Source organism: Culex pipiens, chromosome 2, assembly GCF_016801865.2.
Source record: "Culex pipiens pallens isolate TS chromosome 2, TS_CPP_V2, whole genome shotgun sequence".
Taxonomy (NCBI): Eukaryota; Metazoa; Arthropoda; class Insecta; order Diptera; family Culicidae; genus Culex; species Culex pipiens.
The window spans coordinates 52,909,333-53,053,511 of record NC_068938.1 but is presented as its reverse complement, the minus strand read 5'-3'; the positions used below and the strand labels follow the sequence as shown (position 1 = coordinate 53,053,511).

At 36.3% G+C, this 144,179-nt stretch overlaps 2 protein-coding genes across 5 annotated transcripts; one reads left to right on the top strand and one right to left on the bottom strand.

Annotated features, from left to right (window-relative positions):
- The first annotated feature begins 26,117 nt into the window (after positions 1 to 26,117).
- On the top strand, positions 26,118 to 78,044 carry LOC120428678 (tyrosine-protein kinase hopscotch). Of its 4 annotated transcripts, none has more exons than XM_039593729.2 (13): positions 26,118 to 26,574; positions 41,040 to 41,157; positions 47,044 to 47,608; positions 63,541 to 63,863; positions 63,933 to 64,194; positions 64,256 to 64,413; positions 64,479 to 64,574; positions 70,977 to 71,090; positions 71,189 to 71,481; positions 71,548 to 72,423; positions 72,484 to 73,064; positions 73,131 to 73,465; positions 76,474 to 78,044. In XM_039593729.2, the coding sequence occupies exons 3-13, from the start codon at positions 47,267 to 47,269 to the stop codon at positions 76,625 to 76,627; spliced, it is 3,534 nt and encodes a 1,177-aa protein (XP_039449663.1). In that variant the 5' UTR covers positions 26,118 to 26,574; positions 41,040 to 41,157; positions 47,044 to 47,266; the 3' UTR covers positions 76,628 to 78,044. The 4 variants fall into 4 exon arrangements, with proteins under 4 accessions (XP_039449663.1, XP_039449662.1, XP_039449665.1 ...); XM_039593728.2 differs by having other exon boundaries at positions 26,118 to 26,654; XM_039593731.2 differs by lacking the exon at positions 41,040 to 41,157 and having other exon boundaries at positions 26,118 to 26,358.
- Positions 78,045 to 81,175: 3,131 nt separating this feature from the next.
- Positions 81,176 to 97,171, bottom strand: LOC120428679 (restin homolog). Its single transcript, XM_039593735.2, has 7 exons — positions 96,746 to 97,171; positions 93,672 to 94,448; positions 89,425 to 89,642; positions 83,430 to 83,925; positions 83,243 to 83,338; positions 83,016 to 83,171; positions 81,176 to 82,953 (listed from the first exon to the last, which is right to left on the bottom strand). Exons 1-7 carry the CDS (start codon positions 96,839 to 96,841, stop codon positions 81,385 to 81,387), a joined length of 3,408 nt encoding a protein of 1,135 aa, XP_039449669.1. The 5' UTR covers positions 96,842 to 97,171; the 3' UTR covers positions 81,176 to 81,384.
- Positions 97,172 to 144,179: the final 47,008 nt, after the last annotated feature.

The window sequence follows — 144,179 nt, the reverse complement described above, 5'->3', positions numbered from 1 at the left end:
TTTTTTGTTTTTTGTTTTTTGTTTTTTGTTTTTCAATTTATTTTGTTATTTAACTAAGCTAATTTGTAGAAAATTTTCCCACTGTGCTTGTGAAAGCCCAACGAAAAATTCGATTTGCGTTGCGCTCCATTTTACTGGTGAGCTAGGCCCCACTGAAAAAAAGTAAAAAAAAAGCAGCCTCCCAAAGATTGGGTAATCGATATCGAAGATTGAGCAGAACAAGTTCTCCAGTGTGAGTTTCACAAACGAAACGATGCAGCCAGCCCCTGACGATGATAAAGGCAAATAAGGAACCGAACCCAGTACCCCAGTCCCTTAGACAATGGCAACGAGAATCCAATCAATTGTCATTTCGAGCTGCCTTTCGAGGGGAAAAAAGGGAAAAGTGGGTTGGAAAGTGGAGCTTTTCGGCCTTGAAGGTCCTGATTGGGTGCCCGAGGAGTGAGCGCAAACACACTTGAGCAAAGACAAACTTTATCCGGGCGGGATTGGCGAGTTGAAGTGATTGCTGTCCGGAAGGATTTTCCCAAACTTGACTTTAAATTAGTTTCATTGTTGCATAAAATAATAACCACAAAAAAATGCGTCACCACTATTACGCATCATCGTTACGAATGCAAATTTCTGCTCCAGAATCACGTTTTTCCATTAGTCTGAACCGATTTTTTGATTGACCACAACAGTTCACAGATTTGTGCTGTTTGTATAATCCATTCAATTACAGTACTTTATTTCGAGCAGGTTCTCGATGTAAGCTGAACACGACCGCAACAAAAAATATTTATTTTCCGAGTACATTTTCCCCCTCCTCCGCACCGTCAAAATTGTTCAAATTTTGGTGCAATGAGTTGACTTTTCAATCGTTAACCACACCACATCAATCTCGTGTGGTGTGTCGAGAAAAATCGATTGAACGAAAAAAAAACTCGAAAAATAAATGTTACATAACCATCTGTAAACTGCAACTGGCGCCATCGTTGCGGGAGAGGGGAGTAACACGCAAAACAAATTGATTAACTTCATCAGTTGCATTTTTGCGATCTACGTTTGCGGAGTTCATTAAAAGAGCTGCTTGTTTTTGGCAGAAAATCGTTAAAATTATTCGTGATCCTTGTAGGGTAATCCAATTTGAAATTGATTTAAAAGCTCTCATCTCAAAAAACGAAACGAAATCTCAATATTGAAAAGCCAAACATTTATGTTTTAATTTAAATTATACGGTTGTCCCAGATTCCCAACGCTCCAAGCCAAAATTCGGGACCCAAAACCAAACGTTGACGATCGCGGTGAACGTAGAGTAGAATGTTGCATTTCCTATCCAACCAAAGACCCCTGAGGCAGATTCGGTAAAACCAACCTTCCAAAAGCCTTCTCCACACTACTTTGCAATGCAAAAAGGGACCCTCTATTCTGGCACGTCTGCCGTGGCTCCAAAGTTTAAGAAGTGGTTTCCTTTCCCCCCACAATATGTGTCTTTTGCCAGCCGAGTTTCGCTCGATTTGTTTAAACTGTAACCGAAAACCGTATTTAACTAGAGCTTCATGGCGGCGACGGGAATCGGGCCAGCCTGATGAATATTCCTGAAGAGCTTCGACGGGGTGGCTTGTTTGCCTAGGCTTCATCGACACTACCGCAGAGTCACCGAAACGAAGGCCGTCCCCGGCATGGGAAAGACCTTCTTCGGTGTGGTCCGTTAGGACTGCATAAATAATCCCTCATTTTGGAGTGGTTCCACTTGGAGGACTCTGCCAAGGGTTGTGATTGTTCTCTTTGGTGAACTGGGTTTGTTGATAGAAAGTAGGAAGAACAGTGTACCTACCTATCTTAAACTAACATGAATCAGCAATCAAAAGCCATTATCAATCACTTATCTACAATCTACAACCTGCAATCCACAATCAACAATCAACAATCAATAATCAACAATCAACAATCAATAATCAACAATCAACTATCAACCATCAACAATGAACAATGAACAATCAACAATCAACAATTAATAATCAACAACCATTGAACAAAGAACAGTCAACCGCGAAAATGTTTACATTGAGTTGCCACCATTTGAAATCCTTAAATAGTGATCGCAAATGCGGAGGACAAAAAAGGTGAATTTAATTTGCCTAAATTATTGTTAAACTTCCCTTTCGTTTATGCAAAACCCTGACGAAACTAAGTTACTGTCCCGTACTGTTATACCTGCAAAAACAATTCTAGTGCCATTCAATTTAAGCTTTTCGGCACTGTAAAGCTACCTTGAAGCAATGAAGGCCAACTCAAAATAATAACTAGTCAGAGTCCTAAAAAAAAGAGGTTTTCCACAAAACACATCAAAGGCAAAAGGGGCTTTACTGGTTTGCACTCGCAACGAAAATTTGCTTCTGTTTTCTTTGGGTTGAAAGAGTAAAGTTTTCCCCAAAAAAAAGCAGCTTAGTGGTCATGTATTTCAGGTATTCTGGTTCAACTCTGGAACAAGTGAGTTACAAAAAATACTGTCAGTTCTTCTTAATAGTTTGAGATCATGCTTCTTTTAACATCATTTCCCACCAACGTCCACTATAACTCCCAGAAGATCCAACCAACACAGTTTGGAAAATCGATGCCCCACCATTTTCAGCGACCCACAATCGCCACACAATATCGAAAAGTGGGCTCACCGCGTTCGAACACCGTCGATAGGCCCCAAATAGGAACCCCATTTGTCACATTTATTGCGACTAATTTAACTCCATTATCGGCCCGAATGGAAGTTTAATTAGAGGGCTCTCCCGTGCCGTTTTTAGGGGCGGGACGCAATGTTTGCCATTTTGACATCGGCACCACCAGCACCACTCTCATTTGCAGCGTTGCCAATAATGGTTGCTTTATGGTGAAAAGGACCTACTCAACTGGCGAGGCGAAATGTTACCGGAAATGCTGTTTGTACGCATGGGAGAATGAACCGTTCGATTGAGAATAATTTTGGACCTAGAACATTGAGAATAGGGGAAATGTTAGAAGAAGTTTAAAAAATATTTAATATATAACATTCTCAATTATTGATTACACAATATGAATTTGAAATTCAATTCCCCCAGATTCAAAATATAAATATAAATCTGAATTTTAAGCACACATTTTTAATTCTGCGTTTCCAAATAAAAATTTATGCATTTTTGAATTACATAAGTGTATTGAACATTTTGAGCAAAAGTGAAATTGAAAAATCTTTTCAAGCCAATTTAGACAGATATTTATTAGGGTGTGCTTGTATGGAATATCTTCAAAACTTGTCCAATTCTGATTGAACATCAATTTTTTGATCGTAAAAAAACACCTTCTAAAATTTGGGTACAATCGGTGCATCGGTGCTTTCCGTAAAGCAGGGGTGCTCAAAGTTTTTGAATGGCGGGCCAAATTTGAAGCTTACATGATCTCATTTAAAAAAAAATAATTACGTTATTACAATTTATAAGACTGCGAATACTTCGATCAAGTGAAATTTATATTAATAATTCTATGATTTTTTTTATTTTCATCATTTATATAAAAGAACGAAAAAATACAGTTTTCCAAAAGTTTTGTTCAAAACAGCTTATAATCAATTGGTTATTTATTGAAATTAATAAAACTTAAAAAATTCCAAAAAATATCCTTGAGCTTTTCATTGCATTTACTCCAAATATTTTTGATAAAAGTTTTTAAAACGGGTCAAGGTCGTAGGGTGGTCGTTTTGTGGCTAAAGATGATCGTAGTTTGTCAAATATAGTAAAAATAAAAAAAAAAGGTTTTAATTGCAAGCACTTATATTTTCATTTAAATTTTAATTATCATTAAAAAAATAAAGGGTAATTCTAAAACAATGTGTTAACTTATTTTTAAAGTGCATTTTTTTTGTTACATCGTTGCAAAACTGGTTTTCAATAATTGTTCCCCAATTTTCACTAAAACTTGAATAAATGATGGGGTGCCTGAATCAGATGTTAATCAATTCAATTCATAACTCAAATGTCATAAGTTCGAATCCCGAGATGAAAAGTTTCTAAGTACAAAAAAAGTTTGAGGCTCAGCCGAAAAAAAAATGGTGCGTAGTTTGGAATACCTATGCTTTTGCTATTTGTACAGTTTTCTACTATAGTAATATTTTAACGATTCATAGCAAATTTCCATTAATGTTTTTTTTAATAACCATTTTTTATCACATTTAAATTTTTATTCAACAATATATTTGTTTTGCATAGGCGGAATCAAAGCATGTATAAACTATTTATTTAAAATGAACAAAAAATATAATTCTTCATATAAAAAGTATATGCTAAATATTCAAGAATTACAAAATCATTTTACTGATGAGTCAAAGGGCCATTTTACAAATTTGTATGGAAAACAAATTTACAAATTTGTATGGGAAAATCAACTTTTTTGTTATTTGATTTTTGTGAATTTCTGCATATAAAAAACTAATCTAATAGCGTTCAAATTGCCAAAAATGTTTAAAAAAAATCCTAAGGAACATAAGGCACTATCTTGCCCTTGGCAAAAGATACACCCAAAGGAAAAATATATCTCAAAATCTGCAACATTGGATTTGCTGCAGAAAATGTCATATTTTATAACATTTTTTGCAGCAAGCCCGTAGATCATTTTTGCCCGCGTGTAAAAATTTCAGCGATCTGCAGTTCTTACCAACACATATAATGCTGGCCCGTCCCCGAGCAACACTCCAAAGAGAAGCATATGTTGGTGCTCTTTCACTCACTTTTCATAAAGCGTCCATGGCGCGGTGGTAGCGTTGGTAAGAAGTTGGTGGTTCAATCCTCGTTCTGCTAAGTGTTTTTTTTGTGAAATACAACCAAAAAACCGTCGGTAATGTCGATAATTGTCGGTAACGGGCAAAAATGTCATACCCCTATATCGCAAAAAATGCATGAGGACAGTTTTCATGCAGATTCTGATATACTTTCATGCCGCCATGCATCACAATCATGCGACTGCCAGTTGGGTGTACGGCATATAAAATCGTCTTGTTTTCAATCACTGGTAACTTTTCCGGATCAACTCGGATCGCTTGGGACTCTTCGATAAAACTGTAAAGCGTTAAAGTTAGCATTAGAATCTCACGAGGCAAAATTTTCACACAATTAACACCACTTATAAATCGAATCGAATAAATCGAAAATTTTGTCTTTCTCCATGCATTTTTTTTATCAAAAACTCAAATGCAAGCTTCAACCCTCCAAAGCAATCCCAACTTTTTACCGATTTGGCTCAAAATTTGGCACAGATACTCAATTTTACCTATGGAATCGAGCCAAGGGGTATAAGGCTTCATCCATAAAGTACGTCACGCTAAAATCAGCCAAAATTTACCCCTCCTCCCCCCCTTTGTCACACTTTTCCTATACTTATAACATGCAATGTCACACTTGCTCAGACCCCCCCTCCCCCCCCTAGAGTGTGACATACTTTATGGATGACGCCTAATGTATTATTTTTCAAATTTCCCATTTTTCTTGTTACCCTATTGTCTTGTCTATACAAAGTTCCAAACAAAAAATTTAAAAAATAAAACACTTCAAAAATCTTTATTTATCTACCGTATTATGAGGTGCCAACCTGATTTCTGATAAATTTTTAAATATTTATTCATTTGTTATGTTTGCTTTTTGATTAAAATGATTTTTTCAATAAACTCAGTGTCCACGTACAATTTTTCTTAAAAAATGAGTGATGTTCATATTAAATTGCTCTACAAATTACAATTTTAATTTCCTGGATGATTTTTTATAGAATGAGCATCTTTTGAAAATTAAACAAATACGTTTTGTAGATTTATAGAAGTATATGGGCCAAAATAAAGGTTGTTTTTTTTAAGATTCTTTGTCAGTAAAAAAAATAAATGTAATGCAAAATTTGCTGGACTTTCCGAAAAAAATACTTTCAAAAGCGGACGATTGAGATTTAAGGGTTAAAACATCGATAAAATAAATGGTCAGAAATGGTCAAAACCATTTTGACCAGAAATGGTCAAGACCATAACCTGGGTTATTTCAGATTCGAAAAGAACATTGAATTTTCTTTAAAGTGACATGTCTCTCAATTTTTGACAGTTTAGTTACGGGAAAAAAAAGTGAATTTTAAACTATTTTTTAATTTTTTTTATTTTTTAATATTTGGACAATTTTGGGCGAGACTCACGCCACCTGGCAGAAACATGTTTTTCTGCATACATTTTTGCGATTTATCCCATATAAACTTCAGTGATAAAAAGTGACCCTTAAACCTTAACCGATTGGGCTAAAAATTGGCACAGATATTTATTTTTGCCTATGGAATCGAGTCAAAGGGTATCGCTGATGTCGATTTTTTTTATTGTCACTCTATAGTACAGTTAAAATAGCTTTTTTTCTTCTTTTACCAAAAAATTGCTTAAAAATTTGTAGATATAAATATTTGAATCAATTTTAATTAAACTTAACATTTTCAAGGAATAACTAGTTTTGAATGTTTTTATAGGAAAAGTGAACATGCCAGATTAAATTTTCAAAAGGTCCTATCTGCATAGGAAACCCATGACTCATAGGACCTTTTGAAAATTTAATCTAGCAGAATCAAAATGCAGTTTATTTTTTAACTGACAAAAAAAAAGATTACCAATTGGATCGGTAATTAGAAATCCTTTACAATGAGTCCATGTGCGGATTTTGGAAAAAAAAACAATTTAAATCGACGGTATCAAATCTGAACATTATACAAATGTATTGTTCTGAAACAACCCAACTCTCCACTGTGTCGCCAAGCAGTACCATCTAACAGAATGTGTTGAGAGTGTAATATCGATTTCATGGAACGGAGATTCATTGCAACTTTGGGCCGCCCACAACAGCATTGCCCATGCTGGCACCGCGTGTGTTCACCTCAAATTATGTGGTTCCAGCAGCAGCAGCATCAGCAGGAGGGCAGGGAAATGAATCTCCCGTGCTCCATAATTCGCCGGACACATTACCGGTCACCGCAGGATTGTACCCGGATGAGTATCGATAATGCGTTTCATAATGAATGTTTCGGCTGTTTTTGGGGTAGCGTTGATTTTGGGGCCGATCGATGGTCAGGCTGCAAATAAGGGGTAATTTACAAGTTGAACATGATGGTGTGATTTGGGTTGAAAATTATGAGTGATTTCGAGCTAAAACAAACAATGTGATGTGGGATATGTTGAAGATCAATTTTGTTTAAACATCAAGATTCAAATTATTTTCAAGTGATGTGAAACAACAGCTGAAAGCACCATTGGCAAAACTTTCTCCTCAATCAATGCAAAACATCGTCAAGTTTCTAGCAACCAGTCGAGTTCAAAACTAATAAAAACTATCAGTTTTCATCTTCGGCATCCAGCAACGTTGGAATAACTTTCCCTCCATGATTTCGTTCCCGGCCAATTCCGAGTTCACACTTCATCACCTTCTCAAACTCGTGGACCATGGCTGAAATACTATTAAACTTTTCCTCACTTTGGAAAAGCCCTTCACCGTCAGGCTGTGCGACTCGTTGCGAGAGCGTTGGCACCAGCCCAAAAGGCAGTTACCCGCCGGATGATTCCAGTCAACCCACCCCCGAGGAGACGGAGAATCTGCGGTGATCCGTGAAATTGTCCCCGAACAGTTTCGTTTTCGATCACACGCGAGTACAAACTTGTTGTTTTGGTCCTCAGCCGTCGAAAAAAAAACCATCCAGACGATGACTGCCTTCCGGTTGGGATTTCTTTGTTGGGCCTATTCTGGGCATGGAAAATGGGAACAATTTTGCACGCCCCCAGCGTTCGCCCTCGCCGCGTAGCGACATCAGTAATGCGATAAGTGTGTAATATTAATGGGAAAACTTTGCCACTTTGTTTGCGCCGGAAGTTTTGACTGGTGAAAAGGAATATGCGGTGACAATACGCATTTTTTTTTGTCTTCGATCGTTTTCGTTTGATACTCGGACATTTTGGTTACTAGCTTATATATGTGAATGAAAAGGGAAGAGAAAAGAACGCAGTTTTTTGAAAAAGAAACGATAAAAATCATCCACATTTTTATAAAATTTTATGGAATCTGACATTGTTACTCATTGAAAATATACTTTAAAAATAAGAGGAATGAATACTACGAATGATTACTTTAAAAAATCAGATATCTTTTATCTGAAATAAACACCATCAATTTCAATCATTTTACTAATGATTTGATTAAGTTTTGCCAGATAATAAAATTTCAACAAATTACTTATGTTCTAAAATAATGAAATTCATGATTTTTTTATCAAGTGTCATGCAAAGTATGGCGGAAGCAAAATATTAAAAATATAGATAAGGTATATACGTAGAAAGATGTATTTAGTCTTCATGATTAAGAATATGTCTCTAATCACAAGATGATGTCTACTCTGAACTGGGTATATACGGCCCTAACCTGGCCCTAAAATGATCTCAGAAAAATAAGCAATGAAAAAAAAATATACGTACATCATCATTTTAAATTATATACATGGGTCATTCCAGGTCAACTGAGTACACTTTTGGACTCGACCTTCACCGATTTGGACCAAACTTGGAGGGAACGTTTATCTATCGATAGTTAACAGAAATCCCAAGTTTGGTGCTGATTGGACCATCCCTCTATTTTTGGCACCGCCCTCTTTTTTGGCGATTTTCTAAAAAACTTTTTTTTCTTTTAATCATAACTTTGCAACTATTTGAGCAAAAGACTTTCTACAGGTTGCATTTTATAGAAAATTGTCCAAGGAATTCGATAAAAATAAAATTTTAACCCTTAAATGCTCACTAATATTATATTTTAACGTTTTAAGTATAAAAATTCAGTTTTGACCAAATGATTATATTTTTATTTTTTTTAATTTACCGTCATCGTGTTCCCCGGACAATTTTACATAATAATCAATATAGACTTCAAACTAAAATGAACTATTGGCGAGATACAGCGAATTTACTGAAAAAAGTTTGATTTTGCACTGCACTCTGTCCTATGTATTCAAATCCGAAATAAGTTTCTCACATATAAAAACCGAATTATGCGAGATTCATTCCTTTTTGTTGAAAAGTACACCATGAACTTCCGAGTGCTGCGCAAAATCAAACTTTTTTCAGTAAAATCGCTGTATCTCGCCAATAGTTTATTTTAGTTTGAAGTCTATATTGATTATTATGTAAAATTGTCCGGGGAACACGATGACGATAAAATAAAAAAAATAAAAATATAATCATTTGGTCAAAACTGAATTTGTATACTTAAAACGTTAAAATATAATATTAGTGGGCATTTAAGGGTTAAAATTTTATTTTTATGCTCATAGAATTCCTTGGACAATTTTCTATAAAATGCAACCTGTAGAAAGTCTTTTGCTCAAATAGTTGCAAAGTTATGATTAAAAGAAAAAAAAGTTTTTTAGAAAATCGCCAAAAAAGAGGGCGGTGCCAAAAAAAGAGGGATGGTCCAATCAGCACCAAACTTGGGATTTCTGTTAACTATCGATAGATAAACGTTCCCTCCAAGTTTGGTCCAAATCGGTGAAGGTCGAGTCCAAAAGAGTACTCAGTTGACCAGGAATGACCCACATATGTTTTTCAAACACCGGCATCTGGGCAAATCAGTACAAATGTATCAAACTAAGTTAAAGTCAAATTGCAAGCATAATATTTTATTTTATTTTTTTATTACGGTTAAAACAGGAATATAACAAAACGATTAGTACATACACCGATTTTCAAATTTATAGCTCTGAAATCTCCTATATCTATTCAGACTATCGAGAAATTAAAAGTGTACTATGGAGTTAAACTTTCTGTCAAGCTTCTGTGAAGGTTCCCATGACAATTGAGAAAGTTTAACTCCATGTTACCGGCTCACATCTCTCTTTTTAATTTCTCGATAGTCTCGATTTCCCCTAGGCAGAAGCGAATTATGGATAATTTGTAAAATATGTTTTATGTAAAATATTAAAATCTGAACTCCAAACTCTAAATCTAAAAATTTTCATAGACTTCTATCAATGTATTTGTTGTTGTCGTTGTCTTATTTTTTTAAATGTCTTTCAAAGAAAGTTTTTACTTAGTTGTATCACATTGCATTAAAAATTGTGATGCTTTTAAAAATAACCAGGAACAAAAACAATCTTTTGAAATATCTAAAAACTGCTAGCCTTGTTTAGATTGAAGTGTAGATTATCGCCAATTATTAGCATGAGCTAATTCTAAGACTTTAAGCTTGACAAACATAACAAATGAAATGAAAACATAGGTTTAAAGACTGTTTCAAAAATTTCCCGGAATCCCGGGAGTTCTCGGGGTTTTAAAAATATTTTTCCCGTTTCTCGAGAAGTTCAAAGCCCAGGAAAATGGAACGCCCTAACAGCGAGAATTTAGAAGTAAGTTTGAAGCTAACATCCACTAAGCTATGGAAACCTCAATATGGTGACTTGAATTTATGTTGTTATAATGAATTTGGCTAAGGCTTAATGTAATATCACCAATTTAAATGCAATAATTTCCTTGAATTTCTTCAAAGTTGTTGACAACATATAAATAAATTTGCATGAAAATTAGAATTCCCGAGTCCTGGTAATTCCGTGGAATCTTGAAAAACGCGAGAATCCACAATCTCTACTCAGAAGGAAAGCCAGAATTCAATAAAGAAGGGTTTATCCAAAGTTTTAAAAGCAAATGTTCAATTTTCTCAAAGCTTTGTCTCCTTCTTCCTCCATAATTCTCCCAAAAAATCAGAGGGCAAATAAATTATCGCTCGAAATTTAAATTTTCATAGACAAAACTTGCAAAATTAACGGTTAACTATTTAGGGTTTTTAAAATCTTTCCGCAAATTTTGAAATTTAAGGCCCGGAAAAAGACGTTAAACTTTTAAAAAAATATTTCCAAAAATAAATTCATATTTTGCAAACTTGTGACAGTAGCATAAGCATGTGACTAACAAAACAGAGGTAGCTAAGTTTCGAAAAGTTGGCATCTCTCTATTCTTTCTAAAACCAACCATGAAAAAGAGCAAACTAGAAATGGAATCAATTTTGTCACCAAATAAGCATTGAATAGTTTGATAGACTGTTGAGTTTGTTATTTTTAAACAACATTTTGAAACATTAACTCTGATCAGAGTCAGTATCAGCGATGGAATAATCATCATCAAATAAAATCTTTAGATGTTCATCAAGAGAAAAAATCCGAGGGGAGCAAGAAGAGAGCCTTCTCTCGCGCACGAAAGATCGGTAAAAAGAATCTAAAAAACACATCATCTTGATTATTCTTTTTCACTACTACACTTGCAATTGTAACGTCACACGTCGAAAAATGACCTGTCACATTTTGTAGATGGGCAATGTGTGTAAACAAACTGAAATAAATATTTTTGAGTGGTGCTGACAAGGAAATTCACAAAAAATCATCAGCAGATTGATTTTCTTTGAGAATTTTGGGAGCGATTTTCTTTTGAGTGATTTGCTTCCTCTCTCTTTCGCGGTTGAAAAAAGTTCGCAAGCGAAATTGATTTTTTCGCGATTATTCCATCCCTGGTCAGTATGTAAATTGAACATTCCACAAATTTTAAAACATTTCTAAAATGAAAAAGAATGAAATTTTGATTGAGCATCAAATTTATCTTAGAAAAAAATATCAGATTGAATCTACAAGTAAGAAGGTTGCTTTCCTAAGTAGTATAATATTGTAATTCAACATAAAACAATGAAAATCCCTGCGGGCCTTCAACTTTTCCGAAGAAAACCCCCTCATTTCTTCAGGTCAACAAAAAAACAAGGGAAGTATACGAATTTCACCCCAACCATCACCGTTGGTATCCTTTTCTCCGAACCTTTTTCCTCAAAACAAGGGAAAAAATGCTCCTCACAGCATCCCAGCATCGAAATCGAATGACCACTTCATTTCCCTTATTTCAGTTACATTTAAAATGTTTTATTTTCAGCCGCCACCACCGCCGCCGGAAAAAGGGATGGTGAAACCTATTTTTTTCTGCTAGGCTCTATTTCAAGGTTTAAAAAGATAAAACGATTCGTTCTGTTACGTTTTGGTTGAAACTTTTTCAAGTCGTGTGATTTAAAGGAGTCGAGAGGAAGCTGATTTGGATTCTTGAATCGATGAAATTTTAAAGTTTATTTCTCATTTGAAACCATCTCGATTTAAAAAAAAAAATGTTCAAAATCAGTTTGAAACGAAACATCAATCCAAACATATTTTGCTGAATCTGTATAAAAATCACACCCTCAACATTCCACTCCTATTTCAGCTCTGTTTTATTAAGGAGACCGAAAAAAATAAATGGTGTGAACTGAGATGTAGCGTTCATCCACCATAAGAACTCCCCCCAAAATCTTACTCCACCTACGCGCGACCACCCCATCTAAATCGGTGGCGATATTTTCATAAGTGATTTGTGGGATGCGGCTGAAACGTGCAAGGAAGCTGGGCTTGGTTTTCTCCCTCCAACCAAAAAAAAAAACATTCTCCAGAATTCAGAAAGTTTGCCCACTTCCTTCCTGTTGATGATGGGAGTGGGGGGGAAGAAATTTTATTGCATTTTGGAAGAATTTTGGAGCAGTTCAAGCGGGGGAAAGTCAACTGAGTTGTTCACTCGGGAGAGAAATAAACAGAGTGGGGAAAATCACGGGACAGTAGAGGGTGAGGAGAAGAGACGTTTTCGTAAATTTATTTCAGATGAGATTAGAAATTGTTTATTTATTCATACAACAAGAGATTCCCCTCTGTTTTTTTTTTGTGTATTCACTTTTTCATTGTGCCCTCATAAAGTTAATATGTTCTGGAAACTTAAGGTGAAACACGATTTAAGTGTTGTGTCCAAAAAAGACAATGTTTGTTGAGAAAACTGCGGTCAAAAACATTTTAAGTATCACATTTGAAAGAAATAAAATGAAATTGCCTTAGTGGATTTATAAAATTTTAAAGATTTCATCTAAACAAGCAACTTTTTTGGTGCAACTTTAGTCATTTAAATTTTGTATCGCACTTTCTTACACATCAGTTGCCCCGACAAAGGATAGAGTTTCACGCAAATCAAAGAGGTGTCGGGGCAACTTTTCCGATTTCGTGTGAGGCGGCGGAGAATTACCACAGAGTAACACAGAGTTACCACTGCCTCTTGATTTTTGGTTCAACTGTGTGGTACATCGCAGGTACATCGCACGCCTGCTACCAGCAAACCTTATGGAGCCAAAAAATTAAATGACTTTTCTTCGGACTGGTAACTCTGGGTTACTCTGTGGAATCACCCTTATATTAATCGTTTAATTTAAAAATGTTGGCTTAAATTGCCATAATAAAGGTATAGTTCGATAAAAAAAACTGCGCTAAATCTTAGCCTTAGAACAAATTCTACAGTTCTTTTTGATTTAATAGAAGAGCAATTCTCCCAGATTTCTTCGGTCATTCGGTTTTTTTTTGTATTTTTTAATCGAGCTGAAACGTTTTTGGTGCCTTCGGTATGTTAAAAAAAGCCATTTTGCATCATTAGTTTGTCCATATAAATTAAATGACTTTGCTTCGGACTGGTAACTCTGGGTTACTCTGTGGGATTACCCTTATATTAATCATTTAATTTAAAAATGTTGGCTTAAATTGCCATAATAAAGGTATAATTCGATAAAAAAAAACTGCGCTAAATCTTAGCCTTAGAACAAATTCTACAGTTCTTTTTGATTTAATAGAAGAGCAATCCTCCCAGATTTCTTCGGTCATTCGGTTTTTTTTGTATTTTTTAATCGAGCTGAAACGTTTTTGGTGCCTTCGGTATGTTAAACAAAAAAACCATTTTGCATCATTAGTTTGTCCATATAATTTTCCATACAAATTTGGCAGCTGTCCATTCAAAAATGATGTATGAAATATAAAAATCTGTATCTTTTGAAGGAATTTTTTGATCCATTTGGTGTCTTCGATAAAGTTGTAGGTATGGATTAGGACTACACTGATAAAAAAATCATACACGGTTAAAAAAAATGGTGATTTTCAATTTCACTTTTTGTCACAAAAAACATGGTTTTCCAAAAAAACACTATTTTTATTTTTTTCATTTTCAAATGCCAACTTTTCAGAAATTTCCAGGTTGTGCAAAAAATCTTTGACCGAGTTATCAGTTTCTGAATCAATAGTGATTTTTTTCAATAAGTACTTTAGTGAAATTTTTTCAAATTATAGCCATTTTTAGGTAACTTTTTTGAAAATATTCGTTATTCATTTTTTAAAACAAGTGCTCATGTTTAGCCACCTTTGAAAAAAATATTTTTGAAGAGCTGAGAAAATTCTCTATATTTTGCTTTTTTGAACTTTGTTGATACGATCCTTAGTTGCTGAGATATTGCCATGCACCCAACATTTTCTAATGTCGATATCTAAGCAACTAATGGTCCGATTTACCATGTTAAAATATAAAACATACGTGAAATTTTTCGATCTGATCTTTTCGCAAACAATATTTTGAAAAATTTTAAATAAAGACTAGCATTTCAAAAGGGCGTTATATTGATTATAAATAGAGAATTTTCTCAGCTCTTCAACAATATTTTTATTTTGAAAGTGGGCTTATTTAAAAAAATAACTGCGACTATTTTCAAAAAAGTTACCTTAAAATGGCTATAACTTCAAAACGGTGCACTTTATCAAAATTTCAATATAGTACTTTTTATATTGAAATTCAATTTTACATCGAAAAATGAAGTTGAAAAATGTTTGCGACCAATATTTCGATTTTTTTTAAATTAGTAATTATTCAAAACATTTGCTCCGGCAGAAGTCTCAGCGGTTAGTCGTGTTTTTTCGCGGTGTGTTTGGCGCGTTTTTCACGGCGATTCCGAGGCGTGTGCGAGCGGACAAGCCCGTTCCGGTGGTCAGAGAGGCCACAATCTGGTCGTCGTGGACACGGCGGCGGTGCAGCAGCGGAAGAGGAACGAGTTCCTGCATCCGAGCAGCAGCAGCAGGAGGAGTGAGCAGCAGCGGCCGCGGAGGCAGCTGAGGCGAGAGACGGTCGTTGGTCGGTGGAATCGGCCCCGGAGAGTCGACTGCGGTCGGCGGACCAGTTTTCGGCCAGGCCAGGTCGGAGACAACCCCGTTGTTTACGTGGCTGGCAGCAGGCAGCACAACAACAACAACAAGCGCGCGAAAACGAGCTTCCCGCGCATCCCGCTGCGGGCGGCAGCCAGTGCGGCCAATTCGGCGGTGAGTGCGAAAGGCGAGTTTTTTGTTAGCGTTTAGTTGTTTTTTTTTTTTTTTTTTTTTTCTCATAGTTTTTTTTTTTTTGGTTAGTTTTTTTTTTCTTTCTCCTTTTTTATTTTTGCGATTAGTTTCATCACTTTCATTTTCGTTTAGTTTATCGCGTTTCTTCGCAAACATGGATCCGACCGAGTCGGACCATGAGGAATTCGACTCCGATTCAACCCTTGAGGGTGACGAGGACGTGGAAATGGAGGACTCTGTTTTGGGAGTTCCTTCAAACACCACCAACAGGGACCTCTTCCTGAAGGATAAGGATCCTGGCGGTAAAGGGGGATCCTCGGACGGGTCTAAGAGGACGAAGCGAAAGCGTTCTAAATCAGATCCGAATCCGGTTCCCCCTCAACCACCGATTCCTCCCTTTAATCCAGACCCGATTCCTCCCAATCCAGATCCAATTCCTCCCAATCCAGATCCAATTCCTCCTAAAACACCGGTGCCGAATCCGGATCCAAATCCCCCCCCGCCCCTGAATCCTCATTCCCAAAAACCGATTCCTCGTCCTCGTCAGTATCAAGAGGGATCGCAAACGGAATGGGTGGTCTTCTTCCGGCCCAAACAGAAGCCGTTAAACTTTGTACAGATCACCAAGGATTTGCAGAAGCACTATCCTGGGGTGGTCGAATGTACCAAGCTGAACAAGAGCAAGCTCCGCGTGATCGTGAACTCCGCGGTGCAAGCTAATCAGATCGTAACTGATCTGCGGTTCAGCATTGAGTACCGTGTTTGGATTCCGGCCCACAAAGTCGAGATCGACGGCGTGGTGACCGATGACAGTCTGTCGCTTGTCGACCTCTCAAGGGCGGTGGGACGCTTCAAGAACCCTAAACTTCCAGCTGTGGAGGTACTCGAGTGCCGGCAACTGGGCAACGTCACCACCGAGGGTGGCCAGAAGAAGTTCGTTCCTTCTGCCTCGTTCCGGGTGACTTTTGCAGGGTCAGCTCTGCCGGACTACATTGAGCTGTACAAGCTTCGGCTTCCAGTTCGATTGTACGTTCCGCGAGTGATGTGCTGCGAAAACTGCCAGCAGTTGGGACACACCAAGACCTACTGCAGCAACAAGAGCAAGTGCTCAAAGTGCGCCGGCCCCCACAAGGACGTGGATTGCCAAAAGCAGGCTGAAAAATGCCTGCTTTGTGGCGGGGAACCGCACAAAACTCGACAGTGCCCAAAGTACAAGGAGCGCGAGGACAAGATGAAGCGATCCTTGAGGGAACGCTCCAAGAAGTCCTTCGCGGAAATCCTTAGTCAGGTGACCCACCCCAATCGCTTCGCTCCTTTGGCGGACGAAGATTCGGGGGACGAAGATTCCGATGTGGAGGTCCTCTTCCAGAGAGACGAGGAAAGTGACTCTTCCGGGCCAAACCCGAAGCGCAACAAGGCTTCCAAGTCCAAAAAAGCCGCTGGCGGCAAGGGTAAGGAAAGTGACTCGTTGAACTTCGAGGAGGATTTTCCTTTCGGTCCGTCGGGTAAGCCCGCTCCGAAGCCGGCACCGAAGCCCGTTCCCAAGCCGCTGAAGCCCGTTCCCAAGCTGCCAAAGATCCCCCTGAAACCGGTTCCTCAACCGAATCCGATCACCGATGCCTTCAAAGGAGTCCTTCCTTTTTCCACAATCGTGGAATGGCTGTGCTCTTTTGTGAGTGAACCGACGCGTTTAATCATAAAGCGGTTTGAGCCTCTCGCTAGACACATCGGGAAACAGCTTGCTAGCACGATGCCCCTCTTGTCGTTCATTTCCTTTGATGGGTAATACACCAAAAACGAAAAACGGCATCTCCTTTCTACAATGGAATTGTAGAAGTTTAACCCCCAAGTTAAACGATTTTCAACAATTCGCATTCGAACGGGACTGTGATGTGTTTGCGCTGAGCGAAACGTTTCTTATCGGAGATGAGACGCCAGCTTTCCGGGGGTACAACATCATCACAGAGAGCAGGGCAGGACCAAATAGAGGTGGAGGCGTACTGATTGGGGTCAGGAAATGCCACACTTTTAGAAAGGTCACGCTCCCGAAGCTAGGAGGAATCGAAGCAGTCGCAGTACAGGCCAGGATCAGAGGACTGGACATTTGCATTGTGTCCGTCTACGTTCCTCCACAGGTGTCGTTAACTCGACAAAAGTTGTGGGGTATGCTTGAGCTGTTGCAGGCACCGCGACTGGTTCTGGGTGACTTTAATCTTCACAGCACCGAGTGGGGAAGTCACAAGACAGACCCTCAAGCATACCTGATTCATGAACTGTGCGACGACTTCCAGATGACCCTCCTAAACAGGGACAAGCAAGTTACGCGCATTGCAACACCACCAACGCCAACCACGTCCGGTACGAAGGCGAGTGCCATCGACTTGTCGCTCTGTTCCAACAGTCTGGCAGTTCTCTGTGACTGGAACGTGCTTCAAGATCCTCGTGGCAGTGATCATTTGCCGATCGCTATTCTGGTTAGCCATGGCCCACAGCAATCGACAACGGTGGAGATGCCTTACGATCTGACGCGAAATATCGACTGGAAACAGTACGCGGAGGCAGTCTCCATTGGAGTTGAGTTGCGAGCAGGGTTGGCACCGCTTGAAGAATATGCGTTTTTGGCTAATTTGATCTATGACAGTGCGTTACAAGCTCAGACGAAACCCGTCCCGGGACCGTACATCCGAACGCGCCCTCCACTTCCCTGGTGGGACAAGGAGTGTACGGATCTCTCGGCGGCCAGGTCAGAAGCTTATGTGGACTTCTGCAAGTGTGGAATCCGAGCGAACTTCCAAAAGTACAGAGCTCTTGATCGCAGGTACAGTAATACTCTGAAGCGAAAGAAGCGAATGTACTGGCGGGAGTTCGTTGAAGGACTACCAGCAGATACGTCCATGAGCACTCTGTGGCGCGTTGCGAGGGCCATGCGTAGAGGTTCCGTTCCGAACGAGAGTGTGGAAAAATCGGACAAGTGGATATTGGATTTCGCCAAGAAGGTGTGCCCGGACTCGGTGCCGACACAACCATCATTCGACGTTGTTGATGGGAGCGATTCTAATCCTCCCTTCTCGATGGTAGAGCTCTCCATAGCACTATTGACGGGCAACAACACTGCTCCTGGTCCGGACAAGATCAAGTTCAGCTTGCTGAAGAATCTTCCGGACATCGCCAAGCAGCGTCTGTTGAATCTGTTCAACACGTTCGTGGAGCAGAACGTAATTCCACACGAATGGCGACAGGTCCGGGTGGTTGCCATTCAAAAGCCCGGTAAGCCGGCGTCCGACCACAACTCGTATCGTCCAATCAGCTTGCTGTCATGTCTACGAAAGTTGCTGGAGAAGATGATCCTCGACCGCCTCGAACCATGGATGGAACGAGAGCACTTGCTGTCAGACACGCAGTATGGCTTCCGGAGAGGCAAGGGAACAAGCGACTGTCTAGCCTTGCTGGCCACAGGAATCGACATAGCCCGTGGTAAAAAACAGCAAATGGCTTCTGTCTTCCTAGACATCAAGGGTGCATTCGATTCAGTCTCCATCGATGTGTTGGGAGTAAAGCTGCGGCGGAGCGGTCTCAATCCGACGATGTGCAACTTCCTCATCAACCTGTTGTCTGAAAAACACATGCACTTTGTGCAAGGTGATCTGGCAATCACCCGGATAAGTTACATGGGTTTGGCACAAGGCTCACGCCTTAGTCCATCCATGTATAACTTCTACGTCAGCGATATCGATGATTGCTTGACCGGAGACTGCACCCTTATACAGTACGCAGATGACGCAGTGGTTTCAATCGCTGCCAAGAAGGAAGCCGATCTGCTAGAACCCTTGCAAGATACCCTGAACAACTTGGCCCATTGGGCAGTTGAAAAGGGTATTGAATTCTCTCCGGAGAAGACGGAACTGGTCGTTTTTACGGGGAAGCATGAACCGCCGCAGCTCAATCTTTCTCTTTCGGGAAAGACTATCGAGCAGTCGGACCACTTCATGTACATGGGTACCATCTTTGATCAAAAGGGAACATGGGGGAAGCACATTAACTACCTGAAGCAAAAGTGCCTGCAAAGAACTAATTTTCTGCGCAGCGTCTCTGGCAACCGGTGGGGTGCTCATCCTTCTGACCTGCTTCGACTGTACAAGACAACGATACTCTCGGTGCTGGAATATGGCAATTTCTGCTTCCAAACAGCTGCGAAATCACGCTTGTTGGTTCTCCAGCGGATACAGTACCGAAGTCTTCGCATTGTCTTGGGATGCATGCACTCAACTCACAACATGACCCTCGAGGTCTTGGCGGGAGTGTTGCCTCTGCGAACTCGTTACTACGAACTGTCTTACAGGTTCCTGATCCGGTGTGATTACAGGAATAAACTGGTAATTGACAATTTTGAAACGTTGCTAAACCTTCACGTTGAGTCTCGGCGCATGCTTCTATATTATGACTTTATGTCATCGTGGGAGCGGAGCCCGAGCACAACGGTACAGCGCACGCCTCCGTTAACCAGCAGCACCCTGATTGGCTTTGACACGTCCATGAAAGCCGATACTCGCGGTATCCCAAACCATCTTCTGCGGGGAGTTGTACCGTCGATCTTCGCATCAAAGTACAACCATGTTCCTCCAAACAACAGATTCTTCACCGATGGCTCCAAGCTTGACGGCTGTACGGGCTTCGGTGTATATCATGAATCTTATCAGCTGTTCTTTAAGCTGAAGGACCCGAGTTCGGTTTACGTCGCAGAGTTAGCCGCGGTTTACTGCGCACTGCGAATCATCGAGACCATGCCACCTGACCACTACTTCATCTTCACCGATAGCTTTAGCTCTGTTGAGGCTATCCGGACTCTGAAGCCGACCAGGGAGTCTACGTTTTTCCTCACGGAAATACGCAAGACTTTAAACAACCTGGCGGCTCAGTCCTTCAGCATCACGGTGGTATGGGTCCGCGCTCATTGCTCGATTCCGGGTAATGAGAAAGCGGACTTGCTCGCCAAGAAGGGTGCTGAGAGTGGAAACATTTTTGAAAGGCCAATTAGCCTACAAGAATGCTACGGTTTTCCGAGGCAGCGTGCGCTTCTGGATTGGCAAACACAATGGGACGGCGACACCAAGGGACGTTGGATGTATTCCATACGTCCTAAGGTGCAAAGAAAAGCCTGGTTCAAGGGGATGGACTTGACGCGTGGATTCATCAGAACGATGTCCCGCCTTATGTCGAACCATTACTCGTGCAAGGCTCATCTTTACCGTATCAACATGAGTGATACGAACCTTTGCGACTGTGGGCAGGGTTATCAGGACATCGACCATCTCGTATGGGCGTGTCCAGATCACCAGGCTCACAGAATTAAGTTGAAAGATACCCTCAGGGCCCGAGGAAGACCACCAGAAATCCCGATGCGAGACGCGCTATCTCAACTAGACCTTGATGTTCTCTATCCTATCTATCAGTTCCTCTCAGATTCCAAAATATCTATTTAGTTTTCTTCCAGTTAGTTTTCTTTCAGTTAGTTTTCCTTCAGTTAGAATAACTCGCCTTCACACAAAGCCGTCGTTTCTGGTTTGCACCGGATGCAAAGCAAGATCGCCCCAGCAGCTGGACACCGAGTTGCGGCTGAGGACAAAACGCAAAGGCCAGCAGAGCAAACCAAGACCCCTACACAATCCCCCTTCCCTTCCCACGCCTTGTTTTTAACATCAATCCCTTCCCTACTTACCCCGAGTAGGCCGCGGGTAATCGGCTCCCCTCCCACTAACATTTACACACAAGATCCTCTGTAATTATTAAGTCAAATGTAATTACAAAAGCCGACTCGGTCCTAACCAGGTCCCAGTACCGAAAAGGACCTAATAAAAATAATTTTATGAAAAAAAAAAAAAAAAAAATTATTCAAAAGTTGATAACTTGGTCAAAGATTTTTTGCACAGCCTGGAAACTTCTGAAAAGTTGGCATTTAATGTCCTCCAAAACATATAAAAAAATAAAAAAAAATAAAAATAGTGTTTTTTTTACAAATCAAGTTTTAGTGACAAAAAGTTAAATTAAAAATCACCAAAACAATTTGACAGTGTATAATTTTTTTCAGTGCAGCCCTTATCCATGCCTACAATTTTGCCGAAGACACCAAATCGATTAAAAAATTACTTCAAAAGATACAGATTTGTGAATTTTCATACATCATTTTTGTATGCACAGCTGCCAAATTTGTATGGAAAATTAATGGACAAACTAATGATGCAAAATGGCTTTTTTGGGCATACCGAAAGCATTTTACAAGTTTCAGCCGTATTAAAAAACACAAAAATAAAAATTCAAAAAAAAAATACCGATGTCGTAGAGAATTGCTCAGAAGTGAAATGATTGAATGAATCAGAGTAATTTTCTCAAAAGTTAGGTTCTTGATTATTTTATTTTTTCTATTTTACCTTTGATCATAAATGGGATTAAATTATTACTCAACGAACAAAATCATTACCTCTTTTTTAGTGATTTAGTGTGTATCATTCGCTCGAACAATAACCGCAGACGCAAACCTTAGCTTAGTGCAAACACAAACCGCACACAAAATTAGTTTGCTCGCGAACAACCAGATGTCGTACCGATGGTATGGTTATAATTTATGCTCAAAGTACACGCACACTTGCTTAGAACGTGTACGAATCCCTAACATGAACGTGTACTCGAATAGGTAGTCCGTGTTGAGGATTATGTTTGTGTTTGAAACATAGTTAACAATATGGAATAAAGTCCAGACTCCAACATCCGAAGCCTCGATTATCCTAAGTTTCAATTATTCGAAGTTCAATTATCCGAAGGTTTGTTCGGATAATCGAATCATGACCAAAAAAATATGTTTTCACTTTTTTTAATTTCTTACATTTAAACACAAATTAGAATTCTGCGACCTCATTTTAGTCAAAATTGAATAGTTGTTTGCCTTTAAAAATACAAAATGCATTTTTTCAATGGTTCATCGCCGCCATTTTAGTCGCCATCTTGGATTTAATAATTCGAAATCATATTAGAGTAGTGTATGGGCCAGACTAACCCGGGCAGACGGTAATAACAAAATGCATGCCATTTTAACACTCAAACGCTCGGGTAGTAATCTGACCCCTATTTTTTTTTCTTAAAAATTTCATAACTTTTGGTACAATTGACCAATTTGGATGCTTCCGGTTGCAAAGATCCAGATTTGTCTGTATTTTCAACTGTCAGATGGGGGAAAAATATGGTCCACTTTTACCGGAGATATTCCGGATTCCGTTGGGGTACCTCGGCCCTGCTATATGGGTTTTTGGTCATTATAACAAAATCTATTTCACAGAACAAAGCCGGAAATGATGCAAAACTTCAAGACATTATTATAATACATCCCACTCAGCGCGTTCCGTTTGAATTCCGTTTAGAATTCCACTTGAGCGAAAAAAGTTCGATTCGAATTCTAAACAGTGTTCGTTTTAGATTCTAAACCGCATTCCGTTTCAAACGCAACAACCGGTTCCGTTTGAGTTTTCGCCGCAAATCGGTTCAAGTGGAGTTGAAACGGAATCGAAGCGGAATTGACGGGTTGGTTTTGACAGCTTCTTCTTCTTCTTGTTTTTACTTGTTGGTTTTCTTTTTTTGTTTCGGTTGAATCCAAAGTTAATTGGAATTCAACCAGAGAGGTTGATTAATGTTTTTTGCACGATTCAATGATTTTTTCATGAATTTTATTTAAATTCCTTGTTAAATAAACGACCCACCCGAACCCAGACCCCCAGTCCTCAATTTTTTTATTAGCCATTTAAAATAAACAAAGCACTGACAGTTTGTATTCCCCGTGGCAATCCAAAACGTCGTGGCCCCGGTCAATCCTTCGGATCTCTTGCTACTGCCATCGTCTTGCAGCTCCATTAGCTTGACCAGATCGAAGCGGCTTGTTGGCAACCTGGGCCGGATTTAGCGAAACAAACTGGATGTTGGAATCTGCCTGCTGGAAACATTGTGGACCGGCGGTGGCACCACCCGGTTGTACGTCTGGTACGGCGCCTGCGTCACAAACACGGCCGACCGCCCTGGGTGGCGTCCTGCGGGGGCAGCAAAACTCCCGGTGAATTTCCCAAAACGTGTAGCTGGGTAGAGGTAGAACGCTGCTTTCCACGACGAAGATGACGAATTTCCTCCCGCAACGCAGGTTGGCGTGTTCTTGGCGTGAGCGTGAGGCGGGGAGGCTACTTCGGTTGCTTCCGACTTGCTGCCACTACTTTTCATCATGCTCATGTCTGCTGCGGACGCGAATGATGCCGGACGATTCCTGCTTGTGGCCACTGCAGTGGTGCGAGGACGATCCTGAGGATCGACGTCGACGTGAACGCCATCTGTCTCAATCTGGACGACAACGGAGAGGGCTTGATGGCGGTGGAATAGCTTGATCCTCCTTCCGTCGGTACTGGTTCCTCGAGGACATTCCACGGCTGCTGCCGCACGTGCACGTTGACATTTGACCCGCGTCCCCACTTCCGGATCCGACTGCGGCAGGTTTGCGCTCCTTTTCCTTCGGTCCCTTGCAAGTGGGACCAGAGCATCCACGGGGTTCAGTTTTTCAAAACTACGGGATTTTCTGCGGCCTGAGCTCTATCCTCCAACCGTCGTAGCAGCTTCCGGCCTGAACAGCCTCTCAGCTTCCGTCTCTGTCGAAAGACAAAAAAAGTGTTATTCAATAACGAAAAAAGTGGAACATTTTTTTCTCCTACCTGTCTAGCTATTCACAAAATTTACAAAAGACTGCCACGCAAATTTCAATCAAAAAGGCCTACCGCGATTGCACGTGGGCGCAAGAACGAAAAAAAAATTAAACAGGATCTAACATGTCACAATCCATTTTCCTTAAGCAAAATCATGACGTTTGGTTAAACAGACAACAACAAAACCGATTCGACGAAACGCGGCGAAATGTCATCGAGGCTCCGCTGTACACCGCCAGGTGTCGCCCTAGTGCAAAAACGGTTAAACGGAATCGAAACGGAGTCCAACCGGAGATTCCGCTTAGAAAATTTCGAAGCAATTTTCGAAGCGGAATTCGAAGCGGAATGAACCCGTCATGCGGAAAACGATTTGATTGGGATCATCCTGCAAAAATAATTGACATGGTTAAGTCATACGGGGCACCGGAGCCGGTTCCAGTTGGGCACCAATCGACATCAGCTCAGTGAACCGTTTCCGGTTGAAACCTGTTCCGGTGGCCAAAGGTCTTGGCCATGTCAATTATTTTTGCAGAATGATGTATTAGAATGATATCTTGAAGTTTTGTATCATTTCCGGCTTTGTCCTGTTATATAGATTTTGTTATAATGACCAAAGACCCACATAGCAGGGCCGAGGTACCCCAACGGAATCCGGAATATCTCCGGTAAAAGTGGACCATATTTTTCCCCCATCTGACAGTTGAAAATATAGACAAATCTGGATCTTTTGCAACCGGAAGCATCCAAATTGGTCAATTGTACCAAAAGTTATGAAATTTTTAAGAAAAAAAAAATAGGGGTCAGATTACTACCCGAGCGTTTGAGTGTTAATAACAAATACTGTTGAAATAACAGAAAGTGTTATGGAATCTTCTTGAAAAATCCATTTTTGCATAAGGGTTTAATAACAGTTCATGTTATCATAACAAAATTTGTTATTGGTCTGATTTTGGTTGAAAGCCAAAACAACATTGGAAGAACATTTTTTGTTATGGAAGAATACCTCCAAATGTTATCGGGATGATCGGATTATTTGTTAAAATAACAAAAAAAAAAAAATAACAAAGATTTGTTAGAAGAATAACTAAAAATGTTACTAGTCTGTTACCACAATAACAATCCAATAACAAAAAAAATCATAACGACGAATTTACGAACCCAACGCAACAAAGAGCACCTCGATCCGACGCTCCGTATTGAACTGGATCGCGTTCGAACAAAACCATCGAATTTTTTTTATGTATTGTAATAAATAACATAAAATGTTAATGGCCCAGTATTTTCAAATATCAAATAATGTTATTCCCAAGTTATTTCCGTCTGCTCGGGAAGACTCAACAATAAAAAATAAGACAGTGAAAAAACATTTTTTACGTGACTCGATAATCCCGGAGTGAAATTTTTCCGAGGCCTTCGGATAATCGGGTGACCGAGCCACGTAGCCTAGTGGTAACGCTTCCGCCTCGTAAGTGGTAGATCGGGGTTCAAATCCCGGCTCGGACCAACACAACTGGTGATCTTTTCCCTTCTGGATTTGATTGCTTAGTAAAGGGAAGGTAGTGTATCGTCACAAACTGGACCTTATCACGACACCTTAGGAAGGCGACCTATAGAGTTATCTACGTGCGCATGTATTGCGTGTTTGTACACGAAGGGTTTTTAGGTTAAAATTTGTACCCGCCAGCAAAAACAAATGGAAAGCTAATGTGCGTGAGATCTGGCTTAGATAGCTCTATGGAATGTTAACATGAACCTTATCATCCGCTTTGTAAATGCCGGCCCCGATACTCTTCACGGGTGTTCATTTTACTCACCCCAAAACACAACGAATGTCATTCACGGATCGCCCCTTAGCTGTCAAACCACCATCACTTGCTGGGTGTGGGTGTGTTTACCATCCTACAATCAAACCAAACCACAAAACTCAAAAAGAGAAAAACATAAATACCAAAACAAAGCCCCGCCTGTATTGGTACGTACGCGCGCGCTTCGATAATGAACTTGACTGTGTATTGGTCCCGTCCATTGACGTTGCTTCGCAACAGGCGAGGGGCGGCCGCGGGGACGGTCTGCCTGCCCGTCAGCCCGTGCAACTGTGTGGGTGTGGGCTCCACTGACAGCTCGACGTCGGTCGGTCGGCAAGGGGCAGGCAAACAGACACGAACGAACGGCGTATGAATGACGACGTTGTCGTCGGGTTTTTGAACGCGATTTGTCGGAAGAAGAGCTGCGTGTGTTATATTTTTTTGTGAGTTGCTCTTTTAAAATGATGTGTGTTATCAGGAGCAGTAGTTTTTCGCGAGTTGGTTGGTGAAAGTGTAGATTTGTGTGTAAAGAGTGCGCAAATTGCGAGGGTGGAAAATTACTACCAAGGGTCGAGTTTTACGGGGTAGGTTTTGCGGGCAGCTACGGAATTTTCAAAATCGGTTCCGTCTAAACCCTGTGTGTGTGATGAAGAAGGAAGAGAGGCCCTCAGAAAAAGATGGCTATCGTCGTCGTTGTCGTCTGCTGAATCGGGAAAAAGGATTGAACGAGCTCCATTGAAGTCGGCCTCGAGGATGGAACGTGGAAAATTGGTTCACAAAATAATTTCGAGAATCCGTCGGTAGGTGCCGCTACCAGGAAAAAGATCCGGATTGTTTATGTTCTTGAACGGGTTCATCGCAAAGATTCTTTGAAAAACAGGTACTAAAAACTAGCTCTTAAGAAAGTGTACCTCATAGAACGGTTTCACCCACCCTCTCCGGATAGAAAATGGTTTGAGGCTATTCGGTTTCCAGGTCAGCCCCGAAAACTGCATCCATCTGATGCAAAAAGTGCAACGATGCAAAAGTCGATTCCCAGGAAAATTACCAGGCACCTGCGCCGACGCAACTTTTCTACAGAAACGGAAATTGAGCAGCGGGCAAACCAGTACATTTAGCTGGGAGGTTGGTCCTGAGTGTCTCTTATTTTTAAAAAGCTGAGTGTTGATCACTAAATTAAAAAAAAAATCATGTTTGTTTATAGCCATATTTAAGAATAAATCAACTGTTACATGTTTAGACAAAATCGACATTTTCGCTTTAAGTGAAAAAGGATGTTTCACTTCATCTTTTGAAACATTAATTTCACTTAAAATGTGTAAAATTTTGGCTTCCAAAGTAAAAAAACGGGCAACTTCCTGGAATCATGAAGTAAGGACGACTAACATTAAAATTTAACTTTATTTAGGTTTCTACTGTATGGGGTAATTTGGACAACCTGAGGGAATCTATCTTATGACCAGTACCTTTTTTTTATCAAAAATGAGTTAATGATGACGTTTTGTTAAACTCAACAAACCCTACAAGATGCTTTAACCCGGTTTTGGAAATCCGCCTCTGTTTCCCGGGTATCGCAATTCACACTAAATTGTGACAGAAACCCGTTTCTCATCAAAATGATGTGTAATTTTTTTTTCACAAATTTATTCTGATACACATTTTTTTAAGCGATGCCATCTTTTGTTTTTAAAAAAATACTTGTGTACAGGATAGTCACTGAAACAGCGAGCAGTAGTTAAAGCTACGAAACATAACCAACGATTCGACACACCTTATTTATTGCAAAAATAATCGAATTTTTCATCTTTAGGATATTTCATAGAATTTGCATGTGATGAAATTACAATTCAGCAATTCAGCACAATTCAAGAAAACGAAGTTGCTAAAATATTTCCAAAGCAAAGCACATCCTAAACATAAGATTCACGAAAAACACAATTAGTAAAATGAGTGAAATTTAATTGTACTTGTCCGGTAACTGGGCTGAGAACGTAGCCCAGTTACCGAATGCTGCTCACTAACTGGGCTAAACAAAAAATTACCAGGGGACCACCGATTTATAATTTTTTTCTGATGAAACAAAAAAAAACAAAAGGTACTCCAATTTGTTTACCTTGTTTACTCCTTATTTGAAAACTAATTGTGACTTGAAATTTGTTAAATGCTTGAGAAAAGTTTTATTTTGTCATTGAACTTGATTTTTACATCCACCAACCCCTCGGTAATTTCGGTTTGTTTTGGTTTTTTGACGTTTGTCTGCTTTTTAACTGGGCTGCATCCCACTTATCGAGCGCCCAGTTAAAATGCAGCCCAGTTAAACAACGCCCAAACAACTACTGTATTTCAAAAAAGTTATGGCAAAATTTCGGACTTTTTGAAAAAAATATCTACACTGTAAAACTACATTTTTCCAAAAACAAGAGTTGCTCAAAAAACTATTTTTGAGTATTTATTTTAAGGTATGGCAATGGAGAAAAAATGTTTTACCGAGGTATGAATAAAAAAAAATATTTTTGTAAAAATCAACAATGCGCCAAAAAAATGTTTTGAAATTTTTTTAATCGTAAAATCGAATTTGCTATTTGTTACTTCCATTTTCGGTTTAAAAACAAAATAACTCTTGGTCAAGTATTATTTTTTCACTAAAAATTTTGGTTTCAAAATAAAGAGACAAATCTGTCCTTTTCAAAACGAAGTAAATATTCAGTGACTTTTTTTTTTCAAAAACACCTTTTTTCAAAAATGCATAGTTTGGTCAAATGATTTTTGCCCTTCAAAATTACCCTCAAAAATTGCATCTTTTGTCCCCTAAACATATTCAAAAGCAGAAAGTGTTTTTGAGTTATTCACACTTCAGTGACAAAAAGTTAATGAAAAAATGTTTCTTTTTGTATTTTTTGCACAAAATCGTTACTAACACTTACAACTTACTGAAGACATAGTTTTTGAGTATTTACATGTCATTTTATTATCGACAGCTGTCAAATTTGTATGGAGAACTGTATTGACGAACCAATGACAAACAAAATTCTTCATTGATCACAGGGAAGGTACCCACAAAGTTTCAGGCAAACAAAAAAGCCATAAAAATGCTGATTTTGAGAAAATTGCTCTATTGCGATATCCGGGAAAGGAAAGCGAATTTCCAAAATCGGGTAAGTGCATCTTTTAGGGTTCGTTGAGTTCAACAAAACGCAATTACTAACTCAACCGACACAACAGACGAAATAATTACAAAAAGAGCGTCGCATTTGATGGTGAAACAAGTGCTGTAAATTATTGTGGGGGATAAATTTCGTTGATAAAACGAGATTACATAGAACCAGGTCAGAAACCATAATATTTTTAATTACTTTAAAATGAATTCTTTGAACGGTGACCCAGGATGAAATTGGAGCCACGGAGAAGTTTTTTTGGGAATAAAATTGGGTTGTGTCTCATACTTTTTTTTTTAAATAAAAGAAAACAAAAAAAAACAAAGGATAAATTATTTACCCTTTTTCTAGCCAATGAAAAAAAAGTTAAATTGAGTTATGACGAGTAAAGCGTTCAGTGCATTCTACGTAACAAAATAAGGATAATTTCATGAACCATTTATGTTGGGTGAATACAAATGGCCTCTATTTCTGTACCTCGTTTCGTTATTGAGCTTTAGCTTAAGGGGTTACATACATGTAGAAAATCTCGAAATTTCATATTTCAGAATATTTATTAAATCCACCATAAACATGATTTCCAATCACTCCTGAAAGTTTCATGTAGATATTTCATGATTTCAGTAGGTAGCAGACGAAAATTGGCCTTTGTCATGCACATGGATTTAACGAGTCAACATTTTGAGCCGATTTGGTCAAAGCAGTTTTGAGATATCGTGGCACCCGGTTTTTGAAACTGCTAACTTCAAATAGCTAAATCTCGGCAATGATACAACCAAATGTCTTGAAATTTATTTGGTTATCAGTTGAAAATGTATGTATAAGTTCCCTGAAAACAAATTTAAAAATAGTTTAGGTGTGGGCTCATACAAACTCTTAACAATTTTGCCGATTCACATGTATGTAACCCCTTAATTGAAGCCTGAATCGATTTCGGTTGCTTCATTTACATTCTCCAGGTACAGCCCCAAGAGTGATGGTCGGTCCTCGGTGAAAATACGCGCAATTCTAGAGTTTTTTTTGATTAGGTCCTATAAACATATGAAAGACAATAGTTTATTGGTCCTTTTCAAAAAAAACTCTGGAATTGAATCAATGCTTTCGATCAACATTGTTTGGCCGATTCGCGCAAATGACCTCTTTTTGTGGAACATACAGCTTATAATAATTTTGGCGTGCAAATTTTTCGTTGGCAGCTCCATTAACGCAGAGCTTCTGAAGCTGACTCTGGCTTTGAAATATTTGTCTACTCCGGCTCCGACTCCGGCTCTGGGTCCAGAAGACATCACAGTGCAAAAAGTGTACCTACTCCTCCCGTGGTAGTTTGGAATGCAACGGGTTCCCTTATTTCTCTTTTTTTTTTAAAACTATTTGCATTATCTGCCGCCAACACGACCTTGGCGGTGGTGCAAACGTGACGGGTGTGGGTGGGATCAGCTCTATTCAGAATTTACTGTGCATAATTACAGCTCATAATGTATTCTAAAGCTGGCAAAAAAGAGAGTGGCTTCATTGTTATATTTTTTCTATTGGTTTTAGTAATTTAGGTGATTTTGGGAAGTAAGAATTGTTAGAATTTTTCTGTTAAGAAAAAGTCTAATTAGGGATCGCCTTTCCATTTTGCCTCCATCTTTGGTTAATGGAAACATTTGCTTTCGGCTGCAGATGTCAACGGGCCTACACTCTGAACAAATGGCACACGGAATTACTCAAGCAAAGCATTCTGCGTGGGAGATATCGTATAGAAATTAACTTTGACGGTACGACTGGTTGGCTTACGCCCCACTGAGAAATTTCTTCTTAAATTCTTAAATTTATCAAACTTTGTAGACATGTTATCCAAAATTTTTTGAGTATATGGAGTCAGCCGCGCTCGGTAATGACATTTGAGAAGGGCGTAAGTTATTTAATTAATGTTGTATTATATCTATAAATATTGCTGTATCTCGATGTCGTTGCATCGTATCAAACAAACTTGTAAAATTTAAAGGTGAAGTCATGATTTTTTTCGTTCAATTTTTTGTGAAAATAGCCTAAAATGGTGTGTGTGTGTGTGTGTGTGTGTGTGTGTGTGTGTGTGTGTGTGTGTGTGTGTGTGCGTATTCCCCTTGGTGCTCAAAATTTTTGCCAAGTTTTCACTTAAATGTATATAAACCAAGTTCGGATCCATCATTCAACCCATCGTTGGTTAGGTAATTGATAGAGCTTTCCAAAGAGTCGAGAACATTGAGGATCTGGCAACCCTGTTCCAAGTTATGACCAGTTGAGTGATATTTATGTGCTTTAATGAGGCTGGATTCCATTTAAATGTGTATAAACTATGTCCGGATCAATCATCCGACCCATCGTTGGTTAGGTAATCGAAAAACTTTTCCAAAAAGTCCAAAATATTGAAGATCTGGCAACCCTGTCTCAAGTAATGACCACTTAAGTGATATTTATTTCTTTTTTAGGCCGAATCTCATTCAAATGTATGTAAACTATGTCCGGATCCATCATTTGGTTGGGTAATCGAAAGACCTTTCCAAAGAGTCGAAAACATTGTAGATCTGGCAATCCTGTGTCATGTTATGACCACTTAAGTGATATTGATGTACTTTTTGAGGCTGGATCTAAAAAATTTAGAGGTATTTTTTATCAAAATCCACCATGTCATCAATTTTTAGTAAAGAGTAATTAGCAAGCTTCCCTGCACCGTGCGGTACACGCGGTTCACTTGCACCTCGGGTTTGCTATGCGCCTGCTTTGTTCGGTTTACACCCGTACCCGACTCACACGAACCGAGGGTATTTTGGTTCATCGTACCAGCGCACCACGACACTCTCGGTTCGCCGCGTCGGTTTTGTGTCTGGCACTCACCCATGGCATGAACCTGGTATATGAGCCAAGGTGCTTCACTCGTTACGAGCCGAGGTACGTGCCGTGGTACGCGTTGGCGGTACAAAACGGGTTCAATACCACGACACGTACCACGGCACGCTGGGTTCATGCCATGGGTGAGTGCCAGACACAAAACCGATGGGGCGAGCCGAGAGTGTCGTGGTGCGCTGGTACGATGTACCAAGTTACCAATACACAAATGGGTTCAGGCACGTACCGAAGCTAGAAAACCAAACCCGCGGTGTGCGTTGGCACTGGCGCATGGGAAGCTTGGTAATTAGTAAAGAGGAAGGCACCAACCACATGGGTGGATTAAGTTAGGATTTGCCTTCCTCACCTTACTGAAGAAAAGGCTATAAAATCACTCGAAAAATGAAATTATAAATTTGACCTCGTAGACCCACCTTCACGTATACATATCGACTCAGAATCATGTTCTGAGCAAATGTCTGTGTGGATGTGTGTAGGTGGGTGGACAAAAAAAATGTCACTCGATTATCTCCGGACTGGCTGAACGGATATTGACCGTTTTAGTCTCATTCGATCCGTCTTGGGGTCCCATAGGTCTCTATTTAAAATCAGCAAGTTTAGTTAAGTAATTAAAAAGTTATGCTAAAAAAACGATTAAGGCGTATCTCCGGAAGATTGTAAAAAGGGTGGTTTTTGCAAGTCATACATTTTCAGAAAGGTATTAAAAAGACCTTTCCAATGAGCCCAACACATTGAAGATCTGACAACCCTATCAAAAGTTATTAGCACTTAAGTGTTATTTATACACTTTTTGGAGGCTGGATCTCAGATATTTCAATGAAAATTTTGTCCGGGTCCATCATGCGACCTGTCGTTAGTTAGATAATCGAAATACCTTCCAAATGAGCCAAGAACACCGAGGATATGACAACCCGATTAAAAGTTATTAGCACTTAGTTGTTATTTATAGGGCGCTTTGACTTTCAATTTTAAATGGGATCTTACCCGTAAAATCGGTGCGTTTTGGTTTTTGCCAGTTTTGAGCCCCTTAACGATTTTTATATTAAAAAAAAAAAAAAAAAAAAAAAACTCGTAGTCCGTGTTCACGGGAACAACTTTGCCGAAAAGTACGAAAACATTCGTCCACGTCCAAGCGTCCAAGCGCCAGGTCCTGTCGCAACCAATCAAGCTCATATTTGGGATTCGTGCTCAGTACACCTAGGGGATCATGCCCTGAAATGCCCGCAAAATTGACCCGTATTGTTACATCCTAATGAGTAACCTCCGTTAATTGCCTAGTATTTTTTTCGGAAAGTTAGCAAATTTTACACCAAATTTTTTATCAGCTTAGGAAAAGTTTACCCTATTTTATTTTTATTTTTTGATTGACAGTTTCAAGTCTGTTTGTTGTAGTTGGTTAGCTCAAACAAACAAATTAATTGCAACATTTGGAAATTCAACTACCGCCTCAAATTATGGTACAATAATTGTCGTAACCAGATTCTTGGTAACAAATTATCGAACCTCACAGTATACCCGTGCACATCGTTACAATGTTGCAACCACATATTGCCACCCGTCTTCGTGAAATGTTTAGGGTGCTCCAAAAAATTACCTTTAAGAAAATTAAAGAGCTATGCTTGCGGTAGGGCAGATTACCACTCAAACGCTCGGGTAGTCATTTGGCTCCTACTTTTTTTTTTTTCTTAAAAATCTCATAATTTTTGGTAGAATTTACCAATTTGGATGCTTCCGGTTGCAAAAGATTCAGATTTGTATTTATTTTTAACTGTCAGATGGGGGACAAATATGGTCCATTTTTACCGGAGATATTCCGGATTACGTTGGGGTACCTCGACTCTCCTATTTGGATTTTTGGTCAATATAACAGACACTTTTCCACAGAACAATGCCGGAAATGATGCAAAACTTCACGGCATCATCCTACATAGATACATGACATGCTCAAGACCTTCGGGCACCAGAACAGGTTCCAACCGGAAACGGTTCACTGAGCTGATGTCGATTGGTGCCCAACTGAAACCGGCTCCGGTGCCCCGTAGGATGTAAGCATGTAATTATTATTTTTGCAGTATGATGTATTAGAATGATGTTTTGAAGTTTTGTATCATTTCCGTTATGTCGAAATGTTTTTGTTATATTGATGAAATACCCATACAGGAGAGCCGAGGTACCCAAACGGAATTCGGAAAATCACCGGTAAAAATGGTCCATATTTGTCTCCCATCTGACAGTTAAAAATAAAGACAAATCTGAATCTTTTGCAACCAGAAGCATTCAAATTGATCAATTCTACCAAAAATTATGAGATTTTTAAGAAAAAAAAATAGGGGTCAAATGACAACCCGTGCGTTTGATTGTTAAGGCTATATTAATTACTTTAAAATGTTTTTTGAGTTGTTTATATCAGATTTTTATGATAAAATTTGAGTACAAAAACTGTGGACTTCAGCGTATTACCAACAAATCTTCAACAGTACATTGAAAGGTCACATTTGTAGCACCCTAACACATCACCACGTTCGCGCAAGTCCTCTCCGCCCGATCATTTGGCTGTCAATCAAAATGTCTATACGACGTCGACGGTGCCCGACAATTAACGGACGAATTATCCTTTCCTGGTTGAAGGGACCGATCAGGGCAGTCTGATACTCGTTCCATCGTTACGAGATAAACCGAGCTGTAATCTTGCCTGCCAGTGACGTTATACGTAATGTTATGTATGTATGTAAATATGTGCCTTAATGCACTTTGGTTGTACGCCCCTCGTCACTCAACAGGGATCATCAATTAAGAGCGAGCACCGACTGTGGAGCAGAATGGAGGCGTCAAATATTCAGCTTTGCATGCAGTCGCATTGTGATGGTACAGTAGTTTTAAACAATTTAGAATTTTAGTAAAAATAAATCAGGTTTGTCTTATCAATTGAAAACATAACAAACAAAAAACATCTGCTGATACCAAAAATTGAACGACGATCGATTGGTTGTAAAGTGCGCGCGAATCATCTGCTCTAACTTCACCAACGCAAACCAACACCACCTTACGGTTGCCAGCATCATGTAAAGTGCTAGCTGCATACTGCATGCAGAATGTGCATACTGTCACATTTGAAATGCACTCCTTTTCTCCACCCTAGAAGGCCGTTGAGACATCCCAAGGAGGGGAAAATAACATGGAAGTAGTTAAACTTGGTCTTACTTGGATCAAACCAATTTTTTTATTAGAAATACATAAACATTAAAAAATGATGAAAGTTGGGAAAGTAAAACATAAGTTTCAAAAAATGTTTTAGACAAGTGCAATTACACATAAAAATAGTAAATATTTAACGGTTTTTCTGACATTCCTAGATGTAATATAACCACAATTTTGTACCTTAACTTATCAAGTCGGGGCTTGCCCCAGTCCTTCCCTTGATATTTACCCCTGCTCGGGTTCTAGTCCAGACGTAATGCTTTTTGTTGTTGTTCTTTTAACTGCTCTTCTTGTTGTTGTCGTTTGCAGAATGTATAAATGTACCGTTGGTTTTCTGTTTCCTTGCACTTCGTTGCAATTATTTATATCTTATCGCCTTCGTTTGCGAGTTTTTTTTTATTTATGCGCGCTCGTTTTGACGGTCGTCGTTCGTGACAAATAATGTGCTTAGTGAGGGGCTTTCCATCTGTTGAACTTTTCACTTCTGGCTAGAAGTTGAAAGTTTTGCAGGCCCCGTGCATTTCCAGCGTATTGGTGCACAGATAAGCGAAACATTATGTTCTTAAAATGCGCGGTGTTTTTTTGGTATTTTTATCAAGTGCTGATGACGTCAATTTGAATGAAATGTAACTAAAAATTTCAAACATTTTAAAACAGACATTCTGTACAGATTTTGTTGACTTGTGTCTGGCGTCACCAGCAGCTACGACGCCAGTATTATTACTAGTGAGGCAGGCGCTGAGCTATCGGAAGCGAATGTCATTAACCTTCCCGCACCTTGCAGTGGATATTGAAAGGAAAAGTTATTGGAAAAGTACTCGACACAACAAACACGCTAATAGAGTACGTTTGCTAGCGATCTGTTTAAGTGTCGTTTGTGAAAGACGGTCATGCAAAAACGTTCAAAATGATGCCGAAAATTTGCGGGGTTGGTTAAAACTTCAAAAAATCAAATCAAATTATTCGCTCTACAGCATTGCCTTGGCGTTCTCGATTGCGAGATTCCTACTCGAAACTAGGTGTCCGAAGGCTTGATTGTTGAGGCAATTGCAAACCTCTTTTTACACCTTAGCTCCCATCCACCCCGGGATTCGAACTGACGACCTTTGGATTGTGAGTCCAACTGCCTACCAGCAACTCCACCGAGGCAGGACCCAGGGAGACGACTCCTACACCTGGACTGAGCTAACGACCTAACCTTTAGGTTAGTCCGGGGCCAACATTTACTTCCCGTCCGACGGAAGGCGTGATCAGACAAATCTCGTCTCGAAAAATGCCACCGGGACCGTCTGGGATCGAACCCAGGCCGACTAGGTGAGAGGCAATCACGCTTACCCCTACACCACGGTCCCGGCTGATTGAAACTTATATTGCTCAAAATAGAAATATTCACTGAAAAAAAAAGAATAGCGGCTATCCATTTGAAGGCATTTGCAAATATTTTTCAAAGTTTATGTCGTTTATGTATTTTGCATCATTAGTTTGTCCATATAATTTTCCATACAAATTTGGCAGCTGTCTATACAAAAATGAAAAATGAAAATTCAAAAATCTGTATCTTTTGATCTATTTGGTGTCTTCGGCAAAGTTGTAGCTATGGATAGGGACTACACTGAAAAAATATGATACACGGTAAAAAAAATTTGGTGATTTTTAATTTCACTTTTTGTCACTAAAACTTGATTTACAATAAAACACTATTTTTATTTTTAATTCATTTTCTGTATGTTTTAGAGGACATCAAATGCCAACTTTTCAGAAATTTCCAGGTTGTGCAAAAAATCTTTGACCGAGTTATGAACTTTTTTATCCTAACTGATTTTTTCAAAAAATCGAAATACCGGTCGCAAAAAAATTTCAACTTCATTTTTCGATGTAACATCAAATTTGCAATCAAAAAGTACTCAAGGGAAATTTTGAGTTAAAGCAATTTTCAGGTAACTTTTTCGAAAACAGTCGCAGTTTTAATTTTTTTTCAAATAAGTGCGCATGAATGCCCAACTTCGAAAAAAATATTTTTGAATTCCTGAGAAAATTCTCTTTATTTTGCTTTTTTGATTTTTGTTGATACGACCCTTAGTTGCTGAGATTTTGCCGCTAAGGTTTAAAAACAGGAAAATTGATGTTTTCCAACCCACCATTTTCTAACGTCGATATCTCAGCAACTAATGGTTCGATTTACAAGAATTAAATATGAAACATTCGTGAAATTTTCCAATCTTTTCGAAAACAATATTTTAGTTTTTTTTAATCAAGACTAACATTTCAAATGGGCCAAACATTCAATATAACGCCCTTTTAAAATGTTACTCTTGGTTTAAAAATTTTGAAATATTTTTTTTAGAAAAGATCGGAAAATTTAATGAATGTTTCATATTTTAACATTGTAAATCAGACCATTAGTTGCTGAGATATCGACATTAGAAAATGATAAGTTGTTTGGATGAGACTTAGAAAACATCAATTTTCCTGTTTTTTAACCTTTGCATGGCAATATCTCAGCAACTAAGGGTCGTATCAACAAAAATCGGAAAAGCAAAATATAGAAAATTTTCTCAGCTTTTCAAATATATTTTTCCAAAGTTGGGCAAACATGTGCACTAATTTAAAAAAAATGAAAAACTGCGACTATTTTCAAAAAGCTACCTAAAAATGGATTTAACTTGAAAACGATGCACATTATTAAAATTTCACTAAAGTACTTTTTGAATTCAAATTTGATTTTACATCGAAAATTGAAGTTGAAAAATTTTTGCGACCAATATTTCGATTTTTTGAAAAAATTAGTATTGATTCAAAAAGTCATAACTCAGTCAAAGATTTTTTGCACAACCTGGAAATTTCTGCAAAGTTTGCCTTTTATTTCCTCTAAAACATATCAAAAATTAAAAAAGTTGTGTTTTTTGCAAATCAAGTTATAGTGACAAAAAGTTAAATAAAAAATCACCAAAAAAAAATCTACCGTGTAAAATTTTTTTTCAGTTTGGTCCGTATCCATACCTACAACTTTGCCGAAGACACCAAATCGATCAAAAAATTCCTTCATAAGACACAGATTTTTGAATTTTTATGCATATTTTTTGTATGGACAGCTGCCAAATTTGTATGGAAAATTATATAGACAAACTAATGATGCAAAATGGCTTCTTTGGGCATACCAAAGGCACCAAAAAAGTTTTCAGTCGGATTAAAAAATAAAAAAAATAAAATTGAAGAAAAAAGACCGATTTCGTAGAGAATTGCTCAGAAGAAAATTTGTCAAAATATTGTCAGGGAAGCAAAATTTAAATCTTCGAACGAAAAATCATGGCAATGATGGAAATCGTAACCTTAAACCGAATAGAAACATGCAGAATCTTGAAACGCTGAAATTTAAAATGACAGATGTTTGTTCGATTCGGAGTGAAACAATCGAGTCTGGACTGTACTAACAATTTTATTGTAAAATAAGTCAGTAGTTTTTCTCATGAGTTCAACTATGACAAACCATAATTCTTGGAAAGGAAAAAGCTTATGATAAAGCAAAAAAAGCAGAAATTTATAAAGGAGAAAACATTATGTTATAATGTTCAATGATTTATGAATAATTAAATTATGTGTTGTTATGACGAAAGTTTATCAAAATAACATCTGAACTAGGGAAAAACTGAAATTTGAAAACTTTTGGAATCGAATTTTTTTTAGAAATCCGGGTAAAAACTGGGAATTCCAAACTAAAAAATTGGTGACCGCCCTGCTTTCAACATATGTCTTTGAACCTTTTGTCCATTTGACCATATGTTGTTTTTTAATTGAATACTAGTCTTTTTTACAGAACCATGCTTAAAATAATGTACCAAGCATTATTTGATACATTTTGTTTAGATTTTTTATTTAGATATCCTTAAAAAATGGAAACACTGAGATACATTTTTTACAGTGTTATTGGAACCTAAAAAATCATATCTCGAATAAGTTTGCAAAAAATCTCAGCGCCTTTTGTAAACAAAGACGATTTTGATCAGTCTTCAATCGATTAACGAAAAATCGACTTTAAAAATGTTATTTTTTTTCTGTTTCGACCGACTTTTTTTAATCTATTTGGACCGACTTTGCATTGAGGACCTTTTGATACATTGTTGTCCATGTTTATCAATTAAACCACCCCTTTTCAACGTGTCCAGCCCTAACGAGCGTCTTCCTCTAGCGCAAACATGAAATCCAAACCGTTCGCTAATTATATGTCGACAATTCCCGTTAATTGCATAAAATATGCATCACGAAATCGTCCAACATTGCTTTACTATATTTTGCAAACGTTCTTTTAGCGCACCTTAAACGGTTTCCTTTACCACACACTCACACACCGTGATGTTTTCCGTGGAACTGATAGAGTCGGAAAGTTGTCCAACTCCTAGTTCCAGGTATTTCAAGGTTTTCCTCCCTGAAAATAAAACAATATTTGCATCAAAAGGGGGTGCCCAATGCCCAATGGGGAGGGGAGAAATGTTAAATGATTAATTGAATTCTAAACATATTATTGCGAACAGTTTAACCTGCATAAACGAACTGTTTGATCAATTTGCAAACAGTCAATTTAACGTCAACGGTTCTATTTGATCAAAGTGAACAAATCGCCTGAATTCATCAGTCCACGTGGAAGTAGCAAGTTGCTTGAAGCTTGTGAATAGAGGCGAAATAAAAAAAAAAAATCAGATTTGTTTACCTTTTTTTCTCACCCCGCTCGCTACTCCCAGTACTGCCTGTCAATCGTCCGGTGGAACTCGAACGTAAACAATAAATAATAAATCTAAACTCGTTTATATAACTCAACCGGGGCACGCACCGCGGATCAAAGGCAATCTACAATCCTCCTCCTCTCCCACCTTGGCTGGCGCACCTGGTATCACTTTCGCTACACCTGACCGGGAGAATTTTTAATCCGTGGAAGTTTTACTCAGGAAATTATAAGAAAAGGAGGAGTTTGGTGATTGTTAATAAGGGAAATAGCTCAATTATTGAAATAAGTCTTGATTTAATTTTTTTTTTCAATTTTTACGTTTCTTTTATGACTTTGCAATTAAAAAAAACAATTTAAAATTATTGTAATTTATTCAAAAAGAATATGTTCCGTACAAGTACCCTTAGGCAACAAACTTAAATGCAGTACAAATACAAACAACAAAGCCAACCTCCCCTACTTTGGTTCGTGTTAAGTGCCCATAGTCGGCTCTCCTTTCGAGGCGGTAAAGGCTTAAGCCCTCAGCCTTTAATTATGGAGCGGGTGTTTGTGATTTGATTGCACTTTTCGCCGCACACGCCAACCGTCATCATCATCATCATCTCAGGACTGACTTTTGCCAGACGGAAAGCCTCCATCTGAGCAGTGTAACCAAGTCTGGAGCAAGTGCATTAACCCTCAACATTTCAAGCAAAAAAAAATATTTTTTTTAAGTTAGATATAAAAAATGTTTTCAAAAATTACGATTGAAAAAAAATAATTCAAAATAGATCAAATATTGAAAGGTAGTTAAGGGTTAATCGACGAGGAGCAAACAGCTGAGCGTGATGACTACAGGTGTAATTAATTTGCACGCTTTTATTGTGTGTGTGTGTTTTTTTTTTAAATTGCTCGATGCGTCTTATCGATCGACGTGGAAGAGTGCGTTTTAAAAGTCGCATGTTTACGGGATTAATTGTTTTCAAGTCGGTTGTTTTAGTCGGAGGGAAAATGTTTTGATATACGCAAACGGGTCGGCGGTTAATGTTTTGCGATGTTTGACTTGTCGGGCGTATTTTTGTTCTATTTCCAAGGAATTCAATCTGGATTCAATCTACTCTATTTACAGTCTACTTTAATTAAGATTTATCAGCAACTAAATTGCGACACCAATACGAAAACACATCGCTTAAAAATATTCCAAGAAAATCAATCAATTAATAATGTCATGAGATAATGTCCACAATGTTAACACGCCACTAGAACGATACTTTATCTTCAAAAAGTTCAAAATTTCATGTTTTCTTATCTAACCTTTTTTTTCTAAACTTTCTACTTCCAGATACCGACGGATTCACAAGACAGTTTTGCGACATCACCTGTAATTGATGTGTCCACTCAAGATCCGACCCCTCGAAGCTGCCGGCGACACACACATTTTCAAGAACCTTTTTAATTGTGTAATGTTTGTGTGGTTTGTTGGGTTCAGAGAGTGGTTATGTGAAAGAACTGATTGTTATTTTTTCCTTATTTAAGAGCAGTCTAATTTATTCTTTTTGTTCGGTAGAAATATTCTAATATTTATAAAATGCAAGATTTTATTCAGGCAAAAAATTAAAAGTTAGGGTACTAGGAATGACAAAAAAATAGTCATCTAAATTATTTGTTGGAATAATTTATATTCTTTTTGAAACATCATTTGAAAGCAACAAGTCAAAGTCAGTAAACGGTAATGGCGTTGTATAACGTACGTCTCTATGTCAATAATACAATAATAAACGTTTTATTATGTAAAATATGATGAGATGGAGACATAAAAAAATTGCATTGAATATTTATGTTTAGTTTAAGTTTTTTAATTTGGTTCAAACATTTTGCCAAAGAAAGCTTTCCACAAAAATGATATGCAAATACACTGCCGCTTGAAGCTAGTCCGTCCCATATGTAATTTCGTCAAATTTGAGGTAATGATGCAGTTTGGTTCGAAATCATGTGAACTATCAGAAAAGCCAATAAAATTTAGAACTTTGTTCTAGAAAACCAGAGAAAATCCACTTTTTCGTTAAATTCTAACACGTAGCCTTATGGGCGGGACAAAATTGACATGCGTTTTTCTCGGCTTGCTGTTTTTACATATGGGACGGACTCGATTAGAGCGGCAGTACAGTCATGATTCGATTATGTGAAACCTCGATTATTCCAAATTGGCTTGTCCGAAGGTTACTTTGATACATCAGATTATCGAATCATGGATAAAAAACTGTTTTCCATTTTAGATAATTTAAACGATTTAAAATTTTCAAATCTTTTTAGGGCATTTTTGGGATTACATTTCAGCTCAAATTTCCAAAATAAGAAAATGGCAATTATCGGGAAGGGACTTTCTGGTCGATTTGTTGTCTTTAGCAAAACTGTAGGTCAAATGAAGACAATTCAGAAAAAAGTACACTCAGAATAATAAAATCTTACTTTTATTCAACTTGGTCCACACAAAATAAAAAAAAAGGAAACAGTTTCTTATTATATGTTTAAGTCAGAGGCGTCGCGTCCACCTGTTCAACCTGTTCATAGGACAGGTGGATCATTTTGATTTCTTTATGAAGAAAGAATTAAAATATGTTCATCAAAATAATTGAACGAACATGCCAACTTTTCTTGGAATCATGAAACAGCCAAGCGCAATCGTATCCATAGAGCTCTTAATGAAAATCTAACGCGCACTGAAAATCCTCCCAAGCAGCCACCAACCTGTTCGGATTTCTCCATGCACGAGTTCCCATACAACGCATCCAAAAATACACAGAAAGCCGCCCCTATTTGTACACGCTGGACGGTATGAATGTGGTAGTTCAGGGTGTGCATGAAAGCTTTTGGACAGTCGACATAAAAGCGCGCGAGCCGAGACACGAGCAGGGAGAGAGCAAAGTTCAAAGAGAGAGAGAGAAAGCTCCATATTTTGCTCTCTCCCTGCTCGTGTCTCGGCTCGCGCGCTTTTATGTCGACTGTCCAAAAGCTTTCATGCACACCCTGAACTACCACATTCATACCGTCCAGCGTGTACAAATAGGGGCGGCTTTCTGTGTATTTTTTGATGCGTTGTATGGGAACTCGTGCATGGAGAAATCCGAACAGGTTGGTGGCTGCTTGGGAAGATTTTCGGTGCGCGTTAGATTTTCATTGAGAGCTCTATGGACACGAATCCGCTTGGCTGTTCCATGATTCCAAGACGATTTGGCGTGTTTGCTCAAATATTTTAGTAAAACTTTTTAAATTGTTTTAAATAGTAGAACGGCATGTTGCTTCCAAAAAGCGTTTTTAACTGAAATAAAGTAATAAATAGCTCTGTTAAAAATGAGCAAGCAAGTTCATCGACAGATTTGCAAAATAATTTGGAAGAAAATAAAACGAAATCTTTAACCTACCAAGCATACAATAATTTACTTCACATGTTATTTGTACAAAAACAAAAATCAAAACAAAGCTTAAATAAGCTGTCGTAAAAATGTCTACTTGGTTTGAATTCTTGAGTTTCGATCGTTTAAATTTTTTTTCGGAAAATTTTATAAAGCGATGTTTTTTATTTTATTTTATGGATTTATATTGAGATATGAGATGCAGTAAAAAGACAAAAAATCTCAGACTTTTTATGCTTAGTTATGGCAATTATTTTTTATTTGTAATTATCAATTCAAAATTTGTTATATGCCATTTTGAAAATCAATGTAAAAATAAAGGTTAAACGTCCAATCGATTGCACGAGTTTTGTGTTAAATGAAAAATTTAATTTTCATCGATATTATTTTTTCCCTTCTAGTTTTTTAGGGAAATTTTGAAGAGAAACATAAAATACAATTTTGTATGGCCTAATTGTTTTGGTCAGGAAACTAGAGCACGTGATTTCAGGATTAGAATGGTCAACATCGGGAATGTTTGCTTAGTGAGATTTAAAAATAATGATAATAAAGAAAACTCCAGGGAAAAACTTGTGGTTGGATTACGCCTCATTTTTGAGTTTTTATTTAGTTTTTTTTTATTTATTTACAAAACAAGCTAATTATAGAAAACTACAATGTAAAAAGCATTTAAATTTTACACTTCTTAAAGGATGATCATTGCTGTAATTTGAAAAAAATACTGTTTCAATAAAAATCATGTGATCAACAATTCTCACAACAATATTGCTAACATCATCTAATTTCTCTTTATTATGTATAAAAGATATTTTTTAAATATAATTGAGCTAAAAAACTTGAAAATTACTGAAAAGATTGTTTGAACAGGTAAACATTTTGGCCACGCGTCGCCTCTGGTTTAAGTTGACCAACAAAACAATTTTTTCACGGAGATATATTTTTTCGAAAAATTGTTAAATATTTAAAAAAATGTTTAAATACAATTTTCAAGTTATAATCGTTTGTTGATTAATAACAGGTCGAAAGAAGTATACTTTACGTATCGTTTAAATTGTGTTATTTGCTAAAAATACTTTTTGCAATTCCGTCGTGAAACTACTTACTTTTCCTGTCATTCTTGAACGACGAAATAGCCTACTTTTCTGTACCAAAAATAACAGAATCGAATAGCAACACTTTTCAAAATAAATGCTGAAAAGTTCTACTTTTCAGCACTGAAATGGGTGCTGAAAAGTTGAACTTTTCAGCACTTATTTCGAAAAGTAACACTTTTCAACATTTTTTTGATTCAAACGATTTATTGACAAAATACATGAAAATTTTACATAAAATTTCACTCAATGGGTGTTTTTCGGAATTGCAAAAAATGTTGTATGGAACTCGTTGCAAAACTTGATTTTTTCAGCACTCTTAAATAAATAAAATAAATGTACGACTCGTGCTGAAAAAATCCTCTTTTTGCAACTTGTTGCATAAACTACTATTTGCTCATCGAGCTTAACAAATTCTTTATAATTATGTTTTTTGTCATCTTTGACAATCAGACAAATATTTGCGTGGATTTCATTGTAAAGACAAAAATTCTAAAAATTAAAATTTTCTAAGTGTTTTTGAACAAATCTTAATTTTTCTTCCTATCGTCAAAATCAAGCCCAATATTTCGGCTTTTCAAAAGCCCAAAAGCAAAAGCTAAACATATTTTTTAAAAGATGTAAATGTTTATAAAGGTTTAATTTTCTAGTTATCCTTGGATGAAAAATTAAGACTAGTTAGAAAAAAAACTTAGTAAATTTCAATATTCTCAATTTTTATCCTTTGCAATACATTTTTTCGGCAAGTGTTTGTCTGATTTTCAAAGATCAAAAGAAATTTGTTTTCGAATTTTTCCCAGAAATGGGCATACAAAGACTATAAATATACATTTTTTCGACCTAAAAGGTTCTCAATTGACTGAATCTCGAATGTTATGCGTTTCATCGAAAACATTTAACAAGCACTTGTTGATGGCAAATTTGATTTTTTAAATGTTTTTTTTTTATTTTTCATTAGAAGAAAGTTTTGTCAAAAATAAATGAACTTTTTAAAAATTTATAACTTTGGGAACAATTTAAGTCCCTATTTCTCTCTGACTTAAAAGTTGCCCTTTTTGGATTTTGGTTCTCTAGCTAGAACGTAGCAAAACATGAGCATTAAAAAAATCGAAGAAAAAACTTTAGAAAATGAAAATACGTTCAAAATAAAAATAGTTCAGAAAACCCTTTAACCGAGCTAATTTTTTTTTAGAAAATTCACATGTCAATTTTGTAAGGGCACCGTAAACCAGAGTGACATTGATAGGTTGAAGATGATAGGTTGAAGATTGAAAAATATGAAGCGAAATGGTATAGAATCATATTGAGCATAGTAGAGTACTGATGAAAGTACCTCAAGGCTCATGATGTAATTTTCAACCCATTTGGAAAAGTTTCAAAAGTTATTTACTAAAATTATGAAATCAATGACAAATAAGATCATTCAAAGATCCGTGTTTTTCTCATTAAACGTGAGTTTAAATAGAAAACCATACTGCATTATCAGATTCCTAGCACAGTTTCACTCTAAAACAGTTCTAATTGGTTTCTGAGTAACAAGTTTTGAATGTTTTTGAAATCAAATTTAATTGTGTGTTATGATTTATAGCAATTTATGCTAACAAGTTTCTTAATAAATTTGATTTTTTTATTTCGTGCTGCAAAATTGGTTTTAGTGACAACAAACATTGCAAAGATCTATTTGTAATCAATATACAACAAACTTGGAACTTTTTAATTACGTTACTTGAGGTTTATAATATTTTTATTAATAGTTATTGAACTGAGGCATTTCATTAATACAAATGATCTCCTTCCTTATTATCACATCAAAAACGATTACACATGCTTTTTAAAAAGGCAGAAAATTTCAAATTATCGTAAATTTCTATTTTACTTTTCTAGATCAAATCGTACCTGGGTAATTCTCGGCCAACTCACACAGCAGTTGCCCCGACCCTTCTTCAATTTACGTGAAACTTTGTCCTAAGGGGTAACTTTTGTTCCTGATCACGAATCCGAGGTCCCTTTTTTGATATCTCGCGACGGAGGGGCGGTACGACCCCTTTCATTTTTGAACATGCGAAAAAAGAGGTGTTTTTCAATAATTTGCAGCCTGAAACGGTGATGAGATAGAAATTTGGTGTCAAAGGGACTTTTATGTAAAATAAGACGCCCGATTTTATGGCGTACTCAGAATTCCGAAAAAACGTATTTTTCATCGAAAAAAACACTAAAAAAGTTTTAAAAATTCTCCCATTTTCGGTTACTCGATTGTAAAATTTTTTGGAACATGTCATTTTAAGGAAAATTTAATGTAATTTTCGAATTTACATTGACCCAGAAGGGTATTTTTTTCATCTAGAACAAAATTTTTCCTTAGTACTTGAAACTCTTTTAAATGCAAATTTATAAGTTATTTCATTAATTTCAATACACAAAGTGCATTTGTACCTTACATTGAAACAAGTTTTATCCGCCTGCACAACATCACGCACCGCTTCCATGACGGATTCGGTGGGTCAACCAGCCCGGGAAATTCCTTTATTTTCTATGCAACTCTCATCGATCGAGTGATTAGATTTCAAGAATTGAGACGCATTTAAATAGTTGAAGCTGAAATCCTAGACCCGTACCGTTCTAAGTCGCAACCTCAGGTCCTCTTTCACAGAACCACCCCCGAACAATACATCACACACACACACACACACTTACAAACTTCTGCTAGGGACTGCAGACCGCACCGCCAGCAGGTTGACCTATTCAGTCACTTGTTGACGTCCAACCGGAGCGGATCGTTCCAACGTGTGCGCGCGCGCGCCGTCCAATACAGTAAAGTTGCAACTTGTTTTGATTTCCACAGAAACGGCGGTGCTGTAATCGGAGTTCCCCAAACAAAAACCATTTACCAAGTGAGTTCAAAACAGTCGTCTAAGTGTTTCTTTAGTGGCAGACGCGAACCAACATGTGATAAGGGTGTTCCGTAGAGTTCGCGGGGAGTCCGGTTTGAAGTGTTGAAGCATTTGCTGCTGTGCATAAATAGAGGGAACATGACCCGCGTTCTAGTGTTGTAGAGTGCGATCTGTATGCTATCGGCAGTGTTTGTACCGTCTGAACGTTCCGCCAGTTCGGAACCAACGGCCGCCGAAGGAACTGTCCGCAGCACCATGTCGGACGACGGCGCCAACAGCGGCAGCTCGAGCAACAAGTGCCAGGTGTACGTGTATCTGCGCGAGTCCTTCGTCGACGTGCCCGTAACGGAGGACGACACCTGCGAGGACATTTGCTCGGACCTGTGCCAGCAGCTCGGGATTGGGCCGCTGGTGCAGCTGCTGGTGGGGCTCCGGATCCACGAGGAGCGATGGTTCCTGCCGCCGAGTGCGCGGCCACAGGCCGGCAAAAAGTACGAGTTCCGGGTGCGGTTCAAGGTGCGTGTTGGTTATTGATATTCGATTTCATTGATTTTGGGGAGGGGGCGGTAAAGAGCTTTTGTAATCGGATTGTGTTAATGGGCATATTATGCAAACCGATAGACGGGTTAATCGATGTCGCACACCTCCGCCCCTTTCTTGTTATGTTAAAAGGTCGCGAGACGGCGGCAACGCGGCGAAAAGGTAATCTTACTTGATTGACTGGAATGTACATTCGGTTATTTGTAACCTCGACATAAAGCCGTATTTTCTAATCAATACAAAAATTTGTAAATTCCATCAAAACGAGATACTTGATTTGAAGATAGTGTAATAACAGAGTTGCCACTAGGATGGCAACACAAACAAATATTTTGGGGATACCCTCTGACTCTATTCTTTATGAAAAACTAAGCATCTGTGTCAATTTTGAGCCAAATCTATTAAGCTTCAGGAGTCGCTATAGAACGTTTAAGCTGGTGAAAAAAAATCATTTCTTACAAAAACGTCGATAATAACTATCCAGGATCAACTAGAATCGTTTTGCACACTTGGACAAAACTGTAGTGCGGTCAATTTCACATTAGAATCTTACTCTTGACAAAAAAATTAAATAATTAACACCGGATGTGCGACAAAAGGTCGAAAGACAAAAGGTCGAATGCCAAAATGTCGAAAGACATAAGGTCGAATGGACAAAAGGTCGAAAGTGGACAAAAGGTCGAATGGACAAAACATCGAAAGGACAAAAGGTCGAATGTAAAAAATGGAATAAATAATTATAATTATAAACTTTAAAAAAAATCTTGAAAAAAATATTTTCTTACGAAAAAGTCTGATTTTCTTGTTTGTCATAATAGTTTTGTAAGTTTTTCCATTCTTTCAAACATGAGCTGTTCTTACAAAAAAAGTTCGACTTCTATAATATTTTTTATTTTATTTTTAAATTAACTAACATATTCTTGACTGTCGTAATGTTTTTGTGAGTTTTCCCATTCTTACAAACATGAGCAGCTGTTCCAAAAAAAAGTTCGACTTCTAAAATATTTTTTAAAGTTTTTATTTAATTTAAAAAAAAACTGATTCTTGACTGTCGTAATGATTTTGTGAATTTTTCTATTCTTTCAAAAATTAGCGATGCTTTAAAAAAAATACTTTTTCAAAATATTTTGTAAGTTTTATTTTATTTATAAAAATTGTTGGAATATTTTAGAGACTTTTAAATTGTAACAGTTTCGAAAATTGAAAAAGTCTCGTTTTTTTAATATTTTTGGAGGTTTTCTATCCTTTTTCAATCTTTCTTTCATGGTCACAAAAGATCCTAAGTAAAATCTGACCTCAAAAACATAGCTGTATATATATTTAAAAAAACGATCGTATTTATTTATATTTTTCAAGATAAACCCCCTCTAACGCCCCCTCCTTTCAAAAAGTCACCAACAGTCCGGGGGCAAGTTTATATTCTGAAGACCTCTAAATTTTTAACATTATACAAGTGAAAGTAAATAAAAGCGTTCAAATCAATACTTGTGTTTTTAGGCTCAAATCAAAAGTTTTGTTTTGTAATGTTTTTTTAAAATTCGACCTTTTGTCATTTCTACGTTTTGTCCATTCGACCTTTTGTCCACTTTCGACCTTTTGTCCATTCGACCTTTTGGCATTCGACCTTTTGTCCTTTCGACCTTAGGGACCATCCACAAACCACGTGGACACTTTTTTGGGAATCTTACCCCCCCCCCCCCTCCCTCGTGGACAATTATCCATACAAAAAAAATTTTTTTTTGTATGGAGCGTGGACAATCGCCATAAATCCCCCCCCCTTTCCCTCCCCCCTAAAGTGTCCACGTGGTTTATGGATGGTCCCTTATGTGTTTCGACCTTTTGTCATACATTCAATTTACACCATCCTTCCGGGGGAAAAAAAAAACAAAAAATTTGCCTTTCTCCAAACATTCTAAAAAAAATATATGCAAACTTCACCTCTAAGACAGCTTTTAAGGGGCTACCTACACAGCAAAAATCAATGTAAATTTGGAAGCTGTAATTTTGGAAGGTTAGATATTACCTCTTTTATGATGTAATTTTACCTCAATTTAGACTGAAATGTGATATTACACCAGAAATGTGGTAAAATTACACATTTCCAGAGGTAAAATTACACCTTTTTTCAGACATAAAAGATGTACCCCTTCCCAGATGTAATATACCATGAGTTTTTTTTTCTGTGTAGAAACAATTGTGTTTAAATGCACGTGCGTGCGCGCTTACCTGCCTGCCTGCCTGGCAGTGCGCCTTTTATGTTGCCCCTTTGAGCCGGAAGCTAATAACTTTTCAGCAAAAAATCCTAACAATATGGTGTCTTCGGGAAAGTTGTTCAAAATTTAATGAAGGTTCTACATCTTAAATTGATAAAGATTGGACGACTGTTGCGCCCTCCACAGGTAAAAAACTACAACAGTTGCTTTTCTCCATACAGCAATTCCATTTGAAAAGAGCCTAAACCGAAAAAAAGGTTCTCCGATCGGGCTCAACAATTTTCTGGGGGTTCCTTGGCCAAAATAATTAGACCCGTATTTTTTTGTAGGGCCATTAGGGTGACCTACGCCGTGTTAGGGTGGTCGAAAAAATGGCCATTTTCGACATTTTTTGCAAAAACCTCTTTTTTCGAAAAATTATATCTCCGCGCCATTTCATCCGATTTTAGCTGTCTTAGACGCAAAAGAAAGGTGATGAGTTTGGCTATTTGGGAAAAATGGTAAGAATTTTCTAAAATCTAGCTTACCATTTGAAAAAGTCGCATGAAAACTTAAAATTGCGTTTTGACCGTGTCTGGACCAAATAGCCTATGTCTGAAAATATTTTTATCGGATTCCTCGGAAATTTTCACATAACATAATAAAATTGGCGATGTCAAACCGTACGTTTCGGAGTTATGATTTTTTGAAAATAAATACTGACGCGCCACGCGCAAAACGAAAAAATGACGAAATCGGCAAAAAATCAACTTTTTCCACTAAAACTGCGATAACTTTTAAATTTCAGCGATGACCTATAGATGTTATGGTACCAAAAGTTGCGTATTTTAATTACAAAAATTTTGGTACCATAACATGTACAGGTCATTGCTGAAATTTTAAAGTTATCGCAGTTTTAGTGAAAAAAGTTGATTTTTTGCCGATTTTGTCATTTTCCTGTTTTTGCGCGTGGCGCGTCGAAAAACTTAGTTTTTATTTTCAAAAAATCATATCTCGGAAACGTACGGTTCGACATCGCCAATTTTTTGATATGTTATGTGAAATTTCCCGAGGAATCCGATAAAAATATTTTCAGACATAGGCGCTTTGGTCCAGACACGGTCAAAACGCCATTTTAAGTTTTCATACGACTAGCTAGATTTTTTAAACTTTTTACTATTTTTCTCAAATAGCCATCACCTTTCTTTTGCGTCTAAGACAGCTAAAATCGGATGAAATGACGCGGAGATATGAAAATTTTTAAGCCGGATCGGAGAACTATTTTTTCGGTTTAGGCTCTTTTCAAATGGAATTGCTGCATACATTTTCCCATACAAATTTCAAGCGATTAAAGGGAGGGGTTCCCGTGGTCAGAATGAGCTCAAATTTTGAATTTATCCTATTGATGGGTCAATCTTTGATTTCAGTGGGTAGCCCCGAGAAAGCCCAGATTTGGATCACCCTAATGGATTGCTACCAAAATTGTATAAAAAATTGTCTGGGCGAACTAACTATGCAACATGTCTCTTTGATCTTAGAAAAGGTACACACAAAGTTTCATCCAAGTGAAAAAATGAAAACAAAAAATAAGATTTTTTGTCCGACGTGTCAGAAAATTTCTCTAAATGTAATTTTTAATTTAAATACAATTTAAAGCATTACAATACTCAAAACTTAAGGGGTTACATACATGTAAATCGTCAAAAATGTCCGAGGTTGGTATGAGCACACATTTAAACTATTTTTCAAATCTTTTTTCAGGGCATTAAAGTAGATATTTTCATCTATTAACAAAATAAATATGAAGACATTTGGATATACATGGTGTCGATTTCTGGAAAAGTCAGGGAAAACCTGGAATTGTCAGGGAATTTTATTTGACCTGGAAAAGTCAGGGAAAGTCAGGGAATTTTAAGCTAGGTCAGGGAATTTCGATGATCTTAAAAATATTACTACAAAATTTCATTTCTTTTTGAAAATTCGCCCTTGATGATGTATTTGAATGTATTCCAGACCAAACTTTGCAACATTGATAATATTTATTTTTTTATATTGGTCAGTCCAGAAGGAACGCAAAACTCCATATAAAAAATGCTTAAGAAAAGGGTCACGAAGAAAAGGAACAGCAACGAAAAGTTTCATTTGGCATTTCATCGCGCGTTGCTTGTTTGCAATATGTTTAGGTTTAAAAATCCAATAATATGGATTTGCGTTCAACTGAAAATTACAAATTACTAGCGCACACAGGGTGGGACAATATGAGGCAGTTGCCCCACCATCCTCAGAGATTTGTTCTAAAATTGGTCGTTTGCTCCGCATATAGGGACTAGAGGGTGACGAGCGGGAATTCCCGGGAAATCGACCATTTTTGGACCTCTCAATTCCCGGGAAATTCGGTCGAGACTCCCGGGAAATTTAAAACTTATAAATATCGAAGTAAAATTATATAATTTTATCGAAAAATTATTTAGAAAATTCTAAATTGTTTAGAACATTGGATGTTCAGTCAGTATTTGACTAAAATTCAAGTATATCAATTTATAGTCAAAGAAATCCATCAGAAATTAAGTTTTTAAGCATTTGAAGACTTTCGGTTGATATTTTTGCCAATATTAATTTAATGATGTTTTTTAAAAGTCTGTGCACCTCATAAAATGTTTGACACAGGCTCAAATGTCTGTGAAACACAGACAAATCTGTGCATCTGGCATCCTTGGTTCAATGATCGATGTTCAAGTTCGAATAAACCAATTCTTCTTTGTGGTTTGGTTGAGCGTTTTAGCAGAATGCATTACTGTGAATACATAGAGACGAATCGTTCCTTTTAATTCCGCTATATATTTTTAATATCTTGACAGATACGTATTTCGTCTACTACTTGCTCGAGAAGTCGAGAACAGAACACTGATGAAGTCTGCAAGTAGTAGACGAAATACGTATCTGTCAAGATATTAAAAATATATAGCGGAATTAAAAGGAACAACTCGTCTCTTTGTATTCACAGCAATTCTTCTTTATCTTCTTATTCAGAAAGTGTAAATTTTAAATTCTAATAATTATAATTGAGAGAAGCCAAAAAACTGTGGACCCCAAAATTTACCTTAAAGCAGAAATGAAATCTATTTTTTTAATATTATTTTTATTTTTTTCCCTAAGAGGGTTAAGCTTATTCAAAAAAGGTTCAATTTTCCGTATCCTCTCTCGAGCACAGCATCCTCAAAATCTGTTTTTTTATTGTAAGTTAATTTCGCTGTATCAAGGTAATTCCTTTTTTGAAGTCAATAAGTCATTTTGTAATTCACGTCAACCTAATTATATTTTGGGGAAAAAAAACTCTGGCAGTCTTTATAAAGTTAATGTTTGCCAATTGTTAACATTAGGGTTTTCCTGATAGGTAACTGTAAAAATTTCTTCAATGAGTATTTTCAGTTAACCTTAAAAAGGAAAAAAAACAAGTTTAAAGTTTTGTTTAAGTCGTTTTTTATAATATTGCAAAAATCCCGATACTGGGAAATGATATATTATTCCTAAACATTTTAAACTAAAATTTGGAGTCCCAAAAAGCCCAAGATACAATCTTGTATTTGCTGGTACCTCCTACCTTCTAAATCAAGTAGGCCCGGTACCTTCGTTGAGAATCACCTCTCTAAATAATGAGGTTATTTAAATTAACGTTTCAAAGATTAAGTATGAATTGATTGTAAGTAAATTCATAGAAAAGAAACAAATTTATTACTTTTCATTTTAAATTATTGACACTATTGGTATAGTTAAAATAAACTCCCGGGTCCCGGGAATTCCCGGGAAATGGCCAAATTCAACTCTCGATTCCCAGAAAATTGAAAATCTCGAGAATCGTCACCCTCTAATAGGGACTATAGAGAAAATCATACATTTTGTCAGAAAAAATGAAAGATTAAAAAATTCAAAAGTTAAAAAAATTCGAACATTCGAAAATTAAAAAGGAATCTAAAATTCTAAAGCTCAAAGATTCTAAATTTTGAAAATTCTGAAATTCAGATATTTTGTAATTTTTGATTTCTTTATTTTTTAAATTCTTATTCTAAAATTCTTAAAAAATTGTAAGGTTAGAAATTTTTCCAAAATTTCACTTTAGTATTCGTTATCTAAATTTTTATTTTTCTCAAAATTAAACTGAACTATGATTTAAAAATGATCCAAAGTAATCTAATTTTGTGTAATCTAAAATGTAAGCAAAATAGTGATGGTGAAATGGAATTAAAAATTAAAGAATTAAATTCAAGAATCAAAGAAATAAATCAAAAAATTATGGGATAAACAGGGTTGTTACTGACGGCGCGAATTTGGCGCGGATTTCGCGCGGTAGCAATTTTTATTAAAAAAAATATTTGGAGAGATAAAATTACTTTCAACTTATTAAGAAAAATATTATCAAGAATCAGGATAATTTGTTTTTTTTTCATTGAGTGCAAAAACTTCGATTTCTTATTAATTGAATTTTCTTTCGAAATTTTTTGTATGTATTTTCTTTAATAAGAAACGGCGAAAGATGAAGATGAAGATTATGAGGAGATATTTTTTTTAAATGTGTTGTTGAGGATTTCTTAAATAAATGTATTACTACACTCAACTCATTTTTAATCATTCTGACTCAGAATATTTAATTTCTTTTAAGTTTTGAGTAATGTTTTTTACCCTTATTTAATGTTCTTTTATTCTGGATACATTCAATTTTAATCTTGTCAATCTTAGTCATATTGCAAACTTTTCTCGAAGAGACAGACATTAGCATGTAACAAAAATAATTTTTGAAGCATGTTCCAGTGGGTGTACTGTGCTTATATCCCAAATATGAGCTTGATTGGACGTAACAGAAGCTAGCCTCCACCTTTGAATTTTAGACCAGAAGAAATATGTTTTTTAAATTTAAACATTCTTGAAGAAAAAATAAAAAAAATCAAAGCATTAAAAAATTACAGCTCAAACATTCAAAATTGAATTATTTAGAAATTAGGAAATAAAATTAGGAAAAATAGTATTAAAAACCCAAAAAAAAAATCATATTAAAAAAAACTCAAAGATCCGAAATTTTTAAATTCTTAAATTCTTAAATTCTTAAATTCTTAAATTCTTAAATTCTTAAATTCTTAAATTCTTAAATTCTTAAATTCTTAAATTCTTAAATTCTTAAATTCTTAAATTCTTAAATTCTTAAATTCTTAAATTCTTAAATTCTTAAATTCTTAAATTCTTAAATTCTTAAATTCTTAAATTCTTAAATTCTTAAATTCTTAAATTCTTAAATTCTTAAATTCTTAAATTCTTAAATTCTTAAATTCTTAAATTCTTAAATTCTTAAATTCTTAAATTCTTAAATTCTTAAATTCTTAAATTCTTAAATTCTTAAATTCTTAAATTCTTAAATTCTTAAATTCTTAAATTCTTAAATTCTTAAATTCTTAAATTCTTAAATTCTTAAATTCTTAAATTCTTAAATTCTTAAATTCTTAAATTCTTAAATTCTTAAATTCTTAAATTCTTAAATTCTTAAATTCTTAAATTCTTAAATTCTTAAATTCTTAAATTCTTAAATTCTTAAATTCTTAAATTCTTAAATTCTTAAATTCTTAAATTCTTAAATTCTTAAATTCTTAAATTCTTAAATTCTTAAATTCTTAAATTCTTAAATTCTTAAATTCTTAAATTCTTAAATTCTTAAATTCTTAAATTCTTAAATTCTTAAATTCTTAAATTCTTAAATTCTTAAATTCTTAAATTCTTAAATTCTTAAATTCTTAAATTCTTAAATTCTTAAATTCTTAAATTCTTAAATTCTTAAATTCTTAAATTCTTAAATTCTTAAATTCTTAAATTCTTAAATTCTTAAATTCTTAAATTCTTAAATTCTTAAATTCTTAAATTCTTAAATTCTTAAATTCTTAAATTCTTAAATTCTTAAATTCTTAAATTCTTAAATTCTTAAATTCTTAAATTCTTAAATTCTTAAATTCTTAAATTCTTAAATTCTTAAATTCTTAAATTCTTAAATTCTTAAATTCTTAAATTCTTAAATTCTTAAATTCTTAAATTCTTAAATTCTTAAATTCTTAAATTCTTAAATTCTTAAATTCTTAAATTCTTAAATTCTTAAATTCTTAAATTCTTAAATTCTTAAATTCTTAAATTCTTAAATTCTTACCGTCTTAGATTACAGAAAACCTGATAAATTTTTAAGTATTTTTGGAGTTATTTATTTCGGTTATAGCAACTTTGAGAAGAAGATGTGGAAAAATTTGCTTCGATTTGGTGACGCTTTGGTAAGATCATCGAGTATGAACTGTATCTTAAATTTAAAATCTCAAGATCGAGGATTTATTACAATTTTTAAATTTTATTATTTTTCTTTATTTAGATTTGATTCAGTTTTTAGATCTAAATTTCTAAATGTTGAAATTTTTGATTTTTTTTGCCAAAATGTTTGTTCTGGCTTTTCCCTCTTGTTTACCTAATCCTAGCAAAAATACATTTTCAGCGTTTCAAGATTCTGCGTTCTGAAATTAGAAAATTGAATTTATTGTGAAACTCTTTTGTATTTTTGTCGTATAAATATATTTCGTGGATTTTGCGCGGATTGGGTTATGGGATGGAGCGAATTTTTTTTTCGATTTCTTCGTAACAACTCTGAATAAAGGAATTTGAGAGTTCATGAATTTATAAAATATGGTCTCTTCGGAAAAGTTTTCCAGCATCCGAGATTTCATAGGGATTGTACAACTTCATTTTACATATTTTTCCCAAACAACATCAAGGGCTTACAAGAAGGAGTTCCCTTGGTCAGATCGAGCTTAAATTTGGAATCTATTCCAAAACACCCAAATATCTATGTTTGATAAATAATGACTTTTTGAAAAGCTCGAGCAGGTTGTATTTTGTTTTTATTTTTATAAAATGTATTGATCGTGTGAATGATCCTCTGTTGGCTCTGGGCAAGGTAGAAAACATTTTTTTTTAATTTTATAGCAAAAATATATTTTTTTAAATAATTTAAGAAGATGTTTTCTTTTAATATCCAGAAAACGTTTACTTTAAATTCAAACATTGTTGAAAAAGACCTAGATCTTTTTTAAAACCGTAATCATGTACTTGAAAAATTCACATTTAATTGTATATTTTTTTTAGTTTTCTAGTTTTTTTAATCTTTTTTAAGGTTCTGCAAAATTACATATTTTTTCAAGTTTTTTCTTTAGTTTTTTTTTATTTAAATACAATAAAAAATGGCATCGGCCTAATTCGATTGAAAATTCGGCAAAAGGCATCCATTTAAAAATTAAACATGACTTCTTACTTTAATTCAAATTTTCAATGGATTTTTTTTTGAAAACTTTTAGCTTTAAATTTTCTTTAGGAAATGAAGTGAAATTAACTAATCCGAATTTGAAATTTGCAGCAATTTTAATTATTCATTTTTAATTTTTTAAGTAAAGGGCAACATTTAAAATGACATCACCAGATAAAAAAACATAGGACATTTTTATGGTTGCTCATTTTGGATGTTCGATAAGAAAAAAAAATATTGACAAAATAAAAAAAGATTTTAAGTTTTTGCAGAATCCATCGTTAAATAAATAAAATAAAAAAGTCATTGAAGTTTTTCAATATCTTAAATTTTCAATATTCAAAAAGGAAAATGCATGAAACCTTAAAAACGCTCCAAACAATATGTCAGTAAAAAATAGAAAATAAAAAAAAATTGGTGGTCTGGAGAGGTCAGGGAAAAGTCAGGGAATTTTATTTTGGGATTTGGATCGACACCATGATATACCATTGCCGAGATATAACTATTTTAAGTCAGCAGTTTAAAAAAACGGGTGCCACGATATCTCAATACTGCTTTGACCAAATCGGCTCAAAATTTTGGTGAAGACTCGTTGAACCGGTCCTGTGTGCATGACAAAGGCCGATTTTTAAAAACTTAATTCTAAAAACTTAACCGTCAGTTTTTGATTTTTGTATTTTTTAAAAAAGCAAAATTTTTAAATCGGGCTTCGTCATGCACACGGAATATGTCTCGAGAGTCTTCACCCCAAATTTCAGCCAATTTGGTCCATCCCATCTCGAGATATCATGGCACCCGTAAATCAACTCGGTGTTTAGAGAAAAACGTTTTCAAAGTTTGACAGTTCGCTTTGTGCATGCCAAATTATGAACTTAATTCGTCTCTTACTCAGTTCAGTCACGAAATATCTTCATGAAACTTTCAGGAGTGATTGAAAATCATCTTTTTAGTGAATTAAGTGAATTTTCTGTAATATGAAATTTTATGATTTTCTGCATGTATGTAACCCCTTAATAAGTTATCATTGATTTTTAGAATTTAACATCAATATCCACAACATTGAAAAGGAAACACGATAAAAATATTTTTGGCTTGATTTGCTGGGTATTTTAATTTTGTTTAACTGATATTTTTTTGATTTTTTGCTTGTCCCTTTTCTTTTTATTTCAGAACCAAGAAACCAACATTTTTATTTTTGCCTTTTTTGAAATGCTAATATTTTAAGGTTTTCAGTTATTTTTTTACTGTTTGGATCGTTTGATTTTTCACTCTGCCTCAATTTTTGAGGAAATTATTTTTATAAATTTGCTGTTAGGTTTCTATTTTTACGTAAATTAGCAAAACTGTGTTGTTTTAAATAATTTTAAAACTTTGTTCGGTGGTTGATGTTGACATTTTTACAAATACGCTTCGATTTATAATAACTTTTATGGTAAGAAAGTCATATTACTTAAAATTCTGGAAAAAGTTGGTAATATGAAAATGGAATTTGAGTTGTGGAGTTAGACATCTTTTCAGCGAATCTTACTTCTTGGAACTAAGTGAAAACATTTAATTTTTTTAAAACTCCAACAACTGATATTTTTTTTAAAATGAAGCATTTAAAATTAAAAGCATCGCATTCAAAAGTACACTATCAAAGCAAAGTTTCATTTTAAGCCTACTTTATTTGAATCCAATTTAGTTGAATTTGAGTTAGCCTGTTACATTTATGTTTAAAAATTTCAAATAATCTAATCCAATCCATTTCCAATCTACCACCGACAATTTACCCACGTAGTCATTGAGACAAAATTGTCAAATTTCTTCAAGGTATTTCCAGGTAAAGTAAATGAACAAGTAATTTCAAATGAATTGTATTAGACCAGGGGGATTTTCATCCATCAATAATATCAATAACAAACAAAGCAAGTAATTCGAGTGACTAGCAAAACTTCAAAGATTCTGAGTAAAAGTCTATTCATAGGTGTCCATTGGAGCGACGGAAAGGTTTCCCTCGAAGAAACGTTTCAACGTCGCGGAAGATACGAACCCGATTTTTTCGGCAAATCGAAATTTCCAGCCTTGCCTTCATTCATTGAACAGCAGGTTGGGTCTTTTACAGTGGTGCATTCCCTGAAGCTTCCATTAATCACCGCGTGGTATACGGCCTTTTACCTCAAAGCACAAAGCCGTTTCTTTCAAGCACTTGTTCCGAGACTCGTGGTACCATCTTTTGGGGAGGGCGCGGCAAAACTGCTTTATTTGGTATATGAAAAATACAATGCAGATTATTTCAAAAGTATAAGAGATGTTGCTGTTTGATTTTCAAACCAGTAGTAGGGGTGATAAAATAACTAATTATCAAAAATGTAAAGCAAACTAACTTGATTACTTAAAAATATTACACTTAGACCAATGCACCGATAAATGTTTCCACGAAGAAATGGTTCCCACGCTGCGGAAGATACGATTCAGTTGAACAAAAAACATCCGCCTTTACTTTCATTCATAGAACATAAGGATGAGTTTTTGCCGGTGTTACATTCCGCGAAGATCCTGCCTTTCAACGGCTATCGCGTGGTTTATTTCTTTCAATGCAAAAAAAAAAAAAAACACAGATGGTTGAACCATCCTGCTCAAAGCCTTAGGTAAGAATAACCTCCTGATTCATTTTCGCGTGGCAAAATTTCAGATGCATTAATCATACAGACATTTGAAAAGAGATTATTCCCTTTAAAAATTATAAACATTCTTTTACACAATATCAACAGTTTTTTTCAAATTTAATTTTGAATTTAATTTGATATTTGAATTTCACTCTCAACTTTTCAACTGTAATTTTGCGAATTTATGCACAGTAAAAAATGTGTTAATTTAGGAGGTGTAATTTTAGGAGGTTGAATATAAAACTCTTCTATGTGGTATTTTTCCCTAAATTTCGTCTTAAAGTGAAATTAAACCAGAAAAGTGGTAAAATTACCCATTTTTCCTGACATAATAGATTTACCTTGGGTGCCGAAAAGACAGATTGCGTAACGTGATATTCGAATGCTCCACACTACTACAACTGCACTAGAGCTGTAAACATAAACAAGCTAAGCGTGACATATGTTTTCCTGCTGAAGTGACCTGTTCTGAAACATTTTGGATTTGTTGATGTTAAAATTTTCCTTTTTATTTAACCTTTTAAAATTATTTTCTGTTCAAATGAATTGTTTAAATAATACTTATCAATATTCTGCAGTCTTTCAAACAAGACTATTGCGCAATTGTCTACGGAATCGGCCGATTTCGACCATTTTTTTTGTTGTATTTTGCGTTTTGGCTCAAAATTTATGGTGGCCTTCCCTATGACCAAAGAAGCCATTTTGTGGCATTGGTTTCTCTCAGGGAGATTTGCATACAATTTTGGCAGCTGTTCATTCCAAAAATGGTACATAAATAATAAATATTCGAAAATCTGTAACTTTTGAGCAATTTACTGATCGATTGATGTCTTCGGCCAAGTTGTAGGTATTGATGAGGATTATTCAGAAAAAGTAGGTACACAAACGAATGAATTTTTGAAAAACCATAAAATTTCACAAAAGTTTCAATTTTCAACATTGAAAATTGGACAATTAGTTGCTAAAAATATTTGCATTAGAAAATGTGGGAATGTTTGGATGACACTTAAAAAACTTAAATTTTCTTGTTTCTTTTTATTTTATTTCCACAACCAGAGGTCAAATCTCTAATGTCTTTAAAGCAAGTTTACTGGAAATTTTATGAACTTTAAAAAAAATATTTTCAGGAATGGAAAATCGAAAAACGAGAATTTTTCAGTTAAAATCAAACTTTAAGTACCCGGGCAGACGGTAATAACAACATTCATGTCATTTCAATAACAAATACCGTTAAAATAACAGAAAGTGTTATGAAATCTCCTTGAAAAATTATTTTGTGCATAAGAGTTTAATAACAGTTTATGTTATCATAACAACATTTGTTATTGGTTTGATATTGGTTGAAAGCCAAAACAACTTTGAAATAACATTTTATACCATCCCGGGCAGACGGTAATAACAAAATTCATGCCATTTCAATAACAAATACTGTTAAAATAACAGAAAGCTTTATGGAATCTTCTTGAAAAATCAATTTTTGCATAAGAGTTTAATAACAGTTTATGTTTAACAATATTTGTTATTGGTCTGAGATTGGTTGAAAGCCAAAACAACTTTGGATTTTTTTTTTGTTATGGAAGAATACCTCCAACTGTTATCGGGATGATCGGATAACAAAAAAAAATAACAACGATTTGTTCGAAGAATAATTAAAAATGTTATTAGTCTGTTATTACTATAACAATCCCATAACACAAAATTCATAACGACGAATAACAAATCTTGTTATAAATAACATAAAATGTTATTGGCCTAGTATTTTCAAATATCAAAAAATGTTATTCTCAAGTTATTTCCGTCTGCTCGGGATACCTCGGGTATTGAAATGGCATGAAATCTGTAAAATACGTTTCGATTGCACTTTTGATTTTGCATTGAAAACAAATGTCAACAAAATATATTTATGTATTTCTAATATTTTAAAACACATAATTTTTTCCAAAGTATAATTCGGCGGCAAATTTTTTGTCCATACTTCTCTATGGCTCAAAAGTTGCGGTTTTTTTCCCCCTAAATCACACAACAAAAATCAAATATAAAAAACTAACTTAATCCACCTATGTGGTTGATGCCTTCCTCACTCCTCCTAACCAAAAATCCAGAAATACTGACGTTAAACTTGGTTTTTGGTACGGATCCTTTAATACCAAAAAAGGTTCAAAAAGTACCTACATATGACTGAAGCGGTTATAATTTGAAACAAGGTTGCCAGATCTTCCTAATTTTAGACTCGTTTGCTAAGGTTTTCAATTACCTCTCCAACAGTATGGATGATGGATCCGGATATAGTTTTCATACAGATAAGTGAGATCCGGCTTCAAAAAAGTACATAAACATCACTTAAGTGAACATAACGAGAGCGTTGCCAGATCTTCCATGTTTTTGAATGGTCTTTCGATTATCTATTAAACGATATATAACATGATGATATTTGATTGGATTTCCAGTAATTTATCCAATATCCGAATAAATGCAAAAAAAAATGTATACATTACTTTAAACAATTCAATAGCGATGTATGGAACCTTAAATCGAGTCGAATGCAACCTGTTTGATCAAAATCGGTTCAGCCAGTGCTGAGAAAATTTAATGACATTATTGGTAACACACATACCCACAGAAACACGGACACACAGACATACAGCAAGGATCTGACACGCATGCAGTTTTCTGAAGTCACCGCCAGAGGCGCTGTCAATATTGTTTACGTGTGGTTTTTTTAAAAGGTCGTATGAAATACATAGAGATATAATTTTTCCAAATTATTTTTTGTAAGTTTTCAGTATCTTTTGCATATATATTTGAAATAATTACAAGTATTACTTAAATTTCTCCACATTTTACAATTATAATATCAAAATATTATAGCGTTTTACTTGACCATCCAAGCAATATTCACAATACACTAGACTTAAAATGAAATAGATTCAATTCCTTGAAACAACATAAATTACGTTTGATTCTTCCTGACCGTTTGTTTAAAATAAATTGCGCTATTAAAATACTCACAAAATTCCCTTCAAAAATGTTTTAAACTAGTTTTAATTGAACACCACAAAGGTGATATGCCAACATAAGGTACTCGATGGAATTAAATGCAGAATCCCAAAGTTCCAGTCCTAGATTAAATGTAAATCTTTTTAAAGAAAAAAAATAAACTAAAAAAAGTTTTAATCTTTGTAAATTATGACCGATTCGCATACGACCTTTTCAAACGCTACGCGCCAAAAACTTGGTTCGATCTTGGTTCGATTTTGACTTCACTCGCCTTGTATGTGGATGACAGTCGTGACGTAACCGTGACATACAGGCAGACAGACAGACATTTGTTCAGTTTTCGATTCTGAGTCGAAAGGTGTACATGAAGGTGGGTCTACGAGCTTTTTATATAAAGTTCATTTTTAGAGCAGGGTTATCGCCTTATCTCAGTGAAGAAGGCAAAAAACGGATTTTGGGCCATTGTTTTTTTTATGAAAAAAAGTTAATTTAAAAATCGACAAAACACTTTTTTCATTGTGCGTATTTCTTTTCTACCTACAAATTTGCCGAAGACAACAAATCGATCAGAAAATTCCTTCAAAAGTTACAGTTTTTCGGATATTTACGTACCATTTTTGTATGGACAATAGGGTGACAAGAAAACTCATAAGGGAGCCTTATAAAAAGTTTAGCTTCAGAAGCAACAACTAGTTAGACAATTGCTAAACTTACTCTAATCTCTTCGCCTGTTTCCCCCCCATTACATTACAGATCCCGAAGCTGTCCCACCTGAAGGCGCTCGATCGCAAGCTGTTCAACTACTACTACTACCAGCTGCGGCACGATCTGCTGCAGAGCAAGATCCCCGAGATCGAGTACGACGAGTACAAGAACAAAATCCTCGGCTACGTCGTCAACGACATGTACCGCAAGATGGTAGAGGACGGGGTGAGCGTAGCGGACCTGAAGCGCACCTACGAGGACTACATCCCGCGCAAGATCAACAAGGAGCACTCGCTGCTGTTCTTCAACTGGGCCCGCACCAAGGTGTTCAACTCGCTCAACAAGATCAGCAACCGGGAGCACGACGTGGAGTGAGTGTTTTTGACGGGAGGGTGATTTGAGGGACTTTATGATACTGACTAAGAACTTTTTTGGTGCAGCTACGTCAAGACCGTTTACATCGACGACATCGACAACCTGGCGCCCGGCTATCTGTACGAGGAGTATAACGGTCACATTCCGTACCCGGAGGAGGATGGCCACCTGAAGCCGGGCAAGTGCCGGGTTAAGATCAAGTTCGTACCGTACGCTCAACCGTCGTCCAAGCCGGCCAAGGGTGGGGGCGGAAACGGCAGCAAGAAGGGAGCGCCCAAGGACGAGTCCGAGGAGCAGCCGGGGCTGAAGGTGTTTTACTCGCGAGAGGTGAGGAGTTGAGTAAGTGTAGAAAATTCAGTTGACTGATCCCGGCTATGACCAATTTTAGTGGAGACACGTGGCCAACATTGACGAGATCTTTACCATCCTGGTGGACAACCTGACGGTGAACATCTCCATCCAGGATCAGTCGAATCTTTACTCGATAGACTTTGGCAGTCAGACTGAATTAGACTCTTTCGTAACGTGTTTAGCTGGTTATTATAGGTTTGTACCAAACAGTCTTTAGCTTAAAAGTTGTATTTTTAACCAATTTCCCCCCTCCGTTTTAGATTAATGTGTAAGTGGACTGTCTATCTGTGTAAGCCCTACCTGTACTCACCGTCGTTGAATCGACTCACCGACATCAAGTGTCACGGCCCAATTGGGTAAGTAATTTGCCAGTGCTAGCTCCTAATTAAAACATGAAATCCCAAAAGCAATCAGTCCCGATGATGTAATTTGTACAACCTGAGCAAACGCACTCCAATTTGTACAAATCCTATTTTGCATTACGATGGGCGTACACAAACCGTACCGTAGAGTTGACCCTTTTACCAGATGACGAGTCGCCTCCGTGAACGCTACTGTAAACCCACGTGGAAACCTACTATCGTACTACAGAACGATTACAACCCCGAACGAACTGGTGGAGCACCTTGGTCACGCCTCCAGCCTGACGGCGAGGGTCTCGTGCATTAAGAGCAATTTGTCTGTCAATTTTAAGTTTTTTAGGACTAAACAGTTTAGCTTTCGTTCAAAGCAATTTGCCCGCTTTGATGCTAAGGATTTGAGCGATGTTGATTGTAATCGATCGTAATTTGTACTTATTCAATTGTATCGTCGTGAAACCAGAGCTAGATATACACAATTAACATAAACCAAGCTGCAATTGCAATTGATTCAAATGTTAAATAAAATAAAGTTTCCCGAAATCGAGAGTGGCCAAATCACCAATTTTCAGGGTAAACTCGTTTGGGAATTTCAGTGAAATTTCTTGAAAATTTACAGAAATAATAACTTGGATGAAAAGGTGGAGAACACTGCATCAGATTTTAAACGCTTTTGTTCAGACAAATCAATACAGTACAATTTATGCACCATTCGATTGGCTCTCCAGAGAATTCAAACTTCTACGTTATATGTGAGCAATTCTTCCCGAGTTTCGGAAAAGGATTAATTTTTTTTTATGTGGCTCAAACGTTATGGGGGCCTTTCCTACGGCCAAAGATTTCTTTTTGTTACGTTGGTTCACCCACACAAGGTTCCATACAATGTTGGAAGTTGTCCTTACAAAAATGGTACGTAAATATTCGAAAATCTGTAACTTTTGACGGATTTTTTTGATTGATTTGGTATCTTGGGCAAAGTTGTAGGTATTAATGAAGACTATTCAGAAAAAATAGGCACTCGGAAAAAAATTGCCGATTTTTAAATTATCTTTTTTGTTACAAGAAATACAATCCGTTTTATTTTTACACACTTTTTACAACATTCCGGACTTTTGTAAAAATCGTTTTTTTTAGCATAGCTTTTTAAGTACTTTACAAAACTTCATAATATTTACTAGGGTCTTGTGGGACCCCAAGACGGATCGAATGAGACCAAAACGATCCAAATCGGTTCAGCCAGTCCGGAGAAAATCGAGTGCATTTTTAGGTGCACGGACTTACAGACATACACACGCCCAGACATTTGGTCAGAATTTGATTCTGAGTCGAAATGTATACGTGAAGGTGTGTTTACGAGGTCAAATAACGAAGTTCATTTTTCGAGTGATTTAATAGCCTTTCCTCATTGAGGTGAGGAGAGCAAAAAAGTGTATATTTTCAAAACCAAATTTGGGTAATTCTGTACCAACTCACACGAAATCGGGAAAAGTGGCCCCGACCTCTCTTCGATTTGCGTGAAACTTTGTTCTTAGGGGTAACTTTTGTCCCTGATCACGAATCCGAGGTCCGTTTTTGATATCTCGTGACGGAGGGGCGGTACGACCCCTTCCATTTTTGAACATGCGAAAAAAGAGGTGATTTTTAATAATTTGCAGCCTGAAATGGCGATGAGATAGATATTTGGTGTCAAAGGGACTAGAGCGTCCAATTTCCCGGGGTTACAAAATTCCCGGGAAACGGGAAATTTTCAACAAATTTCCCGGGAAATCCCGAGAATTCCCGGGAAACTTGAAATTCAACAAAAATCATTCTGATCCTGTTTCTGATCAATATTTTGCAACACATTTGTATAAAACAGCAACTTTAATGATCAAAATAAGTGTTATGATCAATTAATTGCTTGACTGCTTGTAAAAAATCATCCAGCTTTGAAAAAAAATATAAATTTTATAATTTTTTAGGCTGTTTTTAAATCGTATCAAATCGAAAACAAAATCAGAATTTTTTGTTGAAAAGTAGTTTTTTTTAAATCAAATTGTTTGAACAGTGAAAATGTATGGCAACATAAAATTGCTTTTAAATTTTTCTCAGTGACCATAAATTGAAATGAAAAAAAAAACATGCAGAAATAATGTTTATCATGGCAAATAACTTCTAACAGAATAAGTATTTTCAACATGTGAATAAATAGATAATCATTGAATTTGCCTCAAAAATCTAATTTCTGGCGCTTTTTAACTTGAAACACTTTTTCATGAAACCACAACTCAAAGTTTTCAAATATATGAAGCGAGTTTTGAAAATATGGTTGCATTCTTTGGGTTAATTCCATATTATACGAATTTGTTTTTTAACGATTTTTCATGGTTTCATTTATGGTATGATTTTAGTTAAGTTAAATAATGTTTAAGTGTAGAAGTGGTTGAAATTAATCGATATTTTTTATATTTAACCCTCTTACGCCCTTGGTAGCTTCATAAATTATTAACTCCAAACTGTAATTTCTCGAATACTTTTAAACAAATTCGTCTCGCAGAGCCCTTTTTGAAAAATTTAATTATGTCAATTCAAATTCAATTCAAAAATAAATATTATCTAAAGTAAACCTTGACATGAAATTTACAGACAAACTAATTAGTTCAATATGAACAGTAGATTGCAATGAATAAAATAAATCAAGTTTAATAATTTTTATTTTTTGTATAATTTCAAAACTTTGGTGCAGAAAGGTAGGAAAATGTATACCTCCGCTTGTATTTCGGGAATTCCCGGGAAATTTACAAATTTCCCGGGAAACGGGAAATATTTTTTTCCGGGAATTCCCGGGATTTCCCGGGAATTTTATTCCCGGGACGGGAAATTGGACGCTCTTAAAGGGACTTTATTTGTAAAATTGGACGTCCGATTTGATGACGAGTACTTTTTTGCGTTTCTCTTTGTTTCGTCGTCCGTGTCTGTCGCGGGTGAACATGAACGGCATGATCAACGGCGACCAACTTTTCCAAACTTTTTTTCGTAAAATCGCGATAACTCGTGATGTTTATAAGCAAACCCCTTATGTATACATATCAAAAAAAATGTAATTGTCTGCTCTATAACTTTGTAAAACATTGTTACACACTTAAAAATAACCCTGCAAAGTAAAAAAAAACATGAAATTTTAAAATGAAAATTTTTGTTCCAAATGAAAAAAAGACCCTTCCGGGTCAATGTAGATTCGAAAAGCACATTAAATTTCCCTTAAAATGACATATTCCAAAAAAACTTACAGTTGAGTAACTGAAAATGGCAGAGTTTTTAAAACTTTTTTAGTGTTATTTTCGATGAAAAATACGTTTTTTTCGGAATTCTGAGTCCCTTTGACATCAAATTTCTATTTCATCACCGTTTCAGGCTGCAAATTATTGAAAATCACCACTTTTTTCGCATGTTCAAAAATGAAAGGGGTCGTATCGCCCCTCCGTCACGCGATATCAAAAAACGGACCTCGGATTCGTGATCAGGGACAAAAGTTACCCCTTAGGATAATGTTTCACGCAAATCGAAAAGGGGTCGGGGCAACTGCTGTGTGAGTTGGCGGAGAATTACCCGTATAGTAGGTAGATTTCAAAATTTTAGACAAATCATGATTTTTTTTTTCAAAAATGTGCAGTTTTTATTTATTTTTCTAAATTAAATAGCTAAAGTGTAAATTATGATTATTCTTTGTGAAGGGAATGTTCAACAATTAATATGGAATCCATTTATTTGTGCCTTATTTAACAGCTTTCTTTTGTCATCAAATTTTTTTTATAGCACACCTAAAAAAAATATTTTTTTTTAACTCACAATAAATTTGTTAATTTTTTTCGTTGTGATTTTTTAAAAGATATTAGTGTCCTACGTAAAATAAAATCATAAATAACAAAAAATAAACCTTACTATAATTTTTGATATTTATAAAACTACTTTACATACAGGGGCCATTTTACATGATCATTCAAAATGGGTCCGTGGGCCACCCCTGGTCACCCCTGTTCAGCGATGGAAGTATCATCATCAAAAGAAAATCTTTGAACGTCCATCAACAGAAAAAAATCCGAAAGGAACTTGGCTCTCCTCTCTCGCGCATGAAAGATCGGTAAAAGGAATCTAAAAAAATCATCATCTTGATTATTCGGTGGAACTTCTTTTTCACTATTACACTTGCAAGTGTAACGTCACACGTCGAAAAATGACCTGTCACATTTTGTAGATGGGCAATGTGTGTAAACAAAGTGAAATAAATGATTTTGAGTAGTGCTGACAAGGAAATTTACAAAAAATCATCAGCGTTTGATTTTCTTGGAGAATTTCGGGAGCGATCTTCTTTTGCGTGATTCGCCTCCTCTCCCTTTCGCGGGTGAAGAAAGTTCGCAAGCGAAAAAGATTTGTTTGCGATTATTCCATCCCTGCCCCTGTTCTACATACATTTTCGCGTTCTAAACCTTAATCGATTTGGCTCAAAATTAGTACAGATAGGGGCAGGGGACCGAGCCACGTAGCCCAGTGGTAACGCTTCCGCCTCGTAAGCGGTAGATCGGGGTTCAAATCCCGACTCGGACCAACACAACTGGTGATCTTTTCCCTTCTGGAATCGATTGCTTAGTAAAGGGAAGGTAGTGTATCGTCACAAACTGGACCTTATCACGACACCTTAGGGAGGCGACCTATGGAATGTTAACATTAACCTTAACATGTTAACATTAAGTTGAGAATGAAACTGCCACTGAATCCGCTTTGTAAATGCCGGCCCCGATACTCTTCAAGGGTGTTCCCCTCAGGAACTGGGAAAGATTTACTTTTACTTATAGGGGCAGGGGGGGCAGAATGGGCCACCCTTGGTTTTGAGTTTTAGAATGAATTTAGACCAACCGTAAGGCAAGGGTCTTATAAAGGACGTCAAATAACATCACCATACCGAAAACGACGTTTGAAACCATTGTTTTTTTTTCGAATTATGAGCAAAAATGTTAATTTATTGACAAAACCACGCAAATGTTGTTTATTTCAAGGTTTTTGAATAAGCTTTCTGAAAAGTTGGATTGTTTGAAAAAGTTTGTACAATGCTTATAATGTTACTAGATGTTACTACCAAGAACGGAACCTTCAAATCATTTAGAGGCTTGGTGGTGGAAGTGTTAAATTAAAATCCACTTGGGGGCAGAATGGACCACCCTTTTTCTGCCTTATAAAAACAATCAAAAGTTACGAAATTTTGGTTAAACGGATTATGTCGCTCCTAGTAGGTTCACAAATCGCGTTGCAACTTTAGTTGATTTTTTAGATGTTTTGACGTTTAAATCTAAAAATGAAGTCTTATTACAACATATTAACAATATTTTCAAAAATGTTTGTTTTGTTAAGTGTCTATTTGTATAAAGTGGTCTAACTTCATGGAAACTATGTTAGAAAGGTCTCTTAAGTCATTTATCTCCCTTCAAAGACAAAATGGCTTGTTTTCTAAGGTGGCCCATTCTGCCCCGCAGGGTGGTCCATTCTGCCCCGCACCCTGGAAAAGTAGCCGAAAAAACTTTTTTTTTAAGTGCATCAAAAATAGTTTTAATCTAAAAATTTTCATCAACCAAGTATACAAAATTGAAGGGAACATCCCATAGCATAAGCTCACTACACTGAATTCATAAATTTGTATGTTTTTCTATGGTTTTTGGCGCATTTTACTTAGGCGTGCCATTCTGCCCCCCCCCCCCTCCCCCCTGCCCCTACTTATTTTTGCCTAAGGAATCGAGTCAGAGGGTATCCTTGATGTCGTTTTTTATCGTCACCCAAGTGTATTTTGTTTTTATATTGTATATTGTTGTCAGAACTTCAATCTTTTCGGCGCATTGGAAAGGTCTTTTGATTGTGGAAAAGTGTTTTGATTGCTCATCCAACGATGGGTCGCATGCTAATTCCGGAAAGCGTTTCATCGATATTTCTGAGATCCGGCATCTGAAAAATACTAAAATCTGTATGGAAATTCCCCCCTTTTTCTCAAGTGTAGAAGTTTAGGTGTGAAACGTAAAATCGCGATTGTTACAAGCAAACCTCATATGTTTGTACATCATTTTTTTTAATTGTCTGCTCTACACGTTTGTTAAAAAAATGCATTTGAGTAACGAAAAATTGCTGAGGTTTTGTGAATTTTTTTTCCGATAAAAAAATACGTTTTACCCATTTTTTGAGTACGCTATCAAATCGGGCTGTAACCGAAGTGAGTTTCTGAATGAGCTGTACACCTTCTACTAAGTATAATTTAGTAGACTTTTTTAATCGCTTCCCCCTTGAAGTCACCTGTTTCATCCACAACGTGCTTCCCCACAAATCGATCGTAAACCTCCGTTGATTTATGGACCTCTCTCTGTCTGTACCTTCTTCCAGAGGAAAGTTCTCCTACCGAAAAATACAGGAGAAGAACAGCACGGTCGGTGCCAACATCGTACGTCAGTGCGAGACCACTTACGACACGTACTACGTCGACATGCTGGAATGCGAGTGAGTATCATCTGGCTTGATGACGTGACCGCGGCGGTTACTAAGCCCCGGTTTTACGAGTCCCGTATTTAACGACGTCACTTTACGCTCTCTTCCAGCAACCAGATGCGAACTTATAAGCTGAGGTTCGGTCAGAACCGCTGGCATGTGATACGCGACGGCAACCGGGAGGACACCTTTGACGAACTGCCGGAAGCGCTGCTCAACCTGAACCCGGCCATCCAGAAGCTGTACCGACTCTCGCCGACCGAGCACGACAAGTCGCCGAACCTGCAGCTGTGCATGCCCCAGAACACGATGGCCTCGAAGCGGATGCTGCGGGACGCGCAGGAGATGCGCCAGGTGCGGCCCCAGATCGTGAACGCAGCGCAGGAGCTGATCATCAACCGGAGTGAGTTTTTGGTTTGTCGTGAAGGGAGTGGGATTTGGGGTCTTACCTTGCGTTTTTTGATTTTAGATGCGCTGAAGAGTGAGGGTGACGGTTTCTTCAACCGCACCCGGGCGGATCTGCTAATGCCAAACAATACCAAAATGGAAGTCACGCTGCGATTGCTCAAGGACGACAAGAAGAAGGACCATCTGGGTGATTTTCTTCAGCTGACCGACTTTTGGAACAGCATCGATTCGCTGGACATCGTGAAGCTGTACGGAGTAACGCTGTACAAACCGGTTGCGATGGTCATGGAGCTGTCGCGGGACGATCCGCTGGACGAGTTCCTGCGGCGACATCCCAAGGTGACGTTTGGATCTCTGCTTGCCGTGGCTCATTCGTTGGCGCGAGCTCTGTACTATCTGCAGGAGAAGCAGCTCGTCCACGGTCGTATCCGGTGCTCGTCGATGCTGGTGACGCACTACGATCGTCGCGAAAACCGACTGATCGCGAAGCTGGGCGATCCGGGCCTGTGCCAGCTGCAGCAGTACACGGACCAGGACCTGTTTTGGATCCCCGTGGAGTACCACGAACTTGGGCCGAGGGAAGTGCAATTGTTGAGGGGAGACCTGCGGGCGGACGTCTGGGCCTGCTCGACCACGCTGTGGGAGATCTTCAGCCGGGGCAGGCCGCTGCGGGTGCCGAACGCAAAGCAATATCTCTTGTCCGGCCATCGGTTGAAGGCGCCGAAGGAGACGGAGGAGGTGAGCGAGATCTACTACTGCATGTACAACGGCTGGATGGCGGATCCGGACAAGCGGCTGTCGCCGCAGATGATCATCTCGAAGCTGGTGCAAGCGGGTCAAAAAGGAAACTATCACCAAATTGGCGCTACAACGAACGGTACAACGCACTCCGGTAACGGTTCCTTCTCTGCGCAAAGCATACTGTCGATTGAAACTGGTAAGTGTTGGCAGTTTGAACCTCTGAACCTCCCGTTGAACCTCTCTCTCGCGTTTCCAGATTCCACCGTACTCCAGTCCCACACGGACATTTCCAGCTCGTCGTACACGAGCAACGGGAGCGATTGCGACGCGCGCAGCAATGGCTCGAGCGAGTGCAGCTCGCAGCCGCTCATTTCGAACAACGGTTCTAGTCACTACAGCGTCGGTTCGTCGAGCGGGTGGAACCGGCCTGGCCAGGTGGACCACTTTGCGCACGACTGTCTGGATTACATCGAGCTGTCGCACGGCCGCACGGTCACGTTCCAGGGCAAGATAGGCCAGGGTCACTACGGGAACGTGTACCAGGGTGAGATCAGCAACGCCCTCGGCGATCCGATTAAGGTGGCGCTGAAGACCATCAACATTGGGAACGCGGTCGATTTGAACCGTGCGATGAAGGACTTTAAGCGGGAGGTTGAAATCATGAAGAAGCTTAACCACAGGAACATTGTGCGGTTGTTGGAGTTTGTTGACGAGCCGGATCGGATGGTCGTGGTGATGGAGTACATCGAGCACGGATCGCTGGAGCGGTATCTGCAGTACAAGCGGTACGATTTGACCAACCTGAACAAGCTGAACTTTGCCAAGGATATTGCTAGTGTAAGTATTTGCTAAAATTATCCTCCCACCTCACCAAACTCAAACAAACCCTTCACCTTCCCGCAGGGCATGCACCACCTGTTCGAGAAGAAGATCATCCACCGGGATCTGGCCGCGCGCAACATTCTCGTCCAGGACGCAAACTGGGTAAAGATCTCGGACTTTGGGCTGGCCCAGGTGACCGACGGCAATCACTACTACTACGCGCAGAGTACGCGCTCGCTGCCGGTCAAGTGGTACGCGCCGGAAACGCTCGCGAAGCAAAAGTACTCGCCCAAGTCGGACGTGTGGTCGTACGGGGTGACGTTGTACGAGATGTTTACGTGCAATACACCCTACTCGAACGTCGACATCCAGAACGGCGAGCAGCTGTACGATATGATCACGAAGCAGGGTGTAAAGTGAGTACCTTTAATCATTTTTTTAATCTACAAATTTGCATGGGATATTAAAATGTATACCTCCTTGGTTGATAAACCCGCCAACTCACACAGCTGTTGCCCTGACCCCATTTCGATTTCCATGACTTCACTCTAAGGAGTAATATTGGTCCCTGGTCACGAATTCGTGGTAATTTTTCAATATCTCGTAACTGTGGGGCGATAGGACCACTTTATTTTTTCTGGAAAAATCATCAAATCATTTCTGTTCTTCAAGTGTTCAGAATAGAATTCTATTACTAGGGGCGTGGCTACCCGAGCAGACGGAAATAACTTGGGAATAACATTTTCTGATATTTGAAAATACCAATAACATTTTAAATTGTTTATAACAGGATTTGTTATTCGTCGTTATGATTTTTTGTTATTGGATTGTTATTGTTATCACAGACTAATAACACTTTTAGTTATTCTTCGAACAAATCTTTGTTTTTATTTTTTGTTATTCTAACAACTCTATAGTTTTTTTTTTGAATAGGTCCTATAAACATATGAAAGACAATAGTTTATAGGCCCTTTAAAAAAAAACTCTAGAACTAATCCTATCATCCTAATAGCAGTTGGAGTTATTCTTCCATAACAAAAAATGTTATTCCCATGTTGTTTTGGCTTTCAACCAATATCACACGAATAACAATTTTTTGTTATGATAAGGGTAATTCTCTACCAACTCAAACGAAATCGGGAAAAGTTGCCCCGACCCCTCTTCAATTTGCCTGAAACTTTATCCTAAGGGGTAACTTTTGTCCCTGATCACGAATCCGAGGTCCGTTTTTTGATTTCTCGTGACGGAGGGGCAGTACGACCCCTTTTTTTGAACATGCGAAAAAAGACGTGTTTTTCAATAATTTGCAGCCTGAAACGGTGATGAGATAGAAATTTGGTGTCAAAGGGCCTTTTAAGTAAAATTAGACGCCCGATTTGATGGCGTACTCAGAATTTAAAAAACGTATTTTTCATCGAAAAAAACACTAAACAAGTTTTTTTTTAAACTCTGCCATCTGCCAATGCGTAACGTGATTTTTGAAAGCTCCCCACTGCTCCCCACTAATACAACTCTTGACTTTTTTTTGATAAGGTCCTATAAACAAATGTAAACATTGAGTGTATCCCGCTTACTCCGATGGACTTTGACATAAGGTGTGAAAGGGATACACTCAATGTTTACATTTGTTTATAGGACCTTATCAAAAAAAAAGTCAAGAACTGGACTACAACTGTAAATATAAACAAAGTAGAAGGCTATGTTCAAGCTCAAGCGTGACATCTTTTTTGCTGCTGAAGTGAATTGTTTTGAAACAAAAAAAGTTTTCGCTGAAAAAATTAAGTGCTTCGCGCTTTTTTTCTTCGTAGACTAAACGATGGGAGGCCAAAAGAGGCTTTTTTTGTTTTCCACGTGATGACAAAACAAAGTAAATTATTAATCGATCACAATACTTGCCGTGACGGAGGGGCGGTACGACCCCTTCCATTTTTAAACATGCGAAAAAAGAGGTTTTTTCCAATAATTTGCAGCCTGAAACGGTGATGAGATAGAAATTTGGTGTCAAAGGGCCTTTTAAGTAAAATTAGACGCCCGATTTGATGGCGTACTCAGAATTTAAAAAACGTATTTTTCATCCAAAAAAACACTTAACAAGTTTTTTTTAAACTCTGCCATCTGCCAATGCGTAACGTGATTTTTGAAAGCTCCCCACTGCTCCCCACTAATACAACTCTTGACTTTTTTTTTGATAAGGTCCTATAAACAAATGTAAACATTGAGTGTATCCCGCTTACTCCGATGGACTTTGACATAAGGTGTGAAAGGGATACACTCAATGTTTACATTTGTTACATTTGTTTATAGGACCTTATCAAAAAAAAGTCAAGAACTGGATTACAACTGTAAATATAAACAAAGTAGAAGGCTATGTTCAAGCTCAAGCGTGACATCTTTTTTGCTGCTGAAGTGAATTGTTTTGAAACAAAAAAAGTTTTCGCTGAAAAAATTAAGTGCTTCGCGCTTTTTTTCTTCGTAGACTAAACGATGGGAGGCCAAAAGAGGCTTTTTTTGTTTTCCACGTGATGACAAAACAAAGTAAATTATTAATCGATCACAATACTTGCCACTTCTTGGTAGCATTTTGCGAACATAAATTGGTTCCGCTTTGACAGTTCTAAATTGAGGCCGATTTGCGAAACACTTTTCTGCACCTCGTTTGAAAACATCTTGAATAAATGTGTTTACAAATTTGTACAGTTCTGAATAGTTTTTTTTTCAGAACTTTTTTTTTTGTAAACAAGCCTTACCCGACAAACTTCGTTCTGCCTGTTTTCGTTTGCTGACGTTTTTAACTTTTTTGCTTTTTCAGCCTCCTGTGATCAAAATTTGATTTTAGTAGCTTTTCCCATACAATCTGTAGATTTCCCGGAATCGGTTCCAGAGTGGCCAAAGTTGTCACTTTTTGGCGTAAAAACCTTCCTTGGACTTTTACGAACCCAACGCAACAAAGAGCACCTCGATCCGACGCTCCGTATTGAACTGATTCGCGTTCGAACAAAACCGTCGAAATTTTTTATATATATAGAAGATGAATGATTGTGAGAAATGCGAGTTTGGTAGTGAATGTGAAGCACGGCGTTTCATTTCGCTTCGCCAGTTTTTCATCAAACTTGTCCAGACAAACTTTACCTGCCTTATTTGATTTTTAAATATTTTTAATTGGTCAAAACATTACAACTTTTGAACTTTTGAAGCTATTGTTTTCAAAAATATTAAGAAGATTATCAGGAAAATATCCAAAGTATAATCCAAAAAAAATCCCTTGCTTTTATGATTACTAGAATGTGAAAATAATGACTTCCATTTCAAAAGAGCAAAACTGAAAGATCTTTGTTCATTTCTCACTTAAATTTGCCGCGAAAAAATTGTACAAATAACACTGAAAGTTATATAAAAAAACTCAACTTCATTGTTTACCTTCCAGACTGCGCCTGTCCGAGGAGGATCGCGAAATCGACGAAAGTCTGATGCAGCCGTGTTTCGATCTGGATCCGCATCTACGGCCCTCGTTCCAGGAACTGCTCGGTTACATCGGCAATCTCATCGACCAGTACGGCGAGCTGCTCCAGCCGAGGTAAGAAACGCGGATCGGGAAATGTGATAGCTTGTTAGATCTTTACGGCGCGCGTAGACGACGGTTTCGAGCGGAGGAGTTTTAGAGTGTGGTAATCGATATTGCCAGCCCCGAAGAAGATTGTGAGCAAACTTTATTGCACCGTTTTTTTTAGGCTAGGAAAATATATTTTGAATTTTAGGCAAAATATAAAAAAAAACACAAAAAGCTTCTATTTTTTGAATTCATACTGCTTTTTACTACGTCGAATCGATTGGAAACGAAAATTTTGAGCTTCATGTTTACCGCTGTCGCACTTAGCAAAATAAAACAAATCTTGAAACACATCAACACCCTGATGATAGTCGTTGTCTATACAAGCTCTTTTTTGTAACTGGTGTAAATATGAATGTAGCAAAAATCTTTGAACAAACGAAAGCAACATTTGCGATAAAGGAAACAAAAAAACGTGCCCGTCTCACTGTGGATTTACGTGTCTTATGGATAGTTGTTATAAAGTTAAAGCAAAAGAAACCATATTTTTAACTGAAGCCACGTGCTTCTACTCCTTACTTTATTTAGGAGGTAAAATTTGGAATTGAAAACCCAGACAAACGAAAACAGAATCGATTATAGTAAAAGAAAAAAAAAACTAAATCAAGTCTATTCTCAAAGTGCCACCCTAGATGAGGTAGTTTCGTATTTTATTTACCCCGCATCTAGATTTATCATTTAATCCTTTATAATCTTAAGCCCGGTAGGATTGCTCAGCAGCGTCGCGCTCATTTTGCCTAATTCTCAACTGTCAATTGTAGCTCCCCAATCAGTCAAAAACAGCACTGAGAAAGAAAAAAGTCTTTAAGTCTTATGCATGATCGAGCTAGAAACAAAAAGGGAAGTACTGTTAGACCGGGATCCTGTTATTGATATTTTTAAATCGTTATATTTTTATGAATCTTTATATTTTCTATCTTAGATAAAAACGTGCGAATAATGAGTAACTAAGATTAAATCTATAAATAACATGACAGAATAGAGAAAAAAACAAGAAATCCTAATTGTACAACGCAAACTAAAGAATTCGACCTAAATCAGTAAATTTTGCCTGCTAAATCCTTGCACAACTAAGAAATGATGTTTGTTTTATCCTGGCGAGCCTAACATACTTAAAAAAGCACCATTTTGAAAGCATTTATCTCACACTTACGAAGACGATAGCTGTTCTATATTCTTGGACTAGTAGCGGTAAGGATAAGGTGTAGTTCTTGTTCAACACACACACACACACACACACAGACTCACACAAACAATTGGAAACGAATTGCAAATGTAAAAAGAAAAAAACGAAACGGATCGTAGCCAGAAGTCGGACGGAAGTGGTTCGACCTTCTGAGGTTGCAATGCCTGCGGTGATATCAAGACTTCTGATGGATTTTTTTTTTTTTCAAAGAAAAATGAAAGTAAATAGGTGTACATGAATGTTTCACTCTGGATTATATATACAAAGCAAGATGGTGTTGTTATTTTCACTGTAGAACAATCCGAAAAATCCTTTTGAAAGTTCGATGAGCACTCTACGAAATCGGTCCTTTACCTTTAATTTTATTCTTGGATATTTGATTCCGGCTGAAACTTTTTTGGAACTTTCGGTGTGTCTAAAGAAGCCATTTTGCATCATTAGTTTGTCTAAACAATAATCCATGCAAATTTGGCAGTTGCCCATACAAAAATGATATATGAAAATTCAAAAATCTGTATCTTTTGAAGGATTTTTTTAATCGATTTGGTGTCTTCAGCAAAGTTGTAGGTATGGATAAGGACTACACTGAAAATAATGATACACGGTAAACAAATTTTTAGTGATTTTTAATTTTACTTTTTGTCACTAAAACTTGATTTGCAAAAAAACAAATCGAATTATTGGTCGCAAAAATTTTTTAACTTCATTTTTCGATGTAAAATTGAATTTGCAATCAAAACGTACTTAAGTGAAATTTTGATAAAGTGCACCGTTTTCGAGTTGAAGCCATTTTGGGTAACTTTTTGAAATTAGTCACAGTTATTCATTTTTAAAAAATAGTGCCCATGTTTGCCAACCTTTGATTATTTTTTTTGAAAAGCTAAGAAAATTCTCTTTATTTTGCTTTATTGAACTTTGTTGATACGACCCTTAGTTCCTGAGATATTGCCATGCAAAAAATTAAAAACAGGAAAATCGATGTTTTCCAAGTCTCACCCAAACAACCCAACATTTTTTAATGTCGATATCTCAGCAACTAATGGTCCGATTTTCAATGTTAAAACATGAAAAAAATATTTTTAATTTTTTAAATCAGGACTAAAATTTTAAAATGGCTAAATATTCAATATTACGATTTTTTGAAATGTTAGTCTTGATTTAAAAACAATGAAAATATTGTTTTGGAAAAGATTGGGAAATTTCAGAAATGTTTCATGTTTTAACATTATAAATCGGATCATTAATTGCTGAGATATCGACATTAGAAAATGGTGGGTTTTTTGAGTGAGACTTAGAAAACATCAATTTTCCTGTTTTTAAATCTTTGCATGGCAATATCTCAGCAACTAAGGGTCGTATCAACAAAGTTCAAAAATGCAAAATATAGAAAATTTTCTCAACTTTTCAAAAATATTTTTTTCAAAGTTGTGGAAGTATGGGCACTCATTTTTAAAAATGAATAACTGTGACTATTTTTAAAAAAAAGTTACCTAAAAATTGCTATAACTTGAAAACGGTGCACTTTATCAAAATTTCACTATAAAGTACTTTTTGATTGCAAATTCGATTTTACATCAAAAAATGAAATTGAAAATTTTTACGACCAATATTTTGATATTTTGAAAAAAATCAGCATTGATTCAAAAGTTCATAACTCGGTCAAATATTTTTTGCACATTCTGGAAATATCTGAAAAGTTGGCATTTGATGTCTTTCAAAACATATAAAAAATAAAAGAATAATAATATTGTTTTTTTTTTGAAATCAAGTTATGTGAGAAATTTAAAATCACAAAAATTTTCCACCGTGTATCTTTTTTTTTTCATTGTAGTCCTTATTCATACCTACAACTTTGCCGAAGACATCAAATCGATAAAAAAAATCCTTCAAAAGATACAGATTTTTGAATTTTTATACATCATTTTTGTATGGCCAGCTGCCAAATTTGTATGGAAAATTATATGGACAAACTAATGATGCAAAATGGCTTCTTTGGTCATACCGAAGGCACCAAAAAAGTTTCGGCCGGATTAAAAAATACAAAAATTAAAATTAACAAAAAAAAAATACCGATTTAGTAGAGAGTTGCTCAGAGGCTAATTTTGCTAGAAATTTTTACATCTGTAACGTTGTATTTAATGTTTGAAATCTATGTCTCTTTACACGTTCCAAAGACAAGAGGGAGCAAAAATTGAAAAAAATGTTAAAATTTAAATTTCAAGCTATGTTTTCATAAATTGAATGAAAAAAGTGTTGTGAAATTGTATTATTGCTATTTATTAGTCTAGTTGATATGCACCAGCCCAAACATGCTTAATATGATCATGAGACACAGTAAAATGCATTTCAGATATTATTTTGAATGATAATGAAAAATATTTGCAACGACTTCTAAAACATGTGGTGATGGATTCTAAAACGCTGGAGAGCAGTTTTCCAATTGATTGTTTCGAATTTCATGGCATTTCACGGTATTGACCAAATTGCGACCCGAAAAACACTTCTCAATATACAGATTTTTGTACGTTCACATGCCCATTTTGTATGACCAACACACAAAATTGGATGGAGCCTTTTCTGGAAAAACAAATGATGCAAAATGGCTTCTTTTGACATACAGAATGCGTGGAAAAAGTTTCATCCAAATAAAAAAATAAAAAAAATATAAATCTAAAAAAAATGTCATTTTTCGCCAACTAACACAATGCACCCCTCACCCCTCTTTGATTTGCGCGAAAATTTGTCCTAAGAAATATTTAATTTTTAATTTTTGAACATTCGAATAAAAATGTTTTTCAATAATTTTCAGCCTGAAATTGAGATGATTTGGAAATTTGGATTCGTGGAAACTTTAATGTAAAATTGGACGACTGATTTGATGGCGTACTAAAAATTCCGCCATTTGGTATTTTTTGTAACTAAACTGTAGAAAATTAAGGGGCATGTCATAAGATGAAAAATTTAATGTAATTTTCGAATCTAATAACCCAGAAGGGAATTTTTTTCATGTAGAAGAATGGTTTTCATTTTAAAATTGCGTGTTTTTTGTAACATTGCAAGGTTTTGATTATAAAGTGTAAAAAACATTGATTTTAACTCATTTAAAATCATTCAAAAGAAATGCCTTAGTTTTTCACAGTTCTTTTAGGTTTATTCCCACTGAAACTTTTATCATTCAACTTCTTGCTTTCCGGTCGTTGAAAGCTCTCCGAAAGTTCTGCTCGTGATCAACTGTGGCAGCAGCATATCTTATCGCTCTAATACATCATGCGTCTCCATCAAATGAAACGAGTCGGGGTGATTGTGATATTTTCAAATAACAACTCAACTAACTTTGCTCGTGTTCGTTTATTTCACATTGTTTTCAGGAAGAAGAGATTACACAGTTTGTTTTAACACAGAAACGTTTCGACATGCGTTGAGTATATAAATAAAATAGCTTTAGTTAGTGCATTAATCCGTTAAGTGACGACATTCTCTGGTGGACACGTCTTTTGAATCGGAGTGGTTATTTGTTCGTTAGTCTAACAAAAGAGTGTGATTTAGTTTTCATCTTCGCCGCCTTCGGCGTCTTCTTCGTGCGTTGAGATAGCATTACTGGGGGTGGGCAACAGCTGGTCGACTTCCTCGAGAATTTCCTCGTCGGAGACCAGGATGAGCTCGATGGGACCGTTTGGCGGTATGAGGATTGAGTGTTCAAGCAGGACGCTGTCGACGGAGTCTGGCGTTTCTTGGGGTTCGACGGGTTGCTCTTGTGGCTCTACGGAGGTTGCGGTGGTGGAATTGGCTTGATCTTGCTGATCAGCGTTGCTGCCGCCGTATCGTCTGTGAAGAAGGTCGAGTTGGGTTGTTAGTCGTGAGCCTCGCTTGAGTGAGCGATTCATTTGGTCCAGCAGTGACTGGCTGTGACCTTCGAGCTGTTGAAGTCGTTCGGAACGGCTCTGAGTGTAGTTACGTTCGCGGTCGGTTAGGAGGGCTAGGTCTTCCGGTGGGATTTCTGAAGGGCGTGGGCTTGTGGGTTGGGTTTCTGAGGAACTTCCTGGGACCGGGGACTCCGACTGTCGTGCAATGAATCCGTTGTGGATTCCGTCAATTTGAGCGGATATTTCGCTGCCACGAGTTACGGTACGGGACAGTTTGTGACGGAACTCGCGAGCTTCTCGTTCTAGACGTTCGAGTCGATCGGCTCTTCGTTGCATCGCGTCTTGTTCGTTGGAGGTCAACACCTGGGAGGATGGACCTGCTTCTGCTGAATCTGTTTCTGAAATAGTATTGTCGTTTGAGGTATTTGGGCTGCTTGAGTAGTTGTCTAGTTTAGAGTTCAGTTCGGCCATTCGCTTCAACCTTGCTTCTCGTTTCATGTTGAACAACTCCTCGCTGGTCAGTTCAGGTTCTTTAACTGGCGTCGACTCACGTTGTTCGATCTTCTCAATCTCCGAACACTCCGAATCATCTGGCAGATCCTCATCCGAGTCGTCCTCATCTTCCTCCTCGTTCGTGTCCTGTACAAGTCCGGCCAATCTCAGGAACATCTCTTCAGCCGTTTCCGGACCACCTCTCTTCTTCTTTCTTCCCTTTTTGGCTTTCTTCTTTACCCCGCAGGCAATCTCATCCTCCGGAAAGATCGGCAAATCCTCAATCTTCTCGTTGCAGAACTGATTCGCCCTCTCAACGTTGCCCAACGACTTCATGTCGGACTCGCTGTGACACTTTCGCATCTCCAACATTTCCGCAACCTGCAACAGCAACACATTCCCCAGCGAGGCACTCCGGCGGAACTCAACCAGGCTGCTGCAACCCTTCCTTCCCAGCTTCTTCTTGAACTCCAGCTGACCTCCTCCTACCCCATCGTCCTCATCGTCCGTCGTGGGCTGTTCATCGCTGTACCCACTCTCACCGGACGCGTTCAGCGAGTCCTGCTGCTTCCGGGCGGCAAAATCGGCCTTCAGCTGGCGCCACTGGTCCTCGGACTCGGTGTGCTTGGCCCGTGCCGCGGACCACTTCAGCCGGCAGTACTCGAGCTCCTCCTTCAGCTCGCCCAACAGCCGGCGCTTCTGCTGCAGATGGTAGCGCAGGATCTGCTCCTGGGTGTGCAGTTGACGGTGTTGGCGCTGACGAGGGGGAAAACACTTTAAAATCAAACGAATCAAACGAATGTTAAGGTGAAACGAACCTGCATCTTGCCAACCAGGTGCCACGTCTTGGTCAACTCCAGGCTCACCACGCTGAGGCGTTTCTCCTGCGATTCCAGCCGGCGCTCGAGGTGGGTATTTAGCGTCTTCAGGCGGTTCGTTTCCTTCTTGAGCGATTTCTTCTCCAGAATGAGGTCCTGTGCGCAATAGAACGAAAGCATTGCTGCAATTTCTTGGTATTTTGGTGAACTCAAGGATGATATCTTACCTTAAGTTTTAGATACGTCTTGCTAACGCTGACCACCAGCTTCGGCCCATTCTTCGTCTGTTCCGTCTTGAGACATTCTTCTGATTCACCATTTTCCTACAAATTAGACGTGGGTGGAAGTGAAACACAACCATGAATAAATTCAAACCCATTTCACAATGAACCATCATCCCCTCACTCAACTCACCACAAACGGCACCTGCTCGGCCCGCTCCTGGTGATTCACCAGCTCGATTAACACCCGCCAAACCTTGGGCAGCTTGTCGGCAATCTGTTCCGGTGACGCCTTCTGAACCTCGTTCAGCATTTCCTCATCCCCCAAAGCAATCCCCCCGCTCTCCTCCTCCTGGTCCACTTCGGCCACCAGGTCGTACAACGCGCGGGGCAAAAACGCGCCCAAATCAAACGTTTCCGCCTCCTGTTTGGTCATCTCAATCAGCAGGTCACGATTCTCGGCCAGCACCTCGGCCAGCTTGTCCAGCCGGACGCTGCTGGTGGCCTGCTTTTGGCTCATGCCGAGCAAAAACTTGGAGATGAACCGGTTCACCACGGTCATCTCGGACTGCAGTTGCCGCGCTTGGGCTTCGGATTGACTGAGTTGTTCCTTGGTGGCAAACAGCTCGGTTTTGGACGCTTCCAGGTCGGTTTGCAGCGAAGCGACGTGTGATTCGAGATTTTTGTTTCTGTTTGTGAGCGGGGAGGGGGAGAAAATGAAAAGAAAACACGGTTAGTTGACGATGGTAATTGACTATTTTTGGACCGCTTTGTCATAATTATTTATCATCACATGTCTGCGGCAGCGCTGATGCGGTGATTTATTGCAAAAACACGTGAGATGAAAAAAAAAAATGCATCAAGAATTTGTTGTGTGAGAAGAAGAAATCTACAAAAAAAGAAAGAATTTTACAATTTTTCATCAAGCCTTATATTGAAAAAAATATAAAGCGATGAGAATGAAACCTCAAAAAATACTCGAAATCAATTGTAATCTTGATGGTTATGATGAGCAAAATAAAAAAAAAATTACTAAAAATCATCACATCAATTTTGCAAATTTTCTTAAAACGTATTTTTTAATGTGCTTTAAAAGATTTAAAAATGTAACTTAATTTTATGTGAATTTCATGGTTTCATGATTGCAGTATTGAAAATGTACTTAATATTTTTTCATATTTTTTAAAAGTAATATTTGCCATCGAACAGTGCTTTACATGTTATTTGCAAAAGATGTCACCATTAACAAATTATAGCTATTAAAAGGTTTTCATATAAATATTAGTAAATTTAAGATTTTTTTTTAAAATTGAAGAGTATGTAGGCCCTTTTTTAAAAATATTTTTTGGATTTAGCTGAGAATATTCTATACATTCTTCATTTTTGAACTTCAAATCGAGAAAATCCCAAAGATAGCTAAGAAACTAAAAATCAGCTTCTATAATGATTTTCAAAAATCCTCATCAACTTTTTTTAATCCAAACTTTTGCTAAGCTCCTGGGTGCTGAAAAGACAGAATGCGTAACGTGATTTTCGAATGCTCCCCACTACTCCTCACTAATACAACTGCACTACAGCTGTAAACATAAACAAAGTAGAAGGCTATGTTCAAGCTCAAGCGTGACATTTTTTTTGCTGCTGAAGTGACATGTTTTGAAACATTTTGGATCTGTTGATGTTAGACTTTTCGCTGACAAAATTAAGTACTTCGCTCGTGTTTTGTTGATAGACTAAACGATGGGCGGCCAAAAGAGGCCTTTTTTGTTTTCCACGTGACGAAAAATTGCGTCAGAAGTGGGTGGAATTTAGTGAATCGTTAGAGCATCTAAATGGCACTTTTGAATGTTTCAAAAGTTCGACGCCATCAACTTTTTTTTATTTCTGACAAATAAATTATTGATCGATTACAATACTTGCGATTTCTTGGGAGCATTTTGCGAACAGTTAATTGGTTCCGCTTTGACAGTTCTAAATTGAGGCCGCTTTGCGAACGACTATTCAGCACCCAGCTAAGCTCCAACGATGCCTTTTTATGTGTGCAAATATATAAATATATAAATGTAAGAATTACAGTTTTTGTGAGTTTTATCTTTCTTTTAAATATCAAGGACCATCGAGTAGTTTTGTAAAATTTCGAAATTTTTTCGCTATTTTTAAAATTTTTATTTTTTTATTTGGGGTTGGTCATACAAAATTAGTATTTAAATGTAAGAAATTCAATATCTTGAGAAAGGATTTTCTGATCGATTTTGTGTCTTCGGCAAAGTTGTAGGTTATGATTAGGACTTAAAAAAAGAGAAGAAAAACTGATTTTTTATTTGACTTTAAAATTTCTCTTTAAAATTTTAAAATTCTCAAATTACGTGTTTTTTTTTAATTTTCGATTCTTTCATATGTTCAAGAGGACTTGGTACATAATCTGGTTTAGAAAATATAATTTTCTGTTTTCTTAACAAAATAAAAAATATATTAATTATTATTTTAAGTATTTTTTTATAGCAAAATTGATTTTGCAATCAAAAAGTACTGAACATTTTGTTTTTTTTTTTATTTATTTTTTTGCAAAAATGTACCGTTTTCAGGTTACAGCTTTTTAATGGTATAAATTTTCAATTTCTCTCCTTTTTTTTCATTTTCAATTTTAGTATTTTGATTTTTTTTTTAATTTTAAAAACTGAAATTTCTTATAATTTTCTCTCTGGAACTTTGACAATCGGACAATAAGTTTCTGAGATGCAGCCTCACAAAGAATTCTAATAGAAGAAAATTGTGTTTAGTGTCACCTAATTTAACCTAATTTTAAATGATAAAAAATGAAACTTAAGTAAAATTTACTGATCAATTCTAATGTCTCAGAAATAAACCTGAAAGTATCTATAAATATGACCTGAAATCGATACAACTTAGCTAACAAAATGTTTAGTATCTATTTTTCGATTGCAAATTCGATTTTGCTTTATAAATTGATTTTAAATAATTTTAATGTCCAGGATTTCGATAATTTCCACACAGATTTTTCATAAAAACATTTTTTTAAACCAGATTTTACACCATCATAGTGCCGTGAAAAAAATTGACTAAACTTGAAATTTACATTGAAAAAACTTTTGAAACCGATTGTAAACTATTGAGAATGCATTGCAATTAAGCAAAAAAAAAATAATAATAAAAAATGTAATAATTGAAACAACATGCCAGAAATTCAACATTTCAATGAAAACCCTATTGGAATATGCATTTTATACCTGTTCAGTTGATATGCAATCATTAGTTTAAAAAAAATGTAAAATTTGCAGAAAAATACAAAAATGTCCGCGAAAAAAAATTGTTATTTCAATCATCCCAAACGTGCAAAACGCAGAGGAATACATTTTACATTGATTTCAGTGATTGTACATAACTTTTTTTATCTTTATTGAAAATCTTTTTTTTTGCCCCCTGATTTTTTGGCCCGACTTAAATAAACTCAAACAAAATTTGTACCGGCATAAAATTTATAAATAAACAAAATAAAATATTTTAAAATGTTAAATGAAAGCAGAATAGAAATTTTAATTCCTTTTATTAAATTATTTTTAAATTTCCAAATGAAAAAAAATTAAAATATTATTTTCCTAGGGTGTTTGTTGTATATTCAAAAAAAGTTACAAAAACATGAAATTTCAAAACAAATTTTGTTTACAGGAAAAATGTATCTCACTGAAATATTGCCCATTGCAGGGTGACCACTCAAATTCCATTTTCAAATTCCCGACTTTTTCCCGACTTTTTCCCGACTTTTTTCCAGACTTTTCCAGAATGTTCAAATAATAGGCATTTGTTATCTAAATAATGATTTCAAACAAAAACTTTCTATAAAAAAATCAATATAAACCACCGAAAAAAAAATTCTCAATGAATTTAAAAAAAAAATCCAAATAAAGGCATTTTTTGTAATTACAGAAATTAAACAACAAATAAAAAAACTTCAAAAATTTAATTTCATTATTATGATTCAGAGTAGAAACACAAACAATTAGTCTTTGAAAAAATAATCGAAAGTTCAACAATACTTAAAACTTCCATGTTATTTTTTAAATTGGCAAACGTATAGTTTTTGATACTTCGTTTCAACTGGAAATGACAAAAAGTTAAAGATAACTGAACTTAAAATCTCGATCCTATTTTTTTAAAACTTCATCATCATTTTAAATCAAAGAATGATTCAAATATAATTGGGTACTAAAGCCCTATGCCAATTTTTATGTACAACGGTAAAAAACACGATTAAAAACCTTTTCTGATCACTTTTTTTCATTTTCATGCAAAAAAAAAAATATTGAAAAGACAACATTTTTTCGATGGATCAACTATGGTCCCCTTGGAACAAGCTGTCAAGTAGGAGCTTTTCTGTCAAGAAGGACCGCGAGGTTAATTTTTCAAAATTGATTTAAAAATCCATTTTAAACTCTTTGTGGTCGTACAAAGGGTCATTGTACTCAGAAAAATAAGCTTTATCGCTGTAAACAATAATATCAGCAATCTAAGCTTCATTTTAGGACCCAATTACTGTTATTATTCATTTAAAGGATTTAGAAAAATGTCAAGGAATTCATAACAAAATGTTTTTGCCAAGTTCCCTTTTTAATTTTGTAATTTTTGATATTGAATTTTCTAATCAATGCAAATTTATCTAGTGGTCAGTATTTAACTGTTTGTTTCTTCAATTAAAATTCAGTTTGATATGATTGTATGTTTTCCCACTTTCTTTAAGCAAAATGTTTGATGAGACTATTTTTTAAACAATTTTATTGCAAAAAACTCAAAATTTCCTTGATTTTTTTTTGCAATTTCAAAATTTTCTTTATGTTTTAAAAACGTAATTTTTTTTTCAATTTTGGATTTTATGTGATAATTAAGTTTTCCGAAAACTGAAAATAAAGCTTTATTTATGGTAGGTAATTAACCCATACTCACAAAAAAATGTTCAAGGGTAACATTTGGGAAAAAAACATACTTTAAATTACTTAATGAATTTAGTTAAACAATTAATAATATTTACAAAAAAAAAAAATTGCCACATTCAATTTGGAATCTGTTTTCAAATATTCAATTTATTGACAAAATTAAATAGAATCTATCAGGATTTATTTTTATATTAGTTTTTCATTGACTTTACCTCTTGTTTAATGAACAAAAAATAATAGCGATCATTTGATTCATAAAAAAATATTATGAAAATCTGTGTCAAAGACCCCAATATTCATTAAGATTTTGAATGTCTTAAACAGCTTTTCAATACTCAAATATTTTGAAATAGTCAAAAGAACTTTAAATTTAAAGAAAGTTACTAAAGCAGAAATGAGTGCCTTCAATTTTAAAATTGTTCAAAAGTTGAAAAATAATTTTCAAACAAGTATGCTCAGAATTCCCGACTTTTCCCAACTTTTTGACAAAAAAACACAAATTCCCGACTTTTTCCCAATTTTTTGCGGATTTTGGCGAATTCCCGACTTTTTCCCGACGTTCCCGATTTCCCGACTTGAGTGGCCACCCTGCCATTGGAAATGAAAATTAAATTTCTTTTTTTTACAATGATAAAGGTTCCAACATTATTTCAAGCTTGCTCTATTTTATGAAAAATAAGGGCACTGCTAATTTTATTTCAAGTTTTTCCTCATCCTTCAAAAAAGGAAAAATAAATCGATAAAAATTTATATTTTTAGTTAAAATACCTGTATAATCACTTGTTATTTATTTGAGATGTATTGAATTACGTTTTTCATTCAAATCGAGCACTTTAAGAATTTCTACAAATTTTAAATTTTGGGAACACGCATCAAAAATAGACGCCACATAAAAAAACTATATTTTCATGATTTTATTGGCATTTTGAAAAGAAAAAAAAAGTTGCATGACTTTTACACGGTATAAAATAAATTGTGATACAAAAAATCTAACGATTTAATTTTCCTCAAAAGTCATGAATCATAATTTCTAGCTCATTCACCTCATAAAATTTAAACGACTCGTTTATTTTAAGAACACCACAATCCAGAACAATCTTGACAAACAACGTGTTCTGCCTCACTTTCGTTTAATTTAAACGTCGTTATTAAGTTTCCGTTTCAAAGACCGACAACACTCGACAACACAATTAATCAAACGAACCAGAACCACAACACGGGCCTTGCTTTTAAGGTACTCACTTTTCCTGCTCGGCTTCGAGGTCATTCTTGCGCAGCTCCAGCTGCCTCAGCAGATTGTCCCGCTCCATCCGGGAGACGCGTTCCCGCTCCTCGTACAGCTCGCGCAGACTGCGGATGTTGGCCATTTGTCGTTCGTACTGGCGGCGCAGATCCGAGGACATAATCTGCATCTCACGCTCCGCCAGCGAGTCCTCGATCTGGCGCAGTTTCGCCTTAAGCTGGGTGGGAGGGGGGGGGGGGAAGAAAGAAACGGGTTTTTAGTGCAGAACGCAAAAGACTGTGAAAGGAGGGGGGATCTTCGATTTTTTGAATTAATTCAATGTAAATTCAAATTTAGAGTGGATTTTACAAAATCACTCAAATTGTACTGAAATTATTCTCAAATACTTATTTTGTAAACCAAAAATTCAAGCATTTACCCTACCGTTTACCCGGTAAAATGTAAATATGGGCAAACAACTGAACAACAAAACTACACTGCCAACGACTGAAAGACTGCGAAAAGCGGAGTAAAAAGTCGGAAAATGAGCGCGCGCACGCGGGAAAAAAGGAAACTTTGTTGATTGTAAAGATTTCATTTGTCGACGTTTGCTTCCTGGATGTTTCTTTTTTGCCCTGGTCTGCCTGCGGAATCGTGATGCAGATTCCGTAAGCGGAAAAAAAGAAAGTGAAATGTGCCCTGAATAAATAGTCACAGAAAATGACTAACCGGGTGCAGATCTGATTGTTTGTATTGCATTCAGTTTACATCAATGTTCAGTAATTTGACTTCAAGATTTTTGATTCATGGTTCACTAATCAAAATGAATAGAAACTATTTTTTTAATTAGCTTAAGCATGATTATTGTACTTGTTGCTAGTGTTTTAGAAATATTATTTTCTTTTGCTAACTTTGGTCTTATTTTTAACTACTTTTCATGTCAAAATAAGGCTATTTCTTAAAAAAAAATTAAAGCTCATAACTAGGGTTGGTGAATTTTTATGATCTCGCGGACAGCGTAATATTTTTGAAATTTGAAGATTTCCTTGAAATACCGTGCAATAAAAACATAATAAAAATTTCATCTATAAAGACTTTTAAATTCATTTAATCAGTTTTCAGTTGAAAAGCGCGATGTGAATAATTTGATGAATTGCTAGCAAAACACACATCAACATAAAATTGTTCCAAAATTAAATGATAAGTGAATGCTGTGAATACTTAAATGATGTTAACAAAAATCATTCAAAGTAAAAAAAAATATTCTCAGAATCATCAAGTTATCACGAGGATGATATCATCAATCATTTGATTGCGGTTATTCTCAAAGTTAATTTTTATTAACAAATTTTGGCTTTTTCAAACAAAGCTTTTTAAAATTGAACAAGTATATTTTAAATTTTTTTTGAAGGATTACACAGATTTCTTTAAATTGAATTGTTTTTTTTTATAAATAAAAAGCAGTGGAAACATTTTCCTTCTCTGAGTCAATATATCGTTGACCGGAGGAGCAAGCAATCAGAATATAATAATTGAATTTCATTAGACTAGAGATAACTTTTGAGAAAATAGATTGTGGTTGAGAAAATCAATAATAGTTTATTACTTTTTCTTAGGAAACTAACTTAACTGAATAATATTTTTATTTTATTGAAAGAAATTAATAGATTCAAGCTTGGATTATTAAAGATTAAATGAATAGTATTTTTGATTTTGTAAAACACCATTTAATAACATTTTGAAGTTTTTCTGAGTCCTGTTTGATTTTCACGATATTTGATTATTTGGGGTGACTTTTTTTATTTTGAAGATTTCGTTACAGATTAAATGATTTTTGCCTATTGATTTTAAATTTAGTTTTTAAATAGTGAGATGAAAATATAAAAATAAATTCTTGCTGAGCAGAATGTCGCCGAAAAATTAAGTTATTTTAATCATTTTGGCTGGAAAAGATTTTATATGAAATTCAATAAAATGTAAAAAGATTAAATAGAAGTAAATCAGCAAAAACATTTATGCTATATTAGTCGAATATTATAAAAGCAGTATAATAAATGAATAAACACGACCTACATTTCGTTTCAAAATATGTATTGAGCCCATCAATAAACCACGTGAAAACTTTTTTTTTAATTAGATTTTTTTTTATTGTATCACGTTCACATTTGGTGAATTATTTTTAATGTTTAATGAAGCATTTTTCACTTTCCACGAAATTTCCGTGAAATTTGGTGTTTTGAAATTAGGGTCCCCGTAAAATTTGCAATTTTTGAGCGTGAAAAATCACTAAGCCTAATGATCGCCTTAGTTAATTAAAAATAAATATGTGACCGAACTCAGTGTAACTAAATAGATGACGCCTTCTATCATGACAGGAGTGTGCAAATGCATGTTAGTTAATTTAAAAAAAAAGTTCAACATGTTAAATGGTAATTCGGCTTATTAAGCGAGCACTTAGGTTTGGTAAATTAAAAAAATCCATGTTGCATTTACCATTGTTTCAATAAATGGTTAATCGATTATATCAAAGAAAAAAAATTGTGCCGGGAGTCACTACTACTAACAATTTAGTTAGACAAAATAATTTTTATAACTCAATAATTATTGAGGAAGCGTTCTTTTATTACGTAACGCAATTGATAATTTGATAATTTTTAAAATGTGTATGGAAATTTTGTTACAAGGGGGGAAGGAAGTCCAAAAATCTTTTTTTTTTTGCGTTACGTTATAAAAGAATGCTCCCTTAGTTGAGGTAAGGGTTGCTGCAAGGTTGCCAGACAATTCTGGGTATGCCGATTTTTCAAGTCTTGACAGGTAAATCATAATTTATGCTCATGCAATAACTGTACCAGATTTATAGTTTTTAGCCGATTTGAACTGGTTTTGAAATGGTTTTTAGATTATGTTTTTAAAAGTTTAATATTTCTAATCTTATCTAATTTCTAATCTAAGTAATTTGAAGGGGCACATCAATAAGAGCTTTTTGCACCGAGCGTTTTTTACACACACTTTTGTATTTAGAAAACTACGGGAACTATCAATATCATTTTGGATTCATTTCCTATAAAATACTGTAAACAAAATCAGTTAGACCGTTACAAATATATTTCAAAGATTATAATACAAAAAAAAACATTGTTGTATTTATCAAGCGTTTCCTTTACGGGTCTATTTTTGCTGCCAGATTTTGTTATCGACAATTAGTCTGATTTTTTTTTTAATTTGCCTGCTAACCCTGGTTGAGGTCCTGAACAATCCCTCACAATTTGAGGAATATTGTTTAGATCGGGACCCGTGGTGCAGGGGTAAGCGTGGTTGCCTCTCACCCAGTCGGCCTGGGTTTGATCCCAAAAGGTCCTGGTGGCATTTTTCGAGACGAGATATGTTTGATCACACCTTCCGTCGGACGGGGAAGTAAATGTTGGCCCCAGTCTAACCTAGAGGTTAGGTCGATAACTCAGCCCAGGTGTAGGAGTCGTCTCCCTGGGTCCTGTCTCGGTGGAGTCGCTGGTAGGCAGTTGGACTCACAATCCAAAGGTCGTCAGTTCGAATCCCGGGGTGGATGGAAGCTAAAGTGTAAAAAGAGGTTTGCAATTGCCTCAACAATCAAGCCTTCGGACACCTAGTTTCGAGTAGGAATCTCGCAATCGAGAACGCCAAGGCAATGCTGTAGAGCGAACAATTTAGATTTAGATTTTTTGTTTTATTCCTTACTTTGCGCAAAGCGATTTGTATAGAAATTACTATGGAAAGACGCAGTTGTTTTTTTAATTTGATAAAAAACACGTTTCCCGTTATTAAGATTCTCTTAAGTTTTCACTATGAAAGTTTGTTGCTTAGTTTCTTAAAAGAAGAATCTGCGTGCCAGTCTGAGTTTGATTTTAGCGAAAAAAGCACAAATATTTTTGTCAAATTAATCGTGCTACAGACATACAGAAAAAAACTTGTTTTTGCTCAACCCTCAAAAAATCTGTCAATAAATTTCAAAACAACTGCTTCTGCACTTGACCACGTTGTCATTTAACGCCGCTTTCCAAAAAATACACTTAAATCACATCCAATTAAAATACCGAATCACGTGCTGCTGTCTGCCCAACCAGTCAGCATGTGCCAAACAACGTGTTCCCCACAAAGTTCAAGTGCACTATTCCGTGTGTTGTCTCTTCCCTTAAACTCCCCACTTCACCCGCGGTTTTTCTTGGCACCAGCTCCGTAAACATGACCGTCACCACTAATATTTACACCTGTCTCCTACCGAGCCACTTACCTTCTCCACCTGATCCTCCCGTATGTTGATAATCTCCTTTCCCGCCTTGATAACGTCTTTCAGCCCCTTGATCTGCGTCTTCAGCTGACTGATGTCCGTCTGCATGGACAGCACTTCGGCGTTTGCGAGCTGCAGGTGAAACTGCGCATCGGCAAGATCCGCCTGCTGCTTCCGGAACTCCCGGTTACGTTCGTCACGAGCCGCTTGCTCCTCCTCGGACGGCGTCTGGAGCGCTTGAATTTGGCCGCGCAACTGATCGACGGTGGACTGTAGCGAGAGCAGTTCGCCGTTCGCCTGCTGAAGCTGTAGCTGTGACTCAGCCAAGTCTTTCTTCACCGTGAGCCGTGCGTCGGTGTTGGTGTCGCTTTGTTCTGCTTCCGCTTCGGCAGCTGTTTCGACGATCGTTAGCGTCGTTTGCTCCGCAAACGGTTCCGATGACCCCGCTTCTTTGCTTTGGATGTAGCGAATCAACGCGCGATTCTTGCTTCGTTCTTCGGTCAAGCTCGCACGCAGCTGTTCCATCTCTTGCTTGATGTCCGCCATTTTGGCTTGCCGCAGGCCACGATTTCTGGCCAGTTCCTCGCGGAATTCGGCCAGTTCCGTGCATCTTTCGACGCTTCCATCGCAGCACGATTCGAACTCGTCCGGATCTTCCGTAGAGGCATCGTGTTCGACCGTTGGGAGCGATTCTTCCGACGCTGCTGCTGTCGCTGTTTCCTTCTCGATTATTGCACAACTTTTATTCACTAGCGGATCGCTAGTTGGCTGAACAGTTCTCTGGAAAAACGCAATTTTCAGAGTTTTGATTTTTTTTATTTGTGTAAAAGTTATGCACACGATTTTTAGTGAGAAATTTTGAACTGTTGCATGTATTCATAAAATATGAGGTAACTTATTTGAAATATTGTTTAAATAATAACTGAAATTATCAAACGATGAATTTAAATAATCATTTTCAAAAGAATCTCGTAAGCGTGAGGTGAGGACTGTTTTGCACAAAAATTACTATGTTTCTTGCCTTTAATAAAAAAAATCTTTTTTATTATTTACATTCATACTCCAGATGATTGGTATAACTGACTCGTTCATAATTTATTTGAATTAAGTTTTGCTATTTGTGGTTCTTTAATTTAATTAAGTATTGCATACATAAAACAAAGCAAAAAAAAAAGCATGAGCAATGTAAAAATTGGTAATCGTTCATTCAAAGTAAGTTCAATTTTGAAACATTTGCAAACATATCGAATTGTTTGGTCATATAATATACTTTCATTACTGAAAATTTTATTTTTCTTTCAAAAATGATTGAATCATCGTTTGCAGTAATGCTCGGTTTTATTAAGAAATATTATTCAAATAAATTGTGCTGCTCACAATATTTTGATTTGTTTTGTTAATTTGAGGAACTTATTTTTTTCTAAATACTAAAATTCTATTGTTTTGTGTTTTTTGTTTTTCTTTTTTATTTGATTGTTTATGCTTGAATCACATCCTCTGCAGAGTACCTTTTCTTTATATTATTTTTTTTTAAATGTTTTTTGACGATTTTTTGGTTTGAAAAACTATTTTTAAATATGATTTCGATAGAAATTGAAATGAATTTTTTTGTTAAACTTAGTGCAGATTGTTTAAAAAATTCTAGCAAATAATGAAACTTTAATACATGTACCTGCCAAAATCGGCTCTTTTAAAACAATTTTAAAACATTGTCAAAGTTATATAAAATATTTGAAATTATCTTCCTTCATAATACCAACAATTTAGTATTTAAAAATTTTGCTCCCCATTGCTTTTCAAAAATTATGTTTTGTATCAGTTTTTACTCTGCCTAGTGTCTTAAAGAAAAATCTTTATTTTGGTTTATTACTTTTGGGAATCGTTTTTTATAATATTTTGAGTTTTATTGCCAATTGGGTTATTGAGATATTTTTTTTAGGATTTTTTTATGCTTTTAAAATATCGATTAAGAGGAAAACTCTTATCACTTTTTGAAAAAGGTGTAAATTCGAGAGTTTAAGTAATTTTTAATAGATTTTTTTCGAGACTCGAACCATCATTGGTGTATTTGAAAAGACTTGATCAATCACGTTTAGATTAAAAGTAAATGTATCAAAACAAATCTTAGAAATGCTGGAAATAGAAATAGATGGAAATAGATCAACATTTTCTATAAAGCTGGAATTCAAATAACAAATTTGTATTTTAAAATGCATCTGCTATAAGGCGTTTTTCCAAAAAAAAATGTAATGGCAACTTTCTTGACTGTTTTTTGGCTTTCCTTCATCTTATTGTTTTTTAAAGCCTAGATTTTTTATTTTAGATATTTAGAACAAATGCAGATGATAACATTTAACTTATTTAATTTTTAAGTTAAAATTTTAATTTTAATTTATTTTAAATTTGTTTAAGCACTACATTTTTTTCAAAAGGTTATTGACAAAAAAATCTATGCAAACAAAAAAAAAGATTAATTTTGTAAAATCTATTAAAAAAATATTGCAGGCAATCAAGGCATTATTATTCAAATGGAACACGTTAAGGCATTAAAAAAATAGATTAAAAATTGTGATTTTTTTCTGGCTTAACTACTGCTTCATAAAAATAAACAATAATTAAAAATTGTGAATGTTAAAAAAGAACCACCACTTTAAAATCACCAATTATAAAAATACCCAATAAACTGAGGCAGAAACGGAAAAACACCGTATTTATGTTATCCAAAACAACAAAATAAGTTTAATGAATTAAGTTTTTCAATATTTTGCAAACCAGTTAATCAGTTCAAGCATGAATTTTGAAAATAATTGATTTGAGATAATGTCGAAAAACTGATTTTCTAGAACACTTTGAAATTAATGGACAGCTTAAATATATTTTTTTAATTTGTTCAAATATGTGTGAACGATTTTAACATCCTTTTTCGAATAAAATACATTAAGTTTTTTCATATTTTTTTTTTGTATTCGGAGCATTTAAAAAGTTCCTTTGGTCATAACAAAAATGTGCATAAATTTACACCCAAATTAAAAAAAAGCTAAACTAATCACTTTGCGTAACCCCAGAGAACTGCTCACCTCTTCCTCCTCCCCAACACTCTCCTTCCCCTTCACTTCGTCCTCCACCGGTCGCGACTCTTGCTCGCGAGCGTGGGTCGACTGAAAACTACCCATTTTACTTCCCCCTACAACTGCAAAACGTTAACTTTTCCGACTTTCGGGAAAATTAATTGCCACCCCAATTGGCCTCCGCTGCTGGCCACACTGGGCCTGACTAATATTTATTCGTTGCACTGCACTTTTCGGAAAAGTCAAGCACTGCTGCTGCTGCTGTCCGGAACGATTATTAAATCATTGCAAATAATATAAAGTTTTTCCTTCTCGCGGGAAATTTTTTCCTCGTTCGTTTCGAAATTACTGCGAAAAAAACTGACTGACTCAGAATGAAAAATCACGCGGCGCGTTTCGGGCGGGAGATCTTGTCGGGTTTGAGCAATCGAGACGACTGAGCTATTTTTGGCCCCCGTCGCCGCCACGTTCGTTGGAGTGTTTGACCGACAAAAACACCAAGCGTCGGCTTTGGGTTCGTTTGTCTTAGAAGCGGAGCGTCCACAAGTTACGCAGTGTAGATGTGTATTTATTTATTTTCATTTTTTGAATGGATTTCAAGGTTTCACCGACAGCAGACTCTACCCGAAACAAACATGGTTTATGGACGATCCCCTGCCTGTGTGTGAATGCGGATAAATGTGGACGTAGATGATGCCCAAGAACGCGTGCGCGTGCCACCTAAGACCTAACCCTTGACGAAGAAATTCTGCACGAGTGCGTTAGAGTATCATGTGACTCCATTTTGTTATGTGCAAATGCAATTTACTTGTACTTATTTGTTTTCGGAATTGCAAAAAATGTTGAATGGAACTCGTTGCTAAATTTGATCAGCACTCGTCGTATTTATTCAACTCGGTGAACCTCATTGGATAAATGTACGACGCTTGTAGCATAAAAGACTATTTTGATACTAATGCTAAAAAATTCAACTTTTCACCAACCATTTCAGTACTGAAAAGTAATACTTTTCAGCATTGGTATTGAAAGGTATTAATTTTCCAATCTGTTATTTTCGGTAGAGCGAGGAAGGCCATTTCGTCGTTCAAGAATGATGATACCGTTGTGATACTGTTGATTTATCTAGTCATTTTATAATAATAAAATGACCTACTCTTCATCGTATAAAATACTTTATTGATTCACTTTAAAAATTCAATGCAAAGTGTGTTTTTTTCAGAAATTGCTAAAACATTAGACAAATCATGATAATTCAGCATTGTTCGAATTTATTCAACTCGGTAAACCTTGTTGAAGAAATGGAAGATTCGTACTGATTTTTTGTGCTGCTTGTTGCATATACTACTATTATGCAATATGGGCAAAAGAAAATCATTTATTGCTCATCTGCCCATAATTGAAGATTCGGCTATTATGCCAAATTTAGTATTTCGAAAAACAGGTTTTTTTTGTTCATGCCCAAACCATCACCAAGGTAATATCAATGATGAATGGCATTTTAAGTTTGATTTTTTGCATCGGCAGCCAAAACTAAACAAAATTTTAGTGAAATTTAGAGCGTCCAATTTTCCCGGGTTTTGAATTTCCCGGGAAACTGGAAAAATATTTGCTGAATCCCTGGAATTCCCGGGATACCGGGATATTTTTGAAATAGTCATGAGATTTTTTTTACATTATATTTCTCTTATTTTTCAAGCTTAAGATCATAGCATTACTCAATACTACTTATCGGTAATAAATTACACTTCAATCTAAATAAGGTCAGCCGTTTTCAGTGAGCTGATGTTTTTTTTTTTGTTGTGCTTTGGATTTAAAATGAACCACAATTTTTAATCCAATTTTATTCAAATTAAATTAGTCTCTTATTTAAGATATTTTTCTCATTATTTATTTATTTTTCAATATGACATGACTAGAAAAGCTTGCAATATTTCTTTGAAAATAATTTAAAAAACAAAAAACGACAGCAAATAAAATTTTAGATAAGTTTAGAACATCATGTTTAACATAAGAGCAATTCTCTTAGAAATCGGTCTTTTTTCTTAAATTTTAATTTTTGTATTTTTTAATCCGACTGAAACTTTTTTGATGCCTTCGGTATGCCCAAAGAAGCCATTTTGCATCAATAGTTTGTCCATATAATTTTCCATACAAATTTGGCAGCTGGCCATACAAAAATGGTGTAGGAAAATTAAAAAATCTGTATCTTTTGAAGGAATTTTTTGATCGATTTGGTGTCTTCGGCAAAGTTGTAGGTATGGATACGGAATACACTGGAAAAAAATGATACACGTTAAAAAAAATTGGCGATTTTTAATTTAACTTTTTGTCACTTGATTTGCAAAAAACACTACTTTTATTTATTTTGACAAAGGACTTTGTCTTAAAGCTCTATCTGCGGTGTCAATGCAAAATTTTTCGAAAATGTAGCGTTACCGTCGCATGCCCTCGGCGTGACATTCTGTTTCTGTTGCGTGGATGCCGTGAAAACTATTTAAGCTAAAAGTTAGCCTCTGGAGGATTTAGTGTCCATCAGACTTTCATCAAAGAAGGACCTTACGTTGGGAATTTTAATGCTCACACACACACGCACACGTTGAAAGAAACAGGTGGTGCATAAACTTGAGGGAGGTCCAAGAAGATATTGACGGTTGCCAGAACGGTCACCGGAATACCGAAATGATTTTGAACAAATTGGTAGGATATCGGCCACACCCGGAGTGGCCAGTGCCCTGGGGAAGGTTCTACCGGGAGGACATTTACGGAACCATGCAAATTGGGGCAATATGGGTATTAAAATTCATGGTTTTTGATACTGGTGATTAAAATGGCCATTTTGACACGATTGGCCACACCCGGAGTGGCCATGGCCCTGAGGGAAGGTTCTACCGGGGGGACATTTATCGAACCATACGACTTGAGACAATATGGGTATCAAAATTCATGGTTTTTGATACTGGTGATTAAAATGGCCATTTTGACAGGATTGGCCACACTCGGAGTGGCCATGGCCCTGAGGGAAGGTTCTACCGGGGGGACATTTATCGAACCATACGACTTGGGACAATATGGGTATCAAAATTCATGGTTTTTGATACTGGTGATTAAAATGGCCATTTTGACAGGATTGGCCACACTCGGAGTGGCCATGGCCCTGAGGGAAGGTTCTACCGGGGGGACATTTATCGAACCATACGACTTTAGGCAATATGGGTATCAAAATTCATGGTTTTTGATACTGGTGATGAAAATGGCCATTTTGACAGGATTGGCCACACCCGGAGTGGCCATGGCCCTGAGGGAAGGTTCTACCGGGGGGACATTTATCGAACCATACGACTTTAGGCAATATGGGTATCAAAATTCATGGTTTTTGATACTGGTGATGAAAATGGCCATTTTGACAGGATTGGCCACACCCGGAGTGGCCATGGCCCTGAGGGAAGGTTCTACCGGGGGGACATTTATCGAACCATACGACTTTAGGCAATATGGGTATCAAAATTCATGGTTTTTGATACTGGTGATGAAAATGGCCATTTTGACAGGATTGGCCACACCCGGAGTGGCCATGGCCCTGAGGGAAGGTTCTACCGGGGGGACATTTATCGAACCATACGACTTGGGACAATATGGGTATCAAAATTTATGGTTTTTGATACTGGTGATGAAAATGGCCATTTTGACAGGATTGGCCACACCCGGAGTGGCCATGGCCCTGAGGGAAGGTTCTACCGGGGGGACATTTATCGAACCATACGACTTGAGACAATATGGGTATTAAAATTCATGGTTTTTGATACTGGTGATTAAAATGGCCATTTTGACAGGATTGGCCACACCCGGAGTGGCCATGGCCCTGAGGGAAGGTTCTACCGGGGGGACATTTATCGAACCATACGACTTGAGACAATATGGGTATTAAAATTCATGGTTTTTGATACTGGTGATTAAAATGGCCATTTTGACAGGATTGGCTACACCCGGAGTGGCCATGGCCCTGAGGGAAGGATCTACCGGGGGGACATTTATCGAACCATACGACTTGGGACAATATGGGTATCAAAATTCATGGTTTTTGATACTGGTGATGAAAATGGCCATTTTGACAGGATTGGCCACACTCGGAGTGGCCATGGCCCTGAGGGAAGGTTCTACCGGGGGGACATTTATCGAACCATACGACTTGGGACAATATGGGTATCAAAATTCATGGTTTTTGATACTGGTGATGAAAATGGCCATTTTGACAGGATTGGCCACACCCGGAGTGGCCATGGCCCTGAGGGAAGGTTCTACCGGGGGGACATTTATCGAACCGTACGACTTGGGACAATATGGGTAGTAAAATTCATGGTTTTTGATACTGGTGATGAAAATGGCCATTTTGACAGGATTGGCCACACCCGGAGTGGCCATGGCCCTGAGGGAAGGTTCTACCGGGGGGACATTTATCGAACCATACGACTTGAGACAATATGAGTAGTAAAATTCATGGTTTTTGATACTGGTGATGAAAATGGCCATTTTGACAGGATTGGCCACACCCGGAGTGGCCATGGCCCTGAGGGAAGGTTCTACCGGGGGGACATTTATCGAACCATACGAATGGGAAAATATGGGTATCAAAATTTATGGTAGAATGGCCATTTTGACAGGTTTGGCCACACTCGGAATGGCCATGGCCCTGAGGGAAGGTTCTACCGGGGGGGACATTTATCGAACCATACGACTTGGGGCAATATGGGTATCAAAATTCATGGTTTTTGGTACCGTCCCAAGTCGTATGGTTCGATAAATGTCCCCGGTAGAACCTTCCCCAGGGCCATAGTCACTTCGGTTGAGGCCAATCCTGCCAAAATGTCCATTTTCATTACCAGTATCAATATGGTTCGATAAATATCCCCCCGGTAAAACCTTCCCTAAGGGCAATTGAATAAATTGATTACTCCTTTATTTGACCTCTTAGCCAAATGGTGTCTTCGGAAGAGTTGTTGTACTTGATAAGGGCTATCTTTTGAAGATATTGACATACAGGGTGACGACCTTCCAGGGTGTCAACCAAAAACTAACTCTGTTGGATGACGTTGTAGGGCTTTGGTGTATTGCGCAAAGTTGTAGAGGAGAAAATTTCATGAAAGTTTGTCAAAGGCGCCAAATTTGTAGCTCTTAATCTACTACGTCATTTTTGCAAAAATGGTAAAAAAGCACTTTTTTGTGATAACTTAAAATGTTAGCATTTTAGCGGCCTACTATGTTCTGAAGAGTTGTTTTTGACATAAAATTACACATCTTTGCCCAAGACAACAAAATGTTTTGAGCCTTTATTGAGGAGTTATAACCATTTGTAAGTGATTTTGAGCATATTTTCAAGTTGCAATGTTTTCGAAATGGCGAATTTTGGCGCAAAACCGAACAATGCACATGAAAGTACACACTTTCAACTACATTTTCTGAAAATATCTCCGTGTCTATCGGTGTCGATTTAGAGATACAGTGGACTCTCTCGTTGTCGATCTTCTCGATATCAATATTACTCCAGCTGTTAATAAATTGTTCAGTCCCTCCAAATAGATTGCTTTGATTTTTTGTTCTATAATTTCATAACTCCTGCTCTCGACGGTCCCTTCAATATCGACAACGAGAGAGTCCACTGTATCTCAATTTGAATTTAACGGTTTTTATTAATCAATATATTTATAATTTTTAAGCGGAATCTTATTGAAACGTGGTAATAATCAGTAAATTGAAAGGGTAAATTGATCGATTTTAATATTGCTTATTGCGAGATAAAATCACGTTTCTCCTTCGCTGTGATTGACTGAAGATTATTGCCGCCTTATAAAAATCAGCAAGTTGAACTGAAATTCTGGTTGATTTGGCTGTCAACTTGGTTTGTTTTGAATATTTTCCAAAAAGTCAGCTCAAAACTCAAGGCAACCTTTGACAACAGCCAAAAATTTGTTCTGCGGTTGTCTTGCGGCTGTCATGCTACCATTATCTTGCGGTCGTATCACCGCGCGTGAACTCTAATTATTGACGCCCTCAGTAAAACATTGTTCATGCTTAAAACTATGATACACATTTTAAAATTATGAATAAATACATGTTTTTCCCAAAAATAATGTAAGTGAAAATTTTAAATAATTGTTCGTATTTAAAATTAAGTATTTCCTTTCATATGTGGTCACTCTGGAAAGGTTGTCGTATTTTTTCATAGACAATGTAATTTCCATAAAAATCGATCAATTTACCCTTCAATTTACCGATTTTCACCTTGTATTCATTATGATTTCGAATAACATTTATAAATAAATTGATTAAAAATCGGCAAATTCAAATTGAGATATCTAAAAATATATACACGGAGATATTTTCAGGAAATGTAGTTGAAAGTGTGTACTTTCAGGTGCATTGTTCGGTTTTGCGCCAAAATGCGCCATTTTGAAAACATTGCAACTTGAAAATAGGCTCAAAATCACTTACAAATGGTTATAACTCCTCAATAAAGGCTCAAAACATTTTGCTGTTTTCGGCAAAGATATGAAATTTTATGTCATAAACAACTCTTCAGAACATAGTAGGCCGCTAAAACGCTAACATTTTAAGTTATCACAAAAAAGTGCTTTTTGGACCATTTTTGCAAAACTGGCGTATATCTCGAGTAGATTAAGAGCTACAAATTTGACGCCTTGGACCAACCTTCGTGAATTTTTCTTCTCTACAACTTTGCCCAAGACACCAAAGCCCTACAACGTCATCCAACAAAGTTAATTATGGTTGACACCCTGGAAGGTCGTCACCCTGTATGTCAATATCTTCAAAAGATAGCCCTTATCAAGTACAACAACTCTTCCGAAGACACCATTTGGCTAGGACGTCAAATAAAAGAGTTATCAATTTATTCCACTTAATTTTGCCATTCCGAACACTGTGCAATGGCCACTCCGAGTGTGGCCAATCCTGTCAAAATGGTCATTTTCATCACCAGTATCAAAAACCATGAATTTTGATACCCATATTGCCCCAAGTCGTATGGTTCGATAAATGTCCCCCCGGTAGAACCTTCCCTCAGGGCCATGGCCACCCCGGTAGAACCTTCCCTCAGGGCCATGGCCACCCCGGTAGAACCTTCCCTCAGGGCCATGGCCACTCTGGGTGTGGCCAATCCTGTCAAAATAGCCATTTTCATTACCAGTATCAAAAACCATGAATTTTGATACCCATATTGCCTTAAGTCGTATGGTTCAATAAATGTCCCCCCGGTAGAACCTTCCCTCAGGGCCATGGCCACTACGGTTGTGGCCAATATCCTACCAGTTTGGTCCCAACCCCATTGCCTTGAATCATTCTGGTTTCCGAGTGACCGTTCTAACAATGTTCTTTAGAACAGAATTCCTCCCAAGTTGGTGCACAACCTGTGTCTTTCAATGTGTGTATGTGTGTGTGAGCAATAAAATTACCACCGTCGATCCGTCTCTGACGGATTTTCAGTCAGAACTAAATTGTTCAGAGGCTATCTGTTAGCTTATATAGTCCGCATGAAATGTGGCAACAATGGTGCAACATTCTCGCGTGACAGTTCCAAGAAAGCAGGAGACGAGGCAAAATTTGCACCATGTTGCCACATTTCATGCGGACTATATAAGCTAACAGATAGCCTCTGAACAATTTAGTTTTGACTGAAAATCCGTCAGTGACGGATCGACGGTGGTAATTTTATTGCTCACACACACATACACACATTGAAAGACACAGGTTGTGCACCAACTTGGGAGGAATTCTGTTCTAAAGAACATTGTTAGAACGGTCACTCGGAAACCAGAATGATTCAAGGCAATGGGGTTGGGACCAAACTGGTAGGATATTGGCCACACCCGGAGTGGCCATGGCCCTGAGGGAAGGTTCTACCGGGGGGACATTTATCGAACCATACGACTTGGGACAATATGGGTATCAAAATTCATGGTTTTTGATACTGGTGATGAAAATGGCCATTTTGACAGGATTGGCCACACCCGAAGTGGCCATGGGCCTGAGGGAAGGTTCTACCGGGGGGACATTTATCGAACCATACGACTTGGGGCAATATGGGTATCAAAATTCATGGTTTTTGATACTGGTGATTAAAATGGCCATTTTGACAGGATTGGCCACACCCGGAGTGGCCATGGCCCGTAGGGAAGGTTCTACCGGGGGGACATTTATCGAACCATACGACTTGGGGCAATATGGGTATCAAAATTCATGGTTTTTGATACTGGTGATTAAAATGGCCATTTTGACAGGATTGGCCAAACCCGGAGTGGCCATGGCCCTGAGGGAAGGTTCTACCGGGGGAGATTTATCGAACCATACGACTTGGGACAATATGGGTATCAAAATTCATGGTTTTTGATACTTGTGATGAAAATGGCCATTTTGACAGGATTGGCCACACCCGGAGTGGCCATGGCCCGTAGGGAAGGTTCTACCGGGGGGACATTTATCGAACCATACGACTTGGGGCAATATGGGTATCAAAATTCATGGTTTTTGATACTGGTGATTAAAATGGCCATTTTGACAGGATTGGCCACACCCGGAGTGGCCATGGCCCGTAGGGAAGGTTCTACCGGGGGGACATTTATCGAACCATACGACTTGGGGCAATATGGGTATCAAAATTCATGGTTTTTGATACTGGTGATTAAAATGGCCATTTTGACAGGATTGGCCACACCCGGAGTGGCCATGGCCCTGAGGGAAGGTTCTACCGGGGGGACATTTATCGAACCATACGACTTGGGACAATATGGGTATCAAAATTCATGGTTTTTGATACTGGTGATGAAAATGGCCATTTTGACAGGATTGGCCACACCCGAAGTGGCCATGGCCCTGAGGGAAGGTTCTACCGGGGGGACATTTATCGAACCATACGACTTGGGGCAATATGGGTATAAAAATTCATGGTTTTTGATACTGGTGATTAAAATGGCCATTTTGACAGGATTGGCCACACCCGGAGTGGCCATGGCCTGTAGGAAAGGTTCTACCGGGGGGACATTTATCGAACCATACGACTTGGGGCAATATGGGTATCAAAATTCATGGTTTTTGATACTGGTGATTAAAATGGCCATTTTGACAGGATTGGCCACACCCGGAGTGGCCATGACCCTGAGAGAAGGTTCTACCGGGGGGACATTTATCGAACCATACGACTTGGGGCAATATGGGTATCAAAATTCATGGTTTTTGATACTGGTGATTAAAATGGCCATTTTTACAGGATTGGCCACACCCGGAGTGGCCATGGCTCTGAGGGAAGGTTCTACCGGGGGAGATTTATCGAACCATACGACTTGGGACAATATGGGTATCAAAATTCATGGTTTTTGATACTTGTGATGAAAATGGCCATTTTGACAGGATTGGCCACACCCGGAGTGGCCATGGCCCGTAGGGAAGGTTCTACCGGGGGGACATTTATCGAACCATACGACTTGGGGCAATATGGGTATCAAAATTCATGGTTTTTGATACTGGTGATTAAAATGGCCATTTTGACAGGATTGGCCACACCCGGAGTGGCCATGGCCCGTAGGGAAGGTTCTACCGGGGGGACATTTATCGAACCATACGACTTGGGACAATATGGGTATCAAAATTCATGGTTTTTGATACTGGTGATGAAAATGGCCATTTTGACAGGATTGGCCACACCCGAAGTGGCCATGGCCCTGAGGGAAGGTTCTACCGGGGGGACATTTATCGAACCATACGACTTGGGGCAATATGGGTATCAAAATTCATGGTTTTTGATACTGGTGATTAAAATGCCCATTTTGACAAGATTGGCCACACCCGGAGTGGCCATGGCCCTGAGGGAAGGTTCTACCGGGGGAGATTTATCGAACCATACGACTTGGGACAATATGGGTATCAAAATTCATGGTTTTTGATACTTGTGATGAAAATGGCCATTTTGACAGGATTGGCCACACCCGGAGTGGCCATGACCCTGAGAGAAGGTTTTACCGGTGCCATTGATTGAATAAATTTAATTAGAATTAATTATTCAGGATTACATAAATAGGCAAAGAATTAAAAAATATAAATAAAAATAGCATGATTTTTTGAGTTTTGTACAAAGTTCTTTGTCATATTGGTCATGTAGAACATAACCACCTGCACCTTTTTTTTTTATATGTTTTAGAGGACATCAAATGCCAACTTTTCAGAAATTTCCAGGTTGTGCAAAAAATCTTTGAGCGAGTTATGAATTTTTGAATCAATAAACAATATTATTCAAAATGTTTAAACCAAGACTAACATTTCAAAAGGGCGTTATATTGAATGTTTGGCCCTTTTAAAATGTTAGTCTTGGTTTAAACATTTTAAAAATATTTTTTCCGAAAAGTTCCGAAAATTTTACGAATGTTTCATATTTTAACATTGAAAATCGGAGCATTAGTTGCTGAGATATCGACATTAGAAAATGATGTGTTGTTTGGGTGAGACTTGGAAAACATCAATTTTCCTGTTTTTAAACCTTTGCATGGCAATATCTCAGCAACTAAGGGTCGTATCAACAAAATTCAAAAAAGCTAAATATTGAGAATTTTCTCAGCTTTTAAAAAATATTTTTTTTCAAAAGTGGGCAAACATGTGCACTTATTTAAAAAAATTAAAAACTGCGACTTATTTCAAAAAGTCACCTCAAAATGGATTTAACTTGAAAACGGTGCACTTTATCAAAGTTTCACTAAAGTACTTTTTGATTGCAAATTGACAAATTTTACATCAAAAAATGAAGTTGAAAAATTTTTGCGACCATTTTTTCGATTTTTCGAAAAAACCAGTATTGATTCTAAAATTCATAACTCGCTCAATGATTTTTTGCACAACCTGCAAATGAGCATGAGCATGAGCATGAGAGATCACCCATGGTTGCCCCTCCGTTGCTGAACAGAACCGTAATATCCTTTCAGCACTACTGATTTTAGGCTTCGACGATCTAGTGGTGTTTCCCTTATCAACAGCATGTATGAATGCGCTGAAAAGATAAAACACCATGATTGCTAAAGCTAGATCAGTTGCGAATAGGTAACAGTCATTGGCCACCAGCGGCGCCCGCCATGTCAGTTTGAAGACCTCGATTTTAAGGGACGGGAATGTTAGTTAGCGCAGGTTGCTACTAGGGCAGCTGATTTACTCTGTGCTTACACCCCACAAGCGCCAGGAACCTGAAAACTTGTTAGTAGGGTAGGGTGTTTGGTCAGGATTCATCATAGAAGATGATGATGCGACCCAAAATCGTAGTGTTTGTTGAAAGGTATTATATATTATTCTCAAGGCAAGCAATCGGATGCTGCGGATGAGACATTTCCCGTTTATCTGTTGTTAAATTTTAAATGAAATTGTTTAGTCTTAGACAGCCGGCTGTGGAAAGATAGAACCAAAATCATTTGAAATTAATGAATGGAGGATTGAACAGTGCAACTTTTAACTTGAGATGATTTTACGAGTTTTAAATGATTGATGTTTAGTGAGGTACTGGTTAACGTTGCGAACGACGAGTTACAATGTTTAACGAGCTGAAATGGTATGATAGGGTTTTGTTGTTGTTGCACACCGACAACGGAAAGGAAAAACGAAAAACACACTGCGACGAACGCGAAAAATTTTGCGACCCAACGAAAAGGCATCGCAAATTGAACTGGCTAGCTGTCATCGGGACAGCCAAAGCCAGCCACACCTTCACACTCACGCGAAAGGAAAAACGAAAAACGCACTGCGACGGACGCGAAAAAATGTTGCGACCCAATGAAAAGGCATCGCAAATCGAACTCATTTTTTGCACAACCAGGAAATTTCTGAAAAGTTGGCATTTGATGTCCTCTAAAACATATCAAAAAATAAAAAAAAAATAAAAATAGTGTTTTTTTGCAAATCAAGTTTTAGTGACAAAAAGTTAAATTAAAAATCACCAAATTTTTTTCTACAGTGTATAATTTTTTTCAAGTGTAGTCCGTATCCATACCTATAAAGACAAAGCCGAAGACACCAAATCGATCAAAAAATTCCTTCAAAAGATACAAATTTGTATGGAAAATTATATGGACAAACTAATGATGCAAAATGGCTTCTTTGGGCATACCGAAGGCACCAAAAAAGTTTCAGTCGGAATAAAAAATACAAAAAAAAATCGAATGACCGAAATCTAAGAGAACTGCTAATAATACATATTATCAAATTAAATATAATAATTCTTCAAATTAAAAATCAAAAATATAAGTAAATATAAATTAAAATAGCCAGTCTTTGTAAAAATATATTGAATTAAATAGAAAATATTTTAAGCGCTAGGTATTTTGCAATTTTTATTTTCAACAATTTACGCTAATATTCCAAATTTATGCTGATACATGCCAAAAAAATTATGCTTTAAAATTGTGACCGATTACTTAGTATTCAATTGTTGATCTATTTCCAAAACCAAATCTGAATTCCCAGACCATTTTTTTTTTCAACTTCGGGAATACCCGGGACAAAGTATAAAAATTCTCGGGATTCGGGAATTCCCGGTTTTGGAAAAATCTCGGGAATTTTGTCCTGGGATGGACGCACTAATGAAATTCAAGTTTGAAAGATTTCCTTTTGACTGTTTGCTGTTTTAAATAAATATCTAATCTCTATAAACTTCAAAGTCGCAACAAAGTGGGTCAATATTATAATATGGAACAAAAAATAATTTCTTTCGACATAGGAAGTTAAAAAATGTTCCTTAAAATAAATCTTAACCAAATTTGACAAAAACAGGATTTTTTGCAAAATTTTGGCAAAGTAAAAAAAACAAGTGAAATAATCAAACTCAAGATTTTCTTTGAAAATGCAAGAGTTCTTTTGCATTTGAATTGGTTTAAAATGGATTTTTGGTCAATTTTAGATCAAAGCCCGTCTAGATGCTTGCTTGGGTTATGAGGATTCATATTTTCATAAGATTTGTTAAGATTCTTTGGCTTAAAAAAAAATGTCCACGTGGTTTATGGATGTTCCTTTGTTTGTTTCCTAAAGTTAAAGGAAATAAAATTATTGCAAATTGAAAAAAAATAATCATTTGGTAGGTAAAAAATGATCATTAAAAAATTAAATAAAATTTGAATCCACGTCAAATTTAAACTTCTACGTAACATGATGAAAAAAACAAAAGAAGGTTAAATTTTTGCATTTTTAAATGCATCTTTTGATGATGTTTGGCTTATTAAGGGATAAAATCGATCTACTTAGCGTGCTTTCGAGAGGTAACTCAGGTTGGATTCGTAGTTATAATTTATGATTGCACTACTGTTCCGTTACGAAGATCCAATTGATATGAATTTATTTTTACAAGACGCGCGTTTCTCAAAAGGCAATGCGTGAGGGTTTTTTTGAGTGCAAATGAATAAAGCAGAATTAGGATTTGTATTTGTCAGTCCAAGAGTCAATCAGTTGATCTAGCAATGATCATCTTAGCAAGGCTAAATATTTTATTCTCTCGTCAATGTTTCAGCTCACATGAAATTGATGGAAAACAAACTCCTAGTTAATCTGCATCTCAATTATCACTTCTCATTAGTTAAAATTTGGACCAACTGTTTACATGTTCACATATTTTTAGATCCCGTGAATGACAGGAGACGCTCATTCGGTGATTTTTTTGGCTTTCCTCAAGTACGAACTTCTCCCGCTCGTGTTGAGAATATTGACTAAAAACGATGCATCGCCGGTCGTTATACCATTTCGTTTTGTTTATGATACTTTTTTTCCTTTGACTTTAGGTGAGATTTGACGAATTATTTTCTATATACATTTTTTTTTGTTGTCTTTGTGAAAATCTGAATAATAAAAAAAATTCTCTTAACCCGATGTACACAAATTATTCCAAAATTGATTTGAACCGAGAGCACAGCAGTTGTCTTGAATATTGTTCTATGATTGTTAACCCATTTGACTTTGTCGTGACTGGGTTAACAGGGGACCGGAGATGCAAAGGTTGTGGTTAAGGATGAATCAGCCGGCTAAGATGGACAGGTATTGTGCAATATTTATTTTGTTTTGTTTTAAGTGAATAGCGCCTCGAATGTTCTAGGACATTCCAACTCAACAACGTTTTCATTTTACGATTGGGAATACTGAATCTTACAATGTAATACATTCTGAACTAAACATATTTATCACCTCTCTACTGATCCCCAGTCAGACCAAAACATTTCTTCATCATTTCTTGGTTTGCTTGGAACTACTTTAAGTCTAATTTTCAACTCATCAAACTCAGGAAAGTTAGCTAGTGAGAAGTTGTAAATCATAAACGGTGTTTCTACCAAAGTATCATTCAAAACGAGATTATCATAAATCGTTTGAATATTGTACATGAAACCAAGACCTAGAATGTTAAGATTCTTGGACGATTTCCAGGTCACCTGCTGCTGATCTTCATTAATTTCCAACGAATGCGGCCCAGCAGGTCGTACGATGTCGTAGTTGTTCACCCTAAATCGCATAGTCCTTCGGCCAAAGCGATTACTAGCAAGTAAGGTGTAGACAATGGTCCGATGATCCGCCGGGTAGTGACAGGTCCTTTCCGCACGACTGTCAAAACGCAGCATACCGTCGACCAGGGTGAGTTTGCACGACGATGGTCCTCTTCTCGAAGGCGATGACAGTGTGTAACTTGGACCGGCCTGACAGGGGTCGCGGTATGGGAAGGCACAGTGGAGGTAGTCAAAGTTTTCCGAAATGCAGGTGAAATTACTAGCGGCTATTGCTTCGGGAGGTTTCCCAATGTGGACGGAGTGTTGTGCAATTTGGAGTCCGTTGTACTGGCAGGAATAGTTGCGCTCGCCACAACCGATCGTATCACTTTTGTTTGAGAACTTTATGGTTGCAACAATTGTAGTTGAGTTAATAATCTGAAATAAGCAGTTGTTGTTATTTCTTTTTTAATTATGTAGAGAAAGCAATATTACTTACATGAGAATCAAGACTAACTCCATTTTCAAATATGCCTAGTAAATTAATATCTTCACTTTCAGATCTCAAGCTACATGTCACTTCGTTGTCCGGGATTTTTGTGTCTAAGTTTATGATCCTTGCTGACACAGATAAATCTGTGAAATAAAATCTCAAATGTTATGAAAACTTAGAATTACTTGTATTCAAACCTGCATTAGATATAGGCGCCATGTTACTATTTCCAATAAGTGTTAATAACTGATATATCATAAATAATAAAATGGATCTCATTTTGATGAAGTTACAGTTAATTTGCCCTAAATTATTAAAGTTAAGTACAAAACAAGTGCATTCCACAATGGGATTGAACCGTTATGAATTTCACACAACCTATTTCGGTTCTTATATACTGCGCGGCAGTCTTCTATTGATACTATGGATGTTTTACTGAATATAAATGTTACATGGAAAGGGTTATATTGATTAAAAACATTGTTCGAGCAGAAGCCCCGGCAAAGATGAAACAGTCTAATTTTAGAATGTTTTAAAATCAATCACCACCATATCAAGTGAATGAGGTGCCTTCTCCAGTTTTCTACTTTCAATGTTATTATTAAGTTTAATAATGGTTGAATTTAATTAAATTCACAGATGGAATTGAGGAATTTTGGCAAGTTTTAAGTTTCACGATATAAACGTAACTTGAATTAATTTAATTTAATCATACATATTAAATTTTCTTTTGTTCTAAACACAATCAAATTGAACTAGGTATCAAACCTCCATGAAAAAAAAATCGAGGATTTGATGGGATTTTTTAATGCACAAGCTAGTTTCACAATCAACTCTGCGATTCCCTAGAAATTGTTTGACACACTCTTCATCAAAACTGTCCGTCGAATCAAAACACAACTCAAAGCACAACATTTACGCTGCACTGCATTACAGCTGAATTGTGTGTCGACAGAAGCACAGAGTAAAACTGCGCTGGGTTGACACACGTTCCCTTGACAACAATCGCTGTCAAACCAACGAGCCTTTACTGTGCACTCGGAAACAATTTCTGTCGAATCATTCATCCAACGCTGCCGGTTTTGTTTGCTGAATAGTTAATGCGATGCAGTTTGAAATTTAATTTGCAATGTTGTAAAAGCGTTTAAATTAAATTTACTTTTCACACGCACCGGTTGGCACTTTCACTGTGTGTGTGTGCGCGCTCGTGCATTATTGAAGCATGGTAATGAGGTTTTCGGATTTAATTATGTGAGGGAAGGGAGGAACGTCCGGGTGGGGCTAGGAGTTGATTAATGAAGAAACGTTTTAAAGTGCGTTTTATTCATGGCAGATTTGACGATCTTAGTCTGAAATGCGTTTAATGAGCTACTTTGAAACCAATTCAAATAGAAAATATATTGGAATTTATATTATTTAATTGAGTGTTTTAGTAGAATGCATTGCTGTGAATGCAAAATTGGAACAACATTTCAAAGTTTTTTCAAGTATGGATATACGCTCTAAAGAAATTTGTAATATCGGTGAAAATTTACTACGAAGGATACTAAATAACGGTACTTTTGCGGTATTTATTTTTTTCCAAAACTTCTAAGCAATATGAAATATTTTAATATTTTTTTTAAATGAATTATAACGACAACATAAGACAAGTTTTTTGATAAACAAGCCATTTGACAGATTGGTTTATACTTTAGATAAACTTCTACTCAGTTTTATTTTATAACATTTATTATTCAATCTTAGTGTTTTGCAGATGCTTGGCCAAGAAAGAACTTCAAAAATATTGCGTTCTTTAATAACAGTGTATTCGATGTGGCAAAGAATATCACTGCCACTTTGCAATCTTAACATTATCCCAAACTTCTTCGAAACCCCGAGTAAGCCACGGGTAATAGGCTCCGCCCCTAACACATAACACTTAAGATCCTATGTAATTACTTTCAGATTATTTTAATGAAAAAGATCGTTGTTTTATGTCTGTGACGTCAAAACATGCTCCTGTGCAACACAGGATAAAACTAAACTAGTTTCCAAATGATTTAATTTTCGAATCTTATGTGTTCTTCTTAAAACCGGAGCCCGGAAATAGATTATATCTAATTTTTCTGATTTATTTTAAACTTTGGGGGGTTCTTCCCTATGACCAAAGAAGCCATTTTTTGTTATTGGTTTAACCTCCATACAATTTGGCAGCTGTCCGTTAGGGTGCCATTAAAAAAATGTTCTTCTGCTCCACAAGCGAAAAACGGTTTTTTAGGTTATTTTAAGCATCTGTGCATATTTTAAGCGAAATTGGGATTAAGATTAACCCATTGTTACCCGAGTCTAAAGTTGGTGAAAAGCTTTGGTATGTTCTACATAGTTGTAGAGCATTAAATTTTAAATAAGAATCTCACTTTTGGGAATATTTGGATGGAAGTAGCACTAGGGTCTTCCATACATTTTTTAGATTTTTCTAATACAAACTTCACCTCCGAGTATCAATGGGTAAATGATGACCGATTTTGTTCATATTTGGCCCAGAGTCCTAAAATAGGTCAAGGAACATTATTCAGCTTGTGGAGCGAGGTTTAGAAAAAAAGTCCCATATTCTGGGCACCCTACTGTCCATACAAAAATGGTATGTAAATATTCGAAAATTTGTAAATTTTGAAGGAATTTTGTTGATCGATTAGGTGTCTTCGTCAAAGTGGTAGGTATTGATCAGGACTATTCAAAGAACATAGGTACACGGAAGTTTTTTAGTCGATTTTGAAATTGTTTTAGTTTCAATTTTTACAAAAAATCAATATAGAACATTTAATCATAGAAATTTTAATCAAAACAATTTGTTGACAGTTTTAATGTTAATGTAAATTTCCTAAATTCAAGTACTGTACAGATTTTTTGAAAAAGTGACCATTTTCAAAAAAAAATAAAAAAATAATGATAACTGAAAAATGCCGGTTTTTCGATATTTTTAAATAGTGTCCATTTTTTCTAATTGACCACCACCAACGAGAACAGAAAATTCCTTCAAAAATTACAGTTTTTCGAATATTTACGTAACATTTTTGTAAAGACAGCTGCATAAATAGTATGGAGACTTGAATGGGTGAACCAATGACACAAAATAGCTTCTTTGGCCATAAGGAAGAACCCCACAAAGATTGAGCCAAATCAAAAAGGACAAAAAAATAGCCAATATCGGTCGCTGCTCACCATGAAAATTAAATTTGAATTTTTGCCTTCCTCACTTTACTGAGGAAAGGCTATAAAATTACTCGAAAAACGAACTTTTTAGTTAGACCTCCTAGACCTACCTTCATTTGTACATATCGACTCAGAATCACCAGCTGAGCAAATGTCTGTGTGTTTGGCTGTATGTAGACATGTGTACCAAATCAATGTCACTGGGATATCTCGTTACAGGCTCAACCGATTTTGGCCGGAAAGGTTTTAATCCAGCCGTCTTAACGTCCCCTACCTTGCTATTTAAATTCATACAGTGTTATCATGTATTTAAAAAGTTATGTTAAAAAAACTGTTTCATACTAAATTAAAATTATGGTAAAAAGGGTGGTTTTTTCATGAAACCCTCACATGTTATATATTTTTAGAAAGCATATGAGAAGACCTTTCTTGTGGATTAAGAATTTTCAAGATCTGATTTACCTATCTAAAATTACAAGCAGTTTAAAAAATGGTCTGAATTTACATAACCTCAAATGGTCCCGTCTGATCGCCACAAAAAAGCCTTGTAGAGGGATGCCATTTTCCTGAAAGGCGGTGTCTGTATAATCTTGACAAAAAGTCTGCAGGAAGTCTGTTTTTTTTTTACTCGTCACTTATTTTTATTAGGACCTCTTAGGTGCTGCGATCACGTTAGGGGAGATCCATAAACCATGTGGACACTAGGGTGTAATATGGTTGTATGGAAACAAATAAAGTTGTCCAAATTTAGCGAGCACAACCATTTTTCAGTTCCTTTTGGGGTCCTAAACAACTCCCCAAAGTTTGGGAACGATTGGTTTAGTCCTCACTTTGCGCAAAGCGATTCAATTTTCCATATAAATTTGTATGGAAAAACACATTTTTTTGAGTTTTGATATTTATAAAATCCACGTTTCACGCTGTACTAAAACCGGATTCATATTCGGATGCTCTGGAAGGTGCTCTACAACTTTCCCGAAAAGAGTATGGTGCTAGCTTGTCCCTGAAAGAAGATACAGCGTCCTCAAAACTCGTCTAAAACGTGATTTTCGAGCAAAAAACACGTTTTAGACGAGTTTTGAACACGCTGTATCTTTTTATAAAAGCAAGTTAGCACCATACTCTCTTCGGGAAAGTTGTAGAGCACCTTCCAGAGCATCCGAATATGAATCCGGTTTTAGTACAGCGTGAAACGTGGATTTTATAAATATTAAAACTCAAAAAAATGTGTTTTTCCATACAAATTAATATAGAAAATTGAATCGCTTTGCGCAAAGTGAGGACTAAACCAATCGTTCCCAAACTTTCAGGAGTTGTTTAGGACCCCAAAAGGAACTGAAAAATTGCTGTGCTGGAAAATCGATTTTGATATTACACCCTAGTGGACACTTTAGGGGATTGTAATCACTCTATAAATGAGAGGAAGGCACCAACCACCTAAAGGTGGATTAAGTTACGTTTTTTATGTTTCATATGGATTCAAAATTATTGGTTTGAGCCCTGAGATTTTGCGAATATTTTAAGTGTGAGAAGACACTGATTATTTTGTTAAATTTCTGTTTTCCCGTGTTCAAGAAGTCGTTAGATCATTTTTTGTACTACGGACAACTTTACTTCTTTTGGTTAATGTTTTTTTCTTCAATATTTTTTTCAGTTTATATATTTACATTTATCATGTTTATTTTTGTTTACTTCTGATAGTTTAAGGCTTATTCTACAATCCTCAATCATTATCTTTTGCATCTTTTCAGTTTTGATTTTTTAACTGTTTTTAACATTTTTTACATCAATTTAAACTTTACGCATCTAACTCTTTAGGCCTGAATTAAAAAAAAATAATGTTTGAAAATTATTTTTCGGTCTATTTGAAAATTATATAGGCCAGATTGAAAAAGATCATCAAACCCATAATATAATTAATTGTTGGCAATGTTTCGCAAAACATAAAGAAAGCTTTAAAAATTGTTTCTGCGGTTTATTTTGTATTATCGAGAACTCTCAACATTTTGCGTGGTCTGTCGAAAGTTTTTTTTTCGATTTTTTCGATATTATAGGATTTTTTTCAGAAAAGTCGCTGAAAAACTCGCTGAAAAATGAATATGCCTTGAGCGACTCTAAATTACATATCAGCCAATATTTGAGCTCCAATAAAAGTATCCGATTTCTAGTTTTCTTTGAAATAACATCATAATCCTAGCTGGGAACCCCAATATGTCCGAATAAAAATCTTTCTTTGTACAATTTGTCGTGAAATAAAGCAACCAACTGCCTGGATACAAATTTGCGCACAAAACACTGCTAAACTTAGAGTATTTCATTAAAAGCTAATTATTAACCAAAAGGTTCTCAAAAGGGTTTTTTTCAGTCCTCTGCCTTATACATAACACCATAATATTTCAAAATATTTTTGAATTTATCAGATTGTAGCACAGTGTCCCTTAAAAACGTATCAATTTTGGTTCAATATAAACAGAGATATGCCGAATTTCGTTAAATAAACAGTTGCTTTCTTCTAAATTTCTGGATTTAATTCTTATTCAGTCGGTGAACATCGCTCAATATCTATGTATATTGATATACAGCTATCAATTCATATGTCTTCTTGTTTTAATTTTTTTACCGACCTTTTATTCAACTTTTTGGGATTTGCTCTGGCACATTCAGCTGATTATTGGGACTGCAAAATGTGAAACGAAAAACACTCTTCCGCTCTTCAGTGACCACTCGACGCTCCTCCGTACAATCGCGATGAATAAATTAGCGATTTAAACACATCGCGAATTTCCCTCCGTGACTGCTACCATTTTGCCGCTCAAAGTCGAAAATGATGAAACAATTACGTACTTTTCTGCCAAATTTGTTGAAAGTACCCCCCCCCCCCCCACCCAAAATGACACTGGTTAAATGCCAATCAATTAAACGATCTAAATTTTCGTTTACAGTTTTCTGTTGTTTTCAGTACAGACAAGTCATTTGAAGTTGAAATTTCAGCAAGCAAATTTTCTCTCGGTGCATTATGCAACATCCTCTTTCGCCTAATTAATTACATTTGCCTCGACTTTATCGGTACTTTCGCAATCGCGCGCGACCGACTCATTTCGCCCGGTGCCGAAGTGAAAACTTTTCTCGTATTTAAAATTGCTACTACTTATCTTTCTGCGGTACTTATTTAACTTTTTGGCGGCACTTTTGCCGCTTCCTTTGGGAGTTTTTCCCCCGCGCTGCTGGAAACTGATGCAGTGTTGCCATGGTGCGGACTGGATTGTTGTTGCGTGGAAACGGGAGGGAAATTGTGCACTTGCAGGGAAATTAGCCACCGGTGTTGAGGAATTCTTTAATTGGAGGTTTTTTTTCTTCTTTTTTTATTATTCCCTTGAAAAATTTTCTTTCGTTTTTTTCAAAATAATGCTCTAAACATTTACAGCTTTATTCAGTTGATATTGTTTGGTTTCAAATTTCTTTTTAATGTTTCCATTTCTCCCCACTTTACGTTACCTCTTCGAAGAACTGTTGCAATTACTGCTTCCAGTGAGCACCTCCCTTCGAGAAACTTTCCTGAGTTTCCAGGAAAGCTCCCTGCTCGCTAAATGTGGAGAAAAGCTTCGGAAATGAAATATCAACTGGAAACCACCACTGCATTGGTGGCAAACTCCCCCCTTACAAGTGAATTTGTGTGTGTGCCTACTGAAGCAAATGTAAATTATGCAAATGGCACAAATTAATCAAGTGGAAAACTATATCACCATCCGGCAAACTGCGGTGGATTGCCAACTTTAGCTTTTACTCGAAGAAGAAGAGAAAAAAATCCCCCCTCGAATCATAAGTACAGCCGCAAAAGTTTTTCTCCCGCCGATAAGAAGAGTGTAATTCCAAGTGAAATAAATCATTCCGCAATTAATTTGCTTCTGATTCACTGCCAAGATTTGTGCACTCTGCGACTTTTGTAGGCTGGGACTTGGATTTTTTTTCCTGTCTGAAAAGTTTAACAGTTTTTAAAGGAAATCCGCAGGTCAGATTCCATAGGGTCATATCATGTTTTTTTGTTCAAAACTTGGTTCAAACTTTTCCGAGAAAAATCCAATCCAACTTACGGTCCGTTTTGGAAATGTGTTACAGTGAAGTGGCCCCCTTTACCCAGCAAACCTAGAAACACGAGGGTCAAGATTGCTGCAGGGCCAACGGACATGTTTGCCGGACTTTGGCATGATTATATCCAGATGTCATGGGAAATGAAGAAGGTTGACACCGTGAACGGACCGTCCCTGATATGGGCGCAGGTTGTGTTCGGAAATGGGTCGGTTCTTTTTTTGAGGTCTTCATAAAGTTATTGTTAAGAATTTTGATTTTTTCATCTGTTGTTTTTATATTATGAAGGTTCTGCAAATGACAACAACGAGGGAAATTTAAACCATATGTTATGTCATTTTAAAACACTTGGTATAGATGATTTAAACAACGAGACATTAGAAACTTTTTTAAATTATGTAAAAACAAAAACAAAATATCAGTTTACTAATTCCAGGAATATTTTATTCTATTACCAATTAGCTTATAATTTGCAATTACCAATAGATAATCAAAGGGCCATGCACTTTTGTCATTTTATTTTAGTCTAACACTTTAACAAAATTAGGTCTAGTTCTCACTCCAATTTCATTTAGACACTGTTTCAACCTCAGAGTTGAAAATCTGGGACCCAAGAGTTCAAAATCGACGGGGTCAGGAAGTTGGAGGGCGCAAAGAAGTGATTTATTCAGGTGCCGTTGCCTTCCAGCGTTAATTTATCACAAAAGCGAGATTAAAATTCGATAATAAGGAGAGAAACTTTACTCAGTAACGAACACGCTTTTCCAGTTGGGGGCGCTCCTCAAATCGGAAAGGAGGAAAAGGGTTTGAGAAGGTTTATGAGGGGCTCGAATGGTTTTAATTTGAAAATGATTTTTATTACTTTTGGATCAGCTTTTTTGAGCGTTTGGATTTCCGGGAAAAGTTTTAGTTTTATTTTAATAATATTTTTGATCGTGTCTTCTCGTGTCTTAAATCTTCCATTCTGTTCTTCTTGAGCCTATTTTTTTTGTTTTTTTTTATTTTTATTTTCATGCATAATTTTGGAATCAGAACTACTTAATCTCAACCTCTACAACTTGCATTTCAGTAGCAGTGACAGAATCATGTGAATCACTTAAGATACATTTAGAAAAATTGTTAACAATTTTTCTTGATAAAAAAATGGATTTAATCTAGAAATAAGAACTTCCAGCTCGGTTTAAATACCTGCAATATTTGTAAAGATTAAGGAGGTATTAAGTTAGAGATATCTCATTTTCTAAAAAAGGTTTTTGAAACATTAATGAACAAAAATTAAAATAAAATCAAACCTTTCTACTTTTCTAAATATAAAGATATATTTTAAATAAGTTATTTACTAAATGATTTAAAAATTACCATGCCTTAAATGCCTTTAATATCAGAAAAATGTCAACATAAGTAAAAAATAATTTTCATTACAAAATAATCATTAATACACAAAAAAATGACGAACTATAGATTTTATTTTTCGAAAAATAGTTCTTATAGATATTATTTATGTGGAATTAATACTTTCTATCATGAGGATATACTGCCCATGTTCGCATAAATGTACAAAGTACTGGATGTTATAGGCTCTTTTGAAAGAGCACACAATTTTGAACAAAACTGCATCAATAACTCGAAAACGATGAAAATGCATATGGGACATTTATGCGATCAGGGGCAGTATACATTACATTTAAAACAACCATCACAATGATTTTTTTTAAAACATTATAAATATTGCCTTTGAAATGGGTAAAATAAGATTTTTTTGGTTCTTATTCGAATTTTTCGCCAAGTAACTTTTTGAAAAATATTGTTGCCACTCTATGATGAAATTAACTAGCGTAATTTTATTTTGTTATGCAAATGGAAGAAAAAGTGAAATGCGATTGAATCAAATTTTGAATAAATATAAAACCAGACAAAAAAATAGATCTTATTAAAAGTCGATTTATTTTTTTTTCGCGAAACAGTTCAATAAAAAATAACTCATTTTTTTCAAATAGACAGTAAAACTATGTTAAGGAAAGCATGGTTTTAACATTTTGCAACTAGTTCGCAAGTTGTCAAAAGAATTGAAGCAAATTTTTGGAATTGATACATTTTTTTTATTTACTTGATATAGATAATATTTATACAAAAATACAAATACAGTCCAGACTCGATGATCCGCAGCTTCGATTATCCAGAGCCTCGATTATCCGAAGTTTCGATTATCCGAAGGTTTGTATGGAACTTCGGATAATCGAATCACGAACATAAAATGTTGTTTTCTTTTCTTTTTTTTTCTTACTTTTAACATCAAATTCGAGTTCTGCGACCCCATTTTAGTCAAACTTGAATGGTTGATTGTTCTGAAAATGATTTTCATTAAGTAATAATAAGAAACTTATCATTTATACGCAAAAAATGATAAATTATAGATATTAATTTTGCAAAAAAAAAAGCTCTTTTAAATATTTTTATGTGGTATTTATACTTTCTATCATTAGGATACATATTAAAAACCATTACAAGCTAAAGTTTAAAATTTTAATAATGAAATGAAATGAAATGAAATGAAAAGAAATGAAAAGAAATGAAACTTTGCTATGGCCTTCGGATAATCGAGTCTGGACTGTATGAAAAAACTTATATGAATAAAATTTTAATACCGTCAGTGGGGGTGACTATGGGTCAAAAAACGATACAACTCTCGTAATTTCTTAATAACAAAAACAATTTAAATAACATCGAAAATCTTTCAACGTAGATTTGTTCTTAGATAGTTTACTGACATTTTCCCAAAATATGGTGGATTTTGATGAACACTACCTTGAATGCCAATAGTTTGAAAAATTACCTAATCTCACCCCTTAGAGGGGGTGACATTGGGTCAAATGAAACTAAAATGATGCTCAAATACAACGATATGGTAAAAACAAGTCATCCAACAGTGTTTCTTGTTCGAGGGAATCGTATTGACATGCTACAATGTTTGAAGTGGAGATTTTCAAACATTTGGGTAGTTTTCGAGCAATTCTAACAAAAATATTTGAAAAATGATCTTTCGAGAGGTCATTTTTGGCCAAAACGTACCTCAACTTTAGACAGCTGCCAAAATAACAGGATTTGTTCTAGGAACGAGATTTTTTTCAGCGAAGTCTTCTTAAGATGTCCCCTACACAACCCTTTAATCAGAATTCAGTTTTATTGAGAAAAACCTGAGAAATGGTAAAATCCGTAAAAAATCACTTTAACCCAATCTCATCCCCCAGACCCAATGTCACCTCCACTGACGGTATTCAAAAAAATATTGATTAACAAAATTAATTTAAATTTTATTTTTCTTGTAGTTCATTCCTTGAACAAAAAATTGGAAAGGTTAAACAAAATATGTTATATTCTGAAAATGGTTCTTTTCAAAATTCAAAAACGTAGCAATTTATTTCAAGCAGAAAAGAAAATAACAATCCACATATGGGTAAGGGTGTTCCAAATTTGGGCTTCTTCGGGGTTACCCGCTGAAAACAAAGATTGGCCCATAACTAGGAAAAATATCAAATTTGAGATCATTTTGACAACGGGAAACTCTCCCTAATCGCTTGAAGTTTGTATGGGAAAAACCGTCCAAAAGTATAGGGAAAAGCAGCTGTTTTAGTTTTTTATAGCTGTGGAATGCGCAATAACTATCCAAATCTTTCCTTTTCTCGGAACTCTTTCCTGAAGACACCTTATTTTTTGGATTTTTTTGCTGAATAGTTATTAGCTTCCGGAAATTATAATTTTTGCGATTTGGATTCTCATAAGTTTTTTGCTGCAGCGAATCTTTATTAAGAAGGAACACCCCCCCCCCCCCCCCCACTCCCCTCCTTTTCCAGCTCCATCCGGGTTGAGAGTGTGATTAATTAGTCAGCCTTTCTCATAATCAATTGGTGGCGTTGTTTTCCCCTTCAAGCAGTCAGTGGTAGGGTGCGGCTAACGGTGGCGTTCGATATTTACTAGCGTTTAATAGGGCGATTAATTAAGCGCCAGTAATTGGATTTTGGACGCTGACCCTGCACCGTTTAGTTGGGGGGTTTTCAAGGGACTTGAGTATTTATTTTGTTTCGCATTTTTCGAGCGAAAGACCCTCGCCATAAATCCGAGTGCGGGGCGGACTTGCCAAATCCAGACTTTTCCGGGAGCACGCTGGCTTTTGGTTGACTAGAAATAAAGGATTAACGGCGAAGGGGTTGGTGGGCACGAGACCTGCCGCGGAAAATTGGTGCTGTTGTAATTGAAATTTATAATCGAGTTTCGTGCGAAATAATGGCACTGCCATCAAGTGGGAAGAGGAGGAATGGGATTAGGAGGTGAACCAGGAGTTCAATTTGCTCGGTCGATTGCTGGTGGGTGAACTACTCAATAAACTTTTGCGTGGAGGTGGCAGGGCTTTTCACTAATATACAGTTTATTGGGAGGTGGGACAGAGCTTTAGTTATTGGACTGGGCGAGTTATGATCAGCGCTCGTTGCAGGAAAGTCATAAATAAGTTTTCAAGAGAGGGCAAAGCTGAAAGTAATGAATTTCTAGGTAGTCGTAAACTTTGCTGATGGTTTATGGCATTCATAAATCATATTAATTAAACGGTCATTAAATAATTCAATTTCATGCATTTTGAACAGCAATTTATTGATCTAGTCTCATTTCCTCGAAATCCTGATGAGTCCAATAAAACACAATTCCCACTTGCTGCAAGCTCCAAATCCCAAGAAAAAATCACCAACACTTTCATTTGACGACATCACACACAAAAAAAGCCTCTGGATTGATTTCGTTTTGCAATTTCAATCACCTCGAATGGGCATCAACGCCGTTGCCGTCGGGTTTTTTTTTTGCTGGTTGGTGAAATGTTACGACGAGATAACGTGAACTCGTTTTTTGTCCCCGCTTCTTCGACGGTGTATTGCCTCATCCTCCAGACCACAAGCATTTACCATTGAAGTGTGTTTTCTCATTTCCGGGTTCCGGTTTCCGGTTGTCACTTTCGTTTTTTTCATCGATCTCTGTGACCAATGAAAGTGCAATACGAGCATGCCAATAACTGAATTAACGATTGCTCTTAGAGAAAATGATAGTAGAAGGTTTTAAGAGGAATTTTAAATCATTCTCTAAATTATCATTTTTTGAAAACTGCGATCAACGACTTTTACATTATTGTTGATTTGGCTGAAGCTTTGTTAGTACTTTTTATTAGTTACTTTTATTAGTTTATTCACAACACTTTACATACAGCATAACAGCAACCTCACAGAAATTAAATCAAAATATTCAAAAACTTGTATCATGACAAGCATTAGAAAAACAAATAAGAAAAAAACTATTGTACAGGATAATTGCCTGAATTTTTTGTATATTATTTGTCACCAAAAAAAAAAAACAAAAACAAAAACAAAAACAAAAACAAAAACAAAAACAAAAACAAAAACAAAAACAAAAACAAAAACAAAAACAAAAACAAAAACAAAAACAAAAACAAAAACAAAAACAAAAACAAAAACAAAAACAAAAACAAAAACAAAAACAAAAACAAAAACAAAAACAAAAACCAAAACAAAAACAAAAACAAAAACAAAAACAAAAACAAAAACAAAAACAAAAACAAAAACAAAAACAAAAACAAAAACAAAAACAAAAACAAAAACAAAAACAAAAACAAAAACAAAAACAAAAACAAAAACAAAAACAAAAACAAAAACAAAAACAAAAACAAAAACAAAAACAAAAACAAAAACAAAAACAAAAACAAAAACAAAAACAAAAACAAAAACAAAAACAAAAACAAAAACAAAAACAAAAACAAAAACAAAAACAAAAACAAAACTCAAAACTCAAAACTCAAAACCCAAAACCCAAAACCCAAAACCCAAAACCCAAAACCCAAAACCCAAAACCCAAAACCCAAAACCCAAAACCCAAAACCCAAAACCCAAAACCCAAAACCCAAAACCCAAAACCCAAAACCCAAAACCCAAAACCCAAAACCCAAAACCCAAAACCCAAAACCCAAAACCCAAAACCCAAAACCCAAAACCCAAAACCCAAAACCCAAAACCCAAAACCCAAAACCCAAAACCCAAAACCCAAAACCCAAAACCCAAAACCCAAAACCCAAAACCCAAAACCCAAAACCCAAAACCCAAAACCCAAAACCCAAAACCCAAAACCCAAAACCCAAAACCCAAAACCCAAAACCCAAAACCCAAAACCCAAAACCCAAAACCCAAAACCCAAAACCCAAAACCCAAAACCCAAAACCCAAAACCCAAAACCCAAAACCCAAAACCCAAAACCCAAAACCCAAAACCCAAAACCCAAAACCCAAAACCCAAAACCCAAAACCCAAAACCCAAAACCCAAAACCCAAAACCCAAAACCCAAAACCCAAAACCCAAAACCCAAAACCCAAAACCCAAAACCCAAAACCCAAAACCCAAAACCCAAAACCCAAAACCCAAAACCCAAAACCCAAAACCCAAAACCCAAAACCCAAAACCCAAAACCCAAAACCCAAAACCCAAAACCCAAAATTCATCACATGTAAAACAAAACTTTCAATGTCCATCCCTTTTAAAAAATTAAACTGTTACTTAGGACAATGGTGCTCTCAAATTTGATGCGTAAACATTTTTATTTTTGAAATCCCAATTCACAGTATGAAAATATGTGAGCAAACAAGAAAATTTTAAAACATTGTTTGCCTCAAACATTCGAGCAAAGAACAGTTTAACGCTAAAAAAGAACTCATTCAACAAACCGGATGATTTGCATAGTAAAATGTTCCGGTTTGGCCGCTGCCGTTAAAATAAATGTGCATTCGCATCACCATGTGTAGAGGGCTGTGCGCGAGGGCACAAACATAACAATATTATTTAAATTCAATTTGCCGACTCCCTTTTCCCGCATATCAAACTCCAACGCACGGGCCCCAAAAGTCTGGTGGGAAAAATCATTATTGGATTGCCGGTTTGAGGCGAGAAAGTTGGCTGGAAAGCGGAAACGAGAGAAAAAAATACGATTCAAAAATGAACACCATGTTTCCGCTTTTCCGAGGGAAAAAATGGAGGAAAAATCTCGCACGATAAACGTGAGCTGCGGCGGAAATAGTGTTTGGTGTTGGATTGGAACACGCGGAAATGGCACTTGGCTGCGAGAAGAGTTTGAGTGAAAAAAAATGTGGCGTGAAAAATCGAGCCTGCAGGAGTAGCGCAGCAACATAGCAGCCGCTACAATTCAAAAATGAATTTCTACACACTTACACGGCCGGCATACAGCCAGCAGAGCTTTCCTCTAGTTTTGTGGGTTTGTAGACATGGATGAAACGGAAATATGTTTGTATGTTTGCGTCGAATTCAGATTGATTATGATTTTTTATGTTTAGCATAATTTTTTTTTTAAATTTCAATGTACCCCCTTAAATTCCAAATTCTAAAATCAGACTTATTTTTAAAATAAATTAAAATATCAATATTCAAATGAACATACTTGAGCAATCGTTGATAGAATGATTATTTTTTAAGGTCTATTTTCATTATTGAATATAGTGAAATATTTTCTTTCTTTGATTTTGTTGCATGAGACCAAAATCTGGAAAAATACACATTGACAGGGTTGTTAAAATATCAAAATATCAGCTCTCAGCAACTACAATTATCCCGCCTGAATATTCATGCCTCAAATACAACTGCTCTTCTCTCTTTATTGAAACTCTCAGCGCTGAACATAGCCGAACACGTTTTCGTGTTTACACACTCGCGATTGACATTTTCCTTTTCTCACTTATTCCCGCTTCTACGATCATGCTTCCGCAACAGCGTTTAACCACAAAAGCCGCCACAAAACCAATTTCGCAAACGCAGTTTAACGGGACGTTATGCGTGGTCGGCTCCTAATCCCCATCTCGCGTTCTCTCATTGCAGTTTTCGGAGAGATTGAGAGACTCAGCGGTGAGAGCGCATAGTCGAGGAAAAGGGGAGGAGTGATAGAGAGAGAATGCTATCGCTGGGAATCACGTGATCACGTGAAGAGATCTCACAAGCTATAGTGACGGCCGCTATACTCTCGGATATTTTTGGTGCAGAGATAATCAATTGATAGCTTTTCTATCACTCATTTGCAACACTGCACATTGATTTATTTTAGAACATTTTATTATCTGTTTTTTATGTTATACTATTTTTAAGGCATGATTTCATTTTAACTAAATTTATTCATAGTTTTTGTATACATATACAGCAATTCCCCACGAAAACAGCATGATTCGAAAAAAAAGTTCTCCGATCGGGCTCAAATTTTTTCTGGGGGTTTCTTGGCCGAAATAATTAGACCCGTATTTTTTTTGTTTGGCAATTAGGGTGACCTACGCCGTGTTAGGGTGTTTTCAATACTCTGAGTTACGATTTTTTGAAAATAAAAACTGGATTTTTCGACGCGCCACGCGCAGAAATGGGAAAATGACGAAAACGGGAAAAAATCGACTTTTTTCACTAAAACTACGATTACTTTAAAATTTCAGCGATAACCTACACCCAAACGGCGGTCGCATGATTGTGATGCATGGCGGCATGAAAGTATATCAGAATCTGCATGAAAACTGACCTCATGCATTTTTTGCGATATAGGGGTATGACATTTTTGCCCGTAACCGACAATTATCGACATTACCGACGGCTTTTTAGCTGCATTTAAAAAAAACCCTTAAAAGAACGAGGATTGAATCACCAACTTCTTGGTTATTGATCCGACACGCTACCACCGCGCCATGGATGCTTGATGAAATGTGAGTGGAAGAGCACCAACATATTCTTCTCTTTGGAGTGTTGCTCGGGAACGGGCCAGCATTATATGTGTTGGTGAGAACTGCAGATCGCAGAAAAGTTTACACGCGGGCAAAAATGATCTACGGGCTTGCTGCAAAAAATGTTATAAAATGTGACATTTTCTGCAGCAAATCCACTGTTGCAGATTTTGAGATATATTTTTCCTTTTGGGTGTATAAATGTTAGGGTATCAAAATGTTCGTAATTGAAATACGCAACTTTATAATTATAAATAATTCAGACCTTAGTCATGATTCGCCCCAGATGACGGAACTAATTTTATTTCTGTTTATCAAAACATAGAAATTATTTCTGTTGTCCTGTAATGGCGGAAAACTGCAAAATATCCCAAAAAAAAGGCCGTGGTACGCTTCATACAAAAAATTAAAAATTTGTAAGGAAATTTTGTTTGGAGAGGGGGTATAAAAATCCACTTTTTTTGCGTTACGTATTAAAAGAACGCTCCCTTACCGGTTTTAAAATATTTTTAATTACATTGGGTGACTCACCACACATAACCTTTGGACGCCTAGAAATGAGCAGAAACTTGCAACAGAGACCACAAAAGACCCGGGGGTCGTTTAAGTGGATTGCTTTGCTTTTTTTTGCAGTGTCATCCCGGTTTATGGTAATAGAAAATTGAAACAAATGTTAACGACATTTTTTTTTTCAAATAAAAAAATAATTTTGATTCATATTCTGAAATTAAGAATGTTAAATAAACTTTTTAGGGGACAAATTTATGTATGCCCGGGCAGACGGTAATAACAAAATTCATGCCATTTCAATAACAAATACTGTTGAAATATCAAAAATTGTTATGGAATATTCGTGAAAAATCCATTTTTGCATAAGAGTTTAATAACAGTTTATGTTATCATAACAAAATTTGTGATTGGTCTGATATTGGATGAAAACCAAAACAACTGGGAAATAACATTTTTTGTTATGGAAAAATAATTCCAACTGCTATTGAGATGATCGGATTAATAACAAAGATTTGTTTGAAGAATAACTAAAAATGTTATTAGTCTGTTATTACAATAACAATCCAATAACAAAATAAATCATAACAGCAAATAACAAAACTTGTTATAAATAACATAAATTGTTATTGGCCTAGTATTTTCAAATATCATAAAAATGTTATTTCCACGTTATTTCCGTCTGCTCGGGTAAATACTAAGGGGTACCAGCAGTTTGAATAAAACAAAAAGAAGTATCTGGCCATGAAAAAACTGAGAACCACTGTTGAAGGGGAATTAAAAAATGATCTTTTGCCCTAGAGTTTTAAGTGGTATACAATGAATCGGAGACTTGCATTTTTGTTGAATTATGATTTATGGAAAAATTGAAAGTATTGTCATACAATTCTTCAAACATCATTTTAAAATGCAAAATGAAATCTGCAATCAAATTATTCTCTATATTTTTTTAGGTGAAGTTTTTTAAAATTCTAATCATTTGAAGGTAATTAAAAAAAGTTAATTTTTGCTATTTTTTTTAAATGGAGAATAAGCACCTCTTCCAAAAATATGCTCGAATTGCTGAGAAAATATTTTATAATTTTATTGACTCGGAAACTATTGATTCCATTTTCAAAGTTATAATATAAAACATATGTGAAATTTTCCTCTCTTTTCTACACATTGTTTTGCGAATTTAATTTTGCATCTGGAAAGTATTTTTTAAATTTGACAGACATATTATCATATTTTTAAATCACTTTTTTTAAATATATGTTTGGTATTTGATTTTGTTCTATCCAAAACACTTGTGCTTAAGATAAATTTTCAGTCCTCTAAAACATATTAAAAAATCAAAATTAGAAAATCTGTAATGTGGGAATTCATTTTGTAGTGATGGAAAGTCAAATAAATAAATCGGGATTTTTTCGTGTATAAAATTATTTTATAGAGAAACAAAAAAACATAATGGTTTCACCCTGAAATTCTGATTTGGCTTATGGTGGTTTAAAAATCTTTCTGACACCAACAATCATATCATAGTGTTGTACGCTTTAGGGTGATCAATCGTTTCATTTTAATAGGTTTAGGTTATTCATCAAAAATGTTGGATTTTTCGAATCCACAAATTTCAAGATAAGCTGTCTGAATGTACTATTATTTTGATCAATAAGTAAGATATTTCAGCAGTTTTTTTTAAGGGAACCCTAATCCCACAAGCATTTTTTAGCCTTGTTGCTCTATCCGCTCTCCGAGCATCCATTTTATGCTTGCTTGCTTGGCCGCTCCCGCTCGATTTGCATAATTTCCTTCGGGAACGCTAAATGAGAATTTTATTCATGATTTACTTGTGTGCACACACAAACACATGTACGAAAAAAAAAGCGCAACCACACCGGTGTTGTTGTGGGTGGTTGAGAGGATGCAAAGCTGGTAGATAAAACATTCCATTCCAGGCCTTGGCTGACTGACTTTTGCTGGTTCTGCTGGTTGTGTTGGGAGAGCTTTTTTTTGTCACCGTGGTCCCGAGCAGACGGAAATAACTTGGGAATAACATGTTTTGATATTTGAAAATACTAGGCCAATAACATTTTATGTTATTTATAACAAGATTTGTTATTCGTCGTGATGATTTTTTTGTTATTGGATTGTTATTGTAATAACAGACTAATAACATTTTTGGTTATTCTTCGAACAAATCTTTGTTATTATTTTTTGTTATTTTAACAACTAATCCGATCATCCCAATAACAGTTGGAGGTATTCTTCCATAACAAAAAATGATATTCCCAAGTTGTTTTTGCTTTCAATCAATATCAGACCAATAACAAATTTTGTTATGATAACATAATCTGTTATTCAGCTCTTATGCAAAAATTGATGTTTCAAGAAGAATCCATAACATTTTCCGTTATTTTAACAGTATTTGTTATTCAAATGGCATGAATTTAGTTATTACCGTCTGATCGGGGTGTGAAGTTGCTGGATCACAGTCACAGGACATTTGGGGAGTTCCTGGCGATTTGTGAATAGAGTTATACAGGTTATTTCGCCTTCATTTTTTGTATTTTTAGTTTGTTGGGTAATTTCCTTCAGACATTGAGAACCCCAAAATCAGATTCCAATTTTTTTTTCACACTTTCCCTTGTCTGATAATTCGAATCAAATGAGTTTCCAAACAAGAACCTAACCCTCTACATTCCAATATTCACCTGATCTGGCCTCCCCCATTTCCCAACAGAGCTTTGCGTAGATTTGCATTTTCCAACCTCCTCCTCCGAAAAAGCACTTACCGGATCAAATTAAATCCGATAAATCTGGGCGAAAAACATGTTCCGACCCGTGATGGATGAGCGTAGGAGGGGGGCAATTTTTGTTTCATGGGCAAAATTCGAAGCTGCATCTTGAGCTAAATTTTTTCCAACCTTTTTATTTGATCCTGAAAAATCGGAGCTTACCTTGTTCCTACTTATGGGCTGTGAAAAGTTCACAATCGAAAGCCGTGTGGGTTGGCTGATATTTTTTCCGAAAAAGGCTTACCTCTCATTTGTTTGTCAGAAACAGATTATTTTTTAAATGGCTATGATTAATTTTTCAAAATGTTTGTTGAAAAATGTTTAATGTTTAATGTTTAATGTTTAATGTTTAATGTTTAATGTTTAATGTTTAATGTTTAATGTTTAATGTTTAATGTTTAATGTTTAATGTTTAATGTTTAATGTTTAATGTTTAATGTTTAATGTTTAATGTTTAATGTTTAATGTTTAATGTTTAATGTTTAATGTTTAATGTTTAATGTTTAATGTTTAATGTTTAATGTTTAATGTTTAATGTTTAATGTTTAATGTTTAATGTTTAATGTTTAATGTTTAATGTTTAATGTTTAATGTTTAATGTTTAATGTTTAATGTTTAATGTTTAATGTTTAATGTTTAATGTTTAATGTTTAATGTTTAATGTTTAATGTTTAATGTTTAATGTTTAATGTTTAATGTTTAATGTTTAATGTTTAATGTTTAATGTTTAATGTTTAATGTTTAATGTTTAATGTTTAATGTTTAATGTTTAATGTTTAATGTTTAATGTTTAATGTTTAATGTTTAATGTTTAATGTTTAATGTTTAATGTTTAATGTTTAATGTTTAATGTTTAATGTTTAATGTTTAATGTTTAATGTTTAATGTTTAATGTTTAATGTTTAATGTTTAATGTTTAATGTTTAATGTTTAATGTTTAATGTTTAATGTTTAATGTTTAATATTCACTGTTTAAATCCTTCCTCATCTAAGCACTAATGCTGAATAATTTTCCCCTGGACAATATCGCCACAGTCCATTTCCGAAGTAATTTTTCACCGTTTATTCTGACTTTCCCCCAACCCACCAGAATCATTTGTTTTCACAGAGTCTCCGTAAATATCGCAGATAATAATTTAAAATATTACAACAGCTATTATATGGATTGCTACTGGCTATTTTTCCTCCCTTGAAGCCACCCAACCACCCCCACGCCGGAGGACGACAAACTATTTCACGTAACAAAATGCTTCAATGTTTTACAAAACAAGCAGCCACTTCAGCGCAACAACTTTCTCTGTGTTGCAGGGGGTGGTTAGTAAGCGAGTGTGTGTGTGTGTGGGTGTGTATTTTCAGCAAAACACGTTAATTCATATCTGTCGACCGTTTATCATTTTTCACGCAACTACCACCGCCAAGTGGAAGTGCTTTGCGGTGAATTCTGAGCGGGGTTTGTTATTTAGTGCCTGTTCAGGGGGATGATTGTGCAGCTCAACTATTTCCTCTCCAGGGGCTTGTTTGTGGTTTTTGGGGGGCTTTGATACGGATTTTATTGATGCCGATTGCATGAAGCTTGGAATTTAAGCTTAGAGGCTTTCAGTTATAGGTGCATTTAATCTTTAGAAATTCGAGTATGACCTCTAATAACTATTATTTGTTGTTTTTTTTTATTTTACTAACAATTTCTGGAAACTATTTTCTGCACAGAGCTGTTGATTTGCTTTTACATGCCTCAGAACAATTTGAGAAGCTTCTCAAAACAAGCTTTAGTTATTTAAACAATTACCGATTAAAATTAGATCTCCGTCACACTGTTCAACTTTTTTTTTTCAAATATCATCGAATCTCGCAAGAGTCTCAAATCTCCAACGAGCCGTTAAATTCCAATCAACCCAATGTCTCCCTGCCCTGCCCTCAACCGGTTCAACATAATAAACACATAAAGTCACCAAGGCGCACCAAATTGCTTAACGATGTGTGACACACCGGCTGGAAAATCTTTGCCAGGGCGAAGAAAAATAAAAACCCCGAAACCCCTCACTTTGAAGTACCCTAGCCCAAGAGAAGCAGGTCACAAATTGGGAAAATGTGTGTATCTTTTTCAGCTCTATCCAAACAAGATTACCCTTGGCGTGCTCGCGGGGTGGCTCGACGACCCCTTTCCCCAACAGTTCGTTTGGCAAACCGTGAAAAGCGCAATGAGGAGGTGGTTCGAGTTGGGTAGGAAAATTGTGACCCCATATTCATAATGCATTAGGCGGCCTCTTGTTAAGCGAAGGGGGAATTCGTTATGATTCCACTTCGTTTTCGTATTTTTTTATTGCTCAACGTTGAACCTCATCAGCTAGCACGCGGATTTCCCATGCGGAACTCCCGGAACACGACAAGGACGTCGTTCCCGAAGGATTCTTCATCATCGCTGGTTCTGGGCGCGCAAGAGGACTGCGAATCATCCAGTGTTGCCAGCTGGATTCACAAAAAGCAACAAAAAAAAATGGCAAAACGACTCTGAGAAAGTCAAGTCAACGAATTGATTGCCCTGAGCGGCAGAGATAATATTTACATTTCGTGTACCCACTACCAGTTGCATCCATATTTTACTGCAGAATGGTAAGGGAATGTGAGATGATAGTTTCGAGGTAGCAGAGCAGACTGACGGTCGTGGGTAGTTGGGTGGAAAATTGCGAATTTGAAATGTCATTTAGTTGGCTTGTCTGGCATTCTTGGAAGGAAGGATATTATATGGATGATGAAATAAAGCAACTGATTCTTTGCTTATTAACTATTGTGTTAGTGACGACTTTTTCTTATAAACGACCATTTTTTTTCATTGAGGAATTTAAAATCTTTTGAAATTAAATAAAAAATGAGCATTACGCATAAACCAATTTTATTCTTATTTGAGGAATCATGGTGTAAAACCGTTGAAACTTTTTTGTGTGAAACCTTTGAAATTCGGCAAATAAAAGCTCAAGAAACACAAACACAACGATTTGTTTTTACCTTTTCTCTCATTTTGTCACTCTACTGCTATTGTATTGGAAATGTTTTTGTTTGCCCTACAATTTTGTAGAAAATTGGTACAAGGACCATTTTCGATATCTTGTGACGGAGGGGCGGTACGACCCCTTTCATTTTTGTGTTTGAATCATTTGCAGCCTTAAATGGTAAAGATTTAGAAATTTTGTTTTTTTTAGAGAATTTTATGTGAAATTGGACGAAAAAAAAGTATGAATAGGGGGGTATGCTTGTAACCATTACGAGTTATCACGAAAAAAAAAGGTTTTGAAAACGTTGATCGCTGTCCTCTAATAGATTTGGTGTCTTCGGTAAAGTTGTAGGGCTGAGGGCTGCCCTCATTTTTCAACAAGCATTATCTTGGAAAAAAATTCTGTTCAGAAATTGAACCTTTTGTAATAATTTCTGTTTTTGCCTTCCTCACTGAGGTAAGGCTATAATCCTGCTCTAAAAATGAACTTTGTATAAAAACGTCAAAGACCCACCTTCATGTATACATATCGACTCAGAATCGAAAACTGAACAAATGTCTGTGTGTATGTGTGTGTATGTATGTATGTGACCAACAAACTAGCTCATGTTTCTCGGCACTGGCTGAACCGATTTGACCCGAACCTGTTGTATTCGACTTGGTTTAGGGTCCCATAGATCGAGTTTTATACAGATTGAAGTTTCGATAAGTAGTTCAAAAGTTATATATAAAAATGTTTTTTCACATATATCCAGATCTCACTTAAATGTATGTAAACTATGTCCGGGTCCATCATCCAACCCATCGATGGTTAGGTTATCAAAAGACCTTTCCAACGAGTCCAAAACATTGATGATCTGGTATCCCTGTCTCGAGCAATGGCCACTTAAGTGATATTAATGTACTTTTTTATTCCGGATCTAAAAAATAGATGAAATTTTTGTACAATTCCATCATATCAGCCATTGTTGGTAATAAGTGAGGAAGGCTCCAACCACATAGGTGGATTAAGTTAGTTTTTTTAAATATTAATAAATGTTATACTAAATTTTTTAAATTCAAAATCCTCTTCATAGAAAAAAAAATTCAAAAATTTTAATTTGAAAATCACCAATATTTTCCAAGATATCACCAGTTGAAAAATGAGGGCTAATGGTCTTTGTTTTCTACATACACGAATGGTATTCCAGGTCTATAAGTAAAAGTAAATCTTTCCCTGTTCCTGAGGGGAAAACCCGTTAAGAGTATCGGGGCCGGCATTTACAAAGCGGATTCAGTGACAGTTATTAATCAACTTAATGTTAACATGTTAAGGTTAATGTTAACATTCCATAGGTTGTCTTCCTAAGGTGTCATGATTAGGTCCAGTTTGTGACGATACACTACCTTCCCATTACTAAGCAATCGAATCCAGATGGGAAAAGATCACCAGTTTGTGTTGGTCCGAGCCGGGATTTGAACCCCGATCTACCGATTACGAGGCGGAAGCGTTACCACTGGGCTACGTGGCTCGGTCTTCCAGGTCTATAGGACCCAGAAATGTTTTCGGCTGCCAAAATTCGAGATTTTAACCGATTTTGGATGTCTTGGCCGCAAATGAAAGGCTAGGATGTCTACTTTCTGAATCCGACTGGCAGAACCGGTTTTGGACACCGTGGCCACCGGGAACCTGCTATAACCGAAAAAAGTCCTTTTTGAGGCCACTACTTTGAGGATCTGTATCTCCGAAACAATTGCACATAGCAGGTTGCTTCCGGTTGCATTCGACAGATAATAACCTGAATTTAAAGCCCCAGAAAAAAATAATTGTTCTATAGTGGCCACCGGTTCCAGTAACCCGGAACTTCCGGAAAACTAGATTCTCGCAGTTTTTGACATAAAACCGTCACACGGACCAGTCTTTTGAAACGGATTATTTTGCAAATCATTGCAGAAGGATACTAAATACTACCCCTGACTGTTTGGTAACGGTTCTGGCCAACTGTGGCCAATCCGGAACCGGTTCCAGGGTACCACTAAAACGGTTCCAATAATTGTCACGCTAGAAACCCGTCATGGTGCATATTAAACTTCATGAAATTGCATGTTATGACCATCTGAGATCATCCCGATATCCTCTGACCCATCCTGGTTACTCCGGAACCGGTTACCGGTGGCCACTGAGGGACACTATCGGAATATGCAATGAACCCTATCATCCGACGTATCAAACTTCATGAAATTGAAAGTTATGACCATCTGATGTCATGCCGATGTCCCCTGACCCGACCTGGTCACTCCGGAACCGGCTACCGGTGGCCACTGAGGGACACTATCGGAATATGCAATGAACCCTATCATCCGACGCATCAAACTTCATGAAATTGAAAGTTTTTGTTGTTTTTACATAACAATATTTTATAACTATCAATGAAATTTTTCTTTAAAAACATATTTTTATCAATTTCAGGTAATCATTGAATAACATTGAACCAAGAATTACTTTTATGCTTTGATTTCAAGAAAATCAAAACTGGTTCCAAATTGGCTTGAGGGCGGTGCAAATAGGCGCTTCAGACCATATGTTTAAAACACAATAATTAAACTAATATCAACTTATTTATGATTTAAACATATTGGAAACTTAAAATCAAAAGTTTACTAAAGTTCTAAAATTAGTTAAACTAAAATTTCTTAAAATTTACATGATTTTCACTATAAGTGAGCTTTTTCTGGGTCCACAAACTTTAAAGATATTTTAAGCTGAAAAGTGTATTAGCTGTTCAGTAATGAGCAGTTCTCTCAGATTTCGGTCATTTGATTTTTTTTTGTTTTTTTTTTAAATTAATGAACATGTTTGCACGCTTTTGAAAAAAAATATTTTTGAAAAGCTGAGAAAATTCTCTATATTTTGCATTTCTGAACCTTGTTGATACGACCCTTAGTTGCTGACATATTGCAATGCAACGGTTTAAAAACAGGAAAATTGATGTTTTCTAAGTCTCACCCAAACAACCCACCATTTTCTAATGTTGATATCTCAGCAACTAATTTTACCCTTTACATGGCAATATCTCAGCAACTAAGGGTCGTATCAACAAAGTTCAAGAAAGCAAAATATAGAGAATTTTCTCAGCCTTTCATAAATATTTTTTCCAAATGTGGGCAAACATGTGCACTTATTTTAAAAAATGAATAACTGCAACTATTCTCAAAAAAGTCACCTAAATATGGATTTAACTTGAAAACGGTGCAGTTTATCAAAATTTCACTAAAGTACTTTTTGATTGTAAATTTGATTTGCAACGAAAAAATAAAATTAAAAATGTTTGCGACCGATATTTCGATTTTATTAAAAAATCAGTATTGATTCAAAAATTCATAACTCGCTCAAAGATTTTTTGCACAACCTGAAAATTTCTGAAAAGTTGGCATTTGATGTTCTCTAAAACATATAAAAAAAATAGTGTTTTTTTGCAAATCAAGTTTTAGTAACAAAAAGTTAAATAAAAAAATCACCAAATTTTTTTTTACCGTGTATCATTTTTTTCAGTGTAGTCCATATCCATACCTACAACTTTGCCGAAGACACCAAATCGATCAAAAAATTCCTTCAAAAGATACAGATTTTTGAATTTTCATACATCATTTTTGTATGGACAGCTGCCAAATTTGTATGGAAAATTATATGGACAAACTAATGATGCAAAATGGCTTCTTTGGGCATACCAAAGGCACCAAAAAAGTTTCAGTCGGATTTAAAATACAAAAATTAAAATTGAAGAAAAAAGACCGATTTCGTAGAGAATTGCTCTAATGAATCCAATTAAAAGTTGAATCATGAGATTTTTGATTAATTTATGTTAGACCAAGGTAGTAGCATTAACACCAAGCATGTATACTAAAGTAGTATTCCAAATTCCCATAAAAAAGTGTAAATTCCAGAAATTTGAAATGATTTTTTAAGAAAGATTCTAGCATTATTTTATGCATCCTGCATTATCTCCAAGTCGCTCCAAAACCAAAACAAAAATATCCTCTTTTGCAAATCACCTCAGAGCAATGAAAAACAGGAAGGATTGTGTGTGCCTTTCCTCCTTGCAATTCATCCTTCTTTATCCAGCACTTGCTGCTGGAATTGTTTCAGTCAGCCCACAACAAAAAAAAAAAAGAGTCGAATCGTCGGGTTGTTTTCGGTCCTGGCAAATGCATCAACAGGATCATTTCACACACACTCTTCCTGCTTTCTCGCTGCCCAGTTGGCAGAAAACTTCACCAACCATCGTTCGTTTAAGTTTCGTCCTTTCCTTAGTTGGTGTTGTTGTTTTGGTTTGCTTTTTTGTCTTGCTTGGCATCGTCATTGTATAGTTTCAGTTGTTGTTGCACAAAGCTCTTCGCTTGGATTATGCAGCTCTGCATACGTTCATGTGTGTAAGTGTTTGTATGTTACTCCTTGCTCTTGCTACGGGTGTGATTGTGCAACAATACGAGATGCAAACAAGTTCAACGTAAACATGATTTATTAGCTTTTTCCTCCGCTCCGAAAGTCAGTACGAAACCCCCCCTTCAAAACGTGTGCAGGAGCCTTACTCCGGCTTGCAACTGGGTCATCAAAACAATCTTGTCGTCGTTCCGACTCGCCACACACCACCAACCGAACCTCATCCACCCACACGTGCGAAAAACGGGATGTTGGCTTGTTGTTGATGTGTGAGCCCCACATTCATCCGGGAATTACACTTTTGAACCGCAGAGCATGGGTTGTTATTGTTGTTACTGACCGAGTCCAGGGTCCGGATGAGCTTCTTTTGAACAAAAGCTTCAATGCTGGCTTGTTTGAGGGGATCACGATTCACAGAGGGATTAGATATATGCATTGTAGAGCAACACCTTTGGTTACCACCTTGTCGAGCCATATAATAATATGAAGTTGTGGATTAATGCCAGTTTTAGTTTACTTCAAGCTTAGCTTACCGTAATTCTGAATCACATGGGGATTAAGCAGGTTTGCGTCGGTTTTTTTTTTGCAAAAAATCTTTTATGAACATCATCTTCGAATAGCAATGGAAGAAGTTCTCAGTTTGTGGAGCGATGTTTTGATACTAAGTAGAAAAGTAATTTTTCCCATGACTTTTTAGTTTTTTGTTTTCTCAGAAATCTTTAAAAATCGTGCACGGCGGGGAATCGACCCAGAAATAAATCCTAATTTGAAGGTTTTGATGCGCTCTTTCGATTGAATTTTAACCCGAATTCCGGAACTCAAAGCCTAATTATTGAGAGTTCTTTTTCTGAAATACTTGTGCGATGTCTGTATCTGCTCTTAAAAATTGGTGTCTTCCATCATTGGAAAACCACTTGTAAAACCCACAATTTTTATGTTTCAGATTTGTAGCCGTGGGGTCGGAGACGAAAATTTTATTTTTCGATTCAAAATTTTCGACCAGTAAGAGAGTCAAAGACATTTTTAAAGGTATTTTTTGGATTGTTTTAACAGATAACACTATTAAAATAATAGAATTCAGTTTCAAACATAAAACCATTCGTGTTCTCTCTGGCTTATTTTCATAGATCGTCGAAGTGCAATATCGATACATATTTTTAAAGTTGATCATAAGACTTACATTAAAGACTGAGTACCCTTTATTTTTTTCTAATAATGTCAATCCACTAAGGTTTTCTTAATTATATATAATTATCTTGCGACCCATAATGAAGCTCTGAAATAAAAAAAAAATGGTATTCGAGGTTAAGTCTAAAAAGATTCGAAGCTTTAGGTCAGATTCTCACTGTGTGTTATCATTATGTTTCTGAAAAATTAATTGCACCAATATATTTTTGCAATTCCGTCGTGGAACTACTTACTTTTCCTGTCATTCTTGAACGACGAAATAGCCTACTATTCTGTACCAAAAATAACAGAACCCAATAGCAACACTTTTCAAAATAAATGCTGAAAAGTTCTACATTTCAGCACTGGAATGGGTGCTGAAAAGTTGAACTTTTCAGCACTTGTTTCAAAAAGTAACACTTTTCAACATTGTTTTGATTTAAGCGATGTATTGACAAATACATGAAAATTTGACTTAAAATTTCACTCAAAAAATGTTGTATGGAACTCGTTGCAAAACTTGATATTTTCAGCACTCGTTCGTATTCGTCATTGGATAAATGTACGACTCGTGCTGAAAAAATCCTCTTTTTGCAACTTTTTGCATAAACTACTTTTTTCAGAGTTTCATCATTGTTTTTTGTTTTTTGATTTTTGTTTTTTGTTTTTTGTTTTTTGTTTTTTGTTTTTTGTTTTTTGTTTTTTGTTTTTTGTTTTTTGTTTTTTGTTTTTTGTTTTTTGTTTTTTGTTTTTTGTTTTTTGTTTTTTGTTTTTTGTTTTTTGTTTTTTGTTTTTTGTTTTTTGTTTTTTGTTTTTGGGTAATTCTCTACCAACTCACACGAAATCGGGATAAGTTGCCCCGACCCCTCTTCGATTTGCGTGAAACTTTGTCCTAAGGGGTAACTTTTGTCCCTGATCACGAATCCGAGGTCCGTTTTTTGATATCTCGTGACGGAGGGGCGGTACGACCCCTTCCATTTTTGAACATGCGAAAAAAGAAGGTGTTTTTCAATAATCTGCAGCCTGAAACGGTGATGAGATAGAAATTTGGTGTCAAAGGGACTTTTATGTAAAATTAGACGCCCGATTTGATGGCGTACTCAGAATTCCGAAAAAACGTATTTTTCATCGAAAAAAACACTAAAAAAGTTTTAAAAATTCTCCCATTTTCCGTTACTCGGCTGTAAAAAATTTTGGAACATGTCATTTTATGGGAAATTTAATGTTCTTTTCGAATCTACATTGACCCAGAAGGGTCATTTTTTCATTAAGAACAAAATTTTTCATTTTAAATTTTTGTGTTTTTTCTAACTTAACAGTGTCATTTTTTAGAGTGTAACAATGTTCTACAAAGTTGTAGAGCAGAAAATTATAAAAAAAATGATGTAAACACAAGGGGTTTGATTATAAACTTCACGAGTTATCGCGATTTAATAAAAAAGTTTTGAAAAAGTTACTTTTTGCGTTTCTCTTTGTTTCGTCGTCCGTGTCTGTCGCGGGTGACCATGAACGGCCATGATCGACGACGACCAACTTTTTCAAAAGTTTTTTTTCGTAAAATCGCGATAACTCGTGATGTTTACAAGCAAACCCCTTATGTCTATATATCAAATTTTTTGTAATTGTCTGCTCTACAACTTTGTAGAACATTGTTACACTCTAAAAAATAACCCTGCAGAGTTAAAAAAAACACGAAATTTTAAAATGAAAAATTTTGTTCTAAATGAAAAAATGACCCTTCTGGGTCAATGTAGATTCGAAAAGTACATTAAATTTCCCATAAAATGACATGTTCCAAAATTTTTTACAGTCGAGTAACGGAAAATGGGAGAATTTTTAAAACTTTTTTAGTGTTTTTTTCGATGAAAAATACGTTTTTTTCGGAATTCTGAGTACGCCATCAAATCGGGCGTCTAATTTTACATAAAAGTCCCTTTGACACCAAATTTTTATCTCATCACCGTTTCAGGCTGCAAATTATTGAAAAACACCTCTTTTTTCGCATGTTCAAATATGGAAGGGGTCGTACCGCCTCTCCGTCACGAGATATCAAAAAACGGACCTCGGATTCGTGATCAGGGACAAAAGTTACCCCTAAGGACAAAGTTTCACGCAAATCGAAGAGGGGTCGGGGCAACTGCTGTGTGAGTTGGCGGAGAATTAACCTTTTTGTTTTTTGTTTTTTTTTTGTTTTTTGTTTTTTGTTTTTTTTTCTCTGAGCCATTTTAAATAATCGAAGCCAACTGAAACTTTTTAACGACAATTTTAAACGAATTCAATTTCTTAGTTACTTCTTGTTCACACCTTACACAATTCCAAATATTTTTCAGCCCACTAATTGGAATTCACAATTGAAATTTCATCTTGGTTGTAGCACCATTTTCAGCTTTACAATTCGAGCGCCACCTCTTAATTATAATTATAAACTAAAATCACCAATTAGAGGTATCCTTCAGGTTTGCGGTTCCCCATTGAAGTGGTTTGTGAAAAATCTTCGGCTTTTACAGCTTTTACAATTGTTTGTCGGCATTCACAACGTTCCAAAGCAGCTTGCACTAATTAGTAGCTGTCTTTGAGCAAACACTAATGAAAAACAAGCAGACTACCTTCAATGTATCGAAAGAATCTTTGAAATGACCATCCTGAATAGTTTGAGAGTTGGGGGCCTTTTAATTGGAGTTAATTGCAATGATTTTTTGATAGCTTTGCAAGTCTAATTGGAGTGAGGATTTGTTTTTCGAAGTGCATAAAAGAGACCACTGGTAATTTGATTGTAATCAGGGCAAAGACTTTGTAGACAAGTTATCAGTTGTGAAAAAATCTTGTTTTGGCTTAACAATTTTCAAATTGTTTTATTTTCTTTTTATTCCATTTTGTTGATTCTGAACATTTTAACTTATGAATTTATTTGACACTAAAATATTCTGCTGGCTTTTGTAAATTAAATCTTCAATCTTTTTTTTAAGATTTAATTTAACCTAGCTAGACTTCACGTTACCATTAGACCTCGGTTTATTTTTTTTTTTCGATGGTGATTTTTCCCTTCTCACCCAACACCACATGTGTTTCACTGTAAAGAAAAAATCCTAGCTGAAAAAATGGCACAGCTTTGCCACATCAGGCTGGCAAAATGAAAAATATTTCCATCCCCTCTTGCCGGCGCTAATTTGAGTTAACGTTCCCATTTCTGACTCGACGCGTAAGCAATTCTGTCGCAAATGGCATTTCCAGCCGCCAAGATTTTCCCCAGAATTGCCAGATTGTAGGACTCAAAGTGCTTTCTTTTTCGGGAGGATTTTACGTTGTCAGGGCAAGGTTCATAAGCGTCGTATAGAAATGGGATTTGTTTAAAAAAAAAACATGAAAAAATCTCAAATAACAGTTCAGAATAAACAAGTGAACAAGAGTACAAGACAAAAAGACAACAAGACAACAAGACAACAAGACAACAAGACAACAAGACAACAAGACAACAAGACAACAAGACAACAAGACAACAAGACAACAAGAAAACAAGACAACAAGACAACAAGACAACAAGACAACAAGACAACAAGACAACAAGACAACAAGACAACAAGACAACAAGACAACAAGACAACAAGACAACAAGACAACAAGACAACAAGACAACAAGACAACAAGACAACAAGACAACAAGACAACAAGACAACAAGACAACAAGACAACAAGACAACAAGACAACAAGACAACAAGACAACAAGACAACAAGACAACAAGACAACAAGACAACAAGACAACAAGACAACAAGACAACAAGACAACAAGACAACAAGACAACAAGACAACAAGACAACAAGACAACAAGACAACAAGACAACAAGACAACAAGACAACAAGACAACAAGACAACAAGACAACAAGACAACAAGACAACAAGACAACAAGACAACAAGACAACAAGACAACAAGACAACAAGACAACAAGACAACAAGACAACAAGACAACAAGACAACAAGACAACAAGACAACAAGACAACAAGACAACAAGACAACAAGACAACAAGACAACAAGACAACAAGAAAACAAGACAACAAGACAACAAGACAACAAGACAACAAGACAACAAGACAACAAGACAACAAGACAACAAGACAACAAGACAACAAGACAACAAGACAACAAGACAACAAGACAACAAGACAACAAGACAACAAGACAACAAGACAACAAGACAACAAGACAACAAGACAACAAGACAACAAGACAACAAGACAACAAGACAACAAGACAACAAGACAACAAGACAACAAGACAACAAGACAACAAGACAACAAGACAACAAGACAACAAGACAACAAGACAACAAGACAACAAGACAACAAGACAACAAGACAACAAGACAACAAGACAACAAGACAACAAGACAACAAGACAACAAGACAACAAGACAACAAGACAACAAGACAACAAGACAACAAGACAACAAGACAACAAGACAACAAGACAACAATACAACAAGACAACAAGACAACAAGA

Bases quoted from the DNA above. Each gene is read 5' to 3' on its own strand.
- LOC120428678 (XM_039593731.2), top strand. From the start codon at position 47,267: ATGCTATCGGCAGTGTTTGTACCGTCTGAACGTTCCGCCAGTTCGGAA. The intron at 72,424-72,483 runs GTAAGTGTTGGC...TCGCGTTTCCAG, and splicing joins CATACTGTCGATTGAAACTG to ATTCCACCGTACTCCAGTCC. The intron at 73,466-76,473 runs GTGAGTACCTTT...TTTACCTTCCAG, and splicing joins ATCACGAAGCAGGGTGTAAA to ACTGCGCCTGTCCGAGGAGG.
- LOC120428679 (XM_039593735.2), bottom strand. From the start codon at position 96,841: ATGGGTAGTTTTCAGTCGACCCACGCTCGCGAGCAAGAGTCGCGACCG. The intron at 94,449-96,745 runs GTGAGCAGTTCT...GCGTTTTTCCAG, and splicing joins GTGTTGGGGAGGAGGAAGAG to AGAACTGTTCAGCCAACTAG. The intron at 83,926-89,424 runs GTGAGTACCTTA...GCTCACAAACAG, and splicing joins CTCGAAGCCGAGCAGGAAAA to AAACAAAAATCTCGAATCAC.